This window comes from Oratosquilla oratoria, chromosome 6 (assembly GCF_046742065.1).
Source record: "Oratosquilla oratoria isolate Oo_2021 chromosome 6, ASM4674206v1, whole genome shotgun sequence".
In the NCBI taxonomy this organism is placed as follows: domain Eukaryota; kingdom Metazoa; phylum Arthropoda; class Malacostraca; order Stomatopoda; family Squillidae; genus Oratosquilla; species Oratosquilla oratoria.
Genome location: NC_134782.1, coordinates 71,469,408 through 71,613,586, shown reverse-complemented (window position 1 = coordinate 71,613,586; position 144,179 = coordinate 71,469,408). Strand labels below are relative to the sequence as shown.

The window sequence follows — 144,179 nt, the reverse complement described above, 5'->3', positions numbered from 1 at the left end:
AACTATACAGGCACTCCTCCAGTCCTCCGGCACTCTACCCTCTCTTAAGGGGATTAACTCTCATTTCGGTGATTCGCTCGATCGGATTATGCATTTCTGGTCCTCCCAACCTTTTTTTTTATGTAAGACAATGGAAATTTAACACAATGTGCAGGGAAATGGGATGCATCTGTGACAGAAATTTCATTGAAATCCATTAAGAAATTTTTACACAACAGACGATTTACTTGCAATTTTGAGTTATTTTTTAAACAACGTTTATTTTTCTAAAAGTATGAGGAGAATAATGATTTCCTTTGGTGTACAGTTAGTAGACATCCAGATGTACCTAAACTAGTATACTCGTAATTATAAGTGAAAAAGAAAGTCAGCCTTACAGCAAATTATAAAAAAACAAAAAACAAAATCACAACTTTAAAAATTTGTCAAAAATATATAAAGTAGGTTCAGAATGAATTAACTAGTTTTGTTAGATATAAGTATCACGATCATTTTCCAACAAGAATGATCAAAATTGCTTATTTACACACGAAGTTATAGTTATTTTTGTGCGAAAAAACTAGTTTTGAGAAAATAGCATTTTTATGTTTAAATATTCACTACTCCATAAAAGTGCCTCCAAAGAGTATCAAATGCACATATCTACTTACATAATCCTTTGACCATTTCTGGGAAGTAAGCAGCAGATGTTCATTACATTTCTTTTCTACCCATGCCAGCTGAGAATCGTGACAATCCTAACCTTCCATATCCTTCACATAATGAATGGTACACATGCATTACAATCCCTTTGCTAAGGTGAGTATTCTTGCACTTCTCAGGTTCAGAATTGAGCAAAATACTTCGGCAACTATCACATCTGACATATTTAGTTATGGAGTAGTGAATTTATAAACAAGAAATGTATAAAACAGGATAGCATGTGGAGAAATGACGCACACATACGCTGAACCCTTTTTCGATCGCACTGAGTGTGGTGACTGCTGCCTAACCTATCGTACAACAATATCAGAGTATAAAATTCTCAAGAACAAAAAAAAAAAAAAAAAAAAAAAAAAAAAAAAAAAAAAAAAAAAAAAAAAAAAAAAAAAAAAAAAAAAAAAAAAAAAAAAAAAAAAAAAGGAAAACAAACCATAGCAAAGAAAGGGGCGTGGCTGACAGGCGGACCTTTAAATCTCTGGCCCTTTAAACCCGCCATTACCTGAGAAGGGTGGCGTTATACGTCTGGAAACCAGTCCCGCAGTGTTCAGGGACACCACACCAGTCCACACACGAAGTTTGACAAAATCGAATATTTTTCACCGAAATGAGAGGCAACACCCTTAAACAAACATTAAATAACCTCACCAGCCAGTCCACCATAACTGTACCTCCTTTCTTCAGACATTCTGTATGGCATCCATCCAGACCAGATGCCTTACCTGCTCTCATCATCTTAACGGCTGCTTTCCCTTCATCCTTTCCTATTTCTCCTCCATTTTCCTCACTCATCACTCTCATTTTCTTAGCGCTTCCCACTGCAACTACCTTTCCCTCCCTATCCTTCTTCACATTTAGCAATTCCCTAAAATACTCTGCCCATCTTCCTCTTACTGCCTTCTCTTCCATTATCATCTCTCCATCTGCAACTTTTACCTTTTCTTCTCTACTTGATTTGCTTTTTTAATATCCAAATATACTACAGCTAGCTCACCCCCTCTGTCAAGTGCTTCAGTCCATACATTCATCACACTTAACCCCTTCCATACGGTGCCGCACACGTAGGCGTCATGGACTTAGATCTCGGTGGCAGCAACCAATGCCAGCCGTACGACGTGTCGTAATAATACTCGCATCATAAAATATAGTCACCGCTTATATCGATCGTTCTCTCTTCACCTGTGAATTTTGATAACCATAGAAAATGCGATTACAAAAGAATTAGAAAGAATGTCATTATGGAGGGGCGACTACAATAAATATAATCAAGACGCCGATATGGCAGCCTCACGAATACACTCGCTCCCCATGACGCCTACGTGTGCGGCACCGTATGGAAGGGGTTAACATTTGCAATGTAATGGATCTACCACTCATAAATCCAAACTGTTTAGGGCTTAATAAATTGTTTTCCATTAAATGATTCAGTATTCTATCTCTTATTATAGATTCCAGAACTTTACAAATAACACATGTGAGACTTGCGGGTCTATAGTTACTTGGATTTTTCCTGCAGCCCTTCTTAAATATTGCAGATACATTTGCTCTTTTCCACATCTCTGGTACTTTCCGTCTTGATTGATGTATTAGATAAGCGTTGTAGCGGCTCCTCAAGTTCCTTGCTTAGTTCTTTTAGTAATCTAGGGTGGATTTCATCTGGGCCTTGAGATTTGTCCACTTTGACATTTTTTCAGTTTGTCCTGTATTTCCCTTGTTGTAATGTCCATAGTTTCCGACCTCACATTGTAATTCCTGGACTCGATAGGTAAGGGTATACATTCAGGCTCCTTAGTGAACACGTCACTAAAGAAATCAGCCAATACTTGGGCCTTCTCACAATCTATTTTCGTTAATTCAACTTCACTCCCTACTCTTGATTTTATTAAGTCAGACACACCATCTTTTGTCTTAACTGTACTTCTGACAAACTTCCAAAATTTCTTGGGGTTGTCCTTAACATTTGCTGAAGTATCTGGTTCCAATTTTTTCTGTGGTTTTCTTGTTATAGATCTTTGTTTCTTGCTCTAGTATACTCTCAATATTTATCTGGATGTTTTGTCTCCATGTACCTTTAACATGCTCTGTGTTTCTCTTTTATTGCCTGTCATGTCTCCTTGTTAAGTGGCCTGCTGTTCACCTGTTGTTAGGAATAAATTTGTTTATAGAATGCTGCAGTCTTGCTGTTACTAATGCCATTTGTTCTTTAACCCCTTCCATACGGTGCCGCACACGTAGGCGTCATGGGGAGCGAGTGTATTCGCGAGGCTGCCATATCGGCGTCTTGATTATATTTATTGTAGTCGCCCCTCCATAATGACATTCTTTCTAATTCTTTTGTAATCGCATTTTCTATGGTTATCAAAATTCACGGGTGAAGAGAGAACGATCGATATAAGCGGTGACTATATTTTATGATGCGAGTATTATTACGACACGTCGTACGGCTGGCATTGGCTGCTGCCACCGAGATCTAAGTCCATGACGCCTACGTGTGCGGCACCGTATGGAAGGGGTTAACATCATCCTTGCAACTGTTGTCATATATATTCCCATATATGTAGGGTTGAATAGATTTATTACTTTGGATAAAGGCATCACTTGCGATTACGTGGGTGTCCAATTACAGAGAACGCATAGGGAGAGAGGTTCCATACAATTAGGTGTTTGTTCCTTGTTTTAAGTAACACTTCCCGCCAGCCTTGAGCAGCAAAGAACGTTTCAGCTGATTTGGCCAATCAGGTTCAATCTTCATAGACACTAATCCTATGGGCCAATCTGAGGATTTTTGTAGAAAGAATCAGGCACCTTAGGGTGTGTCAGAGAGTCAGTTTAAGATACTAAGTGCCATGTAGAGGTTGTGTCGCCTCGGGAGGATTGTCAGCTGATGTTAGTCCTCTGTACTCCCCCCTGTATTATTCGTAAGCTAATTAACTCAGCTAGGCGACACTGCTTCTGACCCAGGGCAGTGGACAAGGTGCAGGGATGACCTGTCATCCAGGAGGTGCTAAGATAAGAGGGAGGGTGGAGGGGTGTGGAGTGTATTCAGGGATGGAATGGGTGGGAATGATTTTATGCCTTTTCCTTTTTGGCTACCTCCCTTGTAAGTGGGAAAAAGCCTTGGTATATGTATATATGTATGTAGGATTTCATTTAGATGTTATGTGACATCTATGGCAGTGACATGGGAAGCCTAGACAGTGTTTTCAATAGTAATTAATTTTTCTTTCACCCCTGTTAAAAGTTTTTTGAGTGGGAATCTTCTGTTTTGCAACTTATTACTCAATTGTATGTCCTTAATTGTAATCACTCTTGTAATTCTAGTAACTTTAATGAATAGTTTAGTAACTTTAATGAACAGTTTCAAATTTCCAATTGTGTTTTTCTTCCCATTCGCCACGTTAAAACATAACAGGGATGGCGGCCTTATAATTTTCTTTGAGATATCCCAAAGACATGGGGTCTTGGGAACTCATTCATTCATTTACTCTTACTATGTGTTACAAGTCAGAAGTGTGAGCGAGATTCATAACACTGCTCAATTCCTTTTCCCAATTAATACCATCCATATATAACCTCATAGAATTATAGTCACCTTTATCATAATAGAATTGTGCATAACTGCACATTAAATGTAATAATGCGACGATCGCTTTTACCCAAAGGTAACTCATATAGGATATCAGATATCATTGTCTTTTCCTTGATAGAAATTAAATATAGTACACTTGGTGAACTAACACCTCTTCCCCTAGTGGCTCCAATAAATTTATATTCTTCAGTCTCCATACTTCTTCCTGTTGACTGGGTCTGCCAATTAATTTTTGGATAATCAAAGTCGCCCATCATCATGACATGAGATGATGAGTGTCCTTGCCACTATTTGCTTCCACTAGTAAATTCCTAAATAAGGTATTATTATCCTTTGAGCTCTGGCAACATTAAATGGAGGGTTTTAGTCAGTTATGATAAAACGTCAGACCCAACTATCATAATATTATAATCATAATGTGCTGATGAATTTTTGTTGGTTCTATTCCAGTTTCATACAAACACATTTTTTACTTTCCTTTTTTTGCATTTGAAAGATCTATTATGTCTATGGGATGGTTATGTTAGGTTAAGTTTGGTTATGTTAGGTTAAGTTTGGTTATATCAGGTTAGGTGCTTTTGTACAACATTGGATACATCTTATATAATAATATATCCTTGTTCAAGAGATTCTGGAATTTTACTTTTTGTTCATTAGGTTTTGTTATTCAAAGACTAAACCAATTTTAAGTTAAAAATGAAAGCAACTGTCTCTCCTTAATTTATCCAGCTGGATACTTGAACAAGGAAATACAATGAAAGAAGTATGCTTGTTAGCATTGTGACTACTGTTTGCCTATTTTCCTATTCAGTAATTTGAGTCTAGGTCTGTTAGAAAATTAGAGAATAGGAAACAGGACCCAACGAGCGTTGCTCCTTTCCTGTATACTAAAAATATGTAAATACAATTAAGTACATACTTACCTCTAACGGCAGAACATCTTTTGCACTTAATGGGCATACATCTGCTTCCTGCTCTTTTTGCTGTTGCATTTTGTCAAAGTTCCAGTTCGTACTAGTCCATGAACTTCTTTAAAATTGAGGGTGTGTCCCAATTCGGTGTGCAGGTTAAAATTCAAATATGCATCAGCAGTGCATAATGATTCACTAATTATAAGTGTTCAATAGATTGTCTTCCATATATTTTTCATGGGTATTACTGCAATACAGTAAAATATTAAATCTCTACGGATAATTTTGTAATTTTAATCAGTCCACATAATGTAAACACTGCCTGCTCTCCGATACTTGTAGTTTCGACTTCGATTTCCTGATATGTGTATATATATATATATATATATATATATATATATAATATATATATATATGTATATATATATACATATATATATATATATGTATATATATATGTATATATGTATATGTATATATATGTGTATATATATATATATTTATATATGTATATTTATATTATATATATATGTATATTTATATTATATATTTATATATATATATGCGCAAGTAACCACTAGGAAAAGTAAACTAACGAAGCAGAGCGCTTTCGTATAATTACATCTTCAGTGCAGATACAAAGAAGGGATTATAAAATGAAGAAACAATGTACAGAATATATGACATAGTGAAGAGGGCATTCGGAGAGGTAGTGGAATAGGAAACGTGACGGACGTTTGAACCGTCCTGGTAACCAACAAGTATGGGACAACTGCTCATAATTTATATCATAATTTAAATAATTTTGAAATTTCATGATAAATATAACTATCTAATTTGTACAAATCTTGATGAAGATTAACATTTATCCCCTTACTAGATTTGATCAAACTGCATTCAATTAAATTTCTTTCTGTTATGTTGTTGTTGTATGTGATGACTTTAGCGTTATCCCAGTCAACTGGGTGATTAAAATCAAGATCTAAGGATATAAGGTCTAACCACTTCCGACCGAATTTCGAGGGAGTTGGCGCAGCGGGCCTGTGAACGTCACCTGGCTGTTCAAAGTGGGGTTCGCGGGTCCTATAGCTGTCAGTTGAAGCTGGTGCGTCGTTCGGGAATGTCGTTGCCTTCGCTCGCACCGCTCCACGCAATTAGTTATATTCTGACAAATATTATATAAAATATATATATAAATATATATAAAATATTATAGTTCCTGTCTATATATATGAATATATAATATATAAAATATTATAGTTCCTGTCTTCCTTGGCGTTTCACAGTTTTTTTCAGTGTTTCACAAAGAGAAAACGGACCCAGCCTAATGACGTCAGAAGCTGCGCACAATAATTCAAACGGTCTGACCTGTATATTTAGACCTTGGTTAAAATGGTTCATGTGGTTGAATATACCGCTAGATTGGTTTCCCTCTCTAACGTATTTCTTGTGTTGATTGATTCGTTTTGTGAGTATATGATAGGCGAGTGAAGAGTGATAGGCGAGTGAATAGTGTACTCTTTATTGATGAGTGACGCCTACTGGCGACTAGCGTGGGTACAGTGGGTAGGCACGGTAGTGGTGCCTGCCTGGAGCCCAACTTATCCTACATCCCCCTCCCAAGACAATTAAATGTACCATATGGTATATAACAAAACTAGCAATGTTAAGTGTTCACAATTCCGAGAAAACAATATGTTCAACACAAAAGCAGAAGTGAGGGATATCTACTGTTCCTTCGTGAGAGGAACACATACACACACACACACACACACACACACACACACACACACACATACACACACGCACACACACCAGGCAATCAGTCACAATCGTCGGTTGCATAATCTCGCAGCCACATCGGCTTCCTTGAGCTCCTTTTAGGGCGGCTATGAGGCGTGTTGGATGACGGCGGATTGGACGTCTGTGGTGCTGGTGACGGTGACAGCGTTTCTTGTAAACTGGTGTCCGCAGCGACCCGCAGGTGTCTGCGGTTGCGTAAGGTAATGCGTCCACTCCCATCCAACTTGACAGAGTATTGGCGGAATGGTAGGACCTCTGTGACCACGCCTCGCCTGTCCCACAACTTACTGGCCTGGTCCTGTATCAGCACTTGGGTGCCAATCGATAATGTGGGAAGAGTCTTAGGTGTCCCTTGGCTGATCATCCAAGCTTCCTGTTGCCTCGCCGCCTCGATTTCCCTTGCGCGTAGCGCCTGCTGCCAGTGCACATCCACCTTGTAGTGCTGCTTGTGCACCGGTATCCCATCTCGTAGCTGTCTGCCCATGGCTAGCTGCGCTGGTGACTTGTTCACCCCGCGCAGAGGTGTGTTGTGATACTGCAGTAGGGCTACTGATACCTTATCAGCATCCAGGCTGCCGCCCGGACCTGTGTTGTCTCGGAGCAGTCTCTTGGCGGACTTCACAGCTGTTTCTGCCCTCCCGTTTGACTGAGGGAAGTGAGCGGACGAGATCCGTCTCTCTACACCCCATTTTCTGAAGAAGGCACGCATCTCTTCACTGGTGAGGTTTGTCCCTCCGTCTGTAGAAATAGACACGGGCGCACCCCACCTGTGGAAGAACTGCCGGAACACTGATGCTAACTTGTTTGACGTGGCTCCACTTGGGAAGTGTGCTAACTCCATCCACCCGGTGAGCCTGTCGGCGTATGCCATATACATTCTCTCGTCAAGTTGGAACAGGTCTGCCACGGTGTGCTGGAACGGGTACTCAGGCGTAGGGGTGAAGGCAAAGGGTTCCGCGGCTTGTGAAGGCGAGTGAGTGTTGCAGGTGGCACAAGCATCCCGATGTTGTTGCAGGTCGCCCTCCATGCCAGGCCAATATACCGATTGCCTCGCCCTTCGTAACATTCCGTCTAGGCCTTGGTGACCCGCGTGGAGATTACTTGCAATGCGTCGTCGTAGAACTTCCGGGATCACTAATCGCACGGCGCCTTGGTCGTATGTGTACGTCACCAACCCGTGTGACACTGCCAACCTCTCCCTGACGGCATAGTACTGCCGAAGGCTGGTCAACTCTTGTGCTCGGTGAGGATGCCAATCGCCTGCTGTCACCTTAGCCACTAGTAGCTGGTAGTCTGGATCATCTGCAGCTGCCCGCACCACCGCTGCATTATCGAGTACGATAGAGTCAGCGACATCGAGCGCGGCAACTGCTGCTGCTGCCACAGCGGCCTCCATGTCATTTGAATCCTCTTCGTCCCCAGCCTCTGGTGGAGTACAGAGCGCAGGATAGCGGGACAAAAAGTCTGCTGCACAGTTCCGCTTCCCGGGCAGGTACTTGATCTGAAATCGGTAAGGAAGGGTTTTTTCCTTCAAAGAGAATAACCTTGGGTTCACTATGTCTTTCAGCGCCCTGTCCCCAAGAAGCTTGACTAGCGGGCGATGATCAGTGACGATCAGGAGGTTGGGGCATCCGAGCAGGAACAGGCGGGCCTTACGGAGACACCAAGCGACCGCCAACGCCTCCCCCTCTACCGGGGCGTAACCCGCCTCCGCAGGTGTGAGGTGGCGGCTGCCACAGAGAGCGAGGCGCCACCCACTCTTGCAGCAGAATGGACTCTCTCTCATCGGGCACTGACAATGCTGCTGCAGCACCACAAACCCGATGCCCACCTTACTCCAATCGGTAATCACCGCTGTGGGCTTGTTCTTATCGTAATAGGTTAGGCCCTCCTTAGCAAGGCTACAGATAACCTCCTTTGCCTGCTGGAATTTCTCTTGCAGATTTCCATCCCAGTACACCTTCCTGCCTTGAGGTTTCCGTAGCAGCTCACGAAACGGCTCCATAATTGGTGCAGTAGCGAGGAAAGGTGCCATTTGATTGACGAACCCATGCCAGGAGCGAACGTCCGTCAGTGATGGCTCCGCAGGCATACTGAAGTTCCTGATGGCAGCCAGTCTTTCGTCTGTCGGCTTGTAGGCGTCCCACCCTACATGAAACCCGACGAAGTCCACCTCTCTCCTTCCGAACTTGAACTTCTCGGGTTTGAGGGTCACTCCTTTCGTGGCGCAGGTTTCAAGGAAGTTATACGTATGCCAGAATGCGTCCTCAACGCTAGCGTCAAACAGTAGGGTGTCGTCAACACACTTCACTTTTCTCTGAATCCCTGCAATGGCCTCGTCAAACCTTCGAGTGTAAGCGTCGGGGGCGGCACAGTGACCCATGGGGGTCCTGCAGTATCTGTAACGGCCCCAGGGTGTGATGAAGGTTGTGAGTTTCTTACTGGCTTCCTGAAGCTCGACCTGGTGAAAGCCCCAATGTGCGTCCGCGATGGTCTTGTATGTGTGGCGCGGGATGCCGGATACCATGTCAAATGGTGTAGGGGTGTGATGGGTCTCCCTTCTGCATGCAGCGTTGAACTTTTGGTAATCAATGGTGCGCCTAGGTTGACCTGACTTCTTAGCCACAACTACCATTCTCGCGCACCACTCCGTGGCCTCCCCCACAGGCACTGGCTCTATAATTCCCATCCTGACGTCGTCGTCGAGTTGCCTCTTCACCTCTGCCTCCCAGTGCCTAGGTACCGAGGCCGGTGTGTGACATGCGTAGGGCTTGGCGTCTGGAAGCAGGTGGATGGTGTGCGGTTCACCCGCCATTGTTGGAAGGGGACTTCTGTCTGTGTTAAATGTAGATCCCGAAAAATGACAGAGGAGCCATTCCTCCAATCTGGACACGTTTTCTTCAAGGGGGGGAAACGGAGGGGAGGATGGGCGTGGGTGCATGGTGTCAGCTGACTGCGTGGCAGCGTCGCCAGCGCCGCCAATAGCCGCTCCTGCGACGACAGTGTGATGAGGGAAGGTCTCATGCACCAGTCCCAACTCCCTGCACGCCTGTAGCGATATGTAGCACTGTGTGGCTGTCTTCACCACAAAAATCTCCTGCAGTGTCGACTTGTCACCATACTGCAGTCGACAGGGAAAAGAGCCCAGAGGTTGCAGTTTGACGTTCGCCACATCTCGCAGTCCTCCCCGACGTGTCAGCGATGCTACCTTGACGCCCAATGAAGTCAGTAACTCCAACCCAGCCACACACACCTGAGCTCCCGTGTCAGGTACTGCCTGGATTTTTGCGGATTTGTTCTTCCCTTTCGCATGACTGACCGTCACCCAGATGCGTGGTAGACTTCGAGCTGCGCCTGCAGCTGCAATCACGATGCCAGACGCTTCCAGATCTTCAGCTGCCGCTGCTGCTGCTGGTTTCACTTTACTCCTGCACATTTTCTGCACGTGCCCAACTCTACCGCAGCTGTGGCAGGCTAGTGTCTCCGCGTAACACAGCCCTCTGCCTTGCTTGTGTTTTAAACCACAGTTGCTACAGCGTTTCAAAACCTGCTGCTGTTGGCGGGCTGCCTGCGGCATGCGAGTAGGTTGTTGGTGGCGGGCTCCAGCTACCTGAGGGTAGGAATCTGCTTGCGCGTCTGGCAGCGGCGTCACCCCAGCCACCGCGGCCAGATTTTCCCGCCCGAAACTCCCGCCCAATGTGTTATGGCGGGCGTCCTTTTGTGCCGCCTCGAAGGCAACACAGAACCTGCGTAACGAATCCACATCATTGAAGGATTCACACTGACGAAATACTTCCTCTTTCAACCCCACACTATGTAACCCACACACTAGCTTACGGAGGAGCATGTACTCAGAAAGGCTACACTGACACTGGGGACACGAAAACTCGCAATCCGCCGCACACTGTGTGGAACGAGTAAAGTAATCACTTATGGACTCACTGGGTTCTTGCACCGCCGAGAAGAACTTGAGCCACTCCGCCGCCTGGTTGGACGCCTGCACGGCCATGCACCCAATAGCGTCCAGTGCTCCTTGGATGGAGAGAGCCTCCCATTGCTGCGTGGTGAATCTAGAGTCCAAAGAGCGTTGTAGGGTCGGCGTGCAGAGGAGACGGATATGAAGGACCGCCTCAGCAGGTGCAAAGTCGCTGAGGGTTAGCCAGTACTCCATGGAGCGCCTCCAGGATCGGAAAGCTGCCGTGGACATACCTACGTCACATTTCTCGGGTGCTGAGGACCGAGGAGCCGATGAGTGGTGTCTGGGCTGTGCCGCTACCTGGCGTTGCAGGGCTGTGATGGCTTCCGACTGTGCTAAGAGAAGCCGATGAGCTTGCCCCAGGGCTGCGGATGCTTGAGGAGACCCACGGCTGGACCGTGGGGTCTGAGCGGGTAGCCGAAGACGACGTCCGGCCATGTTGAGTGCGTAGGTCGTGAACCGGTCACTGCGCCATATATGATAGGCGAGTGAAGAGTGATAGGCGAGTGAATAGTGTACTCTTTATTGATGAGTGACGCCTACTGGCGACTAGCGTGGGTACAGTGGGTAGGCACGGTAGTGGTGCCTGCCTGGAGCCCAACTTATCCTACAGTGAGTGTTTTAGCAGTCTGACCAACATAACACTGATTACATGATTTACAAGGTATTTTGTATACACACCCTTTATCACTATTGACAGAATTATTTATGAGCAATTGTCTTACAGTGTTCTTATTGTTAAAAACTACATTAATTTTAAATTGTGGTTAATGTTAAATAGTGTTTACTTGGCATTTGTGAACACACGCTCCTAGTGTTTTTATTGTATATTATCATTTTTGTTATTATTATTGTTACTATTATTATTTTAATTTTTTTATCATCATTGTTATCATTACTATTGTTACAATTACTATAAATAATTTCTTTGTTATTAGTGTTATCATATTTAATTGTAAAATTTCATCATTGTTACGTTAGCCACAATGTAAAGTTCACACTCGTCACCAACTACGGTAACTCGGGGAGGTGGTGAGGTCCACCCCATGTATATAATGCCCACAGCCCGTTTGTAAACCTATTCCTTTGAAAAAGCATACCTGCGAAACTAGTCAGGAATAAACTCAAGACTAAGACTCCTGTGTGTCCTATTCCGCTTACGTCATATATATATATATATATATATATATATATATATATATATATATATATATAAATAGATATATATATATATACAGTATATGCATATAGTATTTGTTCAGTCGTGTACATGGACGCGATATAGCGTTAGAAAATTAAATATTAATTTTGTAAATTATAATACATGAACATAATATGCAATTTTCTTGGCGGAAATAAAAATAAAAAAGACCTTGCCACAAGCATATAAACCAACGAACGAAGTCGCTAGCATAGGATCGGGACGCCATCTTGTCTGTCAAGTGTTGTCTGTCCGGTCCAGTTGAGGCCTGGTGTACGCCCTCGGTACTTCCGCCAGTACCTCGCGAGGCATATATTTTTGAAGGAATGTTATGGAGCTGAAATCCATGCATTCCTTCAAGCTATGAAAAGCCTATATACCCCGCAATCAAAAAGAGTGATTGGACAGGCCGCCAACATCCGTGACGACGACGACGATCCGGATGACCTTAAATTACAGGTACTGATTTACTAAATACACCTTAGGTTAGATGAATTTATTTATTTCTTTTTTTTCTTCATTTCTTCGACGTCGGCATCTATCATAACAAACATGGCGTACCATTCGTCCGCTGCGTCTGTGTTACATACGAAATCTGTTTTAGCAACTTTTTTGTTTTTTATTTCTGCCAAGAATATTGCATATTACGTTGATACATTATATTTCACAAACTTAATGATTAATTTTCTAACGCTATGTCGCGTCCATGCACACACACACACACACACACACATACACACACACACACACACTTTCAACGAACGGACGGCTTGAAGAACGTTCTGAAGAAAAGTGCAGATTGTGGATCCCAACGCAAAGAGAAGTGCCTTTTTGTATTTACAGGGTGGGGGAAATTGCTCGTGGGGTAGTGGGAAAGTAAGGAAAGAGGAGAAGGGGAGGGATTGCTGGGAAAATGGAAGGTAATGAGGAAGTAGAGGACTTGGTCCAAACAGACCGCCGTAAAGTAAACAAACGACCACAAGACGAGCTGGAGGACGACGGAATGTCTAATAAGAATGTAAAGATTAGAAGTATAGATAGGAACAATACAGTAGAAAGTGATGAGAATATTTTCAAGGGATTTAAAGAGAGTGGGGGGGGACACAAACCCCCCCCCCCCCCCGACTGACAAGACTAGAGAAGAAGGTTGATAAGGTGATCGAGGACTTGGAGAGTAGGTTAGGTCATATGAACACCATTTTACAAAGGGTTGAAAGATTGGAAGAACTGGAAAAGGCGAATAAAAACTTAACTGATGAAATAGAAGACCTAAAAAGACAGTTAAGAGAGGTAAAGGTGGAGAATGAGGAATTGAAGAAGAATAGTAAAGAAAACAGAGAAACGATAGCTAAAGAAAGTAAAAATTGGAAGAAAACCCAAGAAGGAAATAAGGTTTCATTCACTGACATAGTCAAACAGCAATTGAAAGAACATACTGAAGACTCAGTTATTAAAGTGATGAGACAAAAGGAGAATATAGTAAGGGATTTAGCAGACAAGAAGAAATGTATAATTATATTAGGAATGGAAGAGAAACACAACACAGATAGAACCACAAGAATCAAAGAGGAAAATGAAAAAGTAAGCCAATTACTAGAATCAGTTCAGGAAGATGAACCAGAAATTATGAAACAAATCGAAGAGAAATTTAGACTCGGAAAGTATAGCACAGACAAGACCAGACCAATTAGATTAAATTCAAGTCACAAACAACGGCAGAGAATATCTTATCCAAAACAGGGAAACTAGCAACAAGTGAACAATACAAAAAGATATGGATAAAAAGAGAAATGAATAAAGAGGAAAGAGAGGAAGAAAAGCAGAAAAGACTGGAAGCTAAGGCAAAAAACGAGAACAGAACGGAGTCAGAGAAAGAGAGATTCTATTGGAGAGTAGTCAACATGAAACTAAGGAAGTTCGACATACAAAAGAAAAACATAAGGGAAACAGAGAACACAATGGAAGTGGCAGAAAACTAAGAGTGTCTTACACAAATATAGATGGATTAATAACAGGATTGAATGAGCTGAATGATTATTTGAAAGAAAAAGAACCGGACATAATGGGAATTGTAGAAACAAAATTAATTAAAAGGCCCACTACCACCCAACAGTGTAGGACATGATGCATACAATTATTGGATTAGAAACAGAGAGAAAAAGCAAGGGGGTGGAGTTATGTTCCTGACTAAGAAGGATATAAACGTGAAAGGTGTCATATATGGAAAGAATACAGTAGAGATGATTATGATAGAAGTGGAAGACAGAGATAAGAAGAGCAGAAAATTTGTGATCAATTATGTGCCTCCGAAAACAGCCTCATGGGAGGAGAGTGAATATAAAAGTATGTTAGAGGACACAAAGATAGCATTAACTAAAATAATGGAAGACGGAGGAAGAATAGTTATGATGGGCGACTTTAATTGCAAAGAAATCTGCTGGGAAGAAATGACAGTAAAGAGTGGTGATGACTCATGGGGAAATGCTCTACTTGAGATGATTACTGACCATTCAATGACACAATGGATACAAGAGAACACTAGGTATAGAAATGAAGAAGAACCATCGAGGCTAGACTTAATAATTACATCTGAACCTAGAATAGTGGACAAGATTGAATATAAAACACCAATAGGTAAAAGTGACCACATATTGATTGAACTGGAACTTAATGAAGAAAAATATATGAAAAGAAATTAACAATATAGAAAAGGAAGAATGATGTATGAAAAAACAAACTTTTAATGAAATAAGAGAATTCTTCCAACAAGAAAACTGGGAAGAAATATACAAAGAAGAAACATCAGTGGAAGAGAAATGGAATATTTTGACAAAAATTTACAAAAAAAGGAGTGGAAAAGTATGTCCCAAGACAAAAACAAGAAAAAGAATATGTAAAATGCTGGTACAACAAAAGTTGTAGGGAGTTAAAAGACAAAAGAGACAAAGCCTGGAACAGATGGAAAAAAGACAGAAGACCTGAAAAATGGAAAATATATACTGGTTATAGAAATGAATATGTACAAACGTGCAGAGAGGAAAAAAGAAAATATGAAAAAGATGTTATAGAAAAGTGTAAAGATCAACCAAAACTATTCTACAGATTTGTAAACAATAAACTGAAAAACAAACAAGACTTGGAGAAATTAAGACAAGGAGGAGTTGAATACACTGAGGAAATGGAAATGGCAGAAATTATGAACAAACATTTTAAATCAGTGTTTACAAGGGAAAATATACAACCTGAAGAGATTGAGTGGAAAGAAAAAGTCCCCCCTATGGAAGAAATAGAAGTAACAAAGAATGAAATATTGACACACTTGGGTAATTTTGATGTCAGAAAATCGCATGGGCCAGATGAAATAGCAAACTGGATTCTGAAAGAATGCAGGAATGAACTGGCAGACAAAATACATAGCATAATAAGCAGTTCCTTAAAAGAAGGAAAAGTTCCAGAAGATTGGAAAAAAGCAAATATAGTACCTATATATAAAGGAGGAAATAAAGAAGAACCTACCACTATAGACCAGTCTCTCTAACAAGTACAATAGCAAAAATTTGTGAAAGAATTATCAAAAGTAGATGGGTAAAATATTTAGAAAAAAAAAAACAAAGTGTTAAATCCAAGGCAATTTGGATTCAGACAAGGACGATCATGCGTCACCAATTTAATATGTTTCTATTCAAGGCTAATAGATATAATACAAAAAAGAGATGGATGGGCGGACTGTGCATTTCTAGACCTAAAGAAAGCTTTTGACAAAGTACCACATAAGAAGTTGCTTAAGAAATTAGAATATGAAGGAGGAATACAAGGTAAATTGCTAAATTGGATGGAAGACTTTTTGCAAGAAACAAAAATGAGAGTAGTGATAAGAGATCAGCACTCAAAATGGAATGAAGTAATAAGCGGTGTCCCGCAGGGAACAGTTCTGGCCCCAATAATGTTTGCTATATATATTAACGATATGGATGAAGGAATTGAAAGCTATATGAGCTTCTTTGCAGATGATGCAAAACTACTGAAAAGAGTGAAAACTGAAGAAGATTGTGAATCACTACAGAGAGATCTAAATAAAGTACAAGAATGGAGTAGGAAGTGGGAGATGGAGTTCAATACAAAAAAGTGTAGTATAATGGAATTTGGAAAAAGCAAAAACAGAATAACAGGATCATATAATTTGGGAGAAGAAGGAATAAAAAAAGTAGAAAATGAGAAGGACCTGGGAGTCATTGTTATGAATAATATGTCACCTGAGAAACATATAAATAAGATTTTTGGAGAAACTTATAATTTAATAAGAACAATCAAAGTGGCATTTACATACCTGGATGAAGAAATGGTGAGGAAAATCCTAATCACCCTGATAAGACCAAGATTGGAATATGCAGCAACGATATGGTCACCAAGTACAAAAAAATGTATAAAAAAACTTGAAAGAATACAAAGAGCAATCACAAAACTGGCACCAACACTCTCAAAACTATCATATGAAGAGAGACTACAAAAACTTAAACTACAGACACTAGAGCAAAGAAGAGAGAGAGGAGATTTGATAGCTATTTACAGAATCATGAAAGGCATAGAAATTACTGATAGAGAGAATCTGATAAAATGGGATGACAGAAATACAAGAGGACACGGAAAGAAAATAAAAAAAGACAGCTATAGAAGAGATTTGAAAAAGAACAGCTTTCCTCACAGAGTAATAGACAGTTGGAACAAGTTAGATGAGAAAGTGGTGTGTGCAAAAACAATACATGAATTTAAAAATAGTTTAGATAAAATGAGATATGAAGACGGGACCTCACGAGCATAGCTCCCCTTCCCGTAAAATACAACTAGGTAAAACTAGGTAAATACACACACACACACACTTCAACGAATGGACGGCTTAGAAGACGTTCTGAAGAAAATTGAAGTTTTGTGGATCCCAACGCAAAGAGAAGTGCCTATTGTATTTGCAGGGTGGGGGGGAAATTGCTCGTGGAGTAGTAGGAAAGTAGGGAAAGAGGAAAAGGGGAGGGATTACTGAGGGAAATGGAAGGAAATGAGGAAGGAGTAGACTTGGCCCAGGCAGACAGGCGAAAGGTAAACAAAAGGCCCCCCGACGACGATGAAATGTCTAATAAAAATGTAAAAATTAGAAGTATAGATAACAGCAATACAGTAGAAAGTGATGATAATATTTTCCAGGGATTTAAAGAGGGTGGGGGGGACACAACCCCCCCCCCCCCCGACTGACAAGACTAGAAGGGAAGGTCGATAAGATGATCGAGGACTTGGAACGTAGGTTCGGTCATATTAACAATATTATACGGAGAGTTGAAAAATTGGAAGAACTAGAGAAGGCGAACAAAAACTTAACTAAGGAAATTGAAGAATTAAAAAAACAGTTAAAAGAAGTAAAAGATGAGAATAAAGTCTTAAAGGAGAATAATAAGGAGAACAAGGAGGGTTGGAAAAAAATTCAAGAAAATAGCAAAGTTGCATTCACTGACATAATCAGACAGCAAATGAATGAACAAACTGAAAACTCAGTTATTAAAGTGATGAGACAGAAGGAGAATATAGTAAGAGACTTAGCAGACAAAAAGAAATGTATAATTATATTAGGAATGGAAGAGAAACATAACCCAGATAGAACCACAAGAATCATAGAGGAAAATGAAAAAGTAAGAAATTTACTAGAATTAGTTCAGGAAGATGAACCAGAAATAATTAAACTAATCGAAGAGAAATTCAGGCTAGAGAAATATAGTACAGACAAGAGCAGACCAATCAAGATTAAATTCAGGTCACAAACTACGGCTGAGAATATCTTATCCAAAAGAGGGAAACTAGCAACAAGTGAACAATATAAAAAGGTATGGATAAAAAGGCAAATGAATAAAGAGGAAAGAGAGGAAGAAAAACAGAAAAGACTTGAAGCAAAGGAAAAAAACGAGATAGGAACGGAGTCAGAAAAAGAGAGATTCTATTGGAGAGTAGTGAATATGAAACTAAAGAAAGTCGACATACAAGAGAAAAACAAAAGGGAAACAGAGAACACAATGGAAGTGGCAGAAAACTAAGAGTGTCTTACACAAATATAGATGGATTAATAACAGGATTGAATGAGCTGAATGATTATTTGAAAGAAAAAGAACCAGACATAATGGGAATTGTAGAAACAAAATTAAAAGGTCCACTACCACCCAACAGTGTAGGACATGATGCATACAATTATTGGATTAGAAACAGAGTGAAAAAGGAAGGGGGTGGAGTTATGTTCCTGACTAAGAAGGATATAAACGTGAAGTGTGTCACATATGGAAAGAATACAGTAGAGATGATAATGATGGAAGTAGAAGACAGAGATAAGAAGAACAGAAAGTTTGTGATAAATTATGTGCCCCCAAAAACAGCCTCATGGGAAGAGAATGAACATAAAAGTATGTTAGAGGACACAAAGATAACATTAAACAAGATAATGGAAGAGGGAGGAAAAATATTTATGATGGGCGACTTTAATTGCAAAGAAATCTGCTGGGAAGAAATGACAGTAAAGGGTGGAGACGGCTCATGGGGAAACGCTCTACTTGAGATGGTTACTGACCATACAATGACACAATGGATACAGGAGAACACTAGGTATAGAAATGAGGAAGAGCCATCGAGACTAGACCTAGTAATTACATCCGAACCTAGAATAGTGGACAAAATTGAATATAAAACACCAATAGGTAAAAGTGACCACATATTGATTGAACTGGAACTTAATGAAGAAAAATATATGAAAAGAAATTAACAATATAGAAAAGGAAGAATGATGTATGAAAAAACAAACTTTAATGAAATAAGAGAATTCTTTCAAAAAGAAAACTGGGAAGAAATATACAAAGAAGAAACAACAGTAGAAGAGAAATGGAATATTTTGACAAAAATTTACAAAAAAGGAGTGGAAAGTATGTCCCAAGACAAAAACAAAAAAAAAGAATATGTAAAATGCTGGTACAACAAAACCTGTAGGGAGTTAAAAGACAAAAGAGACAAAGCTTGGACCAGATGGAAAAAAGACAGAAGACCTGAAAAATGGAAAATATATACCTGTTATAGAAATGAATATGTACAAATGTGCAGAGAGGAAAAGAGAAAATATGAAAAAGATATCAGAGAAAAGTGTAAAGATCAACCAAAACTATTCTACAGATTTGTAAACAATAAACTGAAAAACAAACAAGACTTGGAGAAATTAAGACAGGAGGGAGTTGAATACACTGAAGAAATGGAAATGGCGGAAATTATGAACAAACATTTTAAATCAGTGTTTACAAGGGAGAACATACAACCTGAAGAGAACGAATGGAAAGAGAAAGTCCCCCCTATGGAAGAAATAGAAGTAACAAAGAATGAAATATTAACACACTTGAGTAATCTTGATGTCAGAAAATCGCATGGACCAGATGAAATAGCAAACTGGATACTGAAAGAATGCAGGAATGAACTGGCAGACAAAATACATAGCATACTAAATAGTTCCTTGAAAGAAGGAAAAGTTCCAGAAGATTGGAAAAAAGCAAATATAGTACCTATATACAAAGCAGGAAATAAAGAAGAACCTACCAACTATAGACCAGTCTCTCTAACAAGTACAATAGCAAAAATTTGTGAAAGAATTATCAAAAGTAGATGGGTAAAATATTTAGAAAAAAAAAACAAAGTGTTAAATCCAAGGCAATTTGGATTCAGACAAGGACGATCATGCGTCACCAATTTAATATGTTTCTATTCAAGGCTAATAGATATAATACAAGAAAGAGATGGATGGGCGGACTGTGCATTTCTAGATCTAAAGAAAGCTTTTGATAAAGTACCACATAAGAAGTTGCTTAAGAAATTAGAAACTGAAGGAGGAATACAGGGCAAACTACTAAATTGGATGGAGGACTTTTTGCAAGAAAGAAAAATAAGAGTAGTGATAAGAAACCAGCACTCAAAATGGGATGAAGTAATAAGCGGTGTTCCGCAGGGAACAGTTCTGGCCCCAATAATGTTTGCTATATATATTAATGATATGGATGAAGGAATAGAAAGCTATATGAGCTTCTTTGCAGATGATGCAAAACTACTGAAAAGAGTGAAAACTGAAGAAGATTGTGAATCACTACAGAGAGATCTAAATAAAGTACAGGAATGGAGTAGGAAGTGGGAGATGGAGTTCAATACAAAAAAGTGTAGTATAATGGAATTTGGAAAAAGCAAAAACAGAATAACAGGAGCATATAAATTGGGAGAAGAAGGAATAAAAAAAGTAGAAAATGAGAAGGACCTGGGAGTCATTGTTATGAATAATATGTCACCTGAGAAACATATAAATAAGATTTTTGGAGAAACTTATAATCTAATAAGAACAATCAAAGCTGCATTTACATACCTGGATGAAGAAATGGTGAAGAAAATCCTAATCACCCTGATAAGACCAAGATTGGAATATGCAGCAACGATATGGTCACCAAGTACAAAAAAAATGTATAAAAAAAACTTGAAAGAATACAAAGAGCAATTACAAAATTGGCACCAACACTCTCAAAACTATCATATGAAGAGAGACTAGAAAAACTTGAACTCCAGACACTAGAGCAAAGAAGAGAGAGAGGAGATTTGATAGCTATTTACAGAATCATGAAAGGCATAGAAATTACTGATAGAGAGAATCTGATAAAATGGGATGACAGAAATACAAGAGGACACGGAAAGAAAATAAAAAAAGACAGCTATAGAAGAGATTTGAAAAAGAACAGCTTTCTTCACAGAGTAATAGACAGTTGGAACAAGTTAGATGAGAAAGTGGTGTGTGCAAAAACAATACATGAATTTAAAAATAGTTTAGATAAAATGAGATATGAAGACGGGACCCCACGAGCATAGCTCCCCTTCCCGTAAAATACAACTAGGTAAATACAACTAGGTAAATACACACACACACACACACACACACACATATATATATATATATATATATATATACATATACATATATACTTATACATATATATATATATATATATATATATATATGTTGAGACATTCTGACAGGTTGACATAAGCGGAGTAGGAAACATAGGAGTCTTAGTCTTGAGTTTATGCCTAACTAGTAAAAGCACACCTGCGAAACTAGTCAGGAATAAACTGAAGACCAAGACTCCTGTGTTTCCTACTCCGCTTACGTCATATATATATATATATATATATATATATATATATATATATATATATATATATATATATATATATATATATATATACACACACACACTTCAGTTAACGGACGGCGTAGAGGACGTTCTGAAGAAAAAGTGAAAAATAGAGGATTCCAAAGCAAAGGAAGTACCTATTGTATTTGCAGGGTGGGAGAAAATCCTCGTGGGGTAGTGGGAAAGTAGGGAAAGAGAAGAAGGGGAGGGATTGCTGAGGGAAATGGAAGGAAATGAGGAAGGAGAAGACTTGGCCCAGGCAGACAGACGAAATGTAAACATCAAAAAACGGCCCCCCGACCAGCTGAGTGACGACGAAATGTCTAATAAAAATGTAAAGATCAGAAACATAGATAAGAGCAGTACAATGGAAGGTGAGGATGATAATTTCAAAGGATTTAATGAAAGGGCGGCGGATACCAACCTCCCCCGACTGACAAAACTGGAGGAAAAACTTCAACAAATGTCTGACAACTGGGAAGTTAGGTTTGGCAAGATGACAAAAATCGCCGAGAGGTTTGAAAATTTGGAAAAACTAGAGAAGGCGAACAAAAACTTAACTGATGAAATAGAAGACCTAAAAAGACAGTTAAGAGAAGTAAAGGTGGAGAATGAGGAATTGAAGAGGAATAGTAAAGAAAACAGAGAGGCCATAACTAAAGAAGCTAAGAATTGGAAAGCAACCCAAGAAGACAATAAAGTTTCATTCACTGACATAGTCAAACAGCAATTGAAAGAACATACTGAAGACTCGGTTATTAAAGTGATGAGACAGAAGGAGAATATAGTAAGAGATTTAGCAGACAAAAAGAAATGTATAATTATATTAGGAATGGAAGAAAAACATAACCCAGATAGAACCACAAGAATCAAAGAGGAAAATGAAAAAGTAAGCCAATTACTAGAGTCAGTTCAGGAAGATGAACCAGAAATTATGAAGCAAATCGAAGAGAAATTTAGACTCGGAAAGTATAGCACAGATAAGACCAGACCAATTAAGATTAAATTCAAGTCACAAACGACGGCAGAGAATATCTTATCCAAAACAGGGAAACTAGCAATAAGTGAACAATATAAAAAGGTATGGATAAAAAGGCAAATGAATAAAGAGGAAAGAGAGGAAGAAAAACAGAAAAGACTTGAAGCTAAGGGAAAAAAACGAGAAAAGAACGGAGTCAGAAAAAGAGAGATTCTATTGGAGAGTAGTGAATATGAAACTAAAGAAAGTCGACATACAAGAGAAAAACAAAAGGGAAACAGAGAACACAATGGAAGTGGCAGAAAACTAAGAGTGTCTTACACAAATATAAATGGATTAATTACAGGATTGAATGAGCTGAATGATTATTTGAAGGAAAAAGAACCAGACATAATGGGAATTGTAGAAACAAAATTAAAAGGTCCACTACCACCCAACAGTGTAGGACATGATGCATATAATTATTGGATTAGAAACAGAGTGAAAAAGGAAGGGGGTGGAGTTATGTTCCTGACTAAGAAGGATATAAACGTGAGGGGTGTCACATATGGAAAGAATACAGTAGAGATGATAATGATGGAAGTAGAAGACAGAGATAAGAAGAACAGAAAGTTTGTGATAAATTATGTGCCCCCAAAAACAGCCTCATGAGAAGAGAGTGAACATAAAAGTATGTTAGAGGACACAAAGATAGCATTAAATAAAATAATGGAAGATGGAGGAAGAATAGTTATGATGGGCGACTTTAATTGCAAAGAAATCTGCTGGGAAGAAATGACAGTAAAGGGTGGAGACGGCTCATGGGGAAACGCTCTACTTGAGATGGTTACTGACCATACAATGACACAATGGATACAGGAGAACACTAGGTATAGAAATGAAGAAGAGCCATCGAGACTAGACCTAATAATTACATCTGAACCTAGAATAGTGGACAAAATTGAATATAAAACACCAATAAGTAAAAGTGACCACATATTGATTGAACTGGAACTTAATGAAGAAAAATATATGAAAAGAAATTAACAATATAGAAAAGGAAGAATGATGTATGAAAAAAACAAATTTTGATAAAATAAGAGAATTCTTTCAACAAGAAAACTGGGAAGAAATATACAAAGAAGAAACAACAGTAGAAGAGAAATGGAATATTTTGACAAAATTAAAAAAAAAAAAAAAAAAAGGAGTGGAAAAGTATGTCCCAAGACAAAAACAAGGAAAAGAATATGTAAAATGCTGGTACAACAAAACCTGTAGGGAGTTAAAAGACAAAAGAGACAAAGCTTGGACCAGATGGAAAAAAGACAGAAGACCTGAAAAATGGAAAATATATACCTGTTATAGAAATGAATATGTACAAACGTGCAGAGAGGAAAAGAGAAAATATGAAAAAAGATGTCATCGAAAAGTGTAAAGATCAACCAAAACTATTCTACAGATTTGTAAACAATAAACTGAAAAACAAACAAGACTTGGAGAAATTAAGACAGGAGGGAGCTGAATACACTGAAGAAATGGAAATGGCGGAAATTATGAACAAACATTTTAAATCAGTGTTTACAAGGGAGAACATACAACCTGAAGAGAACTAATGGAAATAGAAAGTCCCCCCTATGGAAGAAATAGAAGTAACAAAGAATGAAATATTAACACACTTGAGTAATCTTGATGTCAGAAAATCGCATGGACCAGATGAAATAGCAAACTGGATACTGAAAGAATGCAGGAATGAACTGGCAGACAAAATACATAGCATAATAAATAGTTCCTTGAAAGAAGGAAAAGTTCCAGAAGATTGGAAAAAAGCAAATATAGTACCTATATATACTGTAAAGGAGGAAATAAAGAAGAACCTACCAACTATAGACCAGTCTCTCTAACAAGTACAATAGCAAAAATTTGTGAAAGAATTATCAAAAGTAGGTGGGTAAAATATTTAGAAAAAAAAAGCAAAAACAAAGTGTTAAATCCAAGGCAATTTGGATTCAGACAAGGACGATCATGCGTCACCATTTTAATATGTTTCTATTCAAGGCTAATAGATATAATACAAAAAAGAGATGGATGGGCGGACTGTGCATTTCTAGACCTAAAGAAAGCTTTTGACAAAGTACCACATAAGAGTTGCTTAAGAAATTAGAAACTGAAGGAGGAATACAGGGAAAACTGCTAAATTGGATGGAAGACTTTTTGCAAGAAAGAAAAATGAGAGTAGTGATAAGAAACCAGCACTCAAAATGGGATGAAGTAATAAGCGATGTTCCGCACGGAACAGTTCTGGCCCCAATAATGTTTGCTATATATATTAATGATATGGATGAAGGAATTGAAAGCTATATGAGCTTCTTTGCAGATGATGCAAAACTACTAAAAAGAGTGAAAACAGAAGAAGATTGTGAATCACTACAGAGAGATCTATATAAAGTACAGGAATGGAGTAGGAAGTGGAAGATGGAGTTCAATACAAAAAAATGTAGTATAATGGAATTTGGAAAAAGCAAAAACAGAATAACAGGAGCATATAATTTGGGAGAAGAAGGAATAAAAAAAGTAGAAAATGAGAAGGACCTGGGAGTCATTGTTATGAATAATATGTCACCTAAGAAATATATAAATAAGATTTTTGGAGAAACTTATAATTTAATAAGAACAATCAAAGTTGCATTTACATACCTGGATGAAGAAATGGTGAAGAAAATCCTAATCACCCTGATAAGACCAAGATTGGAATATGCAGCAACGATATGGTCACCAAGTACAAAAAAATGTATAAAAAACTTGAAAGAATACAAAGAGCAATTACAAAATTGGCACCAACACTCTCAAAACTATCATATGAAGAGAGACTAGAAAAACTTGAACTCCAGACACTAGAGCAAAGAAGAGAGAGAGGAGATTTGATAGCTATTTACAGAATCATGAAAGGCATGGAAATTACTGATAGAGAAAATCTGATAAAATGGGATGACAGAAGTACAAGAGGACACGGAAAGAAAATAAAAAAAGACAGCTATAGAAGAGATTTGAAAAAGAACAGCTTTCCTCACAGAGTAATAGACAGTTGGAACAAGTTAGATGAGAAAGTGGTGTGTGCAAAAACAATACATGAATTTAAAAATAGTTTAGATAAAATGAGATATGAAGACGGGACCCCACGAGCATAGCTCCCCTTCCCGTAAAATACAACTAGGTAAATACAACTAGGTAAATACACACACACATATATATATATATATTATATATATATATATATGTGTGTGTGTGTGTATATATATATATATATATATATATATATATATATATATATATATATATATATTACAAAGGCGGAGCATACCGACAGGAGACCTTTTGGTCTATATCTAGGTCGGATGCGAAAAAATCATAATTATAAATGAATAAATAAAAACTATAATAATGTAAATAACAAATAAAATACATAAATAAATGCATAAATATAGTTAAATAATAAACAAACAGGTAAATAGTAAATGATAATAAATTGACATATAACTAATAATAAATGAGAATCAAATAGACAAATGATGTAAAAACAAAAACAAATAATATAAAATAAATGATAATCATTACAGCATCTTCCTTAGGTGTTTATCTAAATGATTCTTAAAGCTTCGAACTGAACTACATTGCACTGCATCTGCAGGACGTTTATTCCATTCATTAACTACATGGTTGGCAAAGTTGTTTCTACCCACTTCCAAATTGAATCTGTTTCCGGACAGTTTGAGACCATTGTTTCTTGTTTGATTCTCATTCAGTGTGAACCTTTTGTCACTTTTAATGTCAATTCCCTTTAGAATTTTAAAGACCTGTATCATGTCACCTTTTTTTTAGGGAAAACAGATTCATGTGTTTTAGTCGATTTTCGTATGATTTATTTTTGATATTTGGAATCAGTTTTGTGGCTCGCCGTTGTACTTTTTCCAGTCTGTCAAGGTCTTTAATGAGATTCGGTGACCATACGGAAACAGCATATTCCAAATGTGAACGAACTAACGATTTATATAGCTTGTTAATGAGTGATGGACTTTTGAAGTCAAAAGATCGCGCAATCAGTCCTAGAATCTTATTTGCTTTCTCAGAGGCTGAAATACACTGCTTGGATGATTTGAGATCGTTACTGATAATTACGCCGAGATCTTTTTCACTATTCACTTTTGCGAATTTCCAAATAACTTGTAATCGTACTTACTGTTATTTTACCTATGTGCATTACCTTGCATTTACTTGTGTTAAATTTCATTAGCCGCTTGTCAGACCATTGCTGTAACTTATCTGAATCTTCTTGAATATATAATTGGTTTAAGTGATCATTTTGTCACAAAATTCCTGGACAGTGGAAGGAGAAGGTGGTGGTTGAGGGGACGTGGGTAATACGTACCTTGAGTGAGTGATGAAGGGAGGGGGAGGATAGCTACAGTTGGGGAACCGAAGTCCAGGAGATTTGTACCACCGCCCGGGACCACTCGCGCTCCCTCCAGAGCGAGCGTGTACGTAAATCAAAGAGGGGGGGATGATGGGGCAACTCATTAAGTGGACCGTCCTAGGCTAATGAAACCCAGAACTCCTATTGTGAGTTTTAATAGATTAATTAATTCTAAAATCAGACACTAGAATTATGCTACTCGTCATTAAGCAATGTGGGTTAACAGTTAACTGGATTTTCACTCATACATCCTATCTATTCCCTGCGCGCTAATTCTATCTAAATAACTTATACTAAAACCTCTTAACTTAATGTTTTATCTGGAGTGTGGAGACGTCTTCAATAGGTGCGGATTCCTCCTGCTGAGTTCAGATAGGCGCGGTTCCGCTTCTGGGATGGGACGCCTTTGTTTGGATCGGGGCGATGGTCGACCTTGTAGCTTGGCGTTTAAGGGCGGGCGTTGGGGTTGGTTTTGCAAGCAACACACTTCACCGACGTGTTCTGGGTCACTTCACCGTCAAGTTCCTATCCAGTTAGGATGCTCCGAAAAGGGGGGAAGGGACTGGTACGTATACATATACATATATGTATACGTACCAGTATACATACATATACCAAGGTTTTTTCCCCCCTTACCAGGGGGGTAGCCAAAAAGGACAAGGCACAAAAACATTCCCACCTATTTCATCCCCGAAAACACTCCACACCCCCTCCACCCTCCCTCCCATCTTAGCACCTCCTAGATGACGGGTCATCCCTGCACCCTGTCCACTGCCCTGGGTCAGAAGCAGTGTCGTAGGACACAGCACATCCACAGCAAGACCACTTCATTAAATCGGCGACCCCCCCTCTCCGTCCCCCCATATAAAGGAGAGGACGGGGAGAAATCCCTTCGGGCTGCGTCAAAAATTTTTGCTCACACACACTACCTCATCCCCATTCCCCCGTCCAATCCACCTCATGCATCACAACATTTTCCATATACAACCATTCTCCATTCACCCCTGTCTTCTGTCCTCTCCCGTCCTTCCTCAACAGACATTCCCCTCTTCCCTAAAGCCCCCTTCACCCCATCCATCCATCTCATCCTAGGACGTCCCCTCATGTTCACTCCCTCCACATCTGCCTTCCATACCTCCTTTATTAGTCTTTCTTCACTCGTTCTTTCCATGTGTCCAAACCATCCCAATACTCTTTCATCCACCCTATCTCCCAGCTCCCTTTCCACCCCTGTTCTCCTCCTCACCTCCTCATTTCTCACTCTATCCAGCCTAGTAACCCCCATCATGCTTCTCAGACACTTCATCTCAAACACATTCAAGTTCCTTCTCTCTTCCTTTCTCATGTTCCATGTTTCTGCTCCATACAGTGCTGTTGGCACAATCACTCCTTCATACAGTCTCCTCTTAGCATCCATTCCCAGATTCCTATTCCTCATTACACTTTTTAAACCACCAAGGCATTTACTCACTTCTCTCAATCTACATTCTACCTCCACCTTCACTCCACCCTTTCCTGCCACATTTGCACCCAAATATCTAAAACTATCCACTTCCTCCAGTTGCTCTCCCTTAATGCTCACTTCCAGATTACTGCCACTTTGACCCCTTGTACATCTCATCACCTTACTTTTACCCACATTTATCTTCAGCTTTCTTCTATCACACACTCTCCCAAACTCTGTCACCAGCTTCCTCAATCCCTCCTCCGATCCTGCCACAAGCGCAGTGTCGTCCGCAAACAACAACCGGCTCACCTCCCACTTTTCTCCATTTTCCTTAACCATCTCCAATCCCTGACCCACTACCCTTGCATTCACCTCTCGCACCACCCCATCCATGTATAAGTTGAACAGCCAGGGTGACATAACGCATCCCTGACGAAGTCCCACCTTTACCTCAAACCACTCACTCTCTCCATTTCTAATCCTGACACAAGCTCTACTACTCTCATAAAAACTCTTGACAGCTCCCAGAAGCTTTCCTCCTATCCCGTATATCTGCATAACCTCCCACAATGCCTTTCTGTCTACCCTGTCGTAAGCCTTTTCCAGATCCATAAAGGCCCAGAAAACATCCTTCCCCTTTCCTATAGCTTTCTCACATATCTGTCTTACCACAAAAATCTGATCTACACAACCTCTACCTGTCCTAAACCCACACTGTTCCTCACCAATTACTCCCTCTGTTCCTCTCCTAATCCTCTCAATCAAGATCCTCCCATAAGCCTTCCCAACTACACTTAACAAGCTAATCCCTCTGAAACTACTACATTCACACTTGTCCCCCTTTCCCTTGTAAAGTGGAACTATACAGGCACTCTTCCAGTCCTCCGGCACTCTACCCTCTCTCCAGCAAACATTAAATAACCTCACCAACCAGTCCACCATCACTATACCTCCTTTTTTAAGACATTCTGCATGGCATCCATCTCCTACCAGGTGCCTTACTTGCTTTCATCATCTTAACTGCTGCCTTCACTTCATCCTTCCTTATTTCTCCTCCATTTTCCTCACTCCTCACTCATTTTCTTAGCATTTCCCACTGCAGCTATCTTTCCCTCCCTATCCTCCTTCACATTAAGCAACTCCCTAAAATATTCTGCCCATCTTCCCCTTACTGCCTTCTCCTCCATTTTCATCTCTCCATCTGCACCTTTCACCTTTTCTTCCCCACTTGATTCGCCTCCTCTTCCTCTCTTAATTTCTTTCCAAAACATATTTTTATTACTTTCAAAATTTTCTGTCATACTCCTACGCCATTTTACATCTGCTCTCCTCTTTTTCTCCTTTACCTTTTTCTTTACTTCTCTTTTCTTCTCCCTGTACGTCTCATATGACTCCCTCGTCCTACTTTGCAACCAATCTGTGAAAGCTCGCTTCTTCTCTTCTACAACCTTCTTCATTTCCTCATCCCACCATTCACTACCCTTCCTTCTATTTCCTCCTGTCCTTCTTGTTCCACACACCATCTTTGCACACTTTGTGACTCCTTCCTTGAACCATCCCCATTCCTCCTCCACACCTACATCCACTCTATCCTTCATTCCCTCCCACTCCTCCTTCAGCTTCCTCTTGTACTCCTCCTTTTCCTCTTCGTTTAGAGAGTTCACTCTTAGCACCTCCCTACCTTTTGTCCCTTTCCTCTTCCTCCATCTGTCTTCCACTCTCAACTTACCTTCCACCAGAAAATGATCTGATATTCCCCCACCCTCTCCCCTTAGCACATGTACATCCTTAACTCTTCCTATCATAATCCTATTTACCACTACATAGTCCATTAAAGCTCTATCTACCACCTTTCCCTCCACCACCCTCTCCCATGTGTACTTATGCTTGACTTTCTTCCGAAACACTGTATTTGCTATCATCAACTCTCTTTCTAGACACATTTCCACCATCAACTCTCCACTACGATTCTTTCCTGGAACTCCACATTTCCCAACCACTCCATCGATTGGACCATTTCCTACCCTAGCATTAAGGTCTCCCAGTACTATTACATTTACACTTCTCCCTAAACCCTCTATGCACTCATTTAAATCTATCCAAAAAGCCTCCCTTTCTTCTACATTCTTCTCACTGCCAGGCCCATATGCACTTACAAAAACCCACATCTCCTTTCACAGTTTCACCTTCATCCACATTATCCTTGAGGAAACCTCCTTCCACTCCACTACACGTTTACCTATCTCTTCACTTACTAGTATAGCCACCCCTTCCCTCCCTCGCCCTCTCTTCACTCCTGATAACCTCCCACTTACACTCCCAAACTTACAATCGCCCTTCCCTTTCAGCTTAGTTTCACTCAAAGCCAACACATCTATCTTTCTTCTCACAAACATACCTCTTCCCTTTTACTCTCATCTGTACCACATCCACGCACATTAAAAGACTCAAACCTTAGGGTGCTGGACCGAGGCCCTCCAGCCCCTCTTATGCCTCTGCCTTTTTTTCTAGGAATGTGCCCTGTAGGGCTACAAGGAGAGGGATGCCTAGTCCCAATCCCCGTCCCTTTTTTCTCGCCTCTTACGGTCCAAGTGGGAATACTTGGTGGCAGTATTCTTTTCCCCCACCACAGGGAATTCCCCCACCATAGAAAAAGAAAATACTCAGAGAAATGGCACAGTATAGCAACAAGGGTTGGGGGACAGCATAACGGAGGGACAGTCGTAGTGTAAAAGTATCATCATTTTTCTATGAACAGAGTTTTCCTCTATCATAGACAAAATGATGTGTGGCTCTGGTCCGTAGGGGCGCCCCATATAGACCTTAAAGTATCGACTGCATGCTACTTTGCCACAGTAACAAGCAGCCAATACCCCAGACTAACTAGTCCAATAGCACCAGAGTGATGTGTTCACTGGTGGCTAACCTCGTCACGACACCATTCAAATCCGTTCCCGCGATGGTCTGGATGTCGTTCGTACACTACACTTAGAGAAGTTCCGGCGGGGGTATTGTACCCGAATCACTCGTGTAAAGTCTTACAGTGGTCTGTCACTTAAGGGAGAAGGTCCTCGTGAGGCACATAAGGGAGGATAGGGCGCGATTGAACTTCCGAGAATACGAGCGGCCAGACCTCCCTAGTTGGACCCAATGGAAAGACTGCCCTGTGACCAGCGGCATGTCAGGTCAAAATGTCCGTCAACCGGCATCCAACGTTGCCGATATTTCTACGTCTCCGTCACTAGTTTTGAAGGGAACTACGAACAATGTTTATGTGGAAGATGACACAGTTCCAATTGTTCCTTGAGGGTAGACACTATTCACGAGCGTGTAAGATGCGATCCCATTCTAATTTAAACTAGCCTAGACAATTATGTGACAAGCGCGCAGGGGGGGGGGGGGAAGACCGTTATACCTAAATCGTATTGGTAACACTTGAATGAAAAACTCTCAGTCTAATCAGAGTAGCAACTTACAAATGCAATAAGAAACAGTAAACTTGAGAAATTGTGGAATCCCACACTTAATATTAGACATTCGTGATTTGCACATAGGCCTACTGAAACACTTGAATCTAAAGGGAGGGGGGAGGTTTTCCCTAAGTATTTAGAAGTCTCTCTCAACTTCGTTAAGGCACTGCAATTGATTGCCAAACTGGCACAACAGTTAATGAGGACAAGGAGAAGGAAAAATATCAAGTAGTTTCTAAAAGCCTTAAGAGTTCTAGTAATTCCAAGGAGAGTAGGGAATTGCTATCCGAAAAGGATTGAAAGGATACGAAAGACTATGAAACCCGCGTCGGCTGGGCCCATGAGAGAAAGTATTTGGTAGCTGGGGTTTGAAAGCAGACGAACAAGAAAATGGGAAGGGAAGATAGCGAGCCGTGTGTCACAATCCAAAAATTGTGACACATTTGCCATTCCGCACAGTTTTGTATAACATAAAGACATAATGAGGTAAGAGAAACACTTGCATATAATGAGGAGTTTGCATGCAAAACGGTTAGGGGGTAATGCTATACTAAATACATGAATGCTATGGAATATAAGCATGACAACAGCGCTTACGGTCAGTGCGTATGGTCTAACGACTCACGCAAGGTCTAAATATACAGGTCAGACCGTTAGAATTCTTCTGCGCAGCTTCTGACGTCATTTGGCTGAGTCCATTTTCTCTTTGTGATACACTGAAGAAAACTGTGAAACGCCAAGGAAGACAGGAACTATAATATTTTATATATATACATACAGTATATTATATATTCATATATATAGACAGGAACTATAATATTTTATATATATTTATATATATATTTTATATAATATTTGTCAGAATATAACTAATTGCGTGGAGAGGTGCGAGCGAAGGCAACGTCATTTTCCAACGACGGACCAGCTTCAACTGACAGCTATAGGACCCGCTAACCCCACTTTGAACAGCCAGGTGACGTTCACGGGCCCGCTGCGCCAACTCCCTCGAAATTCGGTCGGAAGTGGTTAGACCTTATATTCTTAGATCTTGGACTCACGTTGAGCGGTTGCGTAATGTAATGACTACATATACTACTTCTATTAAACATTTACTATATGTTGAGACTAAGTACTATATATATAATAAAGAAGTATTACATACACAATAAGGAGAAAAATGACATATACTAACTATGAGTAACTCTAAGTAAAGAGAAATATTACTACACTGATATGAGAGTGGGAAAACCACCAGGTAAAGAATACCAGTCTTTTGATGCAGATGAATATACCTCGTGTTTTGTTTGATAATGGTTGTTTGTGATTACTCTAAGCAAAGGATTGGCCTGCTGTATTATGCTGCAAGCAAACTCAAGTCGTTATATTCAAGTTTTTATATAAAACTTAAGAAATTTTGGATTAATGATATGAGGGTTTAGGGGGAGCTTCCGCTACATGATAGCGATAGAATTAAAACACGTGTCTGTTGTTTCTCCTGCAACCTGTGGTGGGCTTCGTCTCCAACTATAAACGATCTCATTCAGTGTCTGTCTGACGGGGAAAAAAAGTCCAAACGCCTATAAACTAACCGAGCAAGTGGGTCTGCCCCACATCTATCATAACTCTTACTTTCTTCCATTTCACTCTTTCCTTCCACTAAACCCCGAATTCCCCCCTCCCTCCCTCTCCCCCAGCTTATCTATCGTGCCCTACCGGACACCGGTAACCTTTGAGAGAGGAAAAGAAGACGCTAATGCTAGCACTTTTTGAACAACCAAAACATTGAACCATATACACTAATACAGGCTGAATAGCGGTAGGTAACCGGAGGTTAATCCTTAAATATAGTACTTGATATTTAGTGTAAGAAGTAATTAGAGTAGTCTTACATCTGCCAGAGCGTCGGCAAATGTTATTTCATTAGTAGTGAAGAATGACATACTTCATTGTGTCACACGTAGTCATGAATAGTGGCGATGTGGTGCAATGGAGCTGTATAATTAAATGTATTAATAAAGTTGGTGAAATTACCAGTATATGTTTTAATAGGGGATGGTGTATGAAAAAAGCTGTTGTGATTGTGCATGATTAGGCAGTCTCAAGGTATATTAAATGTAAACCTTAAAGGTATCCATAGCCCTCAAGGTACATGTCCTCTAGCTATATCGTATAATCGTTATCGTGCACTGTGCACCCTCAATGTATTGTATATAATAATATATACAATATAATATACATACCACCATCACCATATTATATAATTATCCAATGACTAATAGTTCTCCACAAGATAAATCACTTGGTGGCAGTTAGAATAAAATCATAAAATGAGTGGACTTTGATAAAAAAAAAATATATATATATATATCCTACTCCAGGAGGCATGTAATGATGTAGCTGAAACCAAAGCAAAGCAGCAAATTTTTAAAGTGTATACTAATGCAATATAACAAGAAAATATTAAATATTCATTTTGTAAATTGTATTGCATGAACATTACATTGATGTATTGTGGTCAGTTTATAGTTTCACCCAACCAACGAATTTGTGATGTGGCTTATGTGTTTCTGGTGAGATATGTTGAGTATTGAATGATGGTGTACATCATTTCCGTTGCAAATGTGTACTTTTCAAGTAATGAGTTATTGAAGTTATGCACTTATGCCTACATCTCCTCCCCAACAATCTGGGGGGACCTGTGGGAAATCGGGGTTTTTGGGTGGGGAGTATGAAATCACGTAATGTGCATTGCAAAACAGGTGTAAATTGAACAAGAACATAAAAAAATACATGATCATACATAAATTTCACCTTTGAGGGCTGGAGTGGGGTCGGCTAACGTGAGCGGAGCCATGTTATTCAGGAGCATTACCAACGAACCGATAGTTCTCGCTATATCCGCTACATTTACCGAAGGCCACTCCGCCTGCGCAAGAGTTGCTAACCTTAAATTAGGGAATAAATTCATGAAGCTTCGAGAGGACCGAGGGTTGTGATTCTGTGTACAATTAACCTAACATAACCCAACCTAACCACATCATAATGAAACCTAACCTAACATAACCTAAACCTAACCTAACCTGAACCTAACCATACCTAATCTAACCAAACCTAACCTAATGTAACCTAGCCTCAACCTAACCAAACCTAACCTCAACCTAACCTAACCTAACTTAACCTAACTTTAACTAACCTAACATAACCTGAACCTAACCAACCAAACCTAACCTAACCTAACCTAACCCTAACCTAATCCTAATCTAACCTAATGTAACCTAACGTAACCTAACCTAATGTAACCTGAACCTAACCTAATGTAACCTAGCTGGGGGCTTTGCCCCCAGACCCCTCCAATCCCCACCAAAGCACTCTTAGTAACGTAACTTGAGGTCTCTTTAAAGTATAACTATTAGTATAAATGTGTGTTTATGTATTAGAACTATTAGGTAATAAAGTAAATCGTAACCATATATTCCGAAAGATAAAAACCACAATAATAGCTGAAAAGCATTGGTTGGGTGAAACTATAAGCGAGAAATTTAGTGATTCGTTGGTAGCGCTCCTGAACAACAACATGGCTACGGTTGCGTTAGCCAACCCACTCCCGCCCTCAAAGGTGAAATTTATGTATTTTCATATATTTTTTATACGTTCTTGTTGATTGTAGACCTGTTTTGCAACATTCATTTCTCGATTTATTAGTGCTCCCCACCCAAAAACCCCGATTTCCCACAGGTCCCCCAAGATCGTTTGAGAGGAGATGTAAGCATAAGTGCATAACTTCAATAATTCATTACTTGAAAAGTATGCATTTGCATGATGTACACCATCATTCAATACACAACATATCTCACCAGAAACACATAAGCCACATCTCAAAATTGTTGGGTGAAACTATAAATTGTCCATTATAATTTACAAAATTAATATCTAATTTACTAATGCTATATTGCATAGGCGTTCACTTATAAAAAAAATACTGCCAAAGCAGTCACTTTTGCCTTATGTACTTGCAGTATTGAGGCAGGTATCATTCACTGCTGGAAATTGGAGAGGAGTCAACTGGTCTGGTGGCATAATTGGAAGCATGCTTTGTTGTGGACTTAACTCCCAGCAATGACTGTTACCTGCCCCAACAGACAAAGTACATATGGCACATCTTGTACATGATTCTTCTTTTTTGTTTTTTATTGATCTGGGGAGTACAGCACCTCAACTACTGGGAGAGATTGTAAGCAGTCGAACTTTATTCACTTCAGAGGCACAGAGAGCGTTACAATGTTGTACGTGTCTGGAAAACTTGAAAAATTGGTACCCAACACAAACATCAGGGATATTAACCACAAATGAAGAGGGAGATTGTGCTATGTCAGAAGCACACATGAGTCAACACAGAGACTCAAGAAGCTGACTCGCCACAGTTTCACCTATATTGGACCCAGACTGTTTAACAGCATCCCAGCGAGACTGCGCAGTATGTCGGGCATATCACCTGACACTTTTAAGAGGCTTCTTGATGTATGGCTGACTGAGATCCCAGATCAGCCACCAACATCAGGCTACACCAGTGCCAACTCAAACAGCCTTCAAGACTGGAATAGGGAGTGGAGAGAGCTGCCTGGTTACAGTGGAGCACCTCATCTGCATTGTTAATGGATGGAATTCGACTAAGTAAACTAAGTTAAGTAAGTAATAAGAAATAATTATATCTCTGCTACCCATACACAAAATCTGTCAGTGCCCTTCACTAATTGTTATAACATGTCAAATATCAACTAATCAACTAAATGTAAATAAAAAAGATGAAAATAAAGGCAATCATGTCATCACAAACTGAATGAGCTCAGCAGAGTCCACACTTGATAATGCGGAGACAAAAAATGGTGCAGCAGGTGACCAGTTCAAGTACAGCAGGACAATGCAGGAAAGCTCTACCATTGGCTGATTACAATGATACGGATAAAATGGAAAATGACGAATTGTGTGCCATGACAGTATGAATAGCCATTGCGTTGTTTTTATATATGGAAAGCTGACAAATGGCTACTGTTCTCCTTGTTTTAGTTGGTTATTTAGAAATGGATGCACACTATAATTGGGATAGTAGTCATTTTTTTTCTTTTCTTTTCTTTTTTCCCATATAGGGTTCAACAAATATAGGTTTTCAGATGACAATTGGTCTCACCCATTTTTGTTTTTCTCATAAAGAAGAAAAAATCCAAAGGATATTTTTGTCAATTTGAAAGCAGTATTTAACATTTAGATTGATGAGATTTATATATTAGTGAGAATGCACCTAATTTTTGTCATTTTTTGAGGGGATAAATACTAACTATATACCTAATAATATAACCTCACCCAATCTAAAATAACTTAAACTAATGGAACCTAACATATAACATAACTTAGGTAGATACTGGATTCAGGCTAATCATTCATTCTATCCAGATTTTCAATCCTACTTGATTCTTGACACAGGAGACAATACTTACCTAATTTTAGTATACAGGAAAGGAGCAACACTCGTTGAATCCCATTTCCTATTCTCTAATTTTCTAACATACCTGGACTCAAATTCACGTATTTGATATTTAATTATCACATTTAGATTTGAACTCATATTATTTGAGCTTGGGCTATGTCATCTTCTAAGCTATTCCACATTATGCATCTTTATGGAAAACTGTTTCTTTACATCCTTTCAACATTTGGTCTTTCTTAATTTACTTCCAAGGCCTCTTAAAGCCCTCCCATCTTTAATCAGGAGATCTTTTCTATCAGTGCAATATCCCCTTTAGTGACCTTAATAATGTAATTACATCACCTCTTCCTCTTTGATCTTTCAAAATTAGCAAACCCAATACTTTTAGTCTTTCCTCATATGGTTTATCTGCCAGGATGGGGACCAGTTTGGTTGCTGCCCTTTGTATTCTCTCAATCTTACTTATATCCTTCACTCTGTGTGGAGACCATACTACTGACACATATTCCAGTCTTGGATGTATCAAGGTTTTGATGAGTTTTTTTCATAATTTCTTCATCCTTATGGTGTTTCATAGTTGATCTTCACTTCTTTTTTTGTCCCAGTACTTGTCAAGTCTCCTCTGAAATGCATGCAACTTGGAGTCTCCACTATATATAATGGGAGGCTGTTCCAGGTATTAACTATTCTTTCTGTGAAAAAATTAATTGTACTCTTGTATTGCACCTTGTCTTGGATAATTTGTATCTGTGCCTTCTTGTTTCTGAGCCTGCACTTATATTGCAATGCTTGGGCTACCCTGGCATTGTACTTCCTTGAAATTATCTTGTATGCTTTGATCATGTCACTCCTTGAGAAGGGTCATTGATATGCTCCACACTTTCCCTATCTTTGTTAGGGATTGAAATGGGTGGATGTAATGGTGACAAAATTGGCATAGTTGTTGAAGGATGTCTCAATTTTATAATCTGATTTATTTATTATATATATATATATATATATAATATATATATAATATATATATATATATATATATATATATATATATTTACTATTCAAAGCCTGTGCTTGTGATTGATTTTAGTGGGTTTATTTTCTTGTTGACTTTTACTATATTTATCCCTTATTGTGTTATTGACTGCATGAGGGAGAACTGAAGAAGTATGTGGTCTCTTTTGGTATTCTTGAATTTAGTGGAATTATAATGAATTTGTCTCTTCTTATTAAATAAATGTTAATGTTTATTACTTGATTATGTATGAGAATGTATTATCTATTAGTGTAATAACTTTTTAAGAAGGTAGAGACTTCATATTTTATGTGAAATGGATGAAATTGTGCCTACAGCTAATACTGGCCCTGAACAGAATGTCCAGTCCTTACCTGATCAAGACTTTGATTTTGTTTTATCTGACCCTAACTTTGAATTACATCATATGGAGGACAGTCAAGATGGATTTAAAGAAGTAGTGTCTAAATACAGGAATTGTCACTTTTTCCTACATGCCAAAAAAGCAGATGATCATGATGGTACCAGTCCTATTTTGGTCCCCAAAGCACAAGAGAGAAGATGGTGCATTAGCCTGTCTTGATCATCTGAGAGTTTGGGTGTGGATGGTGGTGGTGAGAAGTTATCCTTAACCTCTTCAATATGAGTTGAATACTTTTGTGCACCTTAGGCTGCCTGATGTAGGATGATTTAATGATGCATCACAATATGTGTTACAAAATATAAAGTTACAGCCGTAATACTCATTCTCTTCCCCCCTGAATGTTGATAACCACAGAAAAGGCAATAAAGTCCAATTTAATCTGTATCCTTGATTTCTAATTATCATATTCAGATTTATTTGAGCTTGGGCTATATCAATTCTTAAATTCCAAGTATTTATGCATCCATATGGAAAACTGTATTTCTTCACATCCTATAGACATGTAGTCTTTCTTAATATGCTCTCACATCCTCTTAAACCCCTCCCATCTTTAACCAGGAGATTATGGGTAGTTTGTTTTGTGGTTAAGGTAAGTTAAGTTGGTATTTGACCAATACTCTTACATGATTTATTTCACATGTCCACTCTGTGTGATATAACCAAACATTCACATTTAAAACATCCATTATGTAAGTTACCATATGGCCCATCAACTGATGTAAATGTGCAGTTATAATTTACTGTTGATAGTTATAGTTACAGTTTTAATTCCTTACAGTATCATTTAAACAAGGAATCATGAATGAATCTGCATTGAAAGCTGCTGAGAAGCTCATCCCCAAGACCTACCTACAGCAGGCTGTAGAAACCAGAAAAATTAGAGAAAGGAAAATAAGAATTCTCATGGAGCAAGTAAGTTTTTTATATTATTCAAATATTTTACTTACACTTGTATACTGGTACTTGTAAAGTGGAACCTCTATATTCATGTTCAATTAATTTCAGGAAATCCTTGATATATTGGGTACATTTTTCCTATAAGAAATAGTGTAAGTTGCTTGCCACCTGGACCATTTGCCCACCCATAACTTCACATAGACACTGCTGTACACAACCTCAACACAACCATACAAAATAGACAATACATCCCCAGAGGCAACAGAAAATCACACAAATCAAAATTTACACTAGAAATCCAAGGCCTCATCAGACAATAGAAAGGAGAAACAGGGTGGAGGAGTCATGTTTTTGACTAAGAAAGGCTTAAATGACAAAGACAACAGAAGGAAAAAATAATGTGGAGTTACGATAAAATTTAAAAACAGCAACATGAAAAGTAGAAAATTTGTAGTAATATGATCCCCCATAAGTACTAAGTTACTTCCATCCTTTAGTATCTCATTTAATAAATGCTTTGTATCATCTAACATTTTTGATTGCTCACCCTCTTTCCAAGAGCCCATTTTTGGGGCCACACAAATCACCACAAACTTTCTGCTTTTCATGTTGCTGTCTTCAAGTTTTATCATGATCATGTCCACACTGTTTATACCCTCAGTAACCTTTGTCACATTCAGTTTTTTCTAGGCCAAGAACATGATTTCTCCCTGTTTCTCATTTCTGTTTTAATCCAATAATTGTATACATGTCCAACACTAAGTGGTGTTGGACCCCTTAATTTTGTTCCACAATTCCCATTATGTCTGGTTTTTCACCTGATAGGTAATCATTTACCGGTAGTTCATTTAATCCTGAGATTAATCCATCTATGTTAGTACAGGCCACTTTTATTTATTTATTTTTTTCTCCATCCTGTTTTCTGTTTCATTTGTTTTGCTTACTTTGATTAACAATTTTCTCAGCCTCATGTCTATGACCCTCCAATAGAACTCCTTGCTTTCGGTCTCTGTTCTCTTCATGTTTTTTTTTTCTTTAGATTCACCTCTTAGTGTCTTTTCTCTTTGTATTTCCTCAACACTCATTTCTCTTTTTATCCATATTGTTGTAATGTTCACTCCTTGCCAATTTACTTGCCTTTTCTTGTATGTCTTCTACTACCATTTGCAATCTTAGTTTTATCTTTAGAGGTCGATTTCTTTATTTAGAATATTGTCCTATTCTATACACTTCTATATCTTTCTCTACTTCCTGGTCACCATCTTGTACAGGTAGTTCTCGTTATATGCGGGGGTTCCGTTCCGCGGACCCCCCGCATATAGCGAATTCGCATATATCGAACTATTGAACCTATGGGAAAAAGGGGGATACGTTCTCAACTCGGATTTTTTTTTTTTTTTTTTTTTTTTTTCTGCATCTCATATATGTTTACATACATTTTAGCATGTAAGTATTAACCTTGGGAAAAGACGCTACCGTAAACATCACTTATTTCGCCAAGCGTATTTTCTTCAGCTGTTTGAAAAATCAGTCTGTTTACAATTCACATTTCAGACTGCTTGCTACGCTTAAAGGTCAGATATCAACAGATATACCATTCGCTAAAAATCATCGTATTGCTTGAAAAAGTACTTTTTAAAAGCATACAAATAAAGTTTTTACCTATTACAGAAGAATTTATTCAGAAAATTCACTTTTAATTGCGCCTCGCATACCACTTTTCCGAAGTCTAGATATTCAGAATAACAATATTGTTTGTTTGGCAACTGTGACGTCACGAACGCGGAATTCCCCAAACCTTTCACGAAGCGCACGGGCGGAATTTTTCGAATAGCAGACGACGCAATGAAATGAAGACAAAACTGTTTTTTGCCAAATTTGATAAGATGTAGATGGTGGAATTATATAGAATACTGTCAGTATGTTTTTTGATGTACATTAAACTGTAAATACAAAAAGTTATGGAAGTCTTGATATCTATCAAGACTTCCATAACTTTTTGTATTTACAGTTTAATGTACATCAAAAAACATACTGACAGTATTCTATATAATTCCACCATCTACATCTTATCAAATTTGGCGAAAAACAGTTTTGTCTTCATTTCATTGCGTCGTCTGCTATTCGAAACATTCCGCCCGTGCGCTTCGTGAAAGGTTCGGGGAATTCCGCGTTCGTGACGTCACAGTTGCCAAACAAACAATATTGTTATTCTGAATAGCTAGACTTCGGAAAAGTGGTATGCGAGGCGCAATTAAAAGTGAATTTTCTGAATAAATTCTTCTGTAATAGGTAAAAACTTTATTTGTATGCTTTTAAAAAGTACTTTTTCGATGATTTTTAGTGAATGGTATATCTGTTGATATCTGACCTTTAAACTGACTGTTGATGTGCTCTGGAGATACACAGGCAGGCTTACTGCTTAGAGTTTATCCAGTGCGGAGAATAAACGATAATTCTTGCAGAGAGTGAAAATTGACGAAATTAATTGGGGCAGTAATAAGTATCAAAAATTAATTTGTTTGTGAAAAAAATAATTAATTTGTGTATCAAAAAAGCTTAAATACCTGCAGAAAGACAATGGTTTGGCCTATGAAACAGGAAGGATGCCTAAGACGATGCCGTCTGTACAGCTGCCGGTGTTGTTGTTGTGATAACGCCGCAGTGATGCCAGCTCTACCTAGCTGATGCAGCCAGTGTTACCACACGGCTTTATGCGCACCAACTTCAAATATATAATAGGTATTTTGAAAAAAATAATCGGCCGCGACTATTTTTATTATTATTTTTTTTTTTAGGTCAAATCGCATATCTTCGAATATATCCCCGCACATATCGAAAAGTGGTGCAAATTCTTGAATTGCATATACGCGAATTCGCATATATCGAAGTCGCATATATCGAGAACTACCTGTATTTCTTTTAGAATTGATGTTGTTGTTTCTTTTTCTGCTTTTTCTCTTATGTACCTCATCAGACCACATTTTTCCTCTAGTCCATGTACCACAATACATTTTTTCATATCCACTGTAGCTCTGACCCAGTTTGCTTTTTCTTTAATTGAATGATTGTATCCTTTGCATTTTCCTACATCTTTTATTGTACTATTTCTTTAAAAGCAATTTCTTCATTTTCTCTTGTCATTCCATTTCGTAATCTGCAAATTTTCCTCATGTAAGTTTCCTTCAATTCTTTCAGGCATTGCTTATATTTTGTTATTTACCTTTTTTTAAGTTGTTGTTGTTGTCGTTCCCTAGACTGTCTGTCCGAGCAGTCCCGTCTCCCCAAGGAATGCCACAGCCGAAACTGGGTTTTCCCACAAATCCTTTATAGAGTGTATGTTGTGTTGTTTGTGTGCATGATTGTGTATAATACAGTCTTCCATTATGTGTTGTATGGTATGGGGTGAAGTGTTACATCCTGGGCAGCTGTTCACAATGCGGTCATCCAGCCTCTTCTGGTAGCTTAGAAGTGCTGGGTGGTGGCTGCACTGCAGTCTGGCCAGGTGGACTCTGTCCTTTCGTGGGAGAGAGGATTCAGAAGGGTGGATATCAGGGGGTCTGGCATGCTGCAGTGTGTTGTCTTTCAGTGTGTTAATGGAGCGGTGAGTGATATGATTATGAATATGTTAAGGGAGGCTGGTATTTGGTGGTTGTGGAGGAAGAGAAGAGAGTATCTGTGTGTGATACAGGTCTTTGGGTGTTGTTTTAATGTTTCTTGGTGTGTGTGGGTGTTCTGCTATGTAGTGTAGCGGGTGTGATGTGTTTGTGGTGGCTGCGGCAAGTGTTTGTGTGCCTCTCATGTCGAGGTGGTCCTTGATTTTGAGGACTTTTGTTTCATGGTGTAAATGGTCTGTAGGTGTTGTATTTGTGCAGCCTGTAATTGTTTTTAGGGCTTTGTTTTGTATGATTTGAAGGGTGTTGTGGTGTGTCTCACTGAGATTAGGAGCCCATGCAGGACTCACATAATTCATCACTGAGCGTATGCATTGTTTGTATATTGTTATATTAGTTTCTTTGTTTTGTCCAAATGTTGTTCCAGTGATTGACATAAGTGCGTTAAGTCTAGGTGTGCATTTGTTTTTTATGTTTGTGATGTGCTGTTTGAAAGACATGGATGTATCATATGTTACACCAAGAATTTTCGGTGTGTTTGTGTGTGGTATTAGTGTTGCTGATGTAGAGATGAGGTATGTATTTGTGTTCTTTTGTCCAGTTGGTGAGAAGTGTTGCTGTAGATTTGGTTGGAGCTATTTTGAGTCTGTGATGAACCATGTGTTGAGTGTATCAAGGTATGGCTGGATTATTTCTGCAGCTTTGTCTGTGTTACGATGTGTGCATGTGATTGTTATGTGATCTGCGTAGGAAGAGATTTGTATTTCTGAGGTGTCTGGTGTGGGTAAGTCATGCATGTATAGATTAAAGAACGTGGGGGATAGAACAGAGCCCTGTGGTACTCCATTCTTAATATTTCTGATGTGCAATGATTGGCCATTATATGACACGTAAGCATTCCTACCTGCCAGATAATTGGCCATCCATCTTTTGGTGTTATTGTGCATGTCTGTTTTATATATTTTGTTTGTTAGGTTGTGGCGGGGGATAGCATCAAAAGCTTTACTAATGTCTAATGTTATAAGAAGTGTTCTGTGGTGGGGCCTATCTGAATTGATGCCATCTAAAATTCTTTGTGTGAGGTTTATCAGAAGAGTGTTTGTGGAGTGCAGTGGCCTAAAACCGTGTTGTGAGTCAGCAAGGGGAATATGTGGTGTGACAAGTTTAAGTATTAGGCATTCAATGACTTTAGAGGGGGTGCAGAGAAGTGTGATTGGGCGGTGCTATGTTGGGATTGTTGGGTCTTTGTTCGGTTTTGGAATGGTGATTATTTTACCATGCTTCCAGATGTCGGGTATAGTGTTGTGTGAATAGCTGTAGTTTGCAATGTTTGTGAGTGCGTGTATACCTTGTGGTCCAATGAGTTTTAGGTGGATGTTACTTATGTTATCAGGGCCACAGGCAGATGAGTGCTTGAGATTATGTATTATGTGTTTTGTCTGACTGTCTATGAAGGATGTATAGTCTGAGTCTGTGGGAAAGTCTTTCTTACGTCGAATAGTGCGTCGGTCGTCAGGGTGAGAAGTGAGATGGTTTGTCTGTGCAAAATGATTTATGAGTGTTTGCTTGTTGTCTGTTTGAGGGTAGATTGTCTGTTGTTGTGATTATTGCTGCATGAGAGCATGTTGTGTTACTGTTGGATAGTGTAATGCTGTTGAGTGTTTTGTACAATTTGCTGGTGTTTGTTTTGTGATCAAGTGTATTGATAAAGTTTTGCCAATTTTGTGTTATTTGTTTGTGTATTTTATTGGCAATCACAGTGTTTAGTGTTTGTATTTGGTCTGCTATGTTTTGAGGGATAGGTGTGGGGGTATTGTGTATGTGTCTCGTTGTCTGATGAGGCCTTGGATTTCTGGTGTGAAGTTGGGGTTGTGTGATTTTCTGTTGCCTCTAGGGATGTATCTCTTGTCTGCGTTTTGTATGATTGTATTGAAAGTGTGCACAGCATTGTTTATGTTTGTGATTGGTGTACTGTTAAGTGTTTCAAAATGTTGTTCTGTCTCTTCAGTAAAAGCTTCCCAGTTAGCTCTCTTGTAATTGGTGTATGTGTGTCTGTGGCCAACTGGGGTGCATCTTGTTTTGGTGGTGATGATGATTGGAAGGTGGTCAGAACCAAGGGTTCTGACCACTCTCCATGATGTTGTTGGGGTTAGGCAGGGGGAGCAGAAGGTGATATCAGGAGAGGTGGGAGTGTATAGGGCTTGGTGTGGAATATGTGTATGATTATGTGTGTTGTTCATGATAGTCAATGAGTCAAACTGAGTCTGTATATCAAGCCCTCTGTCTGTGTCAGGGTTGTCGACATACCAGGCAGACGACTTGGCATTGAAGTCACCACCCATGATCAGGATGGGGATTGAGGCTAGTTGTCTAAATTGAGGCCTGAAGGTGTTTGGAACTGTGGGGGAATGTACATGTTAACTATTGTCAGTCTTGATTTGTTACCTGTGCGGATTTGAATGGATTGGATTTCTGTAGTGTTATCTGTGGAAGGGAGGAGAATTTTGGTTGTGGCACTTGTGTCCACAAAACAGATGGAGTGGTGGATCAGGGTGATGAGTCCACCGCCATTGCCATCGGTCCGATCTTGTCTGATGGTGGTGTAATTATGAAATGATGGTGTTTTGTGTGAGTGTCTTAGTTTTGTTTCTTGTATAATTGCAATGTGTATGTTGTGTTGTTTAAGAAAGTGTTCGAGTTCATGTTTTTTCGTGTTAATACCGTCAATGTTGTGTTGTAATATGTTGATGTTGTGTGTTCTGTATGTGTTGTATGTTGCCATTTGGGGTTGAGGTTGAGGTGTTAATGGGGAAGGTATAGGATCTGGGTTAGAGGGGGGGAAAGGAGAGATTGGGGACAAAGGAAGGGGAGTGCTGATTGGGGATAAGGGCAAAGGGAAATTGGGAGTGGGTAAGGGTGCTGGCTGTGGTTGGGGAGGTGGGAGTGGGGTTACTGGAGGGCAGGTAGAACATGTCCAAGTGTTTGTGTATTGATTTGTGTCAGCTAGTGTTGTACAAGTGAGGTGGGCCCAGTTTTTGCACATATTGCACTGAACTGAGCCCTTTGTCTGTCTGCTCGAAGTAATGGGTTTAGAGCATGTTGGGCATGTGTATTTTGTGGTGGATTGCCCAGGATTGCTCTCTACATCTCCGGCTAAAAGTAGAAGAAGAGGGGTGATTGCCAGAAAATCACCCCTCAGTGCAGAAAAAATGTAACATTGCATGTTGAGAAAAAGGATTGTGGTACTCCCCAAGGCAGTCGTAGCTCCTCTTGGGGATCAGTGCCACCTGCGTAGAGCTGGTGGCACTATTGGTAGTGTCATTAATTTTCATCATATCACTTTCACTTGTAACCTCCATTAGATATTTTTTAATCCCTTGAGCTCATTATTTAGTTCAGAATTAATTTTCTTCAGTTCAGATATCTCATTTTTAGCTTAGAATAGGCTTCTTACTAAACTACAATCTTCTTCCTTAGTTCTATGAATTCATTTTCCCTTAATTTTCTGTTATTACTCATCTCCCTTACCATGTCTAAGATTTGACTCAAATTTCTTCTTTCATACTTACCAAAACCAGAAAAAGTCTTTGTTATACAGTCAGAGCAACCTTGGCATTTCGAGGCCTCTGTTTACATTTAATTTGAGCATAACACCTCCAGATGATTCTGCTTTTGAGTCAACATTCGTCTCAAAAACATCGTTTTTATTGTCTTGCATTTTCTCTCATTAGTTCAATTTAACACTGCACAGAAATTATTTTCGGTAACCACAGGTGCAACCACTCCCATTCGATACAAACCAGGCCTCTTTTTTTTCCTTGCACTATTGAGAATTTTTTTCTTATTCAGCAGCCTTCGGAGCTCTAGTTGATAAGTGTTGATAGCTTGGAGGCTCAGAAGTGTATTTTACCTAGTTTTATTTTACAGGAAGGGGAGCTATGCTCGTGGTGTCTTGCCTTTGTATCTCGCAGTGTCTAGTTTGCTCTTAAATTTGTGAATGGATTTTACACATACTATTGTTTCTCCAGTTTGTTCCAAGTGTCCACCACTGTTTGTGGATTTATTTATTTTTATTTTCTTTCTTTTTTTTCTCTCTCCAGATCTATAACTATCCTTTTTGATTTTTTTTTTCCATGTCCTCTTGTGTGTCTCTTGTCCCAATTTAGTAAGTTCACTTTATCAAGTATTTCCATGTATTTCATCATTCTGTAGATGGTCAGTAGGTCACCTCTCTTTGTTCCAAGGTCAGTAACTTCAATTTAGCCAGTCTCTTCATATGACAAGCTTGAAAGTGCTGGGGCCTTTTTCGTGATTGGATGACCATACTGTTGCAGCATACTCCAGTCTATGACTTATTAATGTGACTAATATTTTTTAACCATTTCTTTGTATAGGTAAAAGCCACTTTTATTGATCTTAGCAAGTTTTAGGATTCTCCAACATTTTGTTTATTTGTTTATCAGAGAACAGTTAGCATTGTCTGCAAAGAAGCTCATGTAACATTCCACATCTTCATCCATGTCATTCACATAAATAGTGAACATTATTAGAGCCAATACTCCCTGTGGAACTCCACTAATCACCTCCTCCCAACCTGAACACTTTTCTCGGAGTACTATATGTGTGTGTATAGATACATATGTATATTGAATACATACATATATACAGGAATACCTCACTATATGACTGAATGATGATATAAAATAGGTAAAACAAATGTTGGGTGAATGTGAAAGTCCCAGGCAAAAATTGAGGAGGGGGTTGACAGGGTCCATGAACACAACCCCCCTATTTACATGTAAAACCCACCTCGATATACAAATTTTCGCATTGCGACCAGTCAGCTGGGAACACAACTCGGTTGTATAGTGAGGTATTCCTATATATATGTATATATATTCCTATATATATATATATATATATATATATATATATATATATATATACATATATATATATAATATACATTATATATAATTAAGGGAGACTGGAGGAAGTGGATAGCTTTAGATACTTGAATGTGAATGTAGCAGGAAAGGGAGGAGTGGAGGTGGAGATAGAATGTAGAATGAGAGAAGCAAGTAAATCCCTTGGGGGATTAAAAAGTATAATGAGAAATAAACATTTGGGAATGGATGCTTAGAAGAGATTGCATGAAGGGGTGCTTGTGCCAACAGCACTGTATGGGGCAGAAACATGGAACATAAGAGAGGATAGAGTGAGGAACAAGGAGGAGAGCGGTGGTGGAAAGGGAGTTGGGAGATAGGGTGGATGAAAAATTATTGGGATGGTTTGGACACATGGAAAGAATGAGTGATGAAAGATTAGTAAAAGAGGTGTGGAAGGCAGAGGTGAATGGATTGAACATGAGGGGGTGACCAAGGATGAAATGGATGGATGGGGTAAAGGGGCATTGGGAAAGAGGAGAATATTCATTGAGGAAGGAAGAGAGAAGATGGGGGTGAATGAAAAGTGGTTGTGTATGGATGATGTTATGATGCATGGAAGAGAGTGGGTGGGAGATGGGGGATGAGGGAGTATGTGTGAATGATATTTTGATGCAGCTTGAAGGTATTTCCTCCTATCTCTTTTTCTGCATGAGGGGACAGAGAGGGGGGTCATCAATTAGATAAAGTTGCCTTGCTGTGGATGTGCTGTGGCTTGCTACATTGCTTCTAACCCAGGGCAGTGGGTAATATGCAGGGATGACCTGTCATCCAGGAGGAGCCAAGAAAAAAGGGAGGGAGGGATGGTGAATGGGGGTGGAGTATGTGAGGATGAAATGCGTGGGAGCGGATTGCCTTTGACTTTGGCCTACCTTGTAAGGGGGAAAAAACTGTTGGTATATATATATATACATATATCAGTGGGAAACATAATTTTGGTTAGTGAACTTTTCTGTTTAAGAACAGAGTTACAGAATGGATTAGGTTTGTCATCTGAAGTTCCATTGTATCTCCTGTTAGAACAGGGATGTCGCACTAAAGTTCCATAGAGGTGTCCCATGCGGTGCAATAACATGAATAAACTATGGATCTCATATTACTTCAGTTAGCAGCTAATATGACAAATCCATTCAGAGAAAATGTCCTGAAGAGGGTTGGGATGATGCAACAATCGAGTTGCTGATTGACAACTTGGCCCTTATGGACAGCAACAACTTCCCTCATAATTGTGGCGTTGGAGAACGGGAAGCCAGAGTCTATTCTGGTAAGTATATATGTCTGTGCACTGTGAAAGTTGTTGTATTATTTAAAGGTAGCTAAAGAATGTTGGTGTGCTAAAAATATTATTTTTTGACAGTTTTTCAAAAAATTGTGGAAAACTAACGAAGTATGCACAATGTACTGGTGAATTAAGAGTGTTGTACTGCATCACTTGCTATTTTTATTTAGTTTTTTAAAAAAGTATCTCAAGTGGACAATGCCCCTATGTAAAGGAACATGGCATAGGACTAGTTTTCTATTTGACATTTATATTTGGTGTTTTTCTTGTTTATATAAAATTTTAGAAGGATATATATATACATCTGTCAACATATACTGACAGATGTGACAACAACAAATGTAAAGTAACAATTCACTGTGTATTGCTCAGATGTTGCTGTTCACACTTTTTTTTTTCTTTTTTCTTTTTTTTTCTTTCTTTTTCCCCCCCTTTTATAGTGTGGACAATTAAGTAACTAGAGACTGTTCAGTATTGGGAAGTGGCTCATCCCTTGTGAAACAAAAACCCAACGTAAATCACTGTTTTTGTAATTGTATTGTTGAATTATGTCTCGTAGGGTAAAACTATAGCATTTAGCAATACAAGTAGTTGTTGACTTATGACCTATGCAACTTACAACTGATCAACTTTGTGACCATCTGGTCAGCAGGCATCACTCTTGCTTGCCAGACAGTAGAAAAGTATAGTGTATTTAGTTTTGTTCAACATAGTTTTATCACAAGCCATTCCAAGACTCCATACACCCACTCTGAAAACTTTATTTGTCTTTATTACATGTTGTTTTCTTTATTTTGTAACCATGTCTTTCTGTCATCCCTTGCTAAGATTTCTTTTTTTATTAAATTCCTCACTCATGTGTACATCATGATCAAATCTCACACACGTCTCTCTTCCAAAATTGGCGCTCATGGGGACTACATTATAAACAAGACCTTTCATCAGTGCTACAATATCAGGTTGTGTGAAATGGGAAGGGGGAGTGCTGATGGATGCCCAAGGTAAGCAAATACAGGGATAATTAGTGAATATTGAAAGAAAATGGAAGGGAATGAAAATAGGCCAGGTGAGACTGCTGGTGGTGGTGGAGCAGGGAAACAAAATATAAACGAGTGTGGAGACACTACTAGGTCCGCTAAGCCTAAGGAGACAACTAGATAACTACGAAAAAGGACATTTTCGGGCTTCAGATATGAAAGAGGTAACTTGAATAGAATTATAGATATGGAGAAATGAGAGCTTTGACAGAATTTGTCTCAAGGTTCAGGGACCAACACGAAGCGTATTACAGAGAGATTGGTGAATTAAAGAAAATGCTGAAACAATTTGGGAAGTAAATGCCCTAAAAAAAGAGTTGGCTGAGGTAAAATGTGAAAATTTAGAATTTAAAAGCAAAGACACTGCAAATAATATGACCATAAAAGAGGTAAATGGACAAATGAAGGCAATGACTAAAAAAAATTATATGAGCCTAAAATATTAGAACTAAAGAAACAATAGAAAGAAGATCACAAAAAAGATAAGGTATCTTTTAAATTGTGCAGCAACAAAAGCAAGAGAAAACTAAGGAAACAGTCATTCAGGTTATCAAAGAAAAGGAAAATTTGGTGAGATACTACACCTATCTAAAACCAATTTATTGTCTCTTCTTTCTCAACTCCTTGTGGATGAAGGCTTATACCTGGACCCCACTACACAGCTCAGGTTGTAAGCAATCCAGCAAGATACAATATCTCTACAACAAGGCCCAATAGCTGGAACTATTATAGCCCCACCATTTCAATACTTGGGGACCCTTCCCCTCTTATCCATTTGAGAAATATGCAGAGCAGTCAAGAAATATTTCCTCATCCATTTACAACGACTATCCATTCACTCCTATCTTTTGCACTCTCTCATATTTAGTGCCCCCTTTACCCCATCCAGCCACCTCATTCTAAGTCTTTTAAAGGTCTCTCCATTCACTTCTGCTCTCCACACTTTTTTTGCTCGTCTCTCTTGACTTGTTTTTTCCATATATCCAAATCATCTTGGCATTCTTTGACTAACCCTATCTACCAGCTCTCTGTTTGTCTCTCTCTCTCTCTCTCTCTCTCTCTCTCTCTCTCTCTCTCTCTCTCTCTCTTTAACCTGCATAGATCTTTCTATCAATCTTTCTGATTGAATTGAAGTATGTGTGTGTTTTCCATAGTGAAGTCTTACTTTTAAACATGTAAGAACAGTTGAAGTACCTCTTTTTTTTTTTTTTTTTTGCAGACCTAGTAAATTTGCGTCATTACCGTCTTGGTCATGGAATTGGAAGATCAGGTGATCTTGCAGAAGTTCAGCCCAAAGCAGCAGGATCCAGCCTACTTTACAAGCTATCAAATGCTGTTGTTTTGGACATTATCAAGTCCTCAGGTGTGATGAATTGCAAGTTTAAGTCTACCTAAGCTGCAGAGTATATATTTGGACATCTAATAAAGATATATTAGAAGTTTGAGATATAAGATATGCTCATAACTTACAGGTGCTCAGAAAGCAGCAGCATGTCTTGTTGTTCCTTTGGCTACAGGAATGACTATCACATTATGTCTCCTAACACTGCGTCATCAGAGACCCACTGCTAAATATGTTATATGGCCTCGTATCGACCAGAAATCTTGTTTTAAGGCCATAACAACTGCAGGTATGCAATTTAGGGAATATATCTTATTTTCTTGTTTATCAGCAGCCTGTTTTTTTCTCCTATCAAATGTACTGCAAATAACCACACAGCATGAGGCCCAAGCATGTTCCACATAAAAACTTTAAGTATGCATACGTGACATACACATTGCCTTTGTGCAAGAAACAAAACTGCATCCACATAACTAAACATTCAACATACTTCACTATTCAGCCATCCAGTTGGACTGCCCAGGTTCTCAGGGTAGTCGTCTCATGACATATATACATACACAAGGATGTCAGTCATTCACTCTGTTGCTACAGGTCTCTTACAGGAGACCCACAAAACCAGGTATCCAGCAACAGCCATTAGAATGGGCCATAAATCATTCAAAGAAGAAATATTTTGTTGCTGTTGGGGTAAGTCTAGTGTGGGTCAGTGTAGGATGAATTTACCTAGTAGTGTACAGGGTTGGAACAATGATCATGGGGTCCCATCTCTTTTTCCACCATTTATTAAACCTTTCCTTGAATTCTTTTACAGTGTTGGCTACATCCCTTGTAAGGGTGAAAAAGCCATTGGTTTGTGTATGTACACACATATACCAAAGGTTTTTTCCCCCTTACAAGGAAGATAGCCAAAAAACAAAGTCATAAAAACCACTCCCATTCCATCCCCAACATACTACACTCCCCTCCACCCACTTCCCTCTCTTATATTGGCACCACCTGAATGACGGGTTATCCCTGCATCTTGCCCATTATCCTGGGTCAGAAGCAGTGTTGCAAGACACAGGACATCCACAGCAAGGCCACTTCATGCAGAAAAGGAGAAGATGGGGAGAAATCCCTTTCGGGCTGTGTCAATATATTTTTCACACATACACCCTCACCCGCCCATCCCCCATCCATTCCCCCTCATGCATCACAGCATCATCCATACACAATCATTCTCCATTCACCCCTATCTTCTGTCTTCTCCTGTCCTTCCTCAACAGATTTCCCCTCTTTCCCAATGCTCCTTTTACCCCATCCATTCATCTCATCCTGGGTCGTCCCCTCATGTCCCCAAATGTCTACTTCTCATACACTTTTTAATCCCTTGAGGCATTTACTCACTTCTCTCAATCTACATTCTACCTCCAACTCCATTCCTCCATTTCCCACCACATTCACACCCAAGTATCTAAAACTATCCACTTCCTCCAGACTCTCTCCCTTAATACTCTCTTCCAGTCTGTTGCCACTTTCTCCCCTTGTACATCTCATCATCTTACTTTTACCCACATTTATCTTCAACTTCCTTCTTTTGCACACCTTCCCAGACTCTGTCACAAACATCTTTAGTCCTTCCTCCGATCCTGCTACAAGTGCAATGTCGTCAGCAAATGGCAGCTGGTTTATATTCCATTTTTCTCCATTTTCTTTAACCATCTCTAATCCCCAGCCCATTACCCTTGCATCCCACTTGCCAAGTTGTTTTTACAATTAAACACATCTTAATTCAGTGCCCTTCATACTCTGATAAGTGCAGGGCAAACTTTTTAATAAATTTATCTTTTGAAGAAATTTTAGGAGAGGATGCTCATGTGGAGAATGTTTTAAAGTTTTTAAAAGACATCAATTTGTTTTATGAAATTTAAAATTGTGTATTTACCTAGTTGTATTTTGCCGGAAGGGGAGCTACGCTTGTGGTGTCCCACCTTTTTATCTCGCCGTATCTAGTTTGCTCTTAAACTCATAAATGGTTTTTGTGCACACTTTTTTGTCCAGCTTGTTATATGATTGCTTGTGTGTGTGTATCTTGTTTTAATGTGTTTTTGTGAGTGCTTATTGCTTTTACTGTTTTCCTTGATTCCTTTATTTATTTGTATATGATAGATATGCGCTAAATGGCCTACTGGCTTCAGCACTTGACCTTCAAGCCAAAAATTTCATAAATCAATCAATCAATCAACCATTACCCTTGCATTTAGCTCTTGTACCACTCCATCCATATATAGATTGAACAGCCATGGTGACATGACACATCCCTAGCAAAGTCCCACCCTTACCTTAAACAACTCACCCTCTCCATTTCTTATTCTAACACAGGCTCTACTACTCTCATTAAAACTCTTGACTGCTTTTAACAGCTTTCCTCCTATCACATTTATCTGCAATACCTCCCACAGTTCCTTCCTGTCTACCCTGTCATAAGCATTTTCTAAATCCATAAAGGCCCAAAAAACAACCTTACCTTTTCCTAAAGCTTTCTCACATATATGCCTTACCACAAAAATCTGAGCTATGCCACCCCTACCTGTCCTAAACCCACACTGTTCCTCTCTTAAAATGTATTTACCTAGTTGTATTTTACAGGATATGAGCTATGCTCGTAGTGATCTGTTCTCATATCTCCGCATCCAGTTTATTCAATCTTGTATAGTTTTGGCACTCACTGTTTCTCCATTTAGTTTGTTCCAGACATCAATCACTCTATGTGGGAAGCTATTCTTTTTCAAGTCCCTTCTGTAACTGTCCTTCTTTAGCTTCTTTTTGTGTCCTCTTGTTTCTCTTCTGTCCCATTTTAACAAGTCATCTCTATCAAACTTTAGGGTGCTGGTCCGAGGCCTTCCAGCCCCTCTTATGCCTCTGCCTTTGCTTTTAGGAATTTCCCCTGTGGGGCTACAAGGAGAAGGATGCCTAGTCCCAATCCCCGTCCCTTTATTCTCGCCTCTTACGATCCAAGTGGGAATACTTGGTGGCAGTATTCTTTTCCCCCACCACAGGGAATTCCCTCACCACAGAAAAAGAAAATACTCAGAGAAATGGTACAGTATAGCAACAAGGGTTGGGGGACAGCATAACGGAGGGACAGTCGTAGTATAAAAGTGACATCATTTCTCTATGAACAGAATTTTCCTCTATCATAGACAAAATGATGTGTGGCTCTGGTCCGTAGGGGTGCCCCATATAGACCCTAAAGTATCAACTGCATGCCACTTTGCCATAGTAACATGCAGCCAATACCCCAGACGGGGAGTGAAGGTGGAGGTAGAATGTAGATTGAGAGAAGCGAGTAAATGCCTTGGTGGTTTAAAAAGTGTAATGAGGAATAGAAATTTGGGAATGGATGCTAAGAGGAGACTGTATGAAGGAGTGATTGTGCCAACAGCACTGTATGGAGCAGAAACATGGAACATAAGAGAGGAAGAGAGAAGGAACTTGAATGTGTTTGAGATGAAGTGTCTGAGAAGTATGATGGGGGTTACTAGGCTTGATAGAGTGAGAAATGAGGAGGTGAGGAGGAGAACAGGGGTGGAAAGGGAGCTGGGAGATAGGGTTGATGAAAGAGTATTAGGATGGTTTGGACACAGAAAGAATGAGTGAAGAAAGACTAGTAAAGGAAGTATGGAAGGCAGATGTGGAGGGAGTGAACATGAGGGGACGTCCTAGGATGAGATGGATGGATGGGGTGAAGGGGGCTTTGGGGAAGAGGGGAATGTCTGTAGAGGAAGGATGGGAGAGGACAGAAGACAGGGGTGAATGGAAAATGGTTGTATATGGAAAATGTTGTGATGCATGAGGTGGAATGGACGGGGGAATGGGGGGTGAGGTGGTGTGTGTGAGCAAAAATTTTGATGCAGCCCGAAGGGATTTCTCCCTGTCCTCTCCTTTATATGGGGGGACAGAGAGGGGGGGGTCGCCGATTTAATGAAGCGGCCTTGCTGTGGATGTGCTGTGTCCTGCAGCACTGCTTCTGACCCAGGGCAGTGGACAGGGTGCAGGGATAACCCGTCATTCAGGTGGGGTGGAGTGTATTAGGGATGAAATGGGTGGGAATGATTTTATGCCTTTTCCTTTTTGGCTACCTCCCTGGTAAGGGGGAAAAAGCCTTGGTATATGTATGTATCTCTATCAAGAATTTCCATCCCTTTCATAATTCTGTAAATGGTCAACAAATCACCTCTTTCTCTTCTCTGTTCCACTTTTGATAGATGTAATTTCTCCAATCTTTGTTTGTTTGTCAAATTTGAGAGTGTAAGTGCCATTTTTGTTGCTGTTCTTTAATTTTTTTTTTTTTTTTTTTTTTTTTTTCTAGTTGCCCAGTGTTGCAGCATACTCTAGTTTAGATCTTATTAGTGCAACCCCTATTTTCTGTACCATTTATTCATCCATGTAGTCGAAGGCCACTTTCATTGATCTTAACAAGTTAAAAGTCTCTCCAAATAATTTATTGTCATGTTTATCAGGTGTCAAGTCACTTGAGATAATCAGTCCCAGGTCCTTTTCTTAATCAACTTTTTTGACTTCCTTGTTTCCAATTTTATATTGACCCGATATTCTATTTTTGCCTTTTCCAAATTCCATTATGCTACATTTCTTAATGTTAAAGTTCATTTCACATCTCTGACTCATTCCCAAATTTTGCCCAGGTCGTCTTGTAGCTATCAGCAATCTTATGCTTACTCTCTTGAGTAATTTGGCATCATCAACAAAGAAGTTCATGTAACAATTTACTCCCTCATCTATATCATTTTTATTATCATTTGTATATATATATATATATATATATATATATTTTTTTTTTTTTAAGAAAAAAAAATTATATATATGGCAAACATCAAAGGAGCCAATACAGAGCCTTGAGGGATGCCACTTTTCACATCTTCCCAGTTTGAATTTTTGTCTCTAAGAACCACTCTCATTTTTCTCCCACTTAAGAAATCCTTCATCCATTCCAGTAGCTTACCTTGTATTCCTCCTATTTAGAATTTTCTTATTAACTTTTTATGTGGTACTTTTTCAAAAGCCTTCTGCAAGTCCAAGAAGGTGCGATCTGCCCAGCCATCTCTTTCTTGTATTATCTCAATTAATCACGAGTAAAAGCATACAAGGGGTGATCAAAAAGTAATGACAGTGATACCATATATTTTCACGGTACAGAGGTAAATCCAAATAGTGGGCTACATTCCTTCAAAGTACTCCCCTCCTGCCTCTATGCAACGTTCCATCCTCTTTCGCCACTTCATGAAGCACTCACGGTACTCAGAAGCTGATATACCTCGTAGCTCTGAATTGACTGCTCGCGCCAGATCTTGGATGCGATGAAACAGCTTCCCTGCGATCGCACCCTTGATCTTTGGAAACAACCAAAAATAACAGGGAGCAAGGTCAGGCGAGTAGGTTGGGTGGGGGAGAAGTGTGATCCCCTGCTGCTCCAGGAACTGCACAGTGAGGCGAGCTTTGTGGGGGGCAGCATTGTCATGGTGCAGCAAAAGGTGCGATCGGCGACGGGCTGGTGCAGTCTTGGCCTGATATTCCAGGACTCGAGGAAGGACGTGATCAGTGTAGTACTGGGCTGTGATAGTACACTGTTGAGGCATTACATCCACACACATTGGTCCTTGTGAATTGAAGAAGATGGTGAAAAGGCGCTTCCTGCTGCGAAATCCTTCCTTCAGAATCTGAGGTCGAGGTTCTTCATCACTCAACCACACCATGTTAGACTGCTTGTCTCTGGTGGTGAAGAAAGAAATCCAACACTCATCTCCGGTAGCTACATCTGAGAACCGTTTCGGACCATTTGGCTCGAATTCAGCCAGCCATAGACGACAAATCCGCACCCTTTCGCTCTTCTGCTCTTCCGTAAGCAAATGAGGTATCCATCGAGCACACTTCTTTCTCAGCCCTAAGTGTTCATGCACGATGTCATGTGCGCTCCCATAACTGACACCGAGCTCCAAGGATAAGAATCGAAGAGTAACAGTTGGATCTTCGTCAATGATGGCCCGCGCACGGACCGTCGTTGCTTCGGTCACGGATGTCCGAGGGCGGCCAGGACGATGATCATCTTCTAGCTGCAATTTTCCGGCTGCGAAAGCTCGAATCCAGCGGTAAACAGTTTCCAGTGATGGAGTAGACTCTGGAAAAACTTGCAACAATTCCTCTCTGATCTCCGTTGCTTTTTTCCCGAGTTTCCACCTTGTGAAGGTGTAGAATCTGCAGCCTTCTTTCGAAAAATCCATGTTTCCGGTTAGAGAGGCAAACCAACAATGACGCAATCGCACAGCGCAACGATAAAATGTAAGCTAGACAAACAGCGACAAGCTCAAACATGTAACAACAGGCAACACTTGCTGCCCCTTGCTCCCCGCCCCCCCAACACTTATAGTCTCTCAGCTACGAGTCTGACTGTCATTACTTTCTGATCACCCCTAGTATTAAGTTTGTGGTACACAATCTTCCACTTCTAGAGCCAAATTGTTTAGGGAATAATATTTCATTTTCTTCCAAGTGTTTGGTCCATTTGTTTCTGAAAATTTTTTCACATATTTTTGCTACTGTGCTTGTAAGAGATACTGGTCTGAAGTTTGTAGGATCTTCTGTGTTTCCTCCTTTATATATTGGTACTATGTTTGCATCTTTCCAATCTTGCAGTACCTTTCCTTCTTTGAGTAAAAAGTCTATTATCTTGTATAATTTGTCCTTCAATTCGTCTATACACTCTCAGTATCCAATTTGCAATTCCATCTGGTCCATGCGATTTCCTAACATCCAGGTTTTTTATTTGGTCTCTTATTTCTTTCTGTGTTACCTTTATTTCTTTCATTTTAGGGGATCTTTTCCATCTTCCCAAATTTGTGAGCTCTCAATTGTAAAAACAGACCTGAAATGTCTAATCATAACTTCTGCCATTTCTGTGTCGTCTATATATTCTTCATCTCCTTCACGTAGTTTTACAATTTTGTGTTTATCCTTTAATTCATTATTTACATATCTGTAGAAGAGTTTAGGTTGCTCCTTACATTTGTCTCTAATATCTTTTTCATAATTTATTTTTTTTCCTGTGTATATTCACATATTCATTCCTAAGTTTTATATATGTTTGCCATTTGGATGTTTTTTGTCTCTTTCCATCTTTTCCAGGCTTTGTCTCTTCTGTCTTTAGCCTCACTGCACCTTTTGTTATACCAACACTTTATATAAATCTTGTTTTGCTTCTTCTTTGGTACATATTTATCAATTCCTTCCTTGTACTTTTCTTTGAATATGTTCCATTTGTCTTCCATCTTTGTTTCCTCTTTGGAAAATTTATCCCAGTTTGTGTTTTGGATTTTTTTTCTTAGTTTTACAAAATCCATTTTGTACATTAATCTTCCTTTTCTATGTTTATCATTCCTTCCTACATTGTTTTGTTCTTTTAATTCAAACTCTATTAGTATATGGTCACTCTTTCCAATTGGTGTTTTATCCTAAATTTTGTTCATGATATCTGGTTCAGAAGTTAATATTAAGTCTAGTTTTGACGGTTCCTCATTGTTTCTATATCTAGTATTTTCCTTAACCCATTGTGTTAAGGTGTATTCACTGGTCATATCCAGCAGAATGTTGCTCAAAAGTTCTTCTATCCCTTTTACTATCATTTCTTCCCAGATAATATCCTTTGCATTAAAATCACCCATAATTATTATGTTACCACCCTCTTTCAGTAACTCGTTTAGCACATTCATTGTGTCTTCCAGTAATTTAGAATTATCACTATCAGACCAAGCCTGTGTTTTTGGTGGCACTACACTGCTACAAATTTTCTGCTTTTCATATTTTTGTTCACAATTTTAATAATAATTAATTCCACATTATCTTTGCCTTCATTTATCTTTGTCACATTTAAACCCTTTTTGGTCAATATCATGACACCTCCCCCCTGCTTGTCTGTTCTATTTTTTGCCCGGTGGTTGTATAGACCTTATCCCACTATACTTGTTGATAGAGGTCCTTTTAGTTTTGTCTCCACAATTCCCATAATGTCAGGTATCGCAATTTCTAGACAGTTGTTTAGTTAATTCCAGAAATCATACCATCGATATTTGTGTATGCCACTTTTAGTTTCATATTTCCTTCTCTTTTTTGGTTAAGTTTTCATTTTTCTGATGTACCATTTTTTCAATCTCAAGTCCAGTACTCTCCAAAAAAATTCTTTTTTTTTTCCATCTGTTCTTTTCTCATTTCTGTCATTGGCTTCAATTCTGAGAGCCTTATCTTTCTCTTTTTCCTCATCACTCATTTCCTTTTTTATCCATATATGTTTGAATTTCTCACTGCTAATTCAACTTCTTTCAATACCTCCTTAGCGATCATTTGAGTTCTTAGTTTTATTTTCAGAGGTCTGTGTTGTTTTTCTTTTGAATATTTGCCTATCCTGTGGATTTTGTAAATTTGTCAAAATTTTGCCCTTCATCCTGTATTTCTTTCAAAATTTCCATAGCTATTTCCTTTCTCTCCTTTTCTCTCTGGTATTTGTACATACCATGTTTTCCCTGGATACCATGGACTACAATACACTTAACTTTGTCAACTGTGTCTCTCACCCAATTTTCCTTTTCTTTAATTACTTTCATAACTGTTTCTTTTGTATTTTCCTCCATCGGTTTTTGTACTATTTCTGTAAAAAATATATTCTTATTTTCCTGTCCTGGTTTCCATTGATTTTTTGTCAATGCAGTCTGTTTCTTTAATTGACTCTTCCACCTTTCCAGTCACTACCTGTAATTGCTCTTTGACCTCCTTTTTCAGTTCTTCATTTTTATTTTTATCCTCTTTTTTTTTTCCCTCTCGTTTGAGGATATCAATTTTGCTCTTTAGGTCACTTAATTCTCTAATTGTTTGCTCATTAATCTTATGCAAAGTAATCAATTCCCAAAGTACAGCTTGGTAGTCCAATTTTAATTTATGATTTCTTCCAATAATTTGTTTACTTTGCGATTTCTTAATGCATTGCTATATCTAACTTCTCTATATCTAAGCTTTTACCTATTTCTCTTGGATTTCTTTGAAAACCTGAAAAACTGTTATTCTCCCACCTTTGGTTTATCCTTGGAGTATCAATTAAACATGTTATTTTGGGGATAACACCTCTCGGTGATTCCACCTTATATCCAGGCCTCTCTTCATTGGTTCATTTAATATTCTTTCATCTTTTTCTTTCTCCATTGTGCCAGCTATTCTTAATTTCAAGAGCTGGATTTTACCTTATCAGTTACATGAGAAACATAGCTTACACATCCCGCACAATAACTACTAGTTTCCTTCATGTCAGTGACAAAACTGCTAGATAGGCTCTCAATCACTGAGTTTCCTTTCACTTTGGGGTCTTGTGTATGTATGTGTATGTATTTACTTAGTTGTATTTTATGGGAAGGGGAGCTACATTCTTGGTGTCCCACCTCTGTATCTTGCAGTGTCTAGTTTGCTCCTAAATTCATGAATGGTTTTTGCACACACTATTTTTTCATCCAGTTTGTTCCAAGTGTTGACCACTCTATGTGGAAATCTGTTTTTTGAGTTTCTTTCCATGTCCTCTTGTGTTTCTCTTGTCCCAATTTAACAAGTCCTCTCTATCGAGTAATTCTGTGCCCTTCATGATTCTATAGATGGTCAATATGTCGCCTCACTCTGCTGCAGAGTTGATAACTCCAGTTTAGCCAGTCTCTCCTCATATGACAAGTTTGAAAGTGCAGGAGCCATTTTTGTTGCTGCTCTCTGGATTCTTTCTATTTTCTTTATATTCCTTTTGGCACTGGGTGACCACAGTGTTGCTGCATATTCTAGTCTAGGCTTTATCAGTGTGACTAATATTTTTTAATAATTTCTTTATCCAAATATGTAAATGCCACTTTTATTGATCTTAGCAAGGTATAGGATTCTCCAACAATTTTGTTTATTTATCATAGGACAAGTCATTTGAGATAATTACTTCTAAATCTTTTTCAGATTCCACTTTCTTTATCTCTTTAGTTCTAATATTATATTGTCCTGATATTCTATTTTTACTTTTTCCAAACTCCATTATGTTACACTTCCTAGTATTGAAGTCCACTTCCCATTTCTGACTCATATTCCATACCTTATTTAGGTCTTCCTGTAGTGATTTACAATCCATTTCGCTTTTTACTTTAATTAACAATTAGCGTCATCTGCAAAGAAGCTCATGTAACATTGCACATCATCATCCATGTCATTCACATAAATAGCAAACTTTATTGGAGCCAATACAGATCCTTGTGGAACTCCACTGATTATCTCCTTCCAACCTGAATATTTTTCTCTGAGTACTATTCTCATTTTTTTACCAATCAGGAAGTCCTCCATCCATTTTAGTAGGTTCCCTTGTATCCCTCCTATATGTTTTTTTTTTTTTCTTTTTTTTTTTCTTTCTTTTCTTTTCTTTTTAATAATTTTTTGTGTGGCATCTTATCAAAAGCTTTTTGTAAGTCCAGGAAAGCACAATCAGTCCATCCATCCCTTGCACTATGTCTATTAGTCTCGAGTAAAAACATATTAACTTTGTGGTGCATGATCTTCCTTGTCTGAACCTAAATTGTCTTGGGTTTATTGTATTATTTTCTTCCAGGTGTTTTACCCATCTATTCTTGATCATTTTCTCACAAATTTTGGCTATAGTGCTTGTTTGTGAGACCAGTCCATAGTTGGTATGTATGTACAATCAGCGCCACGGGTATTGGTGCGATGCTTTTTTTTTCATCTGTAGCACTAAAACAAGTGCAATACTAACATATATGTAGAACCTACCAGCCTCTAATACTTTGTGGGTAGTCCTTTCCTTTTCAGACAGCTCTAAAGGCGTCGAGGAACAGATTCAGTCAGTCTTTGGAGCATTAAGGGTTCTAAGTTGTCCCAAATGTCCTTAATCGCCTTCACAAGCTTTTCCACAGTTGCTGTGTTATGTCCTCGTAGTCTTCGTTTTATCAGTACCCACACATTTTCAATTGGATTGAAATCTGGACTATTACCAGGCCAATCGTTTATCTAATCCACTCCTACAAATTCAAGCCATTCTTTGACTAGTTTTGCTGTGTGTGCAGGGGCACCATCCTGCATGAACATCTTACTCTTACAGGCATCAAAGCAATTCTCGAGATGGTCACACAACAGTTCCAAATATGATTCCTTGTTCACTGTTGTGTTTTTAGGTAATATAACTAGCTTGCCCACACCATAGTACCCAAATGCACCCCATACCATGACACTATCAGGGTGCTTGAATGTCCCCTGTGTGTACTTGGGATGGTACGGGTCCGCACCCGGATGGAGTAACATTAAATGTAGCCTCATCAGTCCACAAAACCTTCTTCCACTTTTCATTGTCCCAATTCAGATATTTCTTACAAAATTTCACACGATTGTGTGTCTGTTTCTCCGTCAGAAGAAGTTTTCGTCGTGGTGCCCAATGCTCATAAGACAAATCGTCCTTAAGGCAGCGTTGTATTATCCTAATAGACACATCTTGCAGGAGTTTTGGATTTTTTTCTTTCAATTCTTTAGCTGTTATCCTTGGTTCAGCTTCCACCTGTCTTTGGATATCCTTCAGAGTCCTTTTTGATGTCTTTTTAGCTGGTCCAGTCCTCTTGACTTGGAGTGGGGGATAATCACCTCCCGCTGTCTTGCATTTCTTTGTCCATCTCTGGACACTGTGCAACGATACTCTGGTCTGGATTGATATATCCTTGTTAGACTTTCCTGCCTTATAAAGTAATCTTATTGCTGCAATTTTCTCCCTTGGGAGCTCTGGGCCTCGTGGCATTATTACAAAAATCCCACAAAAAACACAGCACGTCAGAGCGGAAAAAAACAATTGATGCGGTCACGACTAATCACAAAAAGCAACTGAGTTATTCAATAGGCAACTGAGATCTTTATTGTCTGCACATGGGACTTAAGCTCCACCTACTCTACCATGTGCTTTCGCGCCAATACCAGTGTCGGTTTTCTTAGGTGTATAATGGGGGTCCTTAATAATTTGTCACGTGCCTGAATCCCATGAAGAGTTTTAATTATATCAGTGGCCAACTCTACTGATCTTCAACATTGTATTGCATTGACCCATGCTTAGCAAACACGATAGGTGATGCTAAAACAGTAAGGCTTTTGACATTGAATGTCTTTTCTGAATGTGAGAAGACAGTCATGAGTTTTATGAAGTGAATAAAATGCAAAATACAAGGATACAACTATAGCATCAATATTTTTGCAATAGTTGACAGTCCTTGTTCATCACTCTTCTCATGAGCTTTGCATCATCTGTAAACATGTTAGCATAGCTTGTACCTTCCATCATATTAACACTGGTCAATGGTATCCTGACATCTTTACTACTTTCCCCATGTACCTACCTTTCAGTAAATCCTTTCAAATACTTAACCCCTTAGTCCTCCATTATGTTCTAGTTCCACATAAGATGACTGTGAGGTACTTTATTAGAGGCTTTTAATAGATTAAAGTACACATTGTCCGCCCAGCCCTCCTCTTGCAGCATTGATGTAGTATCTCAATTCTTTTTTCTGCACAGGATTTGAAGCTATTGTTGTTGAAAACCTGTTGGAAGGTGATGAACTGAGGACAGATGTAGAAGAGATTGAACATCAGATAAATAAACTAGGAAAAGAAAATGTAGTTGCTGTAATCACAACTACCAGCTGTTTTGCTCCACGAGGAATAGACAAGTTAGAAGAGGTTTGTTTGATATGAATATAAACCTCTTAGTGAAAAATTGTATGATTTATATTATTCATTTTAAGTTGTACCTATGAGAACTGCAGTTAACATTAAATTCTCTGGGTTCATGAAGGTGTCCAAATTGTGTGCCACAGCGGGGGTCCCACATTTGATCAACAATGCTTATGGAGTTCAGGCAACCAAATGTATGCACCACATTGAGCAGTCATTGAGGTATGATGTCTTTAGGTTAAGCTGGTTACTAATGTGTAATTAGGCCTAGGTGACTGATAACAGGTACCTGCATGAGCTGGTTCTAATGTACTGTAGTGTACTGTAAGTAGTAAAGTGTAGTACTAAGTGTTAGTGTAGTGTAAGTAGTAAAGTGTAGTACTAAGTGTTAGTGTAGTGTAAGCATATACATATATGTAGTAGTAAATACCAAAAACATAACAATATCTATGCTACATTTTTGCATTAGATGCATTACTTGTCAACACTGCCACCAGGTGGCTGAACATTGGGAATGCCATCTCATTCTTCCTCCTCAACTCTTTGCCACACCACATGGTCACTCTCCAGTTTTTCCCATGGTGTGTTATTTTTCCTGTGGTTGCTAAGATGTCGGAAAGGAAACTAGGGGCTGCTAGCAAGAAGAGGAAGGACTCCATCATCATTAAAGTGAAGAAAAAGATAATGGATAAGCATGAGAGCAGTGTAAATGTGATACATATTTGGAAGATGTTTGGCCAGTCACCCTCATCCATCTGGACCATGCTAAAGGAAAAGGAAGAAATCAAGAAAATGGACATACATGGCCAAGGGTGTGAGCATGGTGAGCAGGCATCAACTGCAAGTCCTGGATGAGGTGGAAAAGCTGTTAATTATGTGGATTAGTGAGAAACTGCTGGGTGGGGACACAGAGATGGCAGAAGTTATGATCAGACAATTCAGATCTGTTTTTACAATTGAGAGCTCACAATTTTGGGAAAATGGACAAAAAGAAAGATCACCTTGTAATGAAAGAAATAAAAGTAACACAAAAAGAAATAAAAGACCAAATAAAAACCTAGATGTCAGGAAATTGCATGGACCAGATGGAATTGCAAATTGGATACTGAGTGTATAGACAAACTGACAGATAAACTACACAAGATAATAGACTTCTCACTCAAAGAAGGAAAGGTACCGCAAGATTGGAAAGATGCAAACATAATACCAATACATAAAAAGGAAATAGGGAAGATCCTACAAACTTCAGACTAGTATCCCTTACAAGCACAGTAGCAAAATTAGAAACAATTGGGCCAAACACTTGGAAGAAAATAAAATAGTAAACCCTAAACAATTTGGCTCTAGAAGTGGAAGATCGTGCACCACAAACCTAATCTGCTTTTACTCGAGATTAATTGAGATAATACAAGAAAGAGATGGCTGGGCAGACTGTGCCCTCTTGGAGTTGCAGAAGGCATTTGACAAAGTACCACATAAAAAATTACATACATACATATACCAAGGCTTCATCCCCCTTACAAGGGAGGTAGCCAAAAAGAAAAAGGCATAGAAACCATTCTCACCCATTCCATCCCTAAATACACTCCACTCCCCTCCACCCTCCACCCTCCCTCTTATCTTGGCACCTCTTGGATGATGGGTCATCCCTGCACCTTGTCCACTGACTTGGGTCAGAGGCAGTGTCGCAAGACAGAGCACATCCACAGCAAGGCCGCTTCATTAAGTCGGCAACCCTCCTATCTGTCCCCTCATGCAGAAAAGGAGAAGACGGGGAGAAATCCCTTTGGGCTGCGTCAAATTTTGCTCACACATACTACCTCACCCCCCCCATCCCCCCACCCATTCCACCTCATGCATCACAACATCATCCATATACAACCATTCTCCATTCACCCCTACCTTCTGTCCTCTCCCATCCTTCCTCAACAGACATTCCCCTCTTCCCCAAATCCCCCTTCACCCCATCCATCCATCTCATCCTAGGACACCCCCTCATGTTCACTCCCTCCACATCTGCCTTCCATACCTCTTTTACTAGTCTTTCTTCACTCATTCTTTCCATGTGTTCAAACCATCCTAATACTCTTTCATCAACCCTATCTCCCAGTTCCCTTTCCACCCCCATTCTCCTCACCTCCTCATTTCTTACTCTATCCAGCAGCCTAGTAATCCCCATCATACTCCTCAGACGCCTCATCTCAAACACATTCAAACTCCTCTCTTATGTTCCATGTTTCTGCCCCATACAGTGCTGTTGGCACAATCACTCCTTCATACAGTCTCCTCTTAGCCTCCATTCCCAAATGTCTATTCCTCATTACACTTTTTAATCCACCAAGGCATTTACTCACTTCTCTCAATCTACATTCTACCTCCACCCCCATACCACCCTCTCCTGCCACATTTGCACCCAAATATCTAAAACTATCCACTTCCTCCAGTTGCTCTCCCTTAATGCTCACTTCCAGTCTGCTGCCTCTTTCACCCCTTGTACATCTCATCACCTTACTTTTACCCACATTTATCTTCAGTTTTCTTCTTTCACACACTCTAAAATTAATAAGAAAAATTGAAATAATTGGAGGAATACATGGTAAGCTGCTGGAATGGATGAAGGATTTAAGTGGGGAAAAAAATGAGAGTGATACTTAGAGACAAAAATTCGAACTGGGAAGATGTGAAAAGTGGCATCCCGCAAGGCTCTGTATTGGCTCCATTAATGTTTGCCATATATATAAATGATATGGATGAGGGAGTAAATTGTAACATGAACTTCTTTGCAGATGATGCCAAATTACTAAAGAAAGTAAGAGCAGAAGAAGATTGCAGATCGCTGCAAGAAGACCTAAACAAAATATGGGAATGGAGTCAGAGATGTGAGATGAACTTAAACGTTAAAAAATGTAGTATAATGGAATTTGGAAAAAGCAAAAACAGAGTATCAAGTCAATATAGAATTGGAAACAAAGAAGTCAAAAAAGTCAATTCAGAAAGGGACCTGGGAGTAATCATCTCAAGTGACTTGACACCTGACAAACATGTCAATCAATTATTTGGAGAGACTTATAACTTATTAAGATCAATGAAAGTGGCCTTCAACTACATAGATGAGGAGATGGTTAAAAAAAATAGTTGATACACTGATAAGACTTGGACTAGAATATGCTGCAACACTGTGGCACCTAGCACAAAGAAGAGCATAAGAAAATTAGAAAGAATCCAAAGAGCTGCAACAAAAATGGCACCTACACTGTCAAATTTGACATACGAACAGAGATTAGAGAAATTACATCTGTCAACACTGGAACAGAGAAAGAGGTGATTTGTTGACCATTTACAGAATTATGAAAGGGTTGGATATTCTTGATAGATACATACATACATATACCAAAGGCTTTTTCCCCCCTTACATGGGGGGTAGCCAAAAAGAAAAAGGCATAGAAACCACTCCCACCCATTCCATTTCCTATATATTCCTCTCCCCTCCACCCTCCTCCCTCCCTCTTATCTTGGCACCTCCTGGATGATGGATCATCCCTCCATCCTGTCCACTGCCCTGGGTCAGAAGCAGTGTCGCAAGACACAGCACATCCACAGCAAGGGTGCTTCATAAATTCGGCAACTCCCCTCTCCATCTCCTCATGCAGAAAAAGAGAAGACGTGGAGAAATCCCTTTGGCCTGCATCAATTTTTTTCTCATACATACTTCATCACCCCCCATCCCCCACCCACTCCCCCTCATGCATCACGGCATCATCCATACACAACCCTTCTCCATTCACCCCTATCTTCTGTCCTCTCCTGTCCTTCCTCAACAGACATTCCTCTCTTTTGTAATGCCCCTTTCACCCCATCCATCCATCTCATCCTAGGATGCCCCCTCATATTCACTCCTTCCACCTCTGCCTTCCACACTTCTTTCACTAATCTTTCTTCACTCATTCTTTCCATGTGTCCAAACCATCCCAATACTCTTTCATCAACCCTATCTCCCAGATCCCTTTCCACCCCTGTTCTCCTCCTCACCTCCTCATTTTTCACTCTATATAGCCTAGTAACCCCTATCATACTTCTCAGACATTTCATCTCAAACGCATTCAAACTCCTTCTCTCTTCCTCTCTCATGTTCCATGTTTCTGCCCCATACAGTACGGTTGGCACAATCACTCCTTCATATAACCTCCCCTTAGCATCCATTCCCAGATGTTTATTTTTCATTACACTTTTTAATCCACCAAGGCATTTATGCACTTCTCTCAATCTACATTCTACCTCCACCCCCACTCCTCCCTTTCCTGTCACATTCGCCCCCAAGTATCTAAAACTATCCACTTCCTCCAGTCTTTCACTCTTAATGCTCACTTCCAGTCTGCTGTCCCTCTCTCCCCTTGTACATCTCATCACCTTACTTTTACCCACATTTATCTTCAGCTTCCTTCTTTCACACACCTTCTCAAACTCTGTCACTAAATTCCTCAATCCCTGCTCTGATCCTGCTACAAGCGCAGTGTTGTCAGCAAACAACAATTGGCTCACCTCCCACTTTTCTCCATTTTCTTTAACCATCTCCAACCCTTGACCCACCGTCCTTGCATTCACCTATTGCACCACCCCATCCATGTAAAGATTGAACAGCCAGGGCGACATAACACATCCCTGATGAAGTCCCACTGTTACCTCAAACCATTCACTCTCTCCATTTCAGTCCTAACACAACCTCTACTACTCTCATAAAAACTCTTGAATGCTCTTAACATCTTTCCTCCTATCCCGTATGTCTGCAAAACCTCCCACAGTGCCTTCCTCTCTACCCTGTCATAAGCCTTTTCCAGATCCATAAAAGCCCAAAAAACATCCTTACCTTTTCCTATAGCTTTCTCACATATCTGTCTTACCACAAATATCTGATCTACACAACCCCTTCCTGTCCTAAACCCACACTGTTCCTCACCAATTACTCCCTCTGTTCCTCTCCTGATCCTCTCAATCAAGACCGTCCCATAAGCCTTCCCAACTACACTTAACAAGCTAATCCCTCTGAAACTACTACACTCACACTTGTCCCCTTTTCCCTTGTAAAGTGGAACTATACAGGCACTCCTCCAGTCATCTGGTGCTCTACCCTTTCTTAAACAAACATTAAATAAGCTCACCAGCCAGTCCACCATCACTGTACCTCCTTTTTTCAGACATTCTGCATGACATCCATCTAGACCAGGTGCCTTACCTGCTCTCATCATCTTAACAATTGCCTTCTCATCATCCTTCCTTATTTCTCCTCCATTTTCCTCACTCATCACAGTCATTTTCTTAACACTTCCCACTGCAACTACCTTTCCCTCCCTATCCTCCTTCGCATTTAGCATACATACATACATATACCAAAGGCTTTTCCACCCCTTATAAAGGAGGTAGCCAAAAAACAAAGGCATAAAAACCATTCCCACCCATTCCATCCCTAATACACTTCACTCCCCTCCACCCTCTTCTCTTGCTCTTATCTTGGCACCTCCTGGATGATGGGTCATCCCTGCATCTCGTTCATTGCCCTGGGTCAAAAGCAGTGTCACAAGACACAGCACATCCACAGCAAGGCCGCTTCATTAAATCGGCAATCCTCTCTCTTTATCCCCTCATGCAGAAAAGGAGAAGACGGGGAGAAATCCCTTTGTGCTGCGTCAAATTTTTCTCACGCATATTCCCTCACCCACCCATTTCACCTTATGCATCACAACATCATCCATATACAAACATTCTCCATTCACCCCTGTCTTCTGTCCTCTCCCGTCCTTCCTCAACAGACATTCCCCTCTTCCCCAAAGCTGCCTTTACCCCATCCATCCATCTCATCCTAGGTTGTCTCCTCATGTTCACTCCTTCCACATCTGCCTTCCACACCTCTTTTACTAGTCTTTCTTCACTCATTCTTTCCATATCTCCATACCATCCCAATACTCTTTAATCCACCCTATCTTCCAACTACCTTTCCACCCCCATTCTCCTCCTCACCTCCTCATTTCTCACTCTATCCAGCCTAGTAACCAGTATCATACTTCTCAGACACCTTATCTCAAATACATTCAAACTACTCCTCTCTTCCTCTCTTATGTTGCATGTTTCTGCCCCATGCAGTGCTGTCAGCACAATCATTCGTTCATACAATCTCCTCTTAGCATCCATTCCCAAATGTCTATTTCTCATTACACTTTAATCCACCAAGGCATTTACTCACTTCTCTCAATCTACATTTTACCTCCACCACCCCCACTCCTCCCTTTCCTGCCATATTCGCACCCAAGTATTTAATAATATCCACTTCCTCCAGTCTCTCTCCCTTAATACTCACTTCCAGTCTGGTGCCACTTTTACCCCTTGTACATCTCATCACCTTACTTTTACCCACATTTATCTTCAACTTCCTTCTTCCACACATTCTCCCAAACTGTCACTAACTTCCTCAATCCCTCCTCTGATCCTGCTACAACTGCAGTGTCATCTGCAATCAACAGCTGGCTCACCTCCCACTTTTCTCCATTTTCTTAACCATCTCCAATCCCAGGACCCACCACCCTTGCATTTACCTCTCACACCACCCCATCCATGTATAAATTGAATAGCCAGGGCGACATAACACATCCCTGACAAAGTTCCACCTTTACCTCGAACCACTCACTCTCTCCATTTCTAATCCTGACACACTACTCTCTTGACAGCTCCTGAAAGCTTTCCTCCTATCCCATATATCTGCAAAACCTCCCACAGGGCCTTCCTGTGTACCCTGTCATAAGCCTTTTCTAAATCCATAAAAGCCCAAAAAACTTTTTTTTTTATGGGATGAGTCATCTTTGAAACATGTATGACCATGCAGACCTCATGTACCAAGGATTTTCGTAATTTACACCTTTTTAAATTATTTGCACTTGCACAAACCTTTATCACAGAGGATTTTTCACTAGAACTTTGTATTTACCAAGGAAAATACATAACTTGAATTATGCACCCCTCTTTCTCTCTCTCTCTCCCCTTTTTTTTTTTTTTTTTTTTTTTTTTTTTTTTTTTTTTTTTTTTTTTTTTTTTTTTTTTTTTTTTTTTTTTTTTTTTTTTTTTATTTTTACGGAAAAAATATAACCTTGAATTGTACACCCATTTTTTCTAGGAAAAAGGTTTAATCATGAAACACTGATGATTGCACAACCTTTTTTTTTTTCTCTCTCTCTCCCATATGTCTGAGTCTGAATTAAATTTGGCACAGCCTGAAGGAATTTCTCCTTATCATCTCTTTTTCTGAATGAGGGGATGGAGGTGGGTCAATTATTAAGTGAAGTGTCCCTACTGTGGATGTACAGTGTCTTGTTTTATTGCTTCTGACCCAAGGTAGTGGATAGGATACAGGGATGACCCATCATGAGGAGCTAAGATGAAAGGGAGGAAAGGGTGGTGGATGGGTGGGAGTAGGTACATGCCTTGGACTTGGCTACCTCCTTTATAAGGGGGAAAAAGCTCTTGGTATGTATGGGTAGATAGACTTTGTATTTACCTAATTGAAGTATACCGGAATGGAGCAGTGCTCATTGGGTCCCATCTCCTATTCTCTAATTTTTTTTATCATACCTAGCCTCAAATTTATGTATAGTTCCAACTTCGTCTATTAGGCCAGTTATTCTACGCCATTTTTGGGTCGAACCCACTACAAATTGCAATAGTAATGAAACATGCATTTTCCAATGTCAAATTTAGTGGAGAATGACATACTAAAAATCAAGGAAAATCGAAGCATTGGAACATTTCCAAATTTTGCAATCGTTAAGAGGTTTTAAGAGAAAATCTGCATAAAATTTTCAGTGTATATTCTAGACAAACAACTGTATACATGTTACATTACAACACCGGCATTCACCTTAGCTAAATTAAGATGACCATGGCCAAGGATCAAGAGTTGAATGAACTGAGAGTCAAGTCTAATCATGTTGCCAAGACATCTCCATGTACCAGACCACATTGACAAATGTTTATTCATCTTCAGGACCAGCAAGAGCGCATTCTTCTTCTGGATCACTTTCTGGTTCTTGCAAGGTCACATTAGAACAGTGAAGTCCTTTGCATTCACTGCAGGCAGAAGAGCATTCCAGGTTGTACTTGCGACAGCTGCATCGTCGGGTGCTGCAGTCTGTATTGCAGCCACAGTGGATGGCATCTAGCAGGTAATCTGGAGCAGGCTTCATCTCGGTCATAACGGGAACCATTTTCTCGTCACGGATAGCCCATCCCCAACCATTGGCATCCATGCCAACTCCTTCCCACTGCTGAACCTGAACATACACCCATAGGCAATGTTGCTTTGCAGATGCTGATGTAGGGGGCAGGGTACAAGGCTCAACTCTGACAGTGCTTGTTGAAACCTTCTGGCAGAAGCGTTGAAGCCTCAGTATGTCCAGTGTTTACCCTGGCTGGCCATTGTACAAGCAAACCAGGGCATTCTCTCCAGCTGTCATGACATCCTCTTTCGACACTCCAGGAGTGTTGAACGTTGCCAAAAGCCCAGAGAAATATGCACTGGAGTTCAGCTTCTTCAAAGCTGCTGATTTGCCAATTGAGTACAGTCTTGACGTGGTATCACAACCCAGGAGTCCATGTGCCACAAGAAGCTTGTCACACACATGGCATCCAAGTGTCTTTTGTACTTGCTCGATATTCCAACATCTTGCTTGCCTCCTTGATGTCAGCTTAGGCTCAGGTCGGAAGAACAGGTTGTGTGATGTGGGCCCTGCACGACTACATAGGAGAACAAGAAGATCGGTGTCATCGCCAACTACCACGGTGTCCTTGGTGTTTGCACATGCAATGGCTGTCTCCACTATGAGGACATCTGCATCAGCCGTGGCATAAAGAACATCGTTGTGCTGCCATTGAAGGTCATCACTCAGTAGATTGATAAAGCTTTGTTTATTTGTTTGGTTGGCAAGGAAGTCATCTTTTTTCATAGTGGTTGGTCAAATGTGATGATGACCTTTGCGTTGTACTGTTTGGCGTGCTCAGATAGAAATGTCAATGTTGAATAGATGCAAGTTGGATCACTGCTTTTCATGTCGATCATGGGAAGCAGGAAGACTAGACTGACCTGGATGTACACCAGTGTGCACGACTTGCATCATGCCAGACCATGCTGGTCGTGGTGAGCGCAATGTGAGGGACAGCTTCCAAAGGAGGTCAAGGTTGGTAGATCTGTCCTTTTCCATCTCATCTTGTAGAACCTCATACCTCAGAGTATCTAGCCCATCGCAAGGTGATGTCAGATGTCGGATGTTTATTCGGCCCACAGCTACAACATCCTTCAGTGTCACAGACACACGTGGCACTCTTGTTGATGTCCGGGTACCTGGAGTGACAGACGCAATCATTCCCATCCTGTGGAATGTGTTGAGGCCATCTATTGTACGGATGTTGTGATCGACATTGTCCGCCATATATTGGATGACCTGTTCTGGCCGGTAGTTTGGTATGTCTGTCACTTGTACAACTGCTGCACTCCGTTCATACCTTTGTATCTCACGATAAGAACTGCAATATCCGTGGGCATGAAGCGTGTCGATCAAGAACTTTGATGCAAAATGATGGTGCATCTGTACACCCAGTCCTATCTGTAAGGGTGCCAGCAGCACTCGGGGCCGAATTGCCTGCATGATAGCTTGCCCTAGAGAACCAACTTTTCTATCAGCATCTCAACCCACAAAGAGTGTTTGAAGAAGGAGTTTTAGTGATTCAGGTAGGAACGACATGGCTTCTTCTGTTGAGGACATTTCAGTTGTACATGGGTACATATCTATCGACTGTTGTACAGATTTCACATCACTTTTGATCAGTTTTGCTGCCGTCTTAATCAGTCTCATCTTCTCAGCTTCAGATGATGTCTCCTTTGGCCTTTGATGGAATTCGTGAATGATCACAGAGGCCCTGTGGCGAAAGGTCACAACATTCTCTTTGCCATTTATTTCTGCAATGGTGATATCCTGACCAAAGTGCTTTTGGATACATTCCTTCATGTAGATGAATCCATAAGGTGTGCAATCAGTTCCAAGAAGAAATTCCCCCATTTTCTCTATGAGATCCGGTATCGTTGTCTGTTCCTCGTCATTGGCTTTGAGGCACTCTATGACTTTTATGAATGCATCATTCCGTGTGCCATCAGCCGGTCTACCATACTTAGGTCGCTTGCTTGGCACTGTAAGGAACTGGCATGGAATCTGCTTCCCAGTTCTGAAGTTTATGCTACATATATTATGATAGACTGCGTCAGCGGCATGCAAGTCCTGGACGAATTCTACTTGAGCCTTTACTGTCTCTGACCATGCATCATTGTGTTCAACACAGCTCTCTGTAACCTTCCTTCTGGAAGTCCATTGTTCGGACTGGTATAAGTTTATGCGTTTTTGGTCTGCCCTGGTACTTGTCTGGTGTTCCACAGAACAAACAGTGTTCGCTGTAGTTAAACACAGAACTGGCAGATCGACGTGCACGCACAGTGCAGCTGAAACCACCAGTACAGTCATATCCCCATTTTCTGATGTCTCGCTTAATAGACAGTTGGGAGCAGAAGTCCTTTCTGCATTTGGTGTGTACAACTTGTCCAGGTGTGACACTGATATCAGCCTGCCGTAGCTCATTTGCCTTGCTTATTCCATCACCCCTTGGCACCTAATTTCATGGTTTGTTCGTTGTTGCCGAGAGACTCGCTGCAGAAAACGCAATCGTCCATGCTACTGGTTAACCTAAAAAGAAAATAACAAAAGGCTAATAGACGTTAATTATCTCAATTTATTTATTTAATAATAAAAAAAATTGACATCTTTTGAGAAATGTGAAAGAAATAACAAAAGCACTGTTATAACAAAAAATGTTATGCCATTTCTATTAGCGTATTTTCGTGCATAACTTTCAAAAAGTGGTTGCTCGAAATGAATGTGTTCCAATGCCTCGAATTTCCTTGACTTTTACTATATTATTACATGGGTCAAAAGAAGCAAAAATGCCAAGTTTCATTACTGTTGCAATTTGTGGTGGGTATATCCATAAAATGACTGGCCTATATATCCTTGATTACCAATTATCATGTGTAGATTTGAACTCATTTATTGTTCCAACTTGGGCTGTATCACTTCCTAAGCTATCCCAAGTATTTATGCATCTATATGGAAAACTGTATTTATTCACATGCTTTAGATGTGTGGTCATTCTTGATTTGTTTCCAAGACTTCATAAAACCCTCCCATCTTTAATCAAATCTCTTGTCAATGCAATTTATCCCCTCTAGTGACCTGAATACTGTAATTGTATCACCTCTTTCTCTTCAGTCTTTCAAAGTTGGTAAACCCAGTGCTTTTACAGTCACACCTCCCTGAACATGGGTATTTCATTCTTAGAGGACAACTCTAACTGCAAAACTAAGGTTGAGGAAGTTAATAGTTAATGAAGAAAAATACCTTTGAGGAATGACTTTTGTTACGACATCCATAATATTATCAAACTCAAATAGAATGCATATGTTCAGTCACAAATTACCAAAACCTGTCGGCAGTAACACAGTCTTGAAATGCTGGTATATTTCACTATAAATCATTGAAAAGGCACTAAGTAAAACAATGGCATTGCATGGCAGGGGCTTCTCATTTATCTCAGGTAGACAAATGTGTGGGCTGTGCAGTAACAGCATTGTCACATCTCATTGCTGTGCAATCATGGCTCAGTGCAATGTTACCATGGCTTATTGCAGTGTTGCTACAGAAACCCACATAACCCACAAATACACAAAATCTGTCCCCACCACCAGCAAGTGTCTTGGTACATGAACCGCTCATATGTGAAACTGCGGTTCATGAAGCCAGGTTGGGGGAGGGGTGACTGTAGTCTTTTCTTATAGGAGTATTGTTTATCTGTCAGGCTTGGGATGAGTTTGGTTGCTGCCTATTGTATTTACTTGATCTTGCTTCTTGTGTCCTTCACTCTGGGGACCACACCACTGACATGTATTCCAGTCTTCAATGGATCAGGGTTTCAGAGTTTTTTCATAATTTCTTCATCCATATAGTGAAATGCCATTTTGATCTGCAGTAGTCCATATGTCTCTCCCACAATCCTGCTGATATGTCTGTCAGGTGACAAGATGGCTTTTATCAAGACTCCCAAATCTTTCTCTTCTTATGCTTTTGCAATGGGTTCACTTCCCAAGGAATAGTTTAAAAATGGTCTTTTGCAACTATTGTCCATTTCCAGTACTTTACAATTTTTGGAATTGAACTTCATTTCCATTCTTGACTTAACTCTCACTTTTTTCCATTTTCTTTAACCATCTCCAATCCCCGACCCACTACCCCTGCATTTACCTCTCACACCATCCCATCCATATATAAATTGAACAGCCAAGGTAACATAATACATTCCTGGTGAAGTATCACCTTTACCTCAAACTGTTCACTCTCTCCATTTCTAATCCTAACACAAGCTCTACTACTCTTGTTAAAACTCTTGATTACTCTTAAAAGCTTTCCTCCTATCCTATGTATCTGCAATACCTCCCACAGTGCCTTCCTGTCTACCCTGTCATAAGCCTTTCCCAAATCCACGAAAGCCCAAAAAACATCCTTACCTTTTCCTAAAGCTTTCTCACATATCTGTCTTACCACAAAAATCTGATCTATGCAAACCCAACCTGTCCTAAACCCACACTGTTCCCCACCAATTACTCCCTCTGTTCCTCTCCTAATCCTCTCAATCAAGACCCTCCCATAAGCCTTCCCAGCTACAGTTAACAAGCTGATCTCTCTGAAACTACTACACTCACACTTGTCCCCTTTTCCCTTGTAAAGTGAAATTATACAGGCACTCCTCCAGTCCTCTGGCACTCTACCCACTCTTAAACAAACATTAAATAAGCTCACCAGCCAGTCCACCATCACTGTACCTCCTTTTTTTCAGACATTCTGCATGACATCCATCCAACCCAGGTGCCTTACCTGCTCTCATCTTAACAACTGCCTTCACTTCATATTTCCTTATTTCTCCATTTTCCTCACTCATCACGGTCATTTTCTTAGTGCTTCCTACTGCAACTACCTTTTCCTCCCTATGCTCCTTCACATTTAGCAACTCCCTAAAACACTCTGCCCATCTTACTCTTACTGCCTTCTCTTCCATTATCATCTCTCCATCTGCACCTTTTACCTTTTCTTTATGTAAAAATTTAATTACTAAAATAAACTTTGAGTTGTGAGGACATGAAATAGTAATAAGTATACTTGTCAATAACAGATTTGGACGGGTGGATGCTTTCATTCAAAGTACAGACAAGAACTTTATGGTGCCTGTAGGTGGAGCAGTTGTTGCAGGACCAGATCCCAAATTCATTGAGGATGTGGGAAAAATGTATCCAGGTAAGTACCATAACATTTGGTTGCGAGATATGAAGTTGCACTTGCCTGATTGTAATATACAAAAAAGGAGCTATACTTATCAGTCCTTTCTCTTTCCTTCTTTATTTAATTTTCTCTCTTTTCACCTATCATACATGTACCAAGGGCTATTTCCCCTTATAAGGGAGGTAGCCAAATTCAAAAGACATAACTCCACTTCCACCCATTTCATCCCCTCCCACTCCACTCCAATTCACCAGCTCTCCCACCTTCCCTCTTATCTTGGTTCCCCCTGGATGATGGGTCATCCTTGCATCTTGCCCACTGCCATGAGTCAGGAGCAATGCAGCAAGACACAGCACATCCACAATAAGGCTGTTTCATGTAATTGGCGACCCCCCCCCCCATTCCATCGCTTATGCAGAAAAAGAGAAGACAGGAAGAAACCCTTCATCCACCTCTGCTTTCAACATTTCTTTTACCAATCTTTCTTCACTGATTCTTTCCATGTGTCCAAATCATCTCAATACTCTCAATAGCAGGCTGCATCAAAACTACCCCAATTAACACCTGGAGCTGCAGTGTCTACGTCGTGGGACCACCCCCCAACCCCAAGAGTTGGGGGCCAAACAGCAGCAACCGCCCCTGGCCATCAGCTCTACGCAGATGGCACCGATCCCCAAGAGGATCTATGCCTGCCTTGGGGAGTACCCCAATCCTTTTTCCCAACATGCAATGTTACGTTTTTTCTGCACCGAGGGGTGATTTTCCGGCGATCACCCCTCTTCTTCTACTTTTAGCCGGAGATGTAGAGAGCAATCCTGGGCCCACCACAAAATACACATGCCCAACATGCTCTAAACCCATTACTTCGAGCAGACAGACAAAGGGCTCAGTTCAGTGCAATATGTGCAAAAACTGGGCCCACCTCACTTGTACAACACTTGCTGACACAAACCAATACACAAACACTTGGACATGTTCTACCTGCCCTCCAGTAACCCCACTCCCACCTCCCCAACCACAGCCAGCACCCTTACCCACTCCCAATTTCCCTTTGCCCTTACCCCCAATCAGTACTCCCCTTCCTTTGTCCCCGATCTCTCCTTTCCCCCCTCTAACCCAGATCCTACACCTTCCCCATTACCACCCCAACCTCAACCCCAAATGGCAACATACAACACATACAGAACACACAACATCAACATATTACAACACAACATTGACGGTATTAACACGAAAAAACATGAACTTGAACACTTTCTTAAACAACACAACATACACATTGCGATTATACAAGAAACAAAACTAAGACACTCACACAAAACACCATCATTTCATAATTACACCACCATCAGACAAGACCGGACCGACGGCAATGGTGGTGGACTCATCACCCTGATCCATCACTCCATCTGTTTTGTGGACACAAGTGCCACAACCAAAATTCTCCTCCCTACCACAGATAACACAACGGAATTCCAATCCATTCGAATCTGCACAGACAACAAATCAACACTGACAATAGTTAACATGTACATTCCCCCCCAATCATCCCCCACAGTTCCAAACACCTTCAGGCCTCAATTTAACCAACTAGCCTCAATCCCCAACCTGATCATGGGTGGTGACTTCAACGCCAAGTCGTCTGCCTGGTATGTCGACAACCCTGACACAGACAGAGGGCTTGATATACAGACTCAGTTTGACACATTGACTATCATGAACAACACACATAATCATACACATATTCCACACCAAGCCCTCTACACTCCCTCCTCTCCTGATATCACCTTCTGCTCCCCCTGCCTAACCCCAACAACATCATGGAGAGTGGTCGGAACCCTTGGTTCTGACCACCTTCCAATCATCATCACCACCAAAACAAGATGCACCCCAGTTGGCCACAGACACACATACACCAATTACAAGAGAGCTAACTGGAAGCTTTTACTAAAGAGACAGAACAACATTTTGAAACACTTAACAGTACACCAATCACAAACATAAACAATGCTGTGCACACTTTTAATACAATCATACAAAATGCAGACAAGAGATACATCCCTAGAGGCAACAGAAAATCACACAACCCCAACTTCACACCAGAAATCCAAGACCTCATCAGACATTGTGACACACTTAAACACGATACCCCCACACCTATCCCTCAAAACATAGCAGACCAAATACAAACACTAAACACTGTGATTGCCAATAAAATACACAAACAAATAACACAAAATTGGCAAAACTTTATCAATGCACTTGATCACAAAACAAACACCGCAAATTGTACAAAACACTCGACAGCATTACACTATCCAACAGTAACACAACACGCTCTCACGCAGCAATAATCACAACAACAGATAATCTACCCTCAAACAGACAACAAGCAAACGCACTCATACGTCATTTTGCACAGACAAGCCATCTCACTTCTCACCCTGACGACCGACGCACCATTCGACGTAAGAAAGACTTCCCCACAGACTCACACTATGCACCCTTCATAGACAGTCAGACAAAACTCATAATACATAATCTCAAGCACTCATCAGCCTGTGGCCCTGATAACATGAGCAACATCCACCTAAAACACATTGGACCACAAGGTATACACACACTCACAAACATTGCAAACTACAGCTATTCACACAACACTATACCTGACATCTGGAAGCATGGTAAAATAATCACCATTCCAAAACCGAACAAAGACCCAACAATCCCAACATTGCACCGCCCAATCACACTTCTCTGCACCCCCTCTAAAGTCATTGAACGCCTAATACTTAAACTTGTCACACCACATATTCCCCTTGCTGACTCACAATACGGTTTTAGGCCACTACACTCCACAAACACTCTTCTGATAAACCTCACACAAAGAATTTTAGATGGCATCAATTCAGATAGGCCCCACCACAGAACACTGCTCATAACATTAGACATTAGTAAAGCTTTTGATGCTATCCCCTGCCACAACCTAACAAATAAAATATATAACACAGACATGCACAATAACACCAAAAGATGGCTGGCCAATTATCTGGCAGGTAGGAATGCTTACGTGTCATATAATGGCCAATCATCGCACATCAGAAACATTAAGAATGGAGTACCACAGGGCTCAGTTCTATCCCCCACACTATTTAATCTATACATGCATGACTTACCCACACCAGACAACTCAGAAATACAAATCTCTTCCTACGCAGACAACATAACAATCACATGCACACATTGTAACACAGACAAAGCTGCAGAAATAATCCAGCCATACCTTGATACACTCAACACATGGTTCATCACAAACAGACTCAAAATAGCTCCAACCAAATCTACAGCAACACTTCTCACCAACTGGACAATAGAACACAAATACATATCTCATCTCTACATCAGCAACACTCTAATACCACACACAAACACACCAAAAATTCTTGGTGTAACATACGATACATCCTTGTCTTTCAAACAACACATCACAAACATAAAAAACAAATGCACACCTAGACTTAACGCACTTAAGTCAATCACTGGAACGACATTTGGACAAAACAAAGAAACTAATATAACAATATACAAACAATGCATACGCTCAGTGTTGAATTATGTGAGTCCTGCATGGGCTCCTAATCTCAGTGAGACACACCACAACACCCTTCAAATCATACAAAACAAAGTCCTAAAAACAATTACAGACTGCACAAATACAACACCAACAGACCATTTACACCATGAAACAAAAGTCCTCCAAGTCAAGGACCACCTCGACATGAGAGGCACACAAACACTTGCCGCAGCCACCACAAACACATCACACCCGCTACACTACATAGCAGAACACCCACACACACCAAGAAACATTAAAACAACACCCAAAGACCTTTATTACGCACAAATACTCTCTTCTCTACCTCCACAACCACCAAATACCAGCCTCCGGAAACATATTCATAATCATATCACTCACCGCTCCATTAACACACTGAAAGACAACACACTGCTGCATGCCAGACCCCCTGATATCCACCCTTCTGAATCCTCTCTCCCACAAAAGGACAGAGTCCACTTGGCCAGACTGCGGTGCGGCCACCACCCAGCACTTCTAAGCTACCAGAAGAGGCTGGATGACTGCATTGTGAACAGCTGCCCAGGATGTAACACTTCACCCCATACCATACAACACATAATGGAAGACTGTATTATACACAATCATGCATGCAAACAACACAACATACACTCTATAAAGGATTTGTGGGAAAACCCAGTTTCGGCTGTAGCATTCCTTGGGGAGACGGGACTGCTCGGACAGACAGTCTAGGGAACGACAACAACAACAACAACAACAACACCTTCATACAGAAACCAAAATCCTCCCCATAGAACAACTGAAGAGAAAGTCTGAGCTTACTAAAATGATTTTTGTAACTTTTCATGGCAGGTAGAGCATCATCCAGTCCAATACTTGATGTTCTCATAACCCTCCTGTCTATGGGTTGTACTGGTTACAAAAACCTAGTGGACGAACGTAAAACACTTAGGAAGCTTCTGCAGAATAAGATGAAAGAGGTTGCAGAGAAACATGGACTTCGAGTTCTAGAGACTAAAAACAATCCAATTTCTATTGGTAAGATTACATCTTCAGTCAGACATAAGTGTACAACATTTATTACAAGTTTCTGTGTATCATAGATATTTATATGTTAATTTCATATTTTCTTCAGCTATGACCTTGCCCTCCAAAGTGAATGCACCTCTCACAGAGTTAGGGTCAATGCTATTTCTAAGGGGTGTTTCTGGCACAAGGATTGTAACAGCTCAAGGAACCAAGCTCATAGCAGGAAAGGAATTTAAGGGTAAGTACTTCAGTCCCCTCTACTTCAGAAAGCTATAGGAAAGGGGAAGGATGTTTTTTGGGCTTTTATGGATCTGGAAAAGGCTTACAACAGGGTAGACAGGAAGGCACTATGGGAGGTTTTGCGGATATAGATAGGAGGAAAGCTTCTAGGAGCTGTCGAGTTTTTACGAGAGTAGTAGAGCATGTGTCAGGATAAGAGATGGAGAGAGTGGTTTGAGGTAAAGGTGGGACTTCATCAGCGATGCGTTATGTCTCCCTGGCTGTTCAACTTGTACATGGATGGGGTGGTGCAAGAGGTAAATGCAAGGGTAGTGGGTCAGGGATTGGAGATGGTTAAAGAAAATGAAGAAAAGTGGGAGGTGAGCTAGCTGTTGTTTGCAGACGACACTGTGCTTGTGGCAGGATCGGAGGAGGGATTGAGGAAGTTGATGACAGAGTTTGGGAGAGTGTGTGAAAGAAGAAAGCTGAAGATAAATGTGGGTAAAAGTAAGGTGATGAGATGTACAAGGGGTGAAAGTGGCAGCAGACTGGAAGTGAGCATTAAGGGAGAGCAACTGGAGGAAATGGATAGTTTTAGATACTTGGGTGCAAATGTGGCAGGAAAAGGTGGAGTGGAGGTGGAGGTAGAATGTAGATTGAGAGAAGCGAGTAAATGCCTTGGTGGATTAAAAGTGTAATGAGGAATAGACATTTGGGAATGGATGCTAAGAGGAGAATGTATGGAGTGATTGTGCCAACAGCACTGTATGGAGCAGAAACATGGAACATAAGAGAGGAAGAGAGAAGGAGTTTGAATGTGTTTGAGATGAGGTGTCTGAGAAGTATTATGGGGGTTACTAAGCTAGATAGAGTGAGAAATGAGGAGGTGAGGAGGAGAACAGGGGTGGAAAGGGAGCTGGGAGATAGAGTTGATGAAAGAGTATTAGGATGGTTTGGACACATGGAAAGAATGAGTGAAGAAAGACTGGTAAAAGGTATGGAAGGCAGATGTGGAGGGAGTGAACATGAGGGGATGTCCTAGGATGAGATGGATGGATGGGGTGAAGGAGGCTTTGGGGAAGAGGGGAATGTCTGTTGAGGAAGGACGGGAGAGGACAGAAGACAGGGGTGAATGGAGAATGGTTGTATATGGATGATGTGATGCATGAGGTGGAATGGGTGGGGGGATGGGGGGTGAGGGAGTATGTGTGAGCAAAATTTGATGCAGCCCGAAGGGATTTCTCCCCGTCTTCTCCTTTATGCATGGGGGGACGGAGAGGGCGGGGTCGCTGATTTAATGAAGCAGCCTTGCTGTGGATGTGCTGTGACTTGCGACACTGCTTCTGACCCAGGGCAGTGGACAAGGTGCAGGGATGACCTGTCATCCAGGAGGTGCTAAGATGAGATGGAGGGTGGAGGGGAGTGGAGTGTATTTAGGGATGGAATTGGTGGGAATGATTTTATGCCTTTTTCTTTTTGGCTACCTCCCTAGTAAGGGGGAAAAAGCCTTGGTATATATATGTGTGTATGTACTTCAGTCCCAAGGTGCTGAGATGATAGGAGTGGGTGAATGGGTCTTTTGGTGTGGATGTGTGATTTGAGTCCCCACTTATGACAGATTGTGGGCTTTGTATACGTGTGCATTTTTCACTTAATTAATTGATTAACCTTTTTCATACCAGATGACACTTTTGCTTTTATTCTGGTAGTCACCAGGCAGTTTTATTTATCTCCTGTGGTATGATATAGCCTTTGTACTTCACCAAGGTGGCTTAATCCATCTCAGTGTTGGATACCAACTAATGGTGGTCCTGCAAGATGGATGGCAGAATCATCTCCCTGCTACCCATTTTCAAAACTTGTCAGCCCCCTCACATGTATCTGGTAGTGCAGCCCTATGGGGCTGATACTCAGTCTGCAAACCAGGCCCAGGATCTCTATCAACTTCAATGGTATCTCCATATTTTTAATAAGGATAGCTGAGTTATCTACTGCTCCCCTCCCACTACTTAAAGTTGGTGACAAAAACAGTTCCCCCACTAATATAACATAGACAACAGTCCAAAGTTTTGTTTCTTCCCAGAGGGGTCTGTGGGAGCTGTAGAGCATTGCTAGCCGCTGTGGGTTTCTGTTCAGAGAAACCTGAGGCAATAATTTTTATTATGGTGGAAGGGCAGTCAATCTCTGTACTGGAGTATTGACTGCATGTTATTGTGCTGTAATAATTGCAAAGTAGCATGCAGCCAACGTTTTAAAGATTGTTTTTGGGCACCCCTATGATCTAGAGCCACACATCATTTGTCTGTGGTAGAATAAAATCTCTATTCCTAGAGTGATGATGCTACTTTGTACTACAACTATCCCTCCATTATACTGTTCCCTTGAAAATTACCTGTTCTACTTTGATTTTTTTTTTAATGGACTATGTAGTGGTATCCATAGGAAGGATAGGGAGAGTTCTGGATGTCTATGTTCATAGGGGAGAGAGTAGGGGGGGTCAGATGATTTTTTGGTGGAAGGTAAAATGAGAGTGGAGGATAGGTGGAGAAAGAGGAAAAAGAAGGTAGAGAGGTATTTAGAGTAAACATTTTGAATGAAAAGGAAAAGAAGGAATACCAGAAGCTGAGAGAAGTGTGATAGGTGGTGAAGGATAGAGTAGAAGAGGAATGGTTTTGTTTCAAAAAGGAAGTGACGAGATGTGCAAAGATAATATGTGGAACAAGGATGGGCAGGAATAGAAGGAAGGATAGTGAATGGTGGGATAATGAAGTGAAGATGGTAGTAGAAGAGAAGTGAGCATATGTGGATTGATTCCAAAGTAGGACTTGAGAAGCATATGAGAGGTACAAGGAAAAATGAGAAGCAAAATGTAAGATAAAAGAGGCAAAGAGAACAGATGTAAAATGAAAAGCTACCTATATACCAAGGTATTTTTTCCCCTTACCAGGGAGATAGCCAAAGTCAAAAGGGATATACCCACCCCCATCCATTTCATCCCCACCCATTCCACTTTCATTCCATTCCCATCCATTACCCTTTCCTCCCTCTCATCTTAGCTCCTCATGGATGATAGGTGATCCCTGTATCCTGCCCACTGCCCTGGGTCAGAAACAATGCAGCAAGACACAGTACATCCACAACAAGGCTGCTTCACTTAATCAGTAGCCCCCGCCCCTTTCCACCCCCTCATGCAGAAAAAGATATGCTAAAAAGATGTTTTGGAAGGAAGTTAACCTTTTCGCTACATCGATTTCTTGTCAGCTGAACAGGATTGGTAAGTGTTAGCCAGGATAATGCCCTTAAAATACCTGACCATGTCCAAGCAGATAGATTGTCATAACCCTTTTCATATGATGACAACTCACCCCAGCAGAATGAATTCTTCAGATGCCAGTGGGACCAAAGTCCTCAAAGTGTGTCACAGTGCCGATGAGTTCTTGGAGAGTGAGGGGGCGAGTCAGGCAGAGAAGGTAAAAGGTGTAGATGGACAAATGTTACTGGAAGTGAAAGTGGTAAGAAGATGGGGAGAGTATTTTAGAAAGTTGTTGAATTTGGAGGATAGGGAATGATTGTAGTGTGAGAGGCGCTATGAAAATGACCATGAAGGGACAGGAAAATATATGTAAGGAAAGATAAGGTACAAGGCATTTTGAAAATTATGAGAGCTGGTAAGACATCTAGGTTGGATGAGTGTCATGTGGAGTGAAAAAGGATGGCATATAGTAGATTGTCTGAAAAAGGATGGTATACATATAGTGGAGTGTCTGAAAAAGGATGGTACACATATAGTGGATTGTCTGAAAAAGGATGGTATACATATAGTGGACTGGATAGTGAGGCTGTTTAATGTGTGTCTGAGGGAGGATAGAGTGTCAGAGGACTGAAAGGATGCCTGTATAGTTCCACTTTACAAAGGAAAGGGAACTAATGTGGTTGTAGTAACTTTAAAGGGATCATTTTGTTGAGTGTAGTTGGGAAGGCTTAGGGATCAGGTTTTTGTGTTAAGGCAAATTTGAAAGAAGGTTTTGACAAAAGGTAAGGATTTTCTCAGAGAATTTGGAGAAAGTCAAAGGTAGATAGGAAAGAACTGTGGGAAGTATAGACAAAAAAATAAAAAGACAATACAAAATGAATATCGCTGATAAATCCAAAGAGAATCCCAAAGAATTCTATAGTTACATTAGAGATAAAAAGGTTGATAGGAATCACATTGGTCCACTATTATCTGCTGACAGTCAACTTGAATATTCAAAGAAGTAATGTGTGATATCTTAAACAATTATTTTAGCTCGGTATTTGTAAACGAAACACCTCAAAGTGAACTCCAAACTGAAACCTGTGAAAAGTCTAGAGTAAACTTACTACGGTAAATATAACAAAAGAAAAAATTAAAAGGTGTATAGATAAACTCAAAGTTAATAAAACACCAGGGCCTGACGGTTGGCATCCAAGAATCTTAAAGGAAATGAAAAATGATATTGTTGTTCCATTAGAAATTATTTTCAAGAAATCCATCATATCCGGAGATGTCCCAAGAGAATGGAAGTTAGCTAATGTTACTCCCATATTCAAAAAAGGTGACAAAAAGAAGCCAAATAACTATAGGCCTATAAGTTTTACTTCAATTGTAGGAAAAATAATGGAAACTATCATCAGAGATGCTATCAAACATCATTTAGAAAGTAACCGTTTGATAAATGATAGCCAGCATGGTTTCAGACGGAAACGTTCTTGCGTGACTAACTTACTCGAATTCTACAACACAGTTATCTCGAATTATGACAAAAGAAACAATATAGATTTAATATATCTAGACTTTGCAAAAGCTTTTGATACCGTCCCACACGAAAGAGTACTTACTAAATTAGCTTTACACGGAATAAGTGGTAGCCTATTAAGTTGGACTAGTAATTGGTTGAATGGTCGAAAACAGAGTTGTTTTAAATGGAAAAACTTCTAGATGGAAAAATGTTACAATTGGAGTTCCTCAGGGTTCCGTTCTTGGGCCACTTCTATTCATAGTATATATAAATGATATAGACCATGGACTAAAATCTACTGTTTCCAAATTTGCTGATGATACAAAACTGTGCGGAATGACAAATGATCACTTAAACCAATTACATATTCAAGAAGATTTAGATAAATTACAGCAATGGTCTGAAAAGTGGCTAATGAAATTTAACACAAGTAAATGCAAGGTAATGCACATAGGTAAAAATAACATTAAGTACGATTACAAGTTATTTAGAAATTCGTTAACAAAAGTGGATAGTGAAAAAGATCTTGGCGTAATTATCAGTAACGACCTCAAATCATCCAAGCAGTGTATTTCAGCCTCTGAGAAAGTAAATAATGTTCTAGGACTGATTGCGCGATCTTTTGATTTCAAAAGTCCATCACTCATTAACAAGCTATATAAATCTTTAGTTCGTCCACATTTGGAATATGCTGTTTCGTATGGTCACCAAATCTCATTAAAGACATTGACAGACTGGAAAAAGTACAACGGCGAGCCACAAAACTGATTCCAAATATAAAAAATAAATCATACGAAAATCGACTAAAACATATGAATCTGTTTTCCCTAAAAAAGTGTAGACTCAGAGGTGACTTGATACAGGTCTTTAAAATTCTAAAGGGAATTGACAACATCAAAAGTGACAAAATTTTCACATTGAATGAGAATCAGACAAGAAACAATGGTCTCAAACTGTCCAGAAATAGATTCAGTTTGGAAGTAGGTAGAAACAACTTTGCCAACCATGTAGTTAATGAATGGAATAAACTTCCTGCACAGGTAGTGCAATGTAGTTCAATTCGAAGCTTTAAAAAATCATTTAGATAAACACCTAAGCAAGATGCTGTAATGATTATAATTTATTTTATATTATTTGTTTTTGTTTTGTTATCATTTGTCTGTTTGATTTTCATTTATTAATTATTAGTTATATGTCAATTTATTATTATTTACTTTTTACCTGATTGTTTATTATTTAACTATACCTATGCATTTAATTATGTATTTTGTTATTTACATTATTATAGATTTAAGTAATTATTTTATTATTATTATGATTTTTTTTTTTTTTTTTTTTTTTTTTTTTTTCATCCGACATAGATATGGACCAAAAGGTCTCCTGTCGGCATGCTCCGCCTTTGTAATATTTTGTAAACAATTATTTTAGCTCGGTATTTGTAAACTAAACACCTCAAAGTGAACTCCAGACTGAAACCTGTGAAAAGTCTAGGGTAAATTTACTACAGTGAATATAACAAATGAAAAAATTAAAAGGTGTATAGAGAAACTCAAAGTTAATAAAACAGCAGGGCCTGGTAGTTGGCATCCAAGAATCTTAAAGGAAATGAAAAATGAGATTCTTGTTCCATTAGAAATTATTTTCAAGAAATCCATCATATCTGGAGATATCCCAAGAAAATGGAAGTTAGCTAACATTACTCCCATATTCAAAAAAGGTGACAAAAAGAATCCAAATAACTACAGGCCTAAGTTTGACTTCAATCATAGGAAAAATGATGGAAACTATCGTCAGAGATGCTATCGAACATCATTTAGAAAGTAACTGATAAATGATAGCCAGCATAGTTTCAGACAGAAACGTTCTTGCGTAACTTACTTGAATTCTACAACACAGTTATCTCAAATTATGACAAAAGAAACAATATAGATTTAATATATCTAGACTTTGCAAAAGCTTTTGATACCGTCCCCCATGAAAGACTACTAAATTAGTTTCACACAGAATAAATGGTAGCCTATTAAGTATGATTAGTAATTGGTTGAATGATCAAAAACAGTTGTTTTAAATGGAAAAACTTCTTGTTGGAAAAATGTTATGAGTGGAGTTCCTCAGGGTTCCATTCTTGGGCTACTTCTATTCATAGTATATATAAATGATACAATTAGATATTCAAGAAGATTAAGATAAATTACAGCAATGGTCTGAAAAGTGGCTAATGAAATTTAACATAAGTAAATGCAAAGTAATGCACATAGGTAAAAATAACAGTAAGTACGATTACAAGTTATCTGGAAATTTATTAACAAAAGTGGATAGAGAAAAGGATCTTGGCATAATTATCAGTAATGATCTCAAATCCTCTAAGCAGTGTATTTCAGCCACTGAGAAAGCAAATAAGATTCTAGGACTGATTGTGTGATCTTTTGACTTCAAAAATCCATCACTCATTAACAAGCTATATATATATAATCATTAGTTTGCCCACATTTGGAATATGCTGTTTTCGTATGGTCACCAAATCTCATTAAGACATTAACAGATTGGAAAAAGTACAATGGCGAGCCACAAAGCTGATTCCAAATATAAAAAATAAATCATATTAAAATCAACTAAAACATAAGAATCTTTTCCTTAAAAAAGCATAGACTCTGAGTTGACTTGATACAGGTCTTTAAGATTCTAAAGGGAATTGACATCAAAAGTGACAAAATTTTCACACTGAATGAGAATCAAATAAGAAACAATGGTCTCAAACTATCTGGAAATAGATTTAATTTTGAAGTGGGTAGAAACAACTTTGCCAACCATGTAGTTAATGAATGGAATAAACTTCCTGCAGAGGCAGTGCAATGTAGTTCAGTTCGAAGCTTTAAGAATCATTTAGATAAACACCTAAGCAAGATGGACATGGTGCAGGGATGACCCGTCATCCAGGAGGTGCTAAGATAAGAGGGAGGGTGGAGGGGAGTGGAGTGTATTTAGGGATGGAATGGGTGGGAATGATTTTATGCATTTTTCCTTTTGGTTTCCCCCCTTGAAAGGGGGAAAAAGCCTTAGTATATGTATGTATGTAACATTTGTCTTTTTATTATTATTTGCTTGAATCTCATTTATTATTAGTTATATGTCAATTTATTTTTATTTACTATTTACCTGTTTGTTTATTATTTAACTATACCTATGCATTTATTTATATATTTATTATTTACAGTATAGTTTTTATTTATTTATTTATCATGATTTTTTTGCATCTGACCTAGATATGGACCAAAAGGTCTCCTGTCGGCATGCTCTGCCTTTGTAATTTAGGTAATTTAGATAGATACACAATTGTTACTCCATGTTTCTTGCCTTCACATCTTGCTGTCCTTATATGTTGACAGATATACAATACACTTTTCTAAAATTTTATATAAATAAGAAAAACATCATTGTAAATGGCAAATAGAAAACTAGTCTTATGCCATGTCCCTTTAAATAGGGACATTGGTTGTTTTTTTTGTAGTAGTAAATGATGCTGTATGACACTCATACTTCACCAGTATGTTCTGCATACTTCAAATGAGTTTTCCACAAGTTTTCACAAAATTATCAAAAAGTTAATTTTTTAGCATACCAATGTCTTTTTGTGTTCACAGGTTGGGGCAGCCATTCTATCAACTACCCAAATCCCTATATCACTGCTGCGGCTGCCATTGGAATGAGTCAGAGAGATGTGGAACTTTTCATTCAGCGCCTTGATAAAACACTGGAAAAATTTACATCACCTCAACGGAGATCAAGCACTCAATTCAATCAGGTGTGCCAGAACCACAGTGTTGTTGAAGAGGAAGAGGTGGAGGAGGAAGAGGAAGAAGAGGAAGAGATATAGTTTTTTCTAATCATGTAGTCAAATTGAATTGCATTTGTATGGATGCTTTGTTATAATGACAATAACATGTATGCATCAGTGATACTAATATGGAAAAAAAAATTGCATTTTAAATTTTGATTTGAACAATGACAGTAATGTAGATTCACTCATGTACAAAACATTACAGTTTGACAACGAAAATTTTTGTTTTGCTGCTCATTTTTCAGCAAAATAAAATGGAATAGAAAAAAAAAATATTATAACTTTCAACTTTTCAATTACCTACTCTGGTGGTGGAGTTTGGGAAGTTATGTGGCAAAAGAAATTTTAATGTAAACATGAAACACTTAAGCATGGGAAGAAAACCTTAAGGAAATGCAAATAGGTCCAAGAATAGACAAAGGACAGCCTTATACAGCTTGCAAAGCACTACAAGAAGGTAACAATGGTATGTTGTACAAATCCTTGAGAGCAGAATATGCTCTTCCACTGATAATGCTACATTCTGCCCCAGTGTCTACCGCTACAGAGATAGGTAACTGGTCCATATAACACTGAAAGGTAAGGAGTTGGGAAGAGACAGCAGCCACTAAAGGGACGATCTTGGACTGGTCACTGTTAGTCTTTGGGATTTTGATACAGGCGCTTGTGAAAATGGGACTGAGTATGCCTGGGGATTGAACTATTTTCTGCTCTAAGCTTCAAAATCTTGGAACACTGATCAGAAGAATGGCTACACTGTCCATGGACATGACAGTAGCTAGATTGAGATTGAAATGACATTCTTGAAGTCATTGGTGATGATAGAAGAGGATTTAGTGAAATGTCTATATATATGGAAGTCTGTTTAGAATTTTGCTCATGACACAAATGAAACAGAAAACAATAGAATGACCTACATTGTTACAATATGTGCAAGTAAGCATAGTAGATACATATGGAGATGGAGTGCTCTGTGTAGGTGATGAAGACAGAGGTGGTGGAGTAGGAACCTCCGTAGTCTTCTGTGAATGACTAGGCAGTGTAGGAGCTAGCACGGCAGGATGAGGCAGTTCTTTTGACTTTCTAGAAAGCTTTTTTGCAAATGTTAGTAAAGACTCGTCTGTCTGATAACTGAGAGAAGCAGTCTTTCATTTATAGGGAGCAAGGAAGAAAACATAGAACAAGTACTCCAAAACAAGTTGGAGTCTAATGTGATAGATTTTTTTTTTTCTATCCACTGTGAATGTATCAATGAATCTAATGCTTCAGAGGCCACCATACCAGCTCTAGCCTGAGCACACATAAAAGTCTCAGTGCCCATGGAGGAAGAGAGTACTTCAGACAACCTGTAGCACCAGAGAAAATTATCACCTACCAGGTTTCCACCAAATATTTTAAAATTCGCCCTGAAGGTGGCATAGTCATAGTTTAAAGCTCTAGGATTGACACATGAAGCTGATATCATCTCAGAGGCTAGCGAGTTAGGAACAAGTTGAGATCAAACAAAGGAAAAATTTTCAGACCCTGTAATGACAGTGTTGATGATACTATCCTCACATTGTTGAATAAATGCAGATGCTGAATAATTAGGATCCTCCCCCAAGAATTTTACAATGGAGGGGTTCTGGTGTAATAGGGTAATAGTGGGAGGAGCCATAGCTGAAGCTGCCACTGTTTCACCACACAGAAATAAAGAAACTTTGTCACTAGACATATTGAGATGATCACTGACAGCTATAGGGGCAGGTATGGTTCGACCACTTCTGAGCAATTCGTATATAAAATGAGGAAAGATTAGGTACAGTCCAGTGATCAAACACACGTATATGCTGGTATCTGCTTGGAGAGGGATATTTGTGTCTTCAACGAATACCTTTGGAAGTCAGGACAGAAGTCCACTGAATAGTATGGCTCTCATCCACACAGGGATTTGCTGCTGTTTAATAGCAACACACATGATCCTGGCTCACATCTACTTAAACAGGGGATTATGAGAATTTATATAAAATGGTCACTATTGTTTAAGTGAAATTAGCTTTGTCATAGAATACAAAGTCTAATAGAAAATATGTATTATAAAGGAGTGACCATAATGTACATTAACAGGAATATACAGACAATATGATGGACAACACAACAACACATCAACTTATGGAATCCCGCATGGATTCAGAAAATACTCATCTGACAACATCCATGTGCACAACAATGATATAGCTGGGAAATCTTTAGCAATACATTGAGAAATCTCATAGCACGCTGATGATAACAGTTTGGGGTGATATTAAGGTAACTAGTGGTGAAGAGATGAGCTCAAAATCGGAGGCAAAATGGGTTGAGTCGATGTCCAACAGAATAATACTAAGCAGTCCACAGTTTCACTTTTTTCACTTCCACAATAGTCAATTATTTGTGATCGCAATGTTTATGTGAACCTAGCTGTAAAAATGAGTAAAGGAAAGAGAAAAAAAGTACACATGCCAAAATACTTTGGAAACCATATAGTTCACTTGTGTACAAGTTATAGTTAAATTGTCACTAAAATGTCTCACAAAATGAAGTTTTTAATTGCTGCCACCATTTAATATTATGGTGGGTAAATTAAATATGTAACAAATTTACAAAATTATTATGCAAAAGTATGGCACAATTTTGAATGACCATGTGCTCTCTAGCTCACTGTTGACAAAATACTGATGTCACACACGGTATTGGAATGCTTATCCGGGTGAATACAAATCCATTGGTGGAAACCCACTAGAAGGCTCCATGCAGTTACTTTTTTTTTTTTAACTTCAGAAAAGTTGCTGTCAGAAGGCTAGGACGGTGCCCCTCACAGAGGGCTTTGTAGCATGAAATTTAATGAACCATGCCATTGGTTCAACTTCTCCGGTGGCAGGATTTGAACCTTTACATAATATTACAAATATGCATTCTCCCACTACAATACTACTTGAGTAGATGATGATACCAGATTGAAAAGAGCTTTAGAACTCTTGGCAGAACATAATGTCCAAGTAAATAAAGGTAAAACTGTTTTGAATGCTAGATCTATTGAGTATCTAGATTACCATATATCTGGAGTTAGACCTTTGGCAAAGAGAATAAAAGCTATTCTTGGTTGTCCATGCCCTACTTTTATAGAATAACAAGCACCCGGCTGACGCCGGCCATGGGTGCTTGGCCTGCGGCGCCTTCATTGTTTTAATGTATGATTTGTTCGGTTTGGTTTAGATAATAAAAGAGAGGAACCCATACAAGTTTTTTTTATTCAGTACCGGTAATAACAACATCTTTGGACGCTTTAGGTCGTTTACGTGGTGGAGTCCTAACTTCGTCTTCCGAATAATCATTGTCGTCATCGTCACTCCATCTCTTTACCGCCTTCACGATGAAGTCCTTCATTTCTTCTTGCCCCTTCTTCATTTCTTCTTGCCCCTTCTTCATTTCTTCTTTTATTTTTTCTAATAATTCCTCTAAATCCTAATATTCAATTTAATGGTATTCGCCGATAGACTCACACATACATACACACACCGTGTACACACACACACACATACGCACGCACGAACACGTACGCAAACACACACGCACGCACACACACATGTATTACAAATTTCCTGGACAGTGGAAGGAGGAGGAGGTGGTTGAGGGAACGTGGGGAAATACGTACCTCAAGGGAGTGAAGAATGGAGGAGGATGATAATCTCAGTGGGGAACCGAAGGCCAGGAAATTCGCATTACCACACGGGACCACGCGTGCTTCCTCACAGCAAGCGTGTATGTACGTAAATCAAAGAGGGGTGTGGGGACAACTCATAAAGATAACCGTCTTTGGGTAATGAAACCCAGAATTCCTATTATGAGTTTTAATGAATTGGATAATTAAACACTAAAATTAAGCTACTTGACATTAAATAAGGGTTTTAACAGTTGGATTTCATACATACATACTATCTATCCTATCTCCCTGCGCGCCTATCTAGGGGTCCTATCTATTAAATACTCCTGGTTACTTGCTCTTATCCTTAGAGGGTCTCTGCTGGTTGAGGGGATGACTTCCATGGGGTACTGTTCCTCGTTCTGGCAGGATGCTTTTGAAGTATATCATTGTTGTCGATCACGGCGGGAACCCAGGTCATCCTTTGTGATTAACCTCGTGGAGGGGGAGCAGGATTGAACACGTAGGAGGCTTCTCGTGTACGCTATCCAGTTCCTTTCAGGTCAGTGTCCCGAGGAAAGGGGGTACAGATACGTACGTGACCCCTTGAGACACAAATGTTTGGTTCACTGGAGGCTGGAGGCCTCTGGTCACTAAGATAGTCGGGACGACACACACAGCACTCCACCTGATAAGTTCGGAGGGGGATTCGACCCACCACCACTCCTTCAACGCTCACGCACTCACTCAAGGATGCAAATCCTTAATAACCACATGAGGGAGGATAGGGCGCGATTTGGCTCTCCTGGACGTGAGCGGCCCGAACCTCCCTGGTCGACTTTAATGGGTAGACTACTTGTGTCCTGCGGTAGGTCAGGTCACGATGTCCGCTAGCCGGCTTCCGACGTTGCCAATAGTACTAGGTCTCCGTCCCTAGTTGCGAAGGGTACTACGAATAATGTTCATGCTGGAGGGTGACACAGTTCCAAGTGTTCTTTGAGGTAGACACTGTTCACGAACGGGTTAAACACAGTCCTAATAATTCCAATTGCCTAGCTTAATCAAATATGTGGCAGCGCGCAGGGGGGGGAGGGGGTGTGTTTGAGTGCTTTGTGTGGGCGCTAAAACCGTTGAGCATGGCTCTGAGAACACAAATCAAAAGGGGGGGGTGTGTTTCTAGATATTAGAAGTCTCTCCCTTCGTTAAGGCATTGAATTGGTTGTCAAAAATGACATGACAAATAAAGAGGATAACGAGGAGGAGAAAAGACAGGATGTTGCTACTAGAAGTCTTAAGGACTGGAAATTCCCCCGAATATAGGGAATAAAGGGCTGATACGGAGAGAAAACAGACGAGAAAATGGGAAGGGAGACAACGAGCTGGGTGTCACAATTTAAAAAATTGTGACAACATGCACGCAAATATATATATATATATTATATATATATATATATATATACTCGTGTATATATATATATATATATATATATATATATATATATATGTTGCAGTAATTCACAAGGCACACGTGAAAATAATATGCAGAAAAAAACAATGGGAAATAAGAAGCTTAGTCCGAACGTTCGGACTAAGCTTCTTATTTCCCAGTGGGTTTTTTCTGCATACACACACACACACACACACACACACACATATATATATATATATATATATATATATATATATATATATATATATATATATATACATATATATATATATATATATATATACATAAACATGCACGCACACACTGTGTATATATATATATATATATATATATATATATATATATATATATATATATATATATATATATATATATATATATATATATACAGTTAATCTGTAAAATCAGGGAATATATACATTCCCTGATATTTTCAGGGAATGTGTATAATGTCTGATTCACTCGGGGAATATGTATATTACCTAAATTTTTCAGGGTATATACATATTCCCTGAAATTTGGACCTTATTATTATACAGATTCCCTGAATCATATTTAGAATGGCAGAACAAAGGAAAAAACGAATAAACACATACAATTATCTAATTTATCTATGACAAATACGAGCTATTCACAAAACAGTCAATATCTAAAACATCCAAAATGAAGTTAATAAAATTATGTATGAATGGTAATACAGTTATCAACTCAATAAAAAGTATAACTTGTCAGTCACAAAATAGTTAATATTTAGAACATCGCATTTTTTTCACAATGCAGGCTTTAATGGCATCGTGACCCGACCGAACCATCGCAGGACTCCCGCTAATTACCCCCCACCCCACCCCTAATCCCCAAGGCCGGACAAAGTTTCAGTCGCCTGTCACACGTCATCTTCGCTAGTGTCAACATCATGGCAAATCCAACTGATTGTGATTTGGAAGCATATTTTCGGGAAGAGTTATTGAAAAAATATGCATTAAAGAAATATGTGTTGCTTCCAAAAGAGCAATATAATAATAATATTGCAGATCTGACAGCAACTGACACGTCAGCCAAAAAAACGCCTCACGAATACTATCTGCTGAAGAAGTATGAGGTTCTCAAGTGTGGTGATGTTTTCGAGTCGATTAGAAGACGCAATGCCAATGAGGATCCTATTTATTTTGCTACATTAGAGGATACGTACGATATCATTAAGCGTGCTCACATTGCAACTGGCCACGGAGGTCGCGATAAGATGGTGAAGGAATTAACCAAAAACTATGCCAATATTACGCATGACACCATATCAATTTACAAATCACTGTGCATCGAATGTCAACGTAAACGGCCAACAACTAAAGGGACTGTTGTTTGACCAATTCTGACAAAGAACTTTGGTTCCAGGTCACAGGTTGACCTTGTTGACATGCAGTCAATGAAGCAAGGCAACTATAAGTGGATAATGGTTTACCAAGAACACCTTACAAAGTTCTGTGTCTTGAGACCTCTCACATCAAAACGTGCTGCGGAGGTTGATTATCACCTTTTAGATATTTTTCTTTTACTTGGCGCAACGGAAATTTGACAGAGTGACAATGGATCGGAGTTTACTGCTAGTGTTATAACCGATCTTAACCTGCTTTGGCCTGATCTCGTAATAGTTGATTGAAAACCTAGGTATCCCCAGAGCCAGGGGTCAGTTGAACGTGCCAATTGTGATATCAAAGATATGTTGGTAGCCTGGTTGGGTGATAACCAAACCACAGACTGGACAGTTGGATTAAAATTTGTGCAATTAAGAAAAAAAACAACAACTAGTTACCACTCTGGCATTAAAAGGTCACCATTTGCTGCGTTGTTTGGATCGGATGCTAAAGTAGGTCTCACAACTTCTGCTCTTCCACATGATGTAATTCACCGTCTGCAAAGTGAGGACGATCTGCTGTCAGTAATTACGGATAAAACAACTTCAGTCGAACCACCTGATGTAGAACCACCTTCTGTCGAACCAACATCAACATTCTCCGTTCGTCAAAACAATATTGTTTCTCAGCGAAAACGTGCATGCGAAGCTCAACTTTCACAAGCTGAACGTAGGATTAAACGAAGTCGTCGTATTATGGACCGTGGAAATGTCGGTAACAATGTTACGATTCCGATACCAATGGTGGATAGGAGTCGTGGTGATCCAAGGAATATCAAGGGAATGATTGTGGACATTGACGAAAATGATAATTACACAATTGCAGTAAAAAGTGGCATACTGCGTGGGAAGTATACCAGGAATCAATTTGATTTATGTACGTATGAACTGCACTCCGAAGCGATGTGACAGCCGATAGGATTGTTTCTCTTCGACCTGCTTTACAGCAAGAGTCGAAGTCAGGTGGCCAAGGTTCGCCAAATGTAAATGTGCTGGTTCAAAACATTGCCAAACAAATCGATGTAAATGTTTCAAGCTCAAGGTTAAATGCAACTCACAATGCCATTCAAGCCTGCATTGTGAAAACAAGGCGATGTTCTAAATATTAACTATTTTGTAACTGGCAAGTTTTATTTTTTATTGAGTTAATAACTGTATTACAATTCATAACTGATTTTATAAGCTTAATTTTGGATGTTTTAAACATTGACTGTTTTGTGACTAGCTCTATTTATGTGATAAATAAATTAGATAATTGTATCCATGTGTTCATTCGTTTTTTTTTCCCTTTGTTCTGTCATTTTAAATATGATTCAGGGAATCTGTATAATAATAAGATCCAAATTTCAGGGAATATGTATATACTCTGAAAATTTTAGGGAATATACATATTCCCCGAGTGAATCAGACATTATACACATTCCCTGAAAATAGCAGGGAATATATATATTCCCTGATATTACAGATTCACTGTAACATATACACACACACATATATACAGTATATATATATATATATATATATATATATATATATATATATATGTGTGTGTGTATTTATATACATTATATATATATATATATATATATATATATATATATTATATGTCATGACACCCAATATTGAACATATCTGGGTTGCGTATACAGATGGAAATGGATATACGTTGTTAGTTTCTTCGATCACTACTTTTGGGGCCAGAAGAATTTCCCTCACTTGAGGGTCCGTTGTTAGCTGGCGGGTTTCTCGCCTGAGCCAATATCAATGTCCGATGCAACAACGTGAGGAGCCTTTAAAAGGCACAGCAATTATATTGCTGTGACCCAGGCTCCAGCTGGTGGGGTTCTTCTCCGAATTCCTGCAGGGAAATCAATTTTGTCCTGCATGGAGTTTTCGGCTTAAGGACTTTTCGGTGAAACTGTCATACCGACTCTTTTGTCGAGAAATGTTTGACTGTGTTCGGCCCTGAGCTGGCAAAGGTACCGTTTATTGGATTGTAGGTCAGCTTTTTTAATTTTTTCTGACATGTCACCCATTTCCAAAAGTGGCGTTGTCGCTTCTGCACGGCGTCGGGTTCCCCTGGCATTTCGTCGACCAACACGTGCTACAAAATTTCATCCTGTAAGTTCGAAATATCTTTACATTAATACGAAGACACGGCTTTCAAGCATATCATATGGGAGTCGTTTCTCGAAGGGGTTACAACTTCTGAGGACTTGCACCCTCGGAGGACTGGCACCCTCGGAGGACTTGGACCCTCAGAGGACTTGCACCCTCGGAGAACTTGCACCCTCGGAGAATTTACAGCCTCGAAAGGCTTACTGCCTCGGAGAACTTACGACCTCGGAGGACTTACAGACCTTCCTTTCTAAGACATGTAACATTTTTAAAACGTGTCACCTTTGAAATGGCTTAATTTAATTTATTATTAGTAACGATGATCGTCCACGGCTCAACGATGATCGTTCTTGACTCAACAATGTTCGTTCTTGACTCAACGATGATCGTCCATTGCTCAACGATGATCGTTCAAGGCTCAACGATCATCATCCACGGCTCAACGATGATCGTCCACGGCCCAACGATGATCGTCCATGGCTCAACGATGATCGCCCACGGCTCAACAATGATCGCCCACGGCTCAACGATGATCGTCCACGGCTCAACGATAATCATTCTTGACCCTGAGGATGTCTGAATAGACGAAAGCGCTTAACGATGATCGTCCACGGCTCAACGATGATCGTCCACGGCTCAACGATGATCGTCCATGGCCTAACGATGATCGTCCACGGCTCAACGATGATCGTCCACGGCTCAACGATTATCTTTCTTGACTCAACAACGTCCATGGCTCAACGATGATCGTCCACGGCTCAACGATGATCGTCCATTGCTCATTGATGATCGTTCACGGTTCAACGATCATCATCCACGACTCAACGATGATCGTCCACGCCTCAACGATGATCGTCCACGGCTCAACGATGATCGTCCATGGCTCAACAATGATCGTCCACGGCTCAACGATGATCGTCCATGGCTCAACGATGATCGTTCTTGATCCAACGATGATAGTCCATGGCTCAACGATGATCGTCCATTGCTCAACGATGATCGTTCACGGCTCAACGATCATCATCCACGGCTCAACGATCATCATCCACGGCTCAACGATGATCGTACACGGCCCAACGATGATCGTCCATGGTTCAACGATGATCGCCCATGGTTCAACGATGATCGTTCATGGCTCAACGATGATCGTCCATGGCTCAACGACGATCGTCCATGGCTCAACGATGATCGTTCTTGAATCAACGATGATCATCTATGGCTCAACGATGATCGTTTATTGCTCAACGATGATCGTCCACGGCTCAACGATGATCGTCCATTGCTCAACGATGATCGTCCATTGCTCAACGATCATCATCCACGGGTGTCCGCGATTTACCATATAAGTGCTAGGCACTGAGCGACCACCTCGTCGTATAATCGTCAAAATCGTCAAAACCGTCACAGTTTATTTTTTATAGTACATAGATTGCAGTCTTTTTTAGGAATGATAACCTATTATTGTAGGTTTGTAAGAAATTTTTCTTCAAAGCTATCTCCATTGTATGATTTGTTAAAGATGAAAATTTTCAATGGAAGGCACCATATGAAAGCTTTTGAAAATATTAAGAATAATTTTGCTGAATCTACAGTTTTGTGTAATTTTGATGGAGAAAGTCCTTTAATTGTAGAAGTAAGGAAAAGGAGAAGGAGTACAAGAAGCTGAGAGAGGAGTGAGAGGGAGTGAAGGATAGAGTAGAGCTAGAAATGGAGGAGGAATGGGGATGGTTCAAGGAGGGATTCACAAAGTGTGCAAAGATGGTGTGTGGAACAAGGACAGGAGGAAATAGAAGGAAGGGTAGTGAATGGTGGGATAAGGAAACAAAGAAGGTTGTAGAAGAGAAGAAGCAAGCTTTCACAGATTGGTTACAAAGTAGGATGAGGGAGTCATATGAGAGGTACAAAGAAAAGAAAAGAGAAGTAAAGCACAAGGTAAAGGAGGCAAAGAGGAGAGTATATATGAAATGGGGTAAGAGTATGACAGAAAAGTTTGATAGTAATAAAAAGATGTTTTGGAAAGAAATTAAGAGAGGAAGAGGAGGTGAATCAAGTAGAGAAGAAAAGGTAAAAGGTGCAAATGGAGAGATGATAATGGAAGAGAAGGCAGTAAGGGGAAGATGGGCAGAATATTTTAGGGAGTTGCTAAATGTGAAGGAGGATAGGGAGGGAAAGATAGTTGCAGTGGGAAGTGCTAAGAAAATGACCATGATGAGAGAGGAAAATGGAGGAGAAATAAGGAAGGATGAAGTGAAGGCAGTTGTTAAGATGATGAGAGCAAATATGGCACCTGGTCTGGATGGATACCATGCAGAATGTCAAAAAAAAAGGAGGTACAGTCATGGTGGACTGGCTGGTGAGCTTATTTAATGTTTGTTTAAGAGAGGGTAGAGTGCCGGAGGACTGGAGGAGTGCCTGTATAGTTCCACTTTACAAGGGAATAGGGGACAAGTGTGAGTGTAGTAGTTTCAGAGGGATTAGCTTGTTAAGTTAGTTGGGAAGGCTTATGGGAGGGTCTTGATTGAGAGGATTAGGAGAGGAACAGAGGGAGTAATTGATGAGGAACAGTGTGGATTTAGGACAGGTAGAGGTTGTGTAGATCAGATTTTTGTGGTAAGACCGATATGTGGGAAAGCAATAGGAAAAGGTAAGGATGTTTTTTGGGCTTTTATGGATTTGGGAAAGGCTTATGACAGGGTAGACAGGAAGGCACTGTGGGAGGTTTTGCAGATATACGGGATAGGATGAAAGCTTCTAGGAGCTGTCAAGAGGTTTTACGAGAGTAGTAATGCATGTGTCAGGATTAGAAATGGAGAGAGTGAGTGGTTTGAGGTAAAGGTGGGACTTCATCAGGGATGTGTTATGTCACCCTGGCTGTTCAGCTTATACATGGATGGGGTGGTGTGAGGGGTAAATGCAAGGGTGGTGGGTCAGGGATTAGAGATGTTTAAAGAAAATAGAGAAAAGTGGGATGTGAGCCAGCTGTTGTTTGTGGACAACACTGCGCTTGTAGCAGGATCAGAGGAGGGATTGAGGAAGTTGGTGACGGAGTTTGGGAGAATGTGTGAAAAAAGAATGTTGAAGATAAATGTGGGTAGAAGTAAGGTGATGAGATGTACAAGGGGTGGAAGTGTCAGTAGACTGGAGGAAGTGGATAGTTTTAGATACTTGGGTGCAAATGTGGCAGGAAAGGGTGGAGTGGAGGTGGAGGTAGAATGTAGATTGAGAGAAGCGAGTAAATGCCCTGGTGGATTAAAAAGTGTAATAAGGAATAGGCATTTGGGAATGGAGGCTAAGAGGAGACTGTATGAAGGAGTGATTGTGCCAACAGCACTGTATGGGGCAGAAACATGGAACATAAGAGAGGAAGAGAGAAGGAGTTTGTGTTTGAGATGAGGTGTCTGAGAAGTATGATGGGGGTTACTAGGATGGATAGGGTGAGAAAGGAGGTGAGGAGGAGAACAGGGGTGGAAAGGGAGTTGGGGGATAGGGTTGATGAAAGAGTATTAGGATGGTAAAAGAGGTATGGAAGGCAGATATGGAGGGAGTGAACATGAGGGGGCGTCATAGGATGAGGTGGATGGATGGGGTGTTAGGGAAGAGGGGAATGTCTGTACAGGAAGGACAGGAAAGGAAAGAAGACAGGGGTGAATGGAGAATGGTTGTTTTGGGTGGCTATTGAAACCAAGTTCGAATAGACAGAATATAATATATTTTTTTATACAACTGAAAACAAATGCGTACGCACACCACAAAGGCTGGCTTCAACTAACGCCAAGCTCCAGCTTGCGCGGGAAAGACGTGCATTGCATTTGCGATATCTAATAATATTACAATTATATATAATGTACACATAATTACAATAAATAATAAAACAATGAACAACAAATCATACGACAACTTTACAAAGAGGGGGGAACATATAACTCCCCAAATAAGTAACACACCAGTACAATGTACGACATTTTATACTACACACCATGCCAACACATGGTTGTATATGGATGATGTTGTGATACATGAGGTGGAATGGGTGAGGTAGTATGTGTGAGAAAAAAAAATTGATGCAGCCCGAATGGATTTCTCCCCATCTTCTCCTTTTCTGCATGGGGGAACGTTGAGGGGGGTCGCCAATTTAATGAAGTGGACTTGCTGTGGATGTGATGTGTCTTGCAACACTGCCTCTGATCCAGGGCAGTGGACAGGGTGCAGGGATGACCCATCATCCAGTAGATGCCAAGATGAGGTGGAGGGTGGAGGGGAGTGGAGTGTATTTGGGGATGGAATGGGTGGGAATGGTTTTTGTGCCTTTTTCTTTTTGGCTACCTCCCTTGTAAGGGGGAAAAAGCCTTGGTATATGTATGTATGTAAATGCATCTCTGATTGGAGTTGGTTGTGTATTGTTACAAAAGGTAGATGATATAGGAAAACCCATTTCATTTGCAAGTAGGAAATTGTCCAAAGTGGAATTGAATTGTTCTCAATTGGATTAGATCTCTTGTTTGCTGTTAAAAGATTCAGGTATTTTTTTTACATGGTAGAAGATTTGTTGCTAGAACAGATTATAAACCCTTGTTAGGCTTGTTTGGAAGAGAGAATCAGATTCCTTGCAATACGAATGCTAAAATACAATGCTGGGCTTTATTGTTATAATATGATTTTGATTTGGTTCATAAACCAGGAAAAGAAAATGTAATTGTTGGTGCATTGAGTTACCTCTGGATGATGAATTGCAGTCTGGTATACTGGCTGAATATTTAAAATTAGTAAAGAAATTTTATTTTGATATTTCTTCTTAGGTGATTAAATAGATGACCAATAAAGATCCTGTATTGACATAGTTAAAGACTTGTTTAAAACTAGGATGGTCAAAAGAGTATAATGTGTCTTTGCTAGGATATGCTGTTATAAAAGGTGAATTGTCTCTGCATAATCATGTAATTTTGTATACTGTAGAAACAAAATATTGATTCCTGTAGATTTAAGAGTTAAAGTGGTAAACCATTTACATGGTCTATGTAATGAAAGCAGTAGCTAGGAGTTGGATATGGTGGCCAAAGATAGATCAAGACATAGGAGAAAACACTAAGAAATGTAGTATTTGTTTTAAAAACTAAGAATCCTAAAGTTCCAATATTGTCTTGGCCTAACACTGGTAAATCATGGTTTAGATTGCATATAGACTATGCTGGACCTATTGAAGGGAAATACAGTATAAGCTCTTTTAACCGGCACGAGTGGGACCAAAGACGTGCCGGAAAGGGGAAATCCCGGTTACGAGAAGGAATATTAAAAAAAAAAATACATTTATTGCCTTTATTCATAGAGTACTTAAATAAAATTCATTCAATGGCTTCACTTTTGTTGTTTATTTATTTACCAGTATATTCATATTTATTTATCTTTATTTATTTTCATGAAATCACGTATGTCTCTTTGTTTAGAATGTTTGTCTCTCTGCATTAAAAATTCATTATGAAGACAGTGAAGAGACATCACGTCGTGAGTCCCCATGTAGGTGCACTGCTCCGCAAACTTGATAAATGTTGCCAATCCTTTAGCGGCATCCTTCCACATTACTCTTGGCTCTGGGTCATCTTCCTCTTCACTATCAGCCTCTGTTTCCTTACCATGCATTTCCTCAATCACTGCCTGAATGATTTCGTCGTCAGTTAGTGTGGGGGTGATAGCTTCGTCATTGTCGACCTCCATCCACTCCTGAAGAGCTTCATCAGTGACGCTAAGCTTAGCACTACCACGCATATCCTTCAACTCAGCCATCACTGCCTTCCTTTGCTGTCGGTATGTGTTTGTTGAGAGAGTTGCTAATAGACAGTCGCACGCTTAACATCAGGCATCTTATTACAGTGGGCACTGGGCCTGACGGAGCGGCGGGATTTGTGGGAGATGGCGGGAAAGATGCGCGCTACCTCTGGCGGCGGCGGGAGTGGCGCGGGAATTTTAAATTTTATTTTTTCGAATTTTTACATTTTTATACAAAATTGTTATTTCCTCGTGAATAATATGCCGGTTATAAGAAGGAGCCGGATACGAGAATAACGGATAAAAGAGCTTTTACTGTAGTTGCATATTACTGCAGATTCACATAAGTTCTTGACTGTTCATTTTGTTCCTGCTGCAACATCTACAATTACTATACTGCTGGTGTTCTTAAAGTAGTGCCTCAATACCCCCAGTTGGTATTGAACCCAGTTCTTGGGGGTATCCAAAAAGACATCTTGGAAAATACTGAATTGATAGTTTTAGATAAGAATTGTATCTTATTAATTTATTGACTGAAAATGAAAATAAAAAGTCCCTAAAATTCATCTATTTGTTCATAGCCATCCTGTTTTCAAAAGTCAGATGTCAGGAACAGTAGGCTACTATTGAAGAGGGGGTTATTATCAGGTTGACTTGGAGTTGAACTTTGGGATATCAGTGCTGAAAAACTTAAGAACTACTGCTATAAGGCATTTAAGAGAGTCATTTACTAACTACAGGATTCCAGATGTAATAGTGTCTGATAATGCCCCTAACCTGGTTCCTAATGAAATGGAGGAGTTTCTATAAAAAAAAGTATTAGACACATAACACCAGCTCCTTATTGTCCATCTTCGAGTAGATTAGCAGAAAGGGCAGTACAAACATTTAAAGAGGGATTAGAAAAGTTTCAGAAAGAAGATATGCATACTAGAGTATGAAGATTCTTATATAATTAGAAGAACCATCAATTCTTCCACTGGTAAGTCTCCAGCAGAGTTGATGTCTAATAGAGTTTTCAAGGGTACTGTTGAAGCTGTTAGAGTGCAGGACAGATTTTCCAGTAAATTGAATAATGAAGTGTTTGAGGAGGAAGAGCCCTTGTATGGACTGAATGCTGCGATGTTTGTTCGCATTTTGGTAAAGGATCTCTGTGGGTGGAATTAAAGATTGATGAAGTGCTTGGTTCAAGAAATTATAACATGAAGATTCAAAGTTTGGGAAATGTTTTCTGGAAAAGACATGCAGATCAAATTATACCTAGATTTGTAGGTGAATTTGGCCAAACTATGAGTAACCATTCGATTGATACTTCTATAGATAACTCTTCTGTTAGCGTAGGTGTTTCTAGTAAGTCAGTGTTGGATTCACCTGTATTTGAAGATAACTAATATAGAACCTCCAAGAGAAGACCTTGTAAGTAATAACCTAGATTGATCAGTACAGACAAAAGAGATATGACGTTCCAGTCGCATCCATAGACCACCTGATAGGTTGGATTTGTAATATAAGTTATGTGTAGGTTAAAAGGGGAGAAATGTAGTGTTTTTGTAAACCCACTAGGATGATTCCTATTGTCTAAGTGGAACCTACTCTTAAAGAAACCTAGTGTGTATCACTCTTCATCAACCTCAATATATAAGAACAAGAAATAAGGAAATAAAAATACAGTATTTACTAATTTTACCTTAATACATGGATGTAGTACTAGCAAATATCTAAGATGACATAATTCTCCAAGAGTTTGAAAACTTAAAAGTTTTAATACAAAGTACCAGTATTACTTGGTAGGTGTTTTGGCATTATTAGAAATTGTTTTTTTCTTCGAAGCCCTCAAATATTTGATGTGCACACTCTGCAAAATAGCAAAACCAACTTGCACCTTCAGTTGTGGAGGAACTACATTTACTGCATTTTCTACCATTGCTAAAATGCTCTTGGAGATAGAAGGAGTTGGTGGTGAATCTATAATGCAATGTCCAGTGCTGTATTATATGTGCTCTTTGGTTCCTCATGATACTCTAAAATAACTTGTGACCTCGGGCTTGTGATTCTAGCAGAACTGGACAAGAGGATAATGGACTTGTCAAGATGAGTGATGGGGATGAAGTTGTAAAAGGCAACTCATTTACTACATTACTATTGTGCTGCTTACTAATTGCTCTAAAGGCTTCAGTAAGGTCATCTGTTTACTGTGCTGAGCTAATTCATTGACACTGTTTCAGTAACATACACACATACCAAAGGCTTTCTTCCCTCTGACATAGAATGTAGCCAAAAAAACGTAGGAACAGAAACCACTCCCACCCATTCCATCCCCTACATACTCCACTCCGATCCACCCTCTTCCCTCCCTCTTATCTTGGCACCTCCTGGATGACGGGTCATCCCTGCATCTTGCCCACTGCCCTGGGTCAGAAGTAGTGTTGCAAGACACACCACATCCACAGCAAGGCCACTTCATTAATTCGGCGACCCCCCCACTCCATTCCCTCATGTAGAAAAGAAGACACAAAGAAATCCCTTTTGGGCTGCATCAATTTATTTCACATACATACTCCCTCACCCCCCATCCCCCACCCACTCCCCCTCATGCATCACAGCATCATCCATACACAACCCTTCTCCATTCATCCCTATCTTCTGTCCTCTCCCGTCCTTCCTCAACAGACATTCCTCTATTTCCCAATGCCCCTTTCACCCCATCCATCTATCATCCTAGGTCACCCCCTCATGTTCACTCCTTCCACCTCTGCCTTCCACACCTCTTTTACTAATATTTCTTCACTCATTCTTTCCATGTATCCAAACCATCCCAATACTCTTTCATCAACCTTATCTCCCAACTCCCTTTCCACCCCTGTTTTCCTTCTCACCTCCTCATTTCTCACTCTATCTAGCCTAGTAACCTCAATCATACTTCTCATACACCTCATCTCAAACACATTCAAACTCCTCTCTTCTTCTTTTATATTCCATGTTTCTGCCCCGTACAGTGCTGTTGGTATAATCACTCCTTCTTACAACCTCCTCCTAGCATCCATTCCCAAATGTCTATTTCTCATTACACTTTTCCACCAAGGCATTTACTCGCTTCTCTCAATCTACATTCTACATCCACCTCCACTCCTCCCTTTCCTGCCACATTCGCACCCAAGTATCTAAAACTATCCGCTTCCTCCAGTCTCTCTCCCTTAATACTCACTTCCACTCTCCTGCCACTTTCTCCCCTTGTACATCTCATCACCTTACTTTTATCCACATTTATCTTCAACTTCCTTCTTTCACACACTTTCCCAAACTCTGCCATTAACTTCCTCAATCCCTCCTCTGATCCTGCTACAAGTGCAGTGTCGTCAGTAAACAACAACTGGCTTATCTCCCACTTTTCTCCATTTTCTTTAACCATCTCCAATTCTTGACCCACTACCCTTGCATTCACCTCTCGCACCATCCCATCCATGTATAAATTGAAGAGCCAGGGCAACATAACACATCTTTGACACAGTCCCTCTTTTACCTCAAACCAATCACTCTCTCCATTTCTAATCTTAACACAAGCTCTACTACTCTCGTAAAGACTCCTGACTGCTCCTAACAGCTTTTCTTCTATCCCATATATCTGCAGTACCTCCCACAGTGCCTTCCTGTCTACCCTGTCATAAGCCTTTTCCAGATCCATAAAAGCCCAAAATACATCCTTACCTTTTCCTATAGCTCTCACATATCTGTCTTACCAAAAAAATCTGATCTACGCAACCTCTACCTGTCCTAAACCCACACTGTTCCTCATCAATTACTCCCTCTGTTCCTCTCCTAATCCTCTCAATCAAGACCCTCCCATAAGCCTTCCCAATTACACTTAACAAGCTGATCCCTCTGAAACTACTACACTCACACTTGTCCCCCTTTCCCTTGTAAAGTGGAACTATACAGGCACTCCTCCAGTCCTGTGGCACTCTACTCTCTCTTAAACAATCATTAAATAACCTCACCAGCCAGTCCTCCATCACTGTACCTCCTTTTTTCAGACATTCACACATATCTATTCCTTCTATCACAGTGCTACATGGCTGTTCAAATGAACTCTGTGACAGGGGTTTTGAAAGAATGCCATCCTGTGAAAGGTAGGTGCTATATTAGTGATCAGAATATAGTATTTTATTCACACACACTAAAAAAAAAAAAAAAATCTTGTCAACTCATCCCTATACCCTTTTTAAAACCTCCATGCTCTTCACTTACTCTACACTCTGTGATCTTTCATACTGGTTCATTCAAAATACTTCCACATACCTCCTTTCCAGATACACTTAGAAAACTTCTGGTTCTACATACAAGAACTCACTAAGAGAGCAGTTCTCTGATTCTCGGGATGTTGCCAAGATGACATAATGATGTACTGAACCTGCTTACATCATGATACACTACAGTGCTCAAATTTAAGTATTGCTGTCATACCAAGTTATACCATGATGTTCATACAGGTTAATCATACTAAAAGTGAGTGTATGTTTGGGCCAATACGTAATTACAAATTATAATGCCTGAATCATTATTATGGCAATATATAATTTAGATAATATTTTTGTGATCGTACCTTTGTCACCCCCAATCAAAAACTACAAGAACACTACAAATTACCTCATGGTGTGTTGGTCCCAATCAGGTTACCTCTGGAAAGAGCTCCTCACCACTTACAGACAGGATTACAAGGCAGATGTAAAATTCCCATTTGCAGATATCTTGCCTGCTGAGCCACTTGATGCTGATTGTATCTTTTTGTGCTCTCTGATGAAATATGAATTTAGCTTCTTAAATTTGATGCGAGCTTGAACTGGTTGTATGCACTGACTAGATATATTTTTGTGAAACCATATCCAATATCCAGCTTCCATGTCAGATCGTACAGGAGAGGCAGAGGTTGGAGATGTTCCCTCAGCTACCATTTCACTGTGTGGGATAATCATAGCAAATACATAATCGGACTTTTATCTGTACTGGTAGCTATGCTTCACGAATGGAAACAACTAGCATGCCATAATTATTGAACTCTAGGATCCCACATTTCTTTGGCAATTCCATCCTTGTACGAGTTTTCTAGCTCCTTTTGGATGGTGAAATGTATGGGTCTTGCCTCTTGACAACAATTAGTGCTCTAACTCCACTTCAAGTTCCAAATGCTTGAGGCATCCATGTTCTGGCTGCCATAGATTCTGGAATTCATCGCAAAATTTACAACATTGATCATGCAGCTGAATATTCCTTGATTTATATAAATGAACACTGCATTACCAGACTTTACAGGGTCCAATGCTTCATTCACAGATATCTTTGTTTATTTTGTGGCTGCTCGGCACAATGTTTTCCATAACAATGTTTTCCATAACAATATGAAGTGAATTTCATGTTCATTGTTGGAACCTGGACATTTGACATTTGTGATGAAGGTTACCTTGACAGGCAAATCATGCATGCTAGACAATTTGTGTCGGCATAGAGTCTCATCTAATGCAGGGTGTCCCAGTTCACTCCAGTGATTTGTAGATATGAAGTTAGCCATAGTAGTTTATTTTTAATTTCTATTAGGCATCTCTGTTCTTTGATTTTGAGGGGCACTTCCAGTTATGACAATGCTTCTAGTTCAGGATTAACTGTGTTGATATGATTAATATGCTTTACATCTTCTTTGGACTCTTCATTGCATCAAACATTTTTTTTGTGGTATACTGTTTTGTAGTAATTCTTCTCTTTACTTATAGTTATTGCATATGTTTATTGTATATGTAATCCTCCTTTATTGTATATGTAATACTCCTTTATTATATATGTAGTACTTAATCTCAATATATATATATATATATATATATACATATATATATATATATATATATATATATATATATATATATATATATTGTCAATGTTTTATATAAGTAAGGCTATGTAGTCATTACATTATATAACTGCCCTATGTAACCATTATATAACCGCCCTATGTGCGTCGTTTCTACGTGGTCGTTAGACATACGCACTAAGCGTAAGCGCTCTTGTCAAGTCTATATGCCATAGCATTAAGGTATTTAGTATAACGTTACCCTTAACCGTTTTGCACGCATACTCTTCATTATATGTAAGTGTTTCTCTTACCTCTTTATGTCCTTATGTTATACATGTATATGTTTGTCTGTATTGTTCTACCTACAAGTTCCACCTGGCAACAGGGTACCAGAGAAGTGGGTCAGAGATGCTACCCCTACCCTGTGCTAGGCCCCCAGCTACGCCTGGAGGGAGATTGTACTTAGCTCTTGTTGCGTGTAGACCTACGAAATAAACTCCCGTAATAAAACAAAAAATTTCACTTAACCACACTGGTGACCTTGGAGTGACCAGAGTGCCTAGAGTGACTAATGTGACAGAGTGCTTATTTTACGTGGTTAAGTGCCTATACATACTAGTAAACTGCATTGTGAGTGACTTTGACACGCGTGGGTAACTACGCATTTATGGACTTTAAAGTGTGCAAGAAATTCATATTCTGATCGGAGTGCGCGACATCGTTAACGACGAATCTACACGCAACCAAGCTGCAAAATGTCTAACCTCTGCGCCCACTTCACTGACAGCAGCAGCAGCGGCAGGCATCTCTTCCCCCATGTCCACGCATTCCCCGGTTTCGACCGCCGTCGCTATTCGCCCTCCAGAGTTCGACGAGTCGTCCCCAGCAAGATGGTTTTCGTTACTGGAGGCGCAATTCTGCCTATCGAACGTAACAGTGCCCCTTACATTTTTTTTTTTTTTTTTCACGCGCACTCGCATTTACCTATTCGAGTGCTCAACCAACTTGACGACGATGTCGTTAACTCCGGCGACTACGAACGCTTGAAGAAGGCGCTGATCGACGTCCTTACCAGGTTCCCACCAGAACTATTTGATGCCTTGGTACACCAGAACAACATCATGTACGACAAGCCAACGACATTCTTACGGGAGCTCCGTACCATAGGCAAACATCTCGGAGTCGACGATGATTTCATACGCCTGAAGTTTCTACGAGCCGTGCCAAGTGATATTAGACCCCTCCTCGTAACGCACGCTGGTTCCTTGGATGAATTGGCCCAAGTCACCGATACACTCATGGCCCATGACCACGGGAACAAAGGTATAACTGTGTCATCAGTGAACAAGCCTGTGCCAAGGGCTCCGCATAGTGATAGTGTGCCTGTGTTTCGCAGGGCCCTACTACCTGTGGTTCCGCGTCTACTACCTCAGTTGGGTTAACTCCATTTTACGAAGGCCAAAGGCAACGAGTGTGCCGCTACCACATCTTCTACGGCAACAGTGCTAGATCATGCAAAACGTGGTGTATATTGTCTTCCACTAGTGACAACGTTTTGCCCAGCTCGCGCCCCAATTCACGCCCTAACTCACGTCCCCCGTCCCCGGGCCCTCAGCTTAGAACGTCGGGAAACTCGATGGGCTGCCTGTAGAAGTATCTCTTGCAACCGCAGGACTGCCACTCGTTATAAGTGCCTCAATATGTTGTAAGAACTACGAATTTCTCATTCACACCTGTTCACAGGTGTCCTTGATCCCCTATGACTCAAGTCTGACTCCCCATCTCAGACCAACGGTAGTTCAACTTACGAATGCTTCAGGTACGCGCATTCGTACGTACAGCGAAGTCGACGTGGAACTTGGAATTTAATGTATCAGACGTTCATTTCAATGGTCCTTTGTCGTTGCTGATGTCGTCCGCCCTGTCCTTGGAACATATTTCTTGATAACCAAGGCCCTCATCGTTGATTGTCGGGACCGATATCTACTAGACCCGTCCACTGGATACACCATTCCCCTTAAGGCTTCCAATGTCGCTACCTCTTCACACGCGGTGCATTATGGGGATATTGATTCATGAGCCATTGCTCTTCTTTCGAAATTCCCCGTACTCACCGCGCCAATGCAATTGTCCAACACTCGACCACTGGAAGGTACTATATGTCATAGAATAGATACCGGTAATTCCCCTCCTGTGCCATTTACGTAAAACTAGACCATTGGCATGTGAGAAGCTCAAGGTGGCAAAGGATGAATTTAAATTTTTGCTTAATTCAGGGATCATTCGACGTTCCAACTCACCTTGGGCGTCCCCACTTCATTTGGTTCCCAAGAAAGAACCACATTCCTGGAGACCTTGCGGAGATTATCGAGGTCTGAGTAATGTTGCTTGTGCAACAATGGTAATAAATGGCTTAATGAAGTTCACAGTTTTTATTGCACAGAAATATATATATATATATATATTTATCGGCTGAAAGAAACCTGCACAGCGAAGCTATAGCGATAATCCCATACCACACTCCTGGTCATATGGCCATTTCCCGAAGGTTGAGTGTGGTTTGAATTTTCCGCCAAAATCATCGGAAATTTAAAATTCCCGGCTCTGTGCAGGCATGCGCATTGTCGACCCCACCTCCCCCTCCCTATCCCCTCCCTTCTTACCCGGCTAGCTCGAGCCGGGCGTCGCGTCACTTAGATCGCGGAAACAAGACGGAGTGGTTAACTCGCTGCCCACATGGGAGCAGGCGGTCCCGTTTCCTGCTGGTTAATCGGCTGTTAGTTTTATCGCTTTCCGCTTGGCTGCTGGTTTGTCCCATTCTTCGACCTTGATTTTATACGAGCACAATCCGTCCCCGTCTTCGAGCCGTCCCTGGTAAACAACTGGGTCCTCTCGGAGGACAGGGGACGTGTCTTATGGTACGGAGTGTGGCGCCCCCCAGGGTCATCAGGCCTCTCGGCAGCCCCATACCTCTGACCATCATCGGTCCTCTATTGCCTCACGGTTTGTATCAGGCCCTAGGCGTAGACTTTGACCATATACGATCGCAATCCGTCCCCGTCTTCAGGCCGTCCGTGGTAAGAACCCGGGCCTCTTTGAAGACAGGGGGACGTGTCTTATGGTACGGAGTGTGGCGCCCCCCAGGGTCATCAGACCTCTCGGCAGCCCCAAACCTCCGGTCATCAATGGTCCTCTAACAGCCTCATAGCTTGCTTCGTCAGGCCCTAGGCGTAGACTTTGACCTTATACGATCGTAATCCGTTCCCCATACGTCCTCGGGTCGTCCGCGGTAAGAACCCGGGCCTCTCGGAAGACAGGGGGACGTGTCCTATGGTACGGAGGGGGTGCCCCCGAGGGTCATCAGGCCTCTCGGCAGCCCCATACATCCGACCAATAATGGTCCTCTAACGCCTTAATGGCTCCCTTTGTGAGGCCCTAGGCGTAGAATTTGACCTTTTCCACTCGTAATCCGTTCCCCATACGTCTTCGAGTCGTCCGTGGTAAGAATCCGGGCCCCTCGGAGGACAAGGGGACGTGTCCTATGATACGGAGGGTGACGCCCCGAGGGTCATCAGGCCTCGGCAGCCCCATACCTTCGACCAATAATGGTCCTTTAACGCCTTATAACTTTCTTTGTCAGGCCCTAGGCGTAGACTTTGACCTTTTCCACTCGTACTCCGTTCCCCATACGTCCTCAAGTCGTCCGTGGTAAGAACCCGGGCCTCTTGGAGGACAAGGGGACGTGTCTTATGATACGGAGGGTGGCTCCCCGAGGATCATCAGGCCTCGGCAGCCCCATACCTCCGAGCTTCAATGGTCTTCTAACGCCTCACGGCACCACCCTCCTTCCAAATTTCTTAAGCAAAAAAAAAAAAATAAATAAATAAAAAAAAATAAAAAAAAATCACCACCCAGCCCTTCTCATGAGCCACAGCCAACCTCTTATCAACTTCACTTGGCTTGAGTTTAAAGATGACTTACCTGATGTTCCACCCCCAAGTAAAACACAAAAGAACTCTAGACTTAGGGAGTCTAGTGTTAGTTAAAATGAGTATAACTCACTGATCCGCTACGCTTTGGCATGAACATCCGAGTGCCACAGAGGGCGTGAACCCTCCTAATGAAGGGGATCAGCGCCTCGAGAGAGCCGAGACATCAACCGGTCCTGGCCTGGTCCTTGCATCGTGTTCTGCAGTACCTGGCGTTCGAAAGGGCCATTATGGAGGAAGAACACTTCCCTCGACGCGTCGCCTTTCTGCTCGCCTTGACTACGGACTACAGGGCTTCACAGCTGGCGGCAATCACCCGCCACCCGTCCGTCTCCAAACTGGAGGAGGACAGCTCGGCCCTAACCCTCTCTCCATCACCAACATTCCTGGCCAGGAACGGCCGAGCGGACGACATGATCGGCCCTCTCAGAATACAATCCTTCCGGGAGGGAGGACGCCCACATCCACTGCGCCCGGTCCGTGCGTTCGAAGACTACGTGGACCACACGGAAGATATTTCTGAGGATCATCTCTTCTACAACTCGAAATTTAGGATTCCCCTAACCCCGAGGTCCCGGGCGCACCTGCCCTTCCGCTTTTTGGGAGAGAGCCGACCCGGGCCATGCCCCGCACGCCCACAGCATCAGGGACTTTGTGGCATTGCTGGAGTTTCTCCGCACCCACTCTGTGGAGCGGGTGCGGGACCTAGGGACTGGACATCGACGACTCCCTTGGGGACACGGTGTCTCTACCACTCGGTCGCCCCTGTCCCATGTGTCGCCATGGAAACGGCTCCACCCCTCTCATCTCAAAAAAGTGGAGGTGGCAAATGGCGACCGAGGAGTGGGGAGGGGCCAGGAACCGTTGAACAGGATACAAATTTCGTATAATTTACGCATTGTGTGAACAGTGCAATGTTGTGCATGTCACATTCTTCGGCGTGGGTACTTGACGTTTCTTTCTCCCCTCTACTGAGTGATAAAATGAATAAGTCTCCCATAGGAAAGACACACGTAATAACGGTTTGATTCAGGCTTCACCTCTCCTCCCACCTGTCCTCGTCTCATGCATAGCTTCGCTGTGCAGGTTTCTTTCAGCCGATAATATTTCTTTGTCGCGGCTCGTGCCGCTTAAATTCTTCTTATCGGCTTAAGAAACCTGCACAGATTTAGGGTCCCTCCCTCCTCCCACAGGCGAAGCCTTCATTTCTCATTGAAGTGACGCGACGCCCGGCTCGAGCTAGCCGGGTAAGAAGGGAGGGGATAGAGAGGGGGAGGTGGGGTCGACAATCCGCATGCCTGCACAGAGCCGGGAATTTTAAATTTCCGATGATTTTGGCGGAAAATTCAAACCACACTCAACCTTCGGGAAATGGCCATATGACCAGGAGTGTGGTATGGGATTATCGCTATAGCTTCGCTGTGCAGGTTTCTTAAGCCGATAAGAAGAATTTAAGCGGCACGAGCCGCGACAAAGAAATAATATATACATATATATATATATATATATATATATATATATATATATATACATATATATATATATATCAGTGGCGACTCCGGCCGTCAGGGTACTCGGGCTTAGCCCGAGTATTAGATTTTCTAAAAATAAAAATGAACATGTAATTACAGCCAGTTAGCTCGGGCTCCATTTATTTCGCCTGGCCACAGTTCATATATTTCTGTTCAGCGTCTGGGATTCGTCTACTCTAGGTGGGCTGTGTCAGAATATAAATATTGCTCCTATATAACGCGCCTGACTCGTCACCCAATGATAGTCGAGCTGCTTCTCGGCTCGGCCAATCAGAGCTTTTCCGGATCCTGCCTCCGCCGCTCGGGCTCAAAGCTTACAGCCTTGTTGTTATCTATAATTGTAAGAATTTAAAAGTAATTCAAAATCAATGTTTCCTTGAAACAATAGATTTCTACAGAGCTTAGGACTTAAATTCCAATGTATGAAAGATCTCAATTCTACAATATTCTTAAAGGAACGGAAAACTGTCCAGTAACTCGGGCTAATACAAATTAGCTTGGTAAGCTGGCATCTCTTGAGTTGATGATGCGCTCGGGCTCAGAGCTTACCGGCCCAAGATGTTATCTATAATTGTAAGAATTAAAAGTAATTAAAATTCAATGTTTCCTTGAAACAATAGATTTCTACAGAGCTTAGGATTTAAATTCTAATGTAAGAAAGATTTAAATTATACAATATTCTTAAAGGAACGGAAAACTGTCCAGTAACTCGGGCTAATACGTATTAGCTTGGTAGAGGTAAAAGTCTACGGTGTGCATTACGTCTCTTACCTTCATTTATGCATGTGTCTTAGGCGAAGTCTGTGATGAGCCCGAGTGACGTTGATGACCTGGAGTCGCCTCTGATATATATATATATATATATATATATATATATATATATATATATATATAATATATATATATATATATATACTGTATATATATATATATATATATATATATATATATATGTATATATATATATGTATATATATGTATATATATATGTATATATATATATATATATATATATATATATATATATATGACGACATCTTGACAGGTTGTGAGAGAGGCAGAGGGGAAAACACACAAATAGAACGAGAGTTTATTCTTTAACTAGTTTCGCACTATGGTGCTTCTTCAGAAAGAATATTACACAACAGAAAATACTGAAAGGTCTGAGTTAAAGGAGGCTCTAACTCTCGTGCGTTGATCGTACTGACACTCCGTGGGATGCCTCTGGTGATCATTCGTCCCGTTTTCTTCCACTCCTTTGCTGCGTCCCGTGCTATTGTCTCCGATAATTTTATATCACCCACTCTATTGTTCGTACATTTGTTGGTGGCTATGTACAGAGCTTCTACGATTTTTCTTTGCCTTTTGCTAAGATTATTATGCAGAATACTCGCTTGATCCCATTTAGGTAGATGTCCTTCTTCGTCTATGTGGTTCACGAGTGCACTGGTGTTGCGGTGGTATTTGACATCGGCTTTGTGCTCTTGTAATCTTGTGCTTAATCCCCTGTAAGTTTCTCCTATATATGCACTGTCACATCCCGAACATGGAATTTTATAAACTAAACTTTCGGATTTGTTATTTTCTATCCTTGGTTTGACAAGATCACTAATTTTCTTACCTGCGTCACAAGAGATGTGGATGTTCGTATGTCTCAGTTCTTTACTGAGTGCGCAGGCCAAGTCTGAGGTGGGGACTACTATGTACATTGTATTGTTCTTGTTTTGGTTTTTGTCACTATTTCTCTCTCTTATGGCTCTGGCTTTCTTCAGGATATGCAGCCCTGAATTCCTCAATGAAGAATTACAACACATAACCAAGACCTTCGTAAAACTTAGCTTTCCCGCTGGTCTTCTCTCCACAACATTGAAGACGATAAAACGTGTATAACTGTACCTATTAATAATACACCCCTTTCACCAGCTTTGACTGGTGATAGCAATAATTACGAAATAATAATAGTAATAATAATACTGCATGTAGCCCAATAATTGACAGGCTGCATGCATACACAACTCAAACCCAACCTGGGGAAAAACAGGAGAGATCATGCCTTACCTGGGGCTAATCAGGAACGCGCACTACACGCGGGAAATGAACTCTACTCACTTCCCGTAAGATACACACACACACCTCTCACGAACATAGCCACGACCCAGGTACAAACATCTACACTTACTTTTTCTTCGACTAAAATTCGCCTCCTTTCTAACTTTCTCTTCTACTACATCTTCTCATTTCAGTTTACCTCCCACTAAAGATTTTTCCGTTTTCCACCTTTCTCTACTACTACGCCTCCTACCATTTTCTAAACTTTCGTTGGTGATCCTAATCCTACTCCCGGCGTCGGCGCCCCCGTCCAAGCTCCTAGTCCATTTCTCCCGAGCCACGACCACAAACTGCCCCAAATCGCTCGCTAATTCGCCCGGTGGCAATGGCCCTCTTTTATACGCTACTCTCTTTTCATTTTCTTACAGACATTCTTCCCTTCCCACAAAAACCGATCCCGCGCAAGCGGGTGGTCTTTCCTAGGAATTCAGAATTCAGAATTTAGTACAGACCCTAAGTTATCTTACCACCATGTCCGCACCTAGTACTAGTGTATACTGGTCTCGACAAGACACCGTAACATTGATTGATTTATACCGAGTTCAGGAATGTTTATGGAATGTGAAGTGTTTTGATTATAAAAATAGAGACAAACGTGCTGCAGCATTGAAACACATAGCACAGACAATAAGCAAGAGTGAGAGTCATATGTAAAAGAAATTAGCTTCCCATTAAATCACGTCTTTATAACCACTCCCGGCACCAGATATGTCTCCGTGGTTTCTTGTTTTTCTTTTTAATGCAGGCAACAATTATATTGCTGTAAAGTGCTACCTTCTTTCCAACTAACCTCCAACCACCATCGTCAGCCGTGTGGACACCTTCGCGGACAGAGTCTGCGGACTTTGCCCGGTAAGGGCAAAGTCTGCCAGGCACAGCTCGACCGTGTGGACGCGGCATAAGACTGTGATATGCATGCCCTTTGGTTTGTTTGAATTCTTATACATGCCCTTCGGGTTGAAAAATGCCGGGGCCACATTTCAGCGCTTCATTGATACTATCCTCGCGAACGTAAACAACACGTTTACGTACCTTGATGATGTACTGGTTTCCGATGTTCAAACTGTTCTTTCCATTTTGGCTAAGAACAACATGAGACTTTCCCTCAACAAATGTGAATTCTTCAAATCAGAACTTACTTTTCTCGGTTACGAGATTAGCTCAAAAGGGATTAAGCCACCTAAAGACCGTGCCACGGCCATTTCCGATTTCCCTTTGCCCCAGACTTCACAGGCTTTGCGCCGTTTCATGGGTATGATAAACTTCTTTCGGCCCATGATTCCTAACTTTGCAACCGTAGCCTATTCCCTTACTGAGCTTCTTAAACAGTATCCTTCTTCAAAGTGCCTCACTTGGACCGACGCAGCGAAGAACTCCTTCAGTAATTTGAAGCAGGCCTTACTGGACTGTCCAACCTTAACTTACCCTTCACTAATACCAACAAACTACCAACTCGTGACTGACAGTTCAAGCCTAGCCGTTGGCGCCGCCCTCTATCAGGTTATAGACGGCGAGCCAACGTCCCTTGGTTTTAACTCGAAGAAACTCTCGGACACACAACGTGCCTATTCTACCTACGACCTCGAGTTATTAGCTGCTTATCTGGCAGTTTTGCATTATAGGACTCTCATTGATGGACATACAGTTACCCTGTTTCTTGACCACAAACCTCTCGTTGCTGCATTTCACTCTAAGTCTCTAGCTAAAACTGACAGACAACAACGACAACTCTCCGTCCTCTCTGAATATATTTCTTCAGTTGAGTGCATCCGCTGTGTCACTCGATGTCTTTGACTTAAGTGGTATCGCTCGAAGCCAGGAGACAGATGACGAACAGGAGACTTTCAAGCCTATACTCTCTGAGTTCACCTCACCCTCTAATTTGACCTTTTGTTCCGTTCCCCTTACGAGATGACGTAGTCTCTTCTTTGCATAACCTTTCCCATCCTGGTGTTCAGTCCACCTCTAAGTTGGTGAAACAACGCTACCTCTGGCCATACATTGACAAAGATGTGAAGAAATTTGTTAGAGAATGCCTTAGGTCTCAACGGGCTAAGAACATAAGAACATAAGAATAAAGGAGACTGCAAAAGACCATAAGGCCTACACTAGGCAGCTCCGTATCCATCACCACCTGTTATCCCCATCCATAAAGTTGTCTAATCGTTTTTTAAAACAACTGATAGTTTCAGCGCTTACTACATGGTTAATAAGTTTATTCCATTCATTGACCACCCTATTAGTAAACCAATTCTTGCCTATTTCCATCTTAAATCTAAATTTGTCCAGTTTATACCCATTACTGCAAGTCCTGCCCTGTTGTTTTATTATGATGACCTTGTTTGCATCACCCTTGTTATAGCCTTTGATCCACTTGAACACCTCTATTAGATCACCCCGCACTCTGCGTCTCTCCAGAGAGTGTAAGTTTAGGTGACTAAGCCTCTCTTCGTAAGGCAAATTTCCGACTCCATGTATCATTTTGGTCATTCTAGTGAATTGATGTCCATTCTGTAGGACAGAGACCAAAACTGTACCGCATAGTCAAGGATGGGTCTAACTATTGCTAGATAGAGTTTAATAAGTACTTCTGCATTTCTGTTCGTTACCGTCCTAGCAATGAAACCTAATGTTCTGTTAGCATTATTCCTGGCGCTAATGCACTGCTTCCTGGTTTTAAGGTCCGGACTCACTAGAACTCCCAAGTCTCGCACTCAGATTTTTCTAAAAACGTGTTATCTAAGCTGCATCTATTTTCGGGGTTGTGTAGCCCTACGTTTAACACGCTACACTTAGAGATATTGAAGTTCATTTGCCATTTCACCGACCATGTGAACAATTTATTAAGATCATCCTGCAGAATCTCTGCGAGGTCTCCTGGCCTAATTAGGCGTCTTGTTTTAGTGTCGTCCGCAAACTTACTAACATCACTATTTATCCCATCGTCTAAGTCGTCTATGTACATAATGAACAACAAGGGACCCAAAACCGAGCCCTAGGGGACCCCGCTAGTAACATTGCCCCACCTAGATTTTATTCCATTCATAGTGACCCGCTGTTTTCTGTTACTAATCCAATCTCTAACCCATTCTAACACTTTTCCTCCTATGCCATGGGCTTTGATTTTATTTAGTAGTCTCTGGTGTGGCACCTTGTCGAACGCTCGCCATGGAGGTGGGGACTTGAACTCTGGGAGAACAGTGTCCCTACCCTTCTCAAGGAGAGCATTGGTGAGCTTGAAGGAGTCCAGGAGTCTAGGTACCGCAGGGGATAAGATTATCCACCCGTCCCAGAGCTATCACAAGGCTCTGACTCAGCTCAATTATCCTGGGGCTCTGGACTATCTTGGCAAGAAAGTCAACCTCCAGCCTTCTGACCCGTGATGCTAATGAAGGCAATGAAGCCTCCATCTGGAGGTTAACAATCTTGGTCCAAGGTTGAGCTCCTAAGATAGTCCGTGCTGCGGCATTTTGGCAAGGTTCTAGGTCTTCAAGCTCGGCAGTCGCTACAGTTATGAGAGCTGGGGTAGCGTAGTCCACCAAACTGCGGACTGCTTGTACATAGAATGTGTGAAGGACCTGGTGCGTGGCACCAAGTGCCTTGCCCGTTATTGCTTTCATGTTTGCGGTTCTCGTCTTCAGCCTCTCCTTGAGATAGGCTAGTTCCTTCTGAAAGGTGAGGTTCCCATCAATCCAGACCCCCAGGTACTGAAACTGGTGGACCCAGTCCAGCCTAAGACCCTGAATGGTGAGGTGCTCCCCCTCACTTCAGAGTCCTAACGCCATGGCTTTCGATTGGTAGGGGAGATCTTTAACCTTAACCTACAACATTCTGTCGCTACGGCACTTAAGCAGCGCTGGGACCAGCTGAAGCACCGCTGCCTTCCGGTAATTATAAGCGCAAGGTCATCTGCATAAGAGATAACCTTGCACCCATTGGGTAGAGGTTGTTCTAGAATATTGGAGATGAGCACATTGAACAGAGTGGGGCTGAGGACCCCCCCCTGTGGAGTGCCATTCTCCAGCATTCTGGCCTCTGATACGTGACCCTGAAATCTTACCTTCGCAGACTGGTGACTGAGATAGTCAGCAATCCAAGAAAGCAGCTTGCCTTTTACACCCTTGCGAGCAAGGGTGTTTAATATCACAAGTGGACTGGCCAGCTCGAATGCCTTTAAAAAAAAAAAAAAAAAAAAAAAAACGAAGGACGGTGTGCCACTGACAGCATTGAGGAGTGTTGCTATAATGTTTGCTGTGCCAGTTCCCTTGCAATAAGTATGTATATGCTCATGCATTGGGCCCAGTTTCCACAGCAGCCTGTTTAGTACCATCCTCACCGCTGTCTTCCCCATGCAGCTTGTCAGGCTCATGGGGCGATAGGCACCAGGTTCCTTTGGCTTTGGAATTGGCGTTATGATTGCCGTCTTCCAGGCTGTTGGTAGCGTGCCCGTCCTCCAAGACGCGTTTATCACCCTTAGAAGTGCCTCATCACCCGCTGGCCCAATGTGGGTCAGCATGGAATAGGTGACGAGGTCCTCTCCAGGTGCCGTGTCTGAGCTGGTCCTGTGTGTGACCCGTAGCTCCTGAAGCGTAAAGCTAGCGTCAGTATAATCCGACCGACTCATCATGTCCTCAACACCAAGGCGCCTCACTCCTTGTAGGCCCTGCAGTGTGTCTTGAACACACTGCGGGAGTGAGGTGGTGCTGGAACGAGAGGCAAACTCTTGCACCAGTCGCTGCGCCTCAGTATCAGGGGCATGATGAGTGCATTGCTGTTGAATCCTGCCAGTAGTTTTACGGAGCTTGGGCCATAGCTCTGTTAGGGAGGTGTGAACGTTAAAGCCCTCACACCATTCAAGAAACTTTGCTCTTCTGGCATCTGCAGCCGTGACATGTGCGTCACGAACTGCAGCGCGCAAGTTGGCCAAATTGGTCTGAGTTCAGCGCCGTCGGAAAACACGCCTAAGCATGTTAACCCGATGGTTGGCCTCTATCACCTCGGGGGTATAGTACCAACTGTTCTTATGTTCCCTGGGGGACTGGCGAGTCTTCGGGATGGCTCTGTTGGCAGCCACCTGAAGGGCTGCAGAAAAGTCAGCCTCTAACGTTTCTACGTCCAGTGGTGGAACGTAAGAAGCTGCCCATTCTTCAACAGATCTCTCAAAGGCCGGCCTGTTTGCCAGAGCAGTCTTCCACCTGGGAACAGGTAATACGGTCGGTATGGGTGGTGCATCCCGTAAGTGCACAGAGACACCGAAGTGATCACTAGTGACACTAGGATACGCCTCCTAGGTTACCCTAGGGAGGAGAGTGGCCGTCGCCAAGGTCAGATCAAGTCGTCCACCTTGCACATGCGTCGGATTACCATCATTCAACAACGCAATGTCAGGGCATTCATCTAACATGTAATTTAAGTGGTGCCCAGCGACATGGGCCTTTGAGGCGACATCAACATAGTATGGTGGGCGTTGAAGTCCCCTCCTATGATGAGGAGCCTGTCCGCAGTAAGAGCACACACTTCTCCAAGGTCCAGTACCGCACTATGGCCCCTGTATATGTTATAGATGGTGTACGTTTCGTGGGCCCGATGGAGTCGAACCGCAAGAACTTCTACACCATCTGCACATGAAAGAGTCCATGATTTCACTACAGGGGATAGATGATTTGACTAAGATCATGCACCCCCTAGGGATGTATGGGGATGTGTGGCAGGTATGATGTACGAACGTAGATCCCTGATCCTCTCCGTTGCTTCAAATGTCAACGCTATGGTCATCACCAGGTGCGGTGCACTGCTAAGCAATACAAATGCGGCATTTGTAGCATGCCACATGCCACTGAGACTTGTCTTAACAAGTTTAAGCCTGGCACTGAGACTGTTGCCAAGTGCCCCCAATTGTGGCAAGAAGCACCACGCCTGGAATACCTCTTGTTCAGTGCGTAAATATTACATCACAGCTAATAGTTACCTCTTAGTTAGACAAATCATAAATCCGGTGAAGTGTTCTGGTATGAAGGGCAACCAAGGAAGGAAATCAACGGTGTTAGGAGAGAGAGAAGGTCTTGGAGCTTATAGATCCTTGATCCGATGCTAGGAGAGAGAAGATCTTAGAGCTAGTCGAGTTGTTGCTGTTGCTGGTGAAGAGGCTGTTCTGCCCTCCGTTGGCACGAGGCCGTCTTTTAAATCCTGGTAGCAGATCACAGTCAGGTCCCGGTTTCTGACTAGTCTTCTGATTGGTCACCTTCCCTTTAGCGATGGGCCAATTGCGAGCCCTGGTGAGTGCGCTTCGCGTTGGTGACATCATTACAAAGGATTACAAAGGCGGTGCATGCCGACAGGAGACCTTTTGATCCATATCCATGTCGGATGCAAAAAAAAAAAAAAAAATCATATTAATAATAAAATAATAAATAAAAACTATAACAATGTAAATAACAAATAAAATACATAAATAAATGCATAGGTTTAGTTAGAATAATAAACAAACAGGTAAATAGTAAATAATAATAAATTGACATATAACTAATAATAAATGAAAATCAGACAGACAAATGGTAACAAAACAAAAACAAATAATATAAGATAATTTATAATCATTACAGCATCTTACTTAGGTATTTATCTAAATGATTCTTAAAGCTTCGAACTGAACTACATTGCACTACCTGTGCAAGTTTATTCCATTCATTAACTACACGGTTGGCAAAGTTGTTTCTACCTACTTCCGAATTGAATCTATTTCCGGACAGTTTGAGACCATTGTTTCTTGTCTGATTCTCATTCAATGTGAAAATTTTGTCACTTTTGATGTTGTCAATTCCCTTTAAAATCTTAAAGGCCTGTATCAAGTCACCTCTGAGTCTACGCTTTTTTAGGGAAAACAGATTCATGTGCTTTAGTCGATTTTCGTATGATTTATTATTGATATTTGGAATCAGTTTTGTGGCTCGCCGTTGTACTTTTTCAAGTCTGTCAATGTCTTTAATGAGATTCGGTGACCATACGGAAACAGCATATTCCAAATGTGGACGAACTAACGATTTATATAGCTTGTTAATGAGTGATGGACTTTTGAAATCAAAAGATCGCGCAATCAGTCCCAGAATCTTATTTGCTTTCTCAGAGGCTGAAATACACTGCTTGGATGATTTGAGGTCGTTACTGATAATTACGCCGAGATCTTTTTCACTATCCACTTTTGTTAACGAATTTCCAAATAACTTGTAATCGTACTTAATGTTATTTTTACCTATGTGCATTACCTTGCATTTACTTGTGTTAAATTTCATTAGCCACTTTTCAGACCATTGCTGTAATTTATCTAAATCTTCTTGAATATCTAATTGGTTTGAGTGACCATTTGCCACTCCGCACAGTTTTGTATCATCAGCAAATTTGGAAACAGTAGATTTTAGTCCATGGTCTATATAATTTATAAATATTATGAATAGAAGTGGCCCAAGAACAGAACCTTGAGGAACTCCACTTGCAACACTTTTCCATCCAGAAGTTTTTCCATTTAAAACAACTCTCTGTTTTCGATCATTCAACCAATTACTAGTCCAACCTAATAGGCTACCACTTATTCCATGCAAAGCTGATTTAGTAAGTAGTCTTTCGTGTGGGACGGTATCAAAAGCTTTTGCAAAGTCTAGATATATTAAATCTATATTGTTTCTTTTGTCATAATTCGAGATAACTGTGTTGTAGAATTCGAGTAAGTTAGTCACGCAAGAACGTTTCCGTCTGAAACCATGCTGGCTATCATTTATCAAACGGTTACTTTCTAAATGATGTTCGATAGCATCTCTGATGATAATTTCCATTATTTTTCCTATGATTGAAGTCAAACTTATAGGCCTATAGTTATTTGGTTTCTTTTTGTCACCTTTTTTGAATATGGGAGTAACGTTAGCTAGCTTCCATTCTCTTGGGACATCTCCGGATATGATGGATTTCTTGAAAATAATTTCTAATGGAACAACAATCTCATTTTTCATTTCCTTTAAGATTCTAGGATGCCAACCGTCAGGCCCTGGTGTTTTATTAACTTTGAGTTTGTCTATACACTTTTTAATTTTTTCTTTTGTTATATTTACCGTAGTGAGTAAGTTTACCCCAGACTTTTCACAGGTTTCAGTTTGGAATTCACTTTGAGGTGTTTCGTTTACGAATACCGACCTAAAATAATTGTTTAAGATATTACACATTCCTTCATTTGAATATTCAAGTTGACCGTCAGCAGATAATAGTGGACCAATGTGATTCCTAACAACCTTTTTATCTCTAATGTAACTATGGAATTCTTTGGGATTCTCTTTGGATTTATCAGCGATGTTCATTTCGTATTGTCGTTTTCTTTTTCTTATTGTCTTTTTTAAATCTCTCTGTATTGATACATAATTTTCATAGTCATTAGATGCACCCGAGCACTTATATTTCTTATAAGCCTGTCTCTTTTTAGCAATACTTTTTTCAGTTTCTTTGTCGAGCCACTTTGGGCGAGCCTGATTTGGGCGAGCCTGATTTGGGGGACGTCTGTCCTCAGTCTGCATGGGAGACGGTTGTCTCGGACGCGGTCGGTGTTGGAGGATGGAGTACAGCCACTACACCTGTATTGGATGGCTAATGAAACAAAATCTAAATTAATATATAAATTATTTAGCACTACAGACAAAAAAAAAGTGAGTATGCTCTCAAGGCGCAGTCGAAACTGATGCCGTTTGAGGACTACAAGTTAGAGCAGGAAAACTCATGAGTGAGCAGAATATTTGGTTCCCACATGATCCTCGCGAATAGTGGAGAGTCCCTTCCAAACCAAGACGACGAACACGAACAGAGTCAGGCTGAGATAAAACGACAGACTCAATTGGAGCACCTGAAATGCGCACCGGAACTCGAACTGCACTTGAAGGTTCAATACGATGCTCTCCTACAACAACAGCGCAAGAAAGAATAGGAGAGTTAAAGCGAGGAGGTCCTTTCGAAGGCAACTGCACGATATGGTCATGCACAGGAGGGGAGTCGCAAATGGAAAATGGCCTATCTGTTGTAGTAATAAAAAAATTACAGAAAGTTACTACACGGCGACTAGGAGATATAGCAATGCCATGTGCTGTAAGAGCACCGATGCCCAAGAGGCAATCACACATAAGTGCAATACCAGATACAACAAAAGTAACATGGAAAACTGTAGCATGTGAGGAAAACCTTATGGAAATGCGAACAGTTCCAAGAATAGGCAAGGGAGAACCTTGTACAGAATCCAAACTACATTCTGCACCAGTATCAACAGTGACAGAAATAAGTATATTCTCTGTAAGAAATTGGAAGGTGAGTAATGTGAGAAGACTCAACAGCCACCAAGGGAATGATCTGTGACCTAACACTACCGGTCAAACCTTTAGGTTGTGAAACGGGCGCTTGTGAAAATGGGACAGTGATTAACTAGGTTGATAAGAAGTCTCAGCTCTAAGTTTCAAAACCTTGAAACACGGATCAGTCGAACTATCGATCACGAGTCCAACACGTGATCCAAGACCATGGTGAATCACACACACACGCACACACACACGCACACACACACACACACACACACACACACACACACACACACACACACACACACACACACACACACACACACACACACACACACACACTCTCTCTCTCTCTCTCTCTCTCTCTCTCTCTCTCTCTCTCTCTCTCTCTCTCTCTCTCTCTCTCTCTCTCTCTCACTCTCACTCGGTGGCGCGGTTGATAGAGTACTGGACTGTCAGTACGGAGGTGCCCGCAGTACCTGGTTCGAATCCTGCCCAGGGCCGACATTATTTCGGTATCGCTGCGCTTCGGGTCGTTACTCCGACTCTCGTGGGCGGGGAGTTGTGTGTGTGTGTGTGTGTGTGTGTGTGTGTGTGTGTGTGTGTGTGTGTGTGTGTGTGTGTGTGTGTGTGTGTGTGTAAGGTCATAGCATTACCCATAGATCGATCATACGAGCTCTGAGCTCTCTTCCGGGAGGGAAATAGCTGTCGATCACGAGTCCAACACGTGATCCGAAGACCAAGGTGAATACACGCGCGCGCACGCGCGACAGTCGAAGTGGCAGCGAAGCTTGGAACTCCAGGAAAAAACTCAAATTTCGTGGATCTCAATGACAAGGGAGTACCTGTGCTGCATTAGTAGGGAAGGGGAAAGCTCGTGGTGTAAAGGGAAGGCGAAGAAAAAGGAGAAACGGAGGGATTACTGAGGAAAATAGAAGGAAATGAGGAAGGGGACGAACGGGCACCGGAAGTCAGAAGGAATGTCAACAAGAGATGCGCAGATGATAGAAATGAAGTCGAAGACATTAGTAAAAATGTAAAAATTAGAAATATAGATAAGAGCAGCACAATGGAAGATGAAGATATCTATTTGCATGGATTTAATGAGGGAGGAGATGACAACCTCCTGTATACGCCACCATATACATGATGAGTAATATCACTCACACACTCACTCACCCCACTCACTCCCTCACTCACTCACTGGTCCACCACCAAGCGCATCCTCCCAATCTTGCTGACTGGGCGGTTGCCAACTCAGCACTTCGTGCCCGTGGGACCAGCACCACCAGAAGCAACCAACACACACACACGAACATACTCATAAGTGCAGTCAACCTCTAACTCACAAAACACACGACAACCAAATAATAATGAACCCTTCCCCCCTGGAAATATTATATACTGTAAATAACACATAGCTAGTAATTAAGAACATGATAGTTTATTTGCGGGAAACCAAACATTCCTATTAAAAAATCTTGTTAAAACATTTACCAGCACCTCCTATTTTGCTGTGTCAGGACTTCCGACGAACAAAAAGTCGATGCTCCAGACCAGGAGCGGTCGGTCCGATGATACGTACAGAGATATTAAAATAGTGCACTGTGGTATAGAAACAGAGTGATATTCAGATAGCTTGGAACTAATATCTCGACAGATAGACACAAACAAAATGATAGTGTTTAAGTTATTAAATATTTACCCATATTTGAAGAAGTGATTGACATTGTGTAAAATATAGAAGAAATTGTGAAGAAGTGAACTTGTTTAATAAACGAAAAAGGTGTTACATTGAGTTTGGTGTTCCCGCCTTAAGTTCTGTGTTATGTAATCACTCAACACCGATTGAGGATACACTCCCCCGATTAGCAGGTCTAGAGGAAAAACTAGAGAAAATGAATGAACAGTGGGAGGTTAGGTTCAGTCAACTTACACGGATTACACAAGGAGTTGATGAATTGGGAGAACAATAGAAGGAGAATCAAAACCTAAGGAAACAGAAGAATTAAAAAGAGAGTTAAAAGAAGTAAAGGATGAGAATGAGAAATTAAAGAAGAAGAATAAAGAGAATAAAGAGTCCATAGCAAAAGAGATACAGGGCTGCAGAAAAGTCCAAGAGAACAACAAAATTGAATTCAGAGATATAGTAAAACAACAGATGAGAGAACAAACTAAGGACACAGTTATTAAAGTGATGAGAAAGAAGGAGAATATAGTAAGAGACTTAGCGGATAAAAAGAAAAGTATAATTATATTTGGGATGGAAGAGAAGCACAATCCAAATAGGACTACAGGAGTAAAGGAGGAGAAAGAAAAGTAAACAAGATATTAGAAGTAGTTCAAGAGGATGAACAAGAAATAGGGAAAGATATTGAAGAAATATATAGAATAGGGAAATGCAATACAAATAAGACCACCAATTAAGGTTAAATTCAGGTCACAGACGACAGCAGAGAATATCTTAGCAAAACAGGGAAAGAACATAAGAACATAAGAATGAAGGAGACTGCAAGAGACCATAAGGCCTACATTAGGCAGCTCCGTATCCATCACCACCTGTCATCCCCATCCATAAAGCTGTCTAATCGTTTTTTAAAACAACTGATAATTTCAGCGCTTACTACATGGTTACTAAGTTTATTCCATTCGTCGACCACCCTATTAATAAACCAATTCTTGCCTATTTCCTATTTCAATCTAAATTTGTCCAGTTCATACCCATTACTGCGAGTTCTGCCCTGTTGTTTTGATATGATGACCTTGTTTGCATCACCCTTGTTATAGCCTTTGATCCACTTGAACACCTCTGTTAGATCACCCCGCACTCTACGTCTTTCCAGAGAGTGTAAGTTAAGGTGCCTAAGCCTCTCTTCGTAAGACAAATTTCTGAGTCCATGTATCATTTTGGTCATTCTTCTCTGTACTGATTCTAGTGAATTGATGTCCATTCTGTTGGACGGAGACCAAAACTGTACCGCATAGTCAAGGATGTCTAACTATCGCTAGATAGAGTTTAATAATTACCTCTGCACTTCTATTCGTTATCGTCCTAGCAATGAAACCTAATGCTCTGTTAGCTTTATTCCTGGCGCTAATGCACTGCTTCTTGGTTTTAAGGTCCGGACTCACCAGAACTCCCAAGTCCCTCTCGCACTCAGTTTTCCCTAAAAGCGTGTTATCTAACATGTATCTATTTTCGGGGTTGTATAGCCCAACGTTTAACACGCTGCACTTAGAGATATTGAAGTTCATTTGCCATTTCTCCGACCATGTGAACAATTTGTTAAGATCATCCTGCAGAATCTCTGCGAGGTCTCCTGGCCTAATTAGGCGTTTTGTTTTAGTGTCGTCCGCAAACTTACTAACATCACTATTTATCCCGTCGTCTAAGTTGTTTATGTACATTTATTGAACAACAAGGGACCCAAAAGCGAGCCCTGGGGCCCCCCACTAGTAACATTGCCCCACCTAAATTTTACTCCATTTATGGTGACCCGCTGTTTTCTGTTACTAATCCAAGCTCTAATCCATTCTAACACTTTTCCTCCTATGCCATGGGCTTTGATTTTATTTAGTAGTCTCTGGTGTGGCACCTTGTCGAACGCTTTGCTTAAGTCAAGGTAAATAATATCGTAATTATCATTGTTATCTGACGCCTTATATACTTTAGTGTAAAAGGATAGAAGATTAGTCACACATGACTTACCCTTGGAGAAACCATGCTGTCAATCACGAATTAGATTATGTCTTTCGATGTGTTCTCTGAGTATATTTACTATCACTGATTCAGGCATTTTTCCTATAACCGATGTCAAACCGATTGGCCTGTAGACGATCTATCTCCCTTCTTAAAAACAGGAACAACGTTTGCTTGCCTTCAAGCAGTAGGCACAAAACCAGTGTCTACTGATTTATTAGATATTTCAGTTAACTGGTCGCAGATTTCAAATTTACATTCTTTTGGCATTCTCGGAAAAATATCGTCTGGACCCGGGGATTTTGTAGCTTTAAGTTTTTCAATCTGCTTGACTACTTCTACTTTATTAATGCTGATATTAGATAGACTACCTTCTTCATCCCCTCTGAAAATCGGATCGCAGTCAGGTTACTTTATCTAACGTCTCATTAGTAAATACCGATAGAAAATGATTGTTAAACTCCTCACTCATTTTTCCTCCGATTCTATCATGACATTTTCATTGTTTTTAGTTGGTCCTATTCTTTCTTTATTTTTTGTTCTATAGAGATGAAAGAAACCCTTTGGGTTGGATCTTGCTTGACTAGCAAACTTAATTTCATAATTACGTTTGGCTGTACGTGTATTCTTTTTAACCAGCTTTGCCATTTCGTTATATCTTGATCTAAGGTGTGTGATCTATATAAACAGGTATTTATAAAAAGAAAGATGAATAAAGAGGAAAGAGAGGATGAGAAAACAAAAACACTAGAAGCTAAGGAAAAAACGAAAACAGAACAGAGTCAGAAAAATATCAATTCTATTGGAGAGTAGTGGATATGAAAATGAGGAAATGGTTCATAGCAGAGAAAAACGGAAGGGAAATAGAAAACACAATGGATGTAGCAGAAAATTAAAAGTATCTTACACAAATATAGATGGCTTAATAACAGGCCTGAGCGAACTGAATGATTATCTGAAGGAAAAAGAACCGGACATAATGGGAATTGTAGAGACAAAATTGATAGGTCCACTACCACCCAAAAGTGTAGGACATGGTGCATATAATTATTGGATTGGAAACAGAGAGGTAAAACAAAGGGGTGTAGTTATGTTCCTAAGAAGGGTATAAATGTGAGGAATATCACATATGGAAAGAATGGAGTAGAGATGATTATGATGGAAGTAGAGGACAGGGATGGGAAGAGCAGGAAGTTTGTGGTAAATCATGTGCCTCCTAAAACGGCTTCATGGGAAGAGAGAGAACACAAAACTATGTTAGAAGACACAAGGATAACACTAGATAAGATAATGGAAGATGGAGGAAGAATAGTTATAATGGGTGACTTTAACTGTAAAGAAATCTGCTGGGAAAAGATTACAGTGAGGGGTGGAGACGACCTATGGGGAAATGTACTACTTGATATGATTATAGAACATACAATGACACACTGGATACAAGAGAATACTAGGTATAGAAAAGAGGAAGAATCATTGAGACTGGACTTAATAATCACATCAGAACCTGAAATAGTGGACAAGATTGAATATAAGACACCAATGAGTAAAAGTGACCACATATTTGTTGAGCTGGAACTAAATGAGGAAAAATACATGGAAAAAACGAACAGTATAGAAAGGGAAGATTGATGTATGGGAAAAACAAATTCTGACAAAATAAGAGATTTCTTTCAAAAAGCAGACTGGGAAAGGATACACAAGGAGGAAACAACAGTAGAAGAGAAATGGAATATGTTGACAAAAATTTATAAAGAAGGAGTGGAAAAGTATGTTCCAAGACAAAAACAAGTAAAAGGGTATGTAAAGTGCTGGTACAACATGAGATGTAGGGAGTTAAAAGACAAAAGAGATAAGGCTTGGATAAAATTGAAGAAAGACAAAAGACTTGAAAAATTGAAAATATATACTAGTTATAGAAATCAGTATGTACAAGTGTGCAGAGAAGAAAAGAGAAAATACGAAAAAGGTGTCATAGAAAAATGTAAAGATCAACCAAAACTATTTTACAGATTTGTAAACAACAAACTGAAAAACAAACAAGAATTAGATAAACTACGACAAGGAGGAGTTGAATACACAGAGGAAATAGAAATGGCAGAAATTATGAACAAGCATTTTAAATCAGTGTTTACGAGAGAGAACATACAACTTAGAGATGTCGAGTGGGATGAGATGGACCCCCTATATGAAAGAGATAGAAGTAACAAGGAAAGAAATAATGAGTCACTTGAGTAATCTCGATGACAGAAAATCGCATTGACCAGATGAAATGGCAAACTGGATTTTGAGACAATGCAGAAACTAACTAACAGTTCATTGAAAGAAGGAAAAGTTCCAGAAGATTGGAAAAGAGCAAATATAGTACCAATATATAAAGGGGGAAACAGGGAAGACTCTACTAACTATAGACAGGTCTCTCTTACAAGTTTGATAGCTAAAATTTGTGAAAAAATTATCAAAATTAGATGGGTAAGGCATTTGGAAAAAACAACGTACTAAATCCAAGGCAATTTGGATTTAGACAAGGACGATCATGCGTCGCAAACTTAAGTGTTTCTATTCAAGGCTAATAGATGTAATACAAAAAAAGTGATGGATGGGCTGATTGTGCATTTCTTGACCTGAAAAAAAGCTTTTGATGATAAGGTGCCACATAAGAAATTGCTCAAGAAATTAGAAACTGCAGGAGGAATATAGGGCAAACTGCTGAAGTGGATGGAAGACTTCTTGCATGAAAGCAAAATGAGAGTGGTGATAAGAGACAAACATTCCATTGCGATGAAGTGATTAGTGGAGTTCCACAAGGAACAGTTTTGGCCCCAATAATGTTTGCTATATACATTAGTGATACTAGACCACCCGTGACCCGTTGGGTGAAATAAAATTCTAAATTATACGTTGTTAATAAAATGGCCAATAAAATCTTTATTAAGACAATGCTCTTATATTTACAACATTCTTTGTGTAATTTGAATGATTTAAAAACACTTTCATATTTTCCTTTTGCTTAACTCTACTCAGCTCAACATATAATTGTTCATGCTGAAATACAGGTTTGTCTAGATAAACTAAAACTTTCTGAAAAGTCTGTCCTTGAGACTTATGAATGGTCGTGGCAAACGCTGATTGAATTGGAAACTGAATTCTTGCAAACGGAATATTGTCTCCTTCAGATAAAGAAAAAATAAATTTTGGAATTAGAAGAGTGTGACGTCATGTCGTCGTTGCTTGGAACACCACGCATCATATGATTTATACGGTTCGTAATATTTTAATAAACTCATTATGCCTCATAGATGCTAATTCAGGAGTTGGCTATACTGTTAGATACTGAATATGAAAAATTTGAATATTAATGGTCAGAAAATATGTAATCGGAAAATTGTGACGGCATGTCGTCGTTGCTTGGAACACTACGCATCATATGATTTATACGGTTCGTAATATTTTAATAAACTCATTATGCCTCATAGATTCTAATTCGGGAGTTGGCTATACTTTTAAATACTGAATATGAAAATTTTAAATATTAATGGTCAGAAAATATGTAGTCTGAATATTAGAGATTAAAAAATTGGCAAATTGGAATATTAGCAGTTGTGACGTCACGCGCTTAGCGCTGGGGTTCCTTGGGACCCACAGAGCGGATACCGTGACGTCATGTCTCTTCTTCTGATCGGCTGGTCCTCAGTCGTGACGTCATATCTCTTCTTCTGATTGGCTGGTCCTCAGTCGTGACGTCATATCTCTTCTTCAGTAGACGGTTTCAAGCAAGATAACAAACAAGATTATCAGAATTTTATAAGTATATAGATAAATGGATGAAGGAATTGAAAGTTATATGAGCTTCTTTGCGGACGATGCAAAATTGTTGAAAAAGTGAACACTGTAGAAGATAGTGAGTCGCTGCAGAGTGATCTCAATAAAGTATGGTAATGGAGTAGGAAGTGGGAGATGGAATTCAATATTAAGAAGTATAGTATAATGGAATTTGGAAGAAGCAAAAAAAGAATAGTGGGATCACAAATTGGGAGAGGAAGAACCTAAAAAAGTAGAAAATGAAAAGGACCTGAGAGTCATTATTATGAATAATATGTCCCCTGAGAAACATATAAACAAATTTTTTTGAGAAACTTATGATTTAATAAGAACAAAGTGGCATTTATATACCTGGATGAAGAAATGGTGAAGAAAATACTAGTCACTTTGATAAGACCAAGATTGGAGTATGCAGCGACGACGTGGTCACCAAGTACAAAAAAAATGTATAACAAAACTTGAAAGAATACAAAGAGCAATTACGAAATTGGCACCAACACTCTCAGAACTATCATACGAGGAGAGACTAGCAAAACTCGAGCTACAGTCATTAGAGCAAAGAAGAGAGAGAGGAGACTTGATAACTATTTATAAAATCATGAAAGGCATAGAAACTATTGATAGAGAGGATCTAATAAAATGGAATAGTAGAGATACAAGAGGACACGGAAAGAAAATCAAGAAAGACGTTATAGAAGAAACCTGAAAAAGAAAAGTTTTCCCCACAGGGTAATAGACGTTTGGAACAAGCTAGATGAATATGTGGTGTGTGCCAAGGTCTAAATATACAGGTCAGACCATTTGAATTATTGTGCGCAGCTTCTGACGTCATTAGGCTGGGTCCGTTTTCTCTTTGTGAAACTGAAGAAAACTGTGAAACGCCAAGGAAGACAGGAACTATAATATTTTATATATTATATATATATATATATATATATATATATATATATATTATATCATATATATTATATATTCATATATATAGACAGGAACTATAATATTTTATATATATTTATATATATATATTTTATATAATATTTGTCAGAATATAACTAATTGCGTGGAGCGGTGCGAGCGAAGGCAACGACATTCCCGAACGACGTACCAGCTTCAACTGACAGCTATAGGACCCGAGAACCCCACTTTGAACAGCCAGGTGACGTTCACGGGCCCGCTGCGCCAACTCCCTCGAAATTCGGTCGGAAGTGGTTAGACCTTATATCCTTAGATCTTGGTGTGTGAAAGAACGATACACGAATTTAAAAACAGTCTAGATAAAACGAGATATGAAGACGGGACACTACGGGCATAGCTCCCCTTCTCGTAAAATGCAACTAGGTAAATACATACACGCATACACATTATATATATATATATATATATATATATATTATATATATATATATATATATATATATATATATATATATATATATATATATATTTATATATATATATATATATATATATATATTTACAGATACAAATATAGGAAAATTGAGATGACTCAGCTTAAGACGTTCAGATCCGACAGAACGGGTCGACCGACTCCTTGAACAAAATCACCAAACCAAAGCGTCCAGAATTAAGCCAGTTACAGGAAATAATAGGGACTAGTCCTGGGGGAATAAGTGCAGCGTGTCCAACGCTGCTCACTAGCTGGTGAGGTTAAAAATTAGATGTATGAAAGAGGTTGCGGTCTTGATGTGCCCATCCATACAGGGAAGGACCTTTGTTCTTTTGTGGTAACAGTGCTCTACGATGTCTGTGTCTTTTTGTATACGGCCAGCGGATTTCTTAAATGGATAACTTACGTGCCTTATACAAAGATTCGAGTCAGACGACTCCCCCCATACATCTTAATCCGTGTCATTCTACCATAATCCTTTTCGTATGTTTAATGTCTTAGTATAAATTGGACTCTGGTCCGAGATCCTTTTTGTTGGTTGTAATTAGATATAAAGATATAGTAACATAGAAAAGATAGGTGTCGCAAGTCATCATTGTATATGTAATATGTGGAGACTTCCGACAGATTTCCCATCCCTTTTGATCTAGGTGACTGTCCCACCAAGTTGATTCTGCGAAAACCCCGTTAACATTGGAAGCATAAAACGACATACCTGTGATCGGCAGGGAATCATCGAACCCTGAAGAATACAGTGGCATCACAAAGCATCATGTATCTTTGTGAATATGTAATCATTTCAGTTTCTGTTTTATTCGAATATTCCATTAAAACATCATATCATAACTTACCGTGGCCTAAGGGCCATCTAGTGATTTTCTTCGTCTTTGTTCTGGTGGTGGTGATGTACTGTGCGTCGAGTTCGGGCGTGGCTTGGGAGATAGAATATTTCTTAGTCGCCGCTCGTGCCGCTTAAATTGTTTTTATCGGCTTAAGAAACCTGCACAGCGAAGCTATAGCGATAATCCCATACCACACTCCTGGTCATATGGCCACTTCCCGAAGGTTGAGTGTGGTTGGAATTTTTCCTCAGAATCATCAGAAATTTAAAATTCCCGGCTCTGTGCAGGCATGCGCATTGTCGACCCCACCTCCCCCTCCCTACCTCTCCCTTCTTACCCGGCTCGCCTGAGTCGTCACTTCAATGAGAAATGAAGGCTTCGCCTGTGGGAGGAGGGAGGGACCCTAAATCTGTGCATGTTTCTTAAGCCGATAAAAACAATTTAAGCGGCACGAGCCGCGAAAAAGAAATACTATCGGCTGAAAGAATTCTGCACAGCGAAGCTATGCATAAGACGAGGACAGGTGGGAGGAGAGGTGAAGCCTGATTCAAACCGTTATTACGTGTGTCTTTCCTATGGGAGACTTATTCATTTTATCACTCAGTAGAGGGGAGAAAAGAAACGTCAAGTACCCACACCGAAGAATGTGACATGCACAACATTGCACTGTTCACACAATGAGTAAATTATACGAAAATCGGTTTGTGACGTCTCATCACCCATAAGCTGACTTCCATATGTTTAATACCTAGTGACATCATGTGATTACACTGTGACGTCACCGGATTTAATAATCGCGTCATAGGATCGCCTCGTGACGTCACAGGGACACAAACTGACGTCATAGGACTACATCGTGACGTCATTTATCACATAATGACGTCATCTTATCACACCGTGACATCACTTTATCGCATATTGACGTTACCTGATCACATCGTGAACTATTATCACATCGTGGCATCATGTAATCATATCGTGACGACACCAACAAAATGACGTCACAGGACCCCCCATCGTGACGTCATATTACAAAGGATTACAAAGGCGGAGCATGCCGACAGGAGACCTTTTGGTCCATATTTAGGTCGTATGCGAAAAAAATCACAATAATAATAAAATAATAAACAAAAACTATAATAATGTAAATAACAAATAAAATACATAAACAAATGCATAGGTATAGTTAAATAATGAACAAACAGGTAAATAGTAAATAATAATAAATTGACATATAACTAATAATAAATTAAAAAAATAAATGTTAAATAAATGATAAATAGATAATAATATGTTTTCATTGTAATTCCACTGGACCATACAGTAATGTTACAGAATTAGTGATGTCACATGGTCACATCGTGATGCCACAGGGTTACATCACGACGTCACAGGGTCACATTGTGATGTTACAGCATCACGTGACGTCACAGGATCACAGCACGGCGTCATAGGATCACATCGTGATGTCACAGAAACACATCGTGACATCCAAGAATCATATAGTGACTTCAAAGGATCACTGACGTCACAGGATCACATTGTGATATAGCGAGGTGTCATTTCCTGGGTGCCTGGACAGCCTAGTAGGGCGGAGTCCAGATCGAGACGTCAAATGATGTCATTCAGGTGATGAGAGGACCCCGTACTGAAGAGCGTTTCCACCAGGCGAGACCCCCTCTTTGCTGAATAAAACCCCTCGCCGCTACACAAGGGGGATGTATGTAAGGTCATACCATGAGAAGGGGCGGATCTCGTAAGAGTCCGTCGTGGTAGGAGGATAAGGTAAAGAGGTGGTCCTCCACCCCGTCCCCCAACCCGACGGTCGTCTGATTGGGGGGGGGGGGGGTCCTCATGAGAGGGGCCTTTCAGTCCTATACCCGCCGCCGGCGCGAAGGGTCGGAGGGAAGGACCAGGAGGGAGTGTGAGAGGGGGGGCCGGAGCCGGAGGCTCGTTAGAATGCTGCTCTGGAGGGGGAGGGGGTGCTCTGGTCTGCGCGGCCTGAAAGGCCGTATAGCGAGATAGGGCAGAGTCGAAGACGGGGCCTATCAGGGACGGAAGGAGGGTGGTGCCGTGACCGAGATGTGGAGGGTGTGGACGAGCTGAGTGTCCTAGGCCTCTTGGGAGAGATAGAACTCTTTCTCGAGCGGGACTTCCTGTTGGGTCTACGTGAGCGGCTCCGGGAGGAAGGTGGGCTCACGGACCCGCCCGAAAAGGCAAGCCGAAAGGTGTTAGTGGGCCACGGCCTGAGTCTTGGCTTTGGCCTGGGCCTGGGCCTGGGCCTTGGCATGGGCATGGGCCTGGGCATGGGCATGGGCCTGGGCCTGAGCCTGGGCTTCGGCCTCGGCCTGGGCTCCGGCTTCGGCCTGGGCTTCGGCCTGGGCCTGAGCATGGGCCTGTGCCTGGCCCTGGGCTTCGGTCTGGGCCCGGGCCTGGGTCTGGGGCCTCGGCTTCGGCCTGTGCCCTGGCCTCGGCTTCGGCCTGTCCCCTGGCCTCGGCCTGGGTCTCGGCCTGGGTCTGGACCTGGGGCTGCCGAGAGGCCTGATGACCCTCGGGGGTGCCACCCTCCGTATCATAAGACACGTCCCCCTGTCCCCCGGAGACGGGGACGGATTGCGAGCGTATAAGGTCAAAGTCTACGCCTAGGGCCTGACGAAGAAAGCCGTGAGGCGTTAGAGAACCATTGATGGTTGGAGGTATGGGGCTGCTGAGAGGCCTGGTGACCCTCGGGGGTGCCACCCTCCGTATCATAAGACACGTCCCCCTGTCCTCCGAGAGGCCCGGGTTCTTACCACGGACGACCCGAAGACGTATGGGGAACGGATTACGAGTGGAAAAGGTCAAAGTCTACGCCTAGGACCTGACGATGCAAGCCGTGAGGCGTTAGAGGACCATTGATGGTCAGAGGTATGGGGCTGCCGAGAGGCCTGATGACCCTCGGGGGTGCCACCCTCCGTATCATAAGACACGTCTCCTTGTCCTCCGAGAGGCCCGGGTTCTTACCACGGACGACCCGAAGACGTATGGGGAACGGATTACGAGTGGAAAAGGTCAAAGTCTACGCCTAGGACCTGACGATGCAAGCCGTGAGGTGTTAGAGGACCATTGATGGTTGGAGGTATGGGGCTGCCGAGAGGCCTGATGACCCTCGGGGGTGCCACCCTCCGTATCATAAGACACGTCCCCCTGTCCTCCGAGAGGACCCGGGTTGTTTACCAGGGACGACTCGGAGACGGGGACGGATTGCGAGCGTATAAGGTCAAAGTCTACGCCTAGGGTCTGACGATGCAAGCCGTGAGGCGTTAGAGGACCATTGATGCTTGGAGGTATGGGGGCTGCCGAGAGGCCTGATGACCCTCGGGGGCGCCAGCCTCCGTACCATAAGACACGTCCCCCTGTCCTCCGAGAGGACCCGGGTTGTTTACCAGGGACGACTCGGAGACGGGGACGGATTGCGAGCGTATAAGGTCAAAGTCTACGCCTAGGGCCTGACGATGCAAGCCGTGAGGCGTTAGAGGACCATTGATCGTAGGAGGTATGGGGCCGCCGAGAGGCCAGACGACCCCCGGGGGCGCCCCCCTCCGCACCACCAGACTCGCAGCAATGGGCACAAACCGGACCAAATAGATTTAAGAAGGCAACAACTGGTTCACTAATAGGGTGGTCGAAGAAGGGGCAAACCGGCAACCATGCAGAAAGCGCTGAAACTATCAGCTGATTAACAAGCAGGAAACAGACTCACCGGCAAAAAACCAAAGGCCGGCAGCGGGGATACCGCTCAATCCGTTTCCGCGCTAGAAGTGACGACTCAGGCGAGCCGGCTAAGAAGGGAGGGGTAGGGAGGGGGAGGTGGGGTCGACAATGCGCATGCCTGCACAGAGCCGGGAATTTTAAATTTCTGATGATTCTGAGGGAAAATTCCAACCATACTCAACCTTCGGGAAGTGGCCATATGACCAGGCGTGTGGTATGGGATTATCGCTATAGCTTCGCTGTGCAGGTTTCTTTCAGCCGATAATAGGACATAGCTGCAGTTGAGGCAGTACAGAGGAGAGCAACAAAGATGGTACCGGGTTGAGGACTCTTACATATTCAGAGAGACTAAAGAAGCTGGGTTTACCAACTCTTACGTACCGAAGATCTAGAGGCGATATGATTGAGACGTTTAAAATAATAACTGGAGTGTATGATGAAGGTGTGAGTGAAGGATTATTTGTGAGGCAGACTGAGATAGTGACAAGAGGACATAATAAAAGGATCTTCGTACAAAGAACAAGGTTAAACATAAGGAAATATACATTTAGTAATAGAGTGGTAAATAATTGGAACAAGCTGCCCGAGGATGTGGTGAATGCTAAGTCAGTGGTGGATTTTGAGAGGAAGCTTGATCGAGTGTGGAAGAACCAGGAGCAGAAATATGATTTTGAAGCGTTAATTGTGACCACTAGACTATGATATAAGAGGATAGTTATTAAGAGCTGGAGCCACAGGCGCATTTGCCTCTTCCAGAAGACTTCTGTAAGTATCTGTAAAAGATGAAGGTATGCGTTGAGGGGAGACTGGTTAATTCTCTCATAGAACGCGTCCCCTCACTTTGATTTAGCACACGCTCCTACGTTGCATTTACGGTTCACACTATTGGGTTTATACGAAGTCTATGATTGGGGTAAGTTTCATGTCACTCCCCAATCACGAATCACTAAAACTTCTTGTCAGTTTCAAATCATGTCTCGGACTAGTAAAAAGGGGTCCGACGTCGCGCTGAACGCCTAGTGACATTTGAACTCTCGTTTCTAAAGGTCTATGGGAGACGCAACTTCACCACTGAAGTGAAAATGTTGCACGAGACATATAACAGATAATCCCCATACAAGGGAATTCGAGATGGGTAATACACCAGAACCAATAATCAAGACGGAGAAGTAATCAGGTGGCAAATAAAAGTATTAATAATGAAGATATATTGGTAACTCGACATTCCTTTAGAGGGTAGTCAACCATGCCTGGTCCTATGATGTCGAGTTCCTTACATAATATTTTATATAATGTTTTTGTATAGCAAAAGTGATAGGCCACTCTATCTAAATGGAAAAAGTAACGTTGTGTAATTTGTTATACATGCTTTCATATACTAAGTATTCTAGAATATATATTTCATACAGCTCGATATGCTTAATTGCTGTTTTTCAATATCAATCTTAATTCTACAGCTATCAATTCACTAAAATACTGAGGTCGTAGCCACAGATGTCTATATTAATTCGTAATAATAGCCTACTTACTAAAATGCCTCTGTCGAGATTTAATCCGGACAACATATGAGTATATGATGACACAATAACTGCACACATCTATGATATATATCAACATTATTTGTTAATATGTACACAAAATTAAGGCATGAATAGAGAAAATTCCATTTAGTTGGTCGATGACTTGACCTTTCCGCAACTTGTAGTTCTTTTCTTCCCAACACCTGTGCAGTGTTCGGAACGGTCGTCATAATTTTTGGTATGTGTTTATCATGGAGAAGTCCCTGGTCACACAACGCTAACTGACTTTGAAATAGAATTTTGTAACAAACGTATACATTTTTTTTTTTTCGTGTGGCACTTTTAAGCTGGTATATTGTAGTTTGTACGACAGTAACAAGACGGAGTTGACCCATTACAAGCCTTCGCACAAAGTGTGTTTTGGAGCGTCGTCTGGCCCAATGGCTTCACCGACTAGCATAGATGATTTGGTGGATAATGTAGGGCTGTATGAACCGAGGCCCCTCATATTTCATGGATATATATTTCCT

General features: G+C 40.5%; 3 protein-coding genes across 7 annotated transcripts in view; all 3 read left to right on the top strand.

The window, feature by feature from the left end:
* The first annotated feature begins 33,351 nt into the window (after nt 1-33,351).
* SecS (Sec synthetase) lies at nt 33,352-91,536 on the top strand. Of its 5 annotated transcripts, XM_076187277.1 has the most exons (12): nt 33,363-33,574; nt 36,018-36,443; nt 39,452-39,585; nt 49,265-49,394; nt 51,666-51,809; nt 51,919-52,077; nt 64,411-64,574; nt 64,690-64,790; nt 77,874-77,995; nt 82,428-82,613; nt 82,711-82,842; nt 91,225-91,536. In XM_076187277.1, exons 3-12 carry the CDS (start codon nt 39,472-39,474, stop codon nt 91,455-91,457), a joined length of 1,485 nt encoding a protein of 494 aa, XP_076043392.1. In that variant the 5' UTR covers nt 33,363-33,574; nt 36,018-36,443; nt 39,452-39,471; the 3' UTR covers nt 91,458-91,536. The 5 variants fall into 5 exon arrangements, with proteins under 5 accessions (XP_076043394.1, XP_076043395.1, XP_076043392.1 ...); XM_076187276.1 differs by lacking the exon at nt 36,018-36,443; XM_076187278.1 differs by lacking the exon at nt 33,363-33,574 and having other exon boundaries at nt 36,011-36,443.
* Nucleotides 91,537-97,445: 5,909 nt separating this feature from the next.
* On the top strand, nt 97,446-97,892 carry LOC143026088 (KRAB-A domain-containing protein 2-like). The gene has a single exon (XM_076186083.1). It carries the CDS (start codon nt 97,446-97,448, stop codon nt 97,890-97,892), a length of 447 nt encoding a protein of 148 aa, XP_076042198.1.
* Nucleotides 97,893-143,861: 45,969 nt separating this feature from the next.
* LOC143026604 (endoplasmic reticulum transmembrane helix translocase) overlaps nt 143,862-144,179 on the top strand; it is a 148,190-nt gene continuing 147,872 nt past the window's right edge. The window contains exon 1 of the mRNA XM_076187283.1: nt 143,862-144,179. This exon is cut by the window's right edge and continues 171 nt beyond it. Coding sequence (XP_076043398.1) covers nt 144,090-144,179 — 90 coding nt within the window. The 5' untranslated portion in view covers nt 143,862-144,089.

Bases quoted from the DNA above. Each gene is read 5' to 3' on its own strand.
- SecS (XM_076187276.1), top strand. From the start codon at position 39,472: ATGAATGAATCTGCATTGAAAGCTGCTGAGAAGCTCATCCCCAAGACC. The intron at 64,791-77,873 runs GTATGATGTCTT...TGTCAATAACAG, and splicing joins CACATTGAGCAGTCATTGAG to ATTTGGACGGGTGGATGCTT. The intron at 77,996-82,427 runs GTAAGTACCATA...TTTTCATGGCAG, and splicing joins TGTGGGAAAAATGTATCCAG to GTAGAGCATCATCCAGTCCA.
- LOC143026088 (XM_076186083.1), top strand. From the start codon at position 97,446: ATGGCAAATCCAACTGATTGTGATTTGGAAGCATATTTTCGGGAAGAG.